This window comes from Ixodes scapularis, unplaced genomic scaffold (genome assembly GCF_016920785.2).
Source record: "Ixodes scapularis isolate PalLabHiFi unplaced genomic scaffold, ASM1692078v2 PGA_scaffold7__128_contigs__length_106722199, whole genome shotgun sequence".
Taxonomy (NCBI): Eukaryota; Metazoa; Arthropoda; class Arachnida; order Ixodida; family Ixodidae; genus Ixodes; species Ixodes scapularis.
The window spans coordinates 98,155,121-98,299,299 of NW_024609882.1; the positions used below are offsets into that span (position 1 = coordinate 98,155,121).

General features: G+C 47.1%; 2 protein-coding genes and 2 pseudogenes across 2 annotated transcripts; 2 read left to right on the top strand and 2 right to left on the bottom strand.

Moving 5' to 3' along the window:
- Window positions 1-8,781: 8,781 nt before the first annotated feature.
- On the bottom strand, window positions 8,782-96,186 carry LOC115323844 (annotated as a pseudogene).
- A 21,148-nt stretch (window positions 96,187-117,334) lies between these two features.
- On the top strand, window positions 117,335-126,006 carry LOC115323852. The gene is made up of 4 exons (XM_029984357.2): window positions 117,335-118,221; window positions 121,355-121,555; window positions 125,684-125,954; window positions 125,986-126,006. Exons 1-4 carry the CDS (start codon window positions 117,902-117,904, stop codon window positions 126,004-126,006), a joined length of 813 nt encoding a protein of 270 aa, XP_029840217.1. The 5' UTR covers window positions 117,335-117,901.
- Window positions 126,007-126,551: 545 nt separating this feature from the next.
- Window positions 126,552-126,918, top strand: LOC115324710. Its single transcript, XM_029985339.2, has one exon. It carries the CDS (start codon window positions 126,552-126,554, stop codon window positions 126,855-126,857), a length of 306 nt encoding a protein of 101 aa, XP_029841199.1. The 3' UTR covers window positions 126,858-126,918.
- Window positions 126,919-138,928: 12,010 nt separating this feature from the next.
- Window positions 138,929-144,179, bottom strand: part of LOC115328938 — a 9,459-nt pseudogene continuing 4,208 nt past the window's right edge.

Consider the following 144,179-nt stretch of genomic DNA (forward strand, 5'->3'; position numbering starts at 1 on the left):
CGAAGTGCACTCGCTTGTAGTGACACTAAACTAGCCCGTCTGACAGGGGTATTAGTTTATACGTGCCTCGTAATTGAGTCACCGATTAACTGTTCGTTGAGTTCTAAATTTGAGAAACAACCTGCGTCTCCTCGACCGTGCAGCGTGCACAACTCTCGGGAAATTCCTGCGGTAGTCATCACGCATACCGCACGAAGATATGGCGTTGGTCAGCAGCCGATTGAAATGGAAAACGCACAACGCCGTGACTCAGCCAGCCATTAAGGGTCCCAAGACCTCTGATCCCCGAGGCCACTGTGTCCTCGCTTATCGTCAAGATGTCGAACGAGTCAAGAGGTCCAACGAGTTAAGAGGTCCAATAGCTACGAGACAGCCGAGTCAAGAGGTCCAACCAGTCAAAAGGTCCAATTCGAGTCAAGAGGTCCAACGCGTCAAGAGGTCCAACGAGTCAAAAGGTCCAATTTGTGTCAAGAGGTTCAACGTGTCAAGAGGCCCAACGAGTCAAGAGGCCCAACGCGTCAAAAGGTCCAACGCGTCAAAAGGTTAATCGACCCTTATTTTTTATCTTCTCTGTTTATTGCTATTAATGGGGGCTGCTTCTGACGGTTACAGACTGCTTTATTTATTTGAATGATTTTTGACGATACAGCTACTATATACATAGCTATTGGCGACACGTAGAAAGATATATTGTCAGAATGTATATGTATTTGAGTGTTAAATAATGGAGTGCCTGCCGACATATTTGGGACTTGGAGAACTTAGTATCTGTGTTCCAGTCTCTTTGTTCTAAAACACATTTATACCATTTCTACAGAAGTGTCTCTCAAATTCCCGAGATATAAAATACAAATGTACCTCAGCATCTCCCGTTTAGCCTTCCCTTTCATGCATCTCAGTACCCGTAATCGCAAAAACTTCCTTCGGTAACTTTGTCCAGTCCCGGGTTCTCGTATGATCTATTAAAAATATGATCCGCTACTATTTTATGCTTTAGTTTTTATTCACTGAGTTCACCGAATCACTAAAGAAGTAAGTAACACAACATGGGAACAAGCTCCAATATCATTGGAGGGCGTTTTTAAACGAGCCCAAATTACGACACTTGGCGTCAAATAGAGTGTCGCAAATGAATGTGAGCATTGTCTCATTGAAACGTTATGACCGCTGCAAGCTAGAGGGTTAATCAGGGCCGTTGACTTACTCAAAAGCACGGAGGAGCCACAAATACTTATGCTAGCGGTACGTAACTTCTTTGCTGCTCTTTATTTTTGAGAATGCTGTAAAATAAACCATGAAACGCAACGTTTCATGATTAAGCATTCTTGACACGAATTACCAAACACCTGTTTGTTAATATCATTTATTTTAAGTTGAAATTACGCGATGTGTTAGTCGGGTGTAATTGTAAGATGGTCGGTTAGCTGCTCAATCATTCTTGAAAAATTGGGTCATAGAGATTGAAGTCGATTGAAGAACTGTTCGTGTCAAAAAGCACGTCGATCTCTGAAGCCGATAGATCTAGTGTGTCTAGTACTAGGCCATGGCGAATGTAAAAAAATGACTAACTTTACATGCCATGCTGCGCCAGGGCAAACTGCCTCTTCAAGTTCTTCGAAGACCAAGGACTTCAAAAAAATCAACGAAGCTAATTTGATGGCACGTGAATAAATTGAAACAATTACTACAACTTTTTAAAATATTCCGTCAAACGTCAAACGCCGGAATAGTGCTTTAGTGTGATGGTAGACGTCGAAATAGCAAATAACCATGGACATGTCTTTCGTATGTGACGAAAGATCTGTTCAAAGTAGTTTTAAAATTATTTTGAACCCGGATGTTGAAGTAGTCACTCCTAAACAAAAAAAAGGCATCTCAAATCGTGGAATGTTAAGACCTTTCGGTGGCGTGTCCGATATTCGCGGGGGAGAGCAACACAGCTGAGATGCAGATTTACGGCTTAGTGGATAGGGGTAAAAAAGCAAATGCACACAGCCCTGCAGGGCTGCAGGTCCCCAAAAAACCAATGTTGCTATAAGGTTGGCAGTTTATAACAACAATGATTTCCGGTGTTTGCAAATCCAGTGACCAGAATGCGATCCCCACAGCCCAGCGCGCTAGTATCTGTCGCTTCAGAAACCAGGCAAATCACGGGTCATACACACGAACACTGATTACATCACTGGCCAGAAACGACGCATCAAAGCCGTGTTTGTGCCATGTGGAAGCCTTCACAGGTAGACAATGTCCGAAAAAGAACAAATTTTTGCTCTTTTTCCGACAGTTTTCTTCTCCACTTTATTTTGTTAGCATCTCTGTTTTCTGCTTTTTTAATGCCTGGCTCAGTCAGCGAAAAAGCCGTCGGCAAAATCCGTCATCGAAATTTGTGACTTGTCCAATGCAGTAAAAAAAAAAACTGGTCACGTGATATCTCTGGGCACGTGACCTCTCCGGTTACGTGAGCACGAAAAGATCCCCTGCCTGGTTTCGAAGCTAGGCCCTCTTGATCGTGAAACTAGCGCGCTATCCATTGCAGCAAGACAACTCGGGCAATGGTAATGCTCACGCATTCTCACATCATAAGAGAAAGTTTAGGTAGCCTCGTAGTTTGTTCGTTTTTTTCTTCTTTGCTTGTACTTATTTCACTCCCCTTGCCTGTATGTATTTCACACCAAGAGGTGCAGCGAGTCAAGATATCCAATATTGAACCTCTTGACGCGTTGGACCTCTTGACACATCAAGGCACGAGTCAAGAGATCCAATATGGGTCAAGAAGTCCAACGCGTCAAGAGATCCACAGCGAGTCAAGAGTTCCAACGCGTCAAGAGATCCAATATTGGACATCTTGACTCGTTTGACCTTTTGACGGGTTGGATCTCTTGACGCGTTGCACTTCTTGACTCGGAATCCTGTGTCATCTTCCCTCATCTCACTCTTTTTGTTGCTTTGTTATTAGTCGCGGGATCCCACCCCGCTGCAGTGCAGTGACAGTCACGCCCCTCCTCGTTACCCGAAAGTGGTCATTCATCGTAGTTCTGCTTTTCTTTCTTTTCCTGCCCTTCTTCCAAGCCCTTCCCCCTTTCTTGGTGATAGGACGTGGAGTCAAGAGATTCAACGAGTCAAAATATTCATGACGAGTCAGAGGTCCAATAATGGATCTTTCGACTCGCTGGATCTTTTGAATCGCCAAACACGAATCAAGAGATCCAATGTGGGTCAAAAGGTCCAACGAGTCAAGAGATTCAACGGGTCAAAAGATCCACGATGAGTCAAAAGGTCCAACGAGTCAAAAGGTCCAACGAGTCAGAAGGTCCAACAATGGATCTTTTGACGCGTTGGATGTCTTGACTCGTTGGACCACTTCACTCGGAATCGTCCCCTCCCCCTTTCAAAGCTGACTTCTCTGCGTTTCTTCCATGTGTGGTAGAGCCAAAAAAGAAATTATTATTCAGGAACAAAATGGACTGAGCGCACCCAATAAGGCAGGCGTGCATGCAAAAAAGAATAAATTATGAGACTTAGAACTAACGTAGCTTTATATTTGATAGTTCTTGGTTCTATGGCCCTGCTTTATTATTTTGTTGGCATCCTTCAAGGTTATTGTTCATCTGTTCATTGTTCTACTATATCGAATTTGGTTATTTCCCCGAGCTCTTAGGCAAATACCACGTAAGCCAATACTGGCAACTCCCGCGCAGTGCGGGCGAAAAGTGATCGCAGCGCACCTGGCGAGCACGGAGTCTCCGCAAGCAGACGAATTCTCCACATTGCATTGGTTTTACCTATCTCCGTGCAAGGTGACTAATGAAGAAAAAAAGTCGGGGCTCCAATCCAGGCTCTGAAGGTGGTTGGTAAGCGAAGCTGTGGTATCACCTACAACGATTGCCTGCTGCACTATACGAAATGCCGCCGCCGGTCGCAGCACGCCGCCGCCGGTCCCAGTACGCCGCAGCTAATTGTATTGGCGTTTCTTTTCCCTTTGCCGCTCCTGGTATTCACGCTGCTCCCAGGGAGTCCTAACTATGCGTGGCCTATTCATCGCGGTGCTGCAGCCACAATGAAATCAGTTGCTATACTCCGTTTCATCTTACGTTTAAGCGCAGCGGATGTTACGAGCCATCGGAGCCAATCGGAGGCCGTGAGAGTGTCACGTGACCTTAAAAAGGGGGCGCAGCGACGCACGGAAAGCGTATCACGGGCCGCGTCCACAGAACGGGATTAGCTGAGATAGCTCGTAGCATCCGCTGCGTCCGGACGTCTTCTTTCATATATGAAAGGCTAGTGACATCACTCCCCACGTCGCAAGCTGCCGTCGCCGCGACAGCTTTTAGCACTTCACACAAGGGCTTCGAATGACGTCAACCCCTTTCGAAGCAGCTGCAAACCTATTCTTTACCGGAACGCTTGGGAGGGTTTTCCTATTGGTCACACGCGCCTTATCATCCATCATGTGGTTTCGAAGCTTGTTTTGTGGTTTTCTTTATCGAAACGTATAGTGAGCTGTATGCTGCATGCCTGATTTCAAAGGAGATATGCTGTTTTTCTTTCCATTGTTCGCCGGGAGTCTTTTGCTTACAACGACACGAAAATTTTCTTGGCTAGAAGATGTATACAGCTTCACTGTAAAATTGTCACGGGTATTCGCTGCTTTGAATGTTCAAAGACTGATGCCACCTCATGAGTGAAAGACATCTTCTCCGCGTGCTTTCAAAATGAAATTTTTGGGCTCTCCTAAAGAAAACACTCTATCAGAACTTATCTAAGTCGTGCAAAACACGAATGTACGTTCGCCTCGTTTTTTGAAAAATGGCAATGTACAAACATTTCAGAACACAACGACGTTTCAACTTTACTGTTCTTATCGACCAATTCGTTTTTTTGTTACGCTTCCAATTTCTCATTCATGTATGCGGAGCGCAAGTTTGTCTGCTTCTTTTGCAGAGGTTGTGGTGACATCAGAACTTTGAACTCTGATTGGCTCTTATCAACGTTACTTGATTACCTCAGTTGTGGAACTCCCGCGGAAGGGGGTACCCCCCCCCCCCCCCCCCTCACTTCAATCCGCCTGCCGTCGTTCGAAGCGCCATCTAGGTTTTCGTTTCGTAACTGGGCGTTCCGAAGAGCAGAGCTGAAGCGCCATCTAGACAAAGTGCTTCGAAACGTACGTACCCGATTCCTATAGAATACACTGCAGTTATCAAAGCAGCCGTCCGGCGGCGCGTCGAGCGACGCCAGGTGAGTCGTGGTGAGTGAAGGGGGGGTACTGTTCGCGCATGCAGCGTCTATGAGCAGTTCTGTAACTGAGTCAATCTAATAACGTTGGCAATCAGTGCGTTGGTGCATAGGTACTATTATAAAGGTACCTGCACGGTTCTCTCTTGAATCACCAAGCAAGGTACTTTTGGAGGATTGAGATTAATGTCGTACTGTGTTATAAATTCACTCACAAATTGTGATAGGCATACCGCTGCTCAGTAACCCCAAGGGCGACTGCGCATTTAACTTGTAATAAATATAACCAGATACCGAGCGCTGTCGCGCATTCTGCACACTCCCCATCAAGGCGTAGCCACACTGCTCATAAACCGTACAAGGCACGGCGAGCGCGTTCGAAACGAGTTTGCTTCACACATGTGTAAGGTCTGAATTCGTCTGCGGACAGTTCTTTTGTGTTACCAGTGTACAAGGATGAAGCCTGCGAGGAACGGCTCAACAATTTGGCTACTATGCGCTGCTTGATTGTTTTACCAAGAAGCACCGAGAGAATCGGCGCGCTGCAATATGTGCCGGAAGCTTTTTCTGAGTCACCCGATCTCTCCATACTCTACCTCACGAGTTGGGCGCAGCGTTGCCAAAGGTATAGGGGCGAAAACGTAACCCGAGTAGTTGTAAAGAAGAGGAAAAAAGGATTTTACTCTTAGCCGGACCCTCTTTTGTGAACCCCACATCGCTTTGCTTTCCCTCTGAGATTAGCCCGTCACTCAGAATTCGTGCAAAAGGGGATTCCTTCTTTCTCTCGCCCGTAGCCTCCGCAGTGCTGCGTCCCACTAGTAAGATAGAGTATATCTACGGATGTAAGTGTGAAGTCCGTGGGAGGACGGAGGGTTACGTGCGTCCTCAGTGGTGTTTCGGGAACAACGAAGCGGCAGTATGTCGGTTATTGTAGACGTAACACAGACAGTGTCCGCAGACTGTCTTTATGATATATGAGGGCATTGTGACCGCGGCTTTAAAGCCTGACCTACAAAAAGTTTTCCGCAAGGTTCCCATTCCCCTCTCTCTCACTCTTGACGGCTGGGAGATTCCCTTCGTTGCGGCATCTTGGACAGTGTTGGACAAGATACTCGGCGAACGTACTTAAATTAAGTTAGTAAATACCTGCTTCATAAAGTATTTGGAGCAGTACTACTCAAGTCACTTTCCTTGCAAAATATATTGAGTAGAGTAAAAATTCATAGAGATGTAATTAAATTACTTTCGAAGAAACTTCCGCATTGCGTCATTCGAAGATACTTCTGCCGGTGTAGAGAAGTACTGTGATCGCTGGTGCATGTTTCAAGGTAATCGTTTTCAGACAAATGCGCAAAAAAGAGCTTATTCTACCTGGTCACGACACCAAAAATCCCATCTTCTGGTGGATGAGCGTGTGCGTGTGTTGTGTGTGTGTTTGTGTGTGTTTTACACATTGGGCTTTCCGTTTCACTAGGTACCGTATTCGCCATATCTAGACTTCACGTAAACAGATTTTATATACGCGAAAGAATAAATTGAATGGCACGGAGGGCTCAGGTATAAAAGGTAGGGTAACTTAACGCGCCTTCTTTAGGTAGGGTACCCCAAACACTGCTTTCAAATATAACTGAACTCCAAAAAGAAAGGCAGGAGGGGACACTGGGAAGCACTGCTGCCTGTCTCGCAGCTGTCGACTTCTTTATCATTTTCCCCCGACTGTGCTCGAGCAGCCCGTTCAGAAAAGGCGTATAACTTTCAGAGGACTCTTTGTTTGCATTTGGAGAGCTCATCGTGCACCTAGCTTGGTTCGTACCTTGATGTTATAATCCTTCTCCTTATGAAAGTTCCCCCACAGACAGTTTCGGAAATTAACCGACATTCTTGCCTTCGCGGGGTCAAACATCAAAAAACAAACAGAAAAAATAACGTTGTCTTTTTTTGGTGCCTTCTCCTAATTTCCTTCTAAATATTATTTGTTGACATTTAGAGTGTGCATCTTTTATCCTGGCTTGTTTCCTGTCCAATGTTCCGTCGTTTCTGCGTCATGTTTGCAGGCGGTTCGACTCTGCGCTCGGGTGTTCCCATAAAATATGCCCGCGACAACTTTATTTTTCAAGTACCATTGAAAATGTATTTGAGATAATGAGAACCAGATACTGAGAAATGTAATTAAGATAGAGTGGCAAAAACGCCCGATCAAATATGTTCGCAATATATCAAACTTCTACCAAAAGTAATTGAAACACAGTATCTTCAGTAGCGTATTTGAGATAGGCACAAATCTGATTCTGGAGCTGGAAAAGCCAGGAGCTTATCTCGGCTCATCCTGTCCCAAGATGCAGCAACAAAAGGGAACTCTCCACCTTCAAGATAAAAGTGGAAGAGTGGGCGGGGTGGCGAGGATGATATTCTTACCTTGCCGATACCCTCTTGGTAGGTCGGGCTTCGAGAAGTAATCAACTAAAGCTGCACAAACAAGAATACTCGAAGTGGTTCGATACAATCAGGCCCCTCCAGTACTCTCCTTTTTTTTATTCTACCGAACAGACTCCATTGATATTTTTTTAAAGTTATTTTATTTGCATAAATAGTTTCACTTTCCGTTAATGTCACCAGTGCAAGCCACCGTATACATTGGGTGTATTATTAGCAAGCATACCTGGTCGGATCGAGAAAATTAAACATGACTTTTCGGACCGCAAAATAAGCTATACTATTTTTCTTACTTAGCTATGACGCTGTGAAAGCTGCTGGCGCGAGCATGGGGTCTTGTAGATCATTTTGCGCGCGTTCTCGCCCATGACGAAACCATAGATGGAGCCACCCGCTCGCGCCAGTAGATTTGACAGCGTTGAATACTAAGTATGGAACGAAGTATAGGCATCGCAGAAAGCTCTAGCGCTGGTGATAAAAGGAGGAAGTTTGAGCACGTCACGTTACCTGTATCAAAAGATTCATCAGAAAAGCATAACCTAAATATTAGGCAACATAGTATGGACCGGAGACACTAAAACAAAAAAAGACGTACATAACACAGTCTCGGTTTTGTTGTGTTGCCTCCTATTCCCCAGCTTACCTGTGCCCTCATTCTTGTCAAATATTAACCAAACCAAAATCTTAGATTGTGGGCGCCTGTAGTGTTTATTTCAGTGGAAGGAACACACTTGTTAGTCAGAAAGACGACGTTGTTTTATTCTACGCTGACAAGTGTTACAGGCGCCCACAATCTCAAATGCTGGTTCGATGAATATTAGGCTTAGGTGAACGTCGGCTCTGAGAAAATATCGTTTTTCATTTGTGTCATCTTTTTCTCGGGTAACGTCATATGCTCAAGCTTTTGCATTTGACCACTTCCCCCAGCGTCACACTCTCGCGGAGTTTCAGCTTTCTTCGGTGCGTAGTTATTAATGCGGGCCGAAATGCTGGGTTTCATTTTCTCCATCCAAACCGGTAGAATCATAACTTCTGTTGCTTAACGCAATGTCGCCTCATGTTCGACGATGACTGCAGCGTCTTCCTCTTCGTAATTCTAAGACAAATAACCTGAGTTCACGCTTTTCTTTTTCCAGGCGCACTCAGTTGGGGCCTGGTTAGCCTTGTCCTCTCTGGCTTGTCTGTGGTTCCTTTCGCGGTGGCTCATCAGTCCGCAATACGTGCCTGCATTACGCACCCGCAAAAATAAAGAAGGAAACAATCACGACTGTGTCAAGGGTGGTTCACACATTTGAGTCTGCTTGCGACCGTAGGCCTTAAAACTTCCTAAAATCTTACCCCATTCACACGGCTAACATAAAGGTAACTTTAACATAGGTTCCTTTGCTATCGGCGAATCAGCCGGGGTTCTTGGGTCGCGAGCACACGCCACGCGCGGAAGATCGTTAATTGATTGGCCGCAGAGAATAAAGGTCTCTTAGCTAAAGGTACCTTTACGGTCGTGTGAATGAGGTATTAAGCCCCTTGATAAAGGCGCCTTTTTACACGTTCCGCCAACCATTCTTATGGGAACCATAGCAAGACACGTGCTACGAGCGGGTGATCCGCCGCCATTCGCATTTAAGGACCGCTCGTGACACAGGGGACAAGGGTCTCGTGCACTGGCGCCTTTGACGCTGCTTGCAAGACAAACGCAAGCACATCGAGAGGCTTTTCTTTCGACTAAAAAGACCCCCTGATATCTTTGCGTTTGTATTTCAAGTAGCGTGAAACGCGCCAGTGCACGAGGTCCGTGCTTCGAGCGACCCTCGGAAGCGGTGTTGGACAAAATACTCGATACAAAGTATTTCAGTAAAGCTGCTAAATACCTCCTTCATAAAGTATTTAAAATATTACACAAGTCACTTTCGCTGTAGCGTAGCTTAAGTAGAGTACAAACACTTAGATATGTAATTCAATTACTTTTGGGATACTTCGACAATGCGTAATTTTTATCGATGTCAGTGACAAGCACAATTATATAGTTGCGCAAATCTGGTTTACTAGAATGGTTTATTAGCACGCAACAACACAAAGCGGGGAAAGAAAACATCGTAACGTTATTTTATGCTGTCTAACTATAAGGAGCAGGATATCACTGATACAAGTTACAACATATTTCTGGGACAAAAAGAAAAGAAAAAAATAGGTCGCATTGTTAAATTACAATCCATATTTTCTATATGGCGAGTTCACTGTATAGGAACTTGGGATACGGAAATGAGTGAATGAATAACAAAGAAAAGTTTTCTGAGGGGGGGGGGGGGGGGGGGGGGAAAGAAATGGTTTTCCGCGCAATTTTTTTTTTTTTTTTTTTACACCGGCAATTATTAGCAGTGTATTTTAGGGGGGTACATTTCACAGCGTATGCATATCGCCATGTGACCGCCGCTGTGTGCGTTTTTTTTGTTTGCATTCCACAACTAGAAGCTCGTTACATGGCACGTAAACAGCGTCTCGGTAAGGATCATGGCCCGGGGGACGGCTCTGCCCCCCCCCCCCCCCCCCCGGATCTTACAAGGGGGAAGGGGGTACGAGCCCCGATGCCCCCCCCCCCCCCCCCCCCCCCCCGTAGTCTACGCCTATGGTGTCGATAACCCAAGCGTGCGCATTCTACTCCGCTGCCTGGAACGTGTCTTCGACTGGCGTGGCCCATGCATAGAAAGTAGTTCCCAAAGTGGAAACAAATGACGTCACAGGATTCGGTGTGTCATGCCGTTGGATCTCGCTATCCTCTCTGTTGGTCGTGATGTGCTGGCGAAAAAGGCAAGTGAACGCAAGAGTCTCTGTCGTCGTGGCGTCCCAACTCGTCTCAACTTTGGTTTCCGTCGGCTGCCTGGTCGCAGAGTGACCTACGGCAGAACAGGCTTGTGCCGTATCCACCTCCGCTGCTCTTCCACCGCAAGTATTGCGGCAGGCAGCAACACGACACGTTTATGACGTCACCATACGGAAATCGAGTGACCACATTTCAGGACGCTGTAAAGACACCTGTCGAAGACACGCGCTCTTCCCTCTGGTGAAATGCAGTTCCAGAGCCACCTCATAGATGGCGCCAACGTTCCAGCGTGTTCTCTTACAAAAGCTCGATCCTAAGCAAACGCAAGCTTGCGAACAGGCCTATAGTGTCATGCATTGTTTTGGTTCGGTTGGAAATTAGTCGAGGTTTTCTTACAGCGAGGTGCCAATGGGCTGACCGTCACACACCCTCATTGGAACCACCCCATCTACGCCGCGCGGACAGCGGCACTTCAGACTGCTTACCTTTCACAGAATCCATTGAAACATACCTGCGTGAAAGAAAAAACATAGACGAAGAGTTGGGGTTAACGACTGCGGCACATCCCTATATTTCCGACTCACGTCGAAGTAGCTCTATTTCACGCGTACAAGCTGGATGACCCACCTTAAAGTACGTTAAAGGTACAATGTGTTTGTCCCATTAGGTAGAAACGTGGGAGTACATCTATCTAGCTGACGAAGAAGAAGACGCAATTTAAGATTGACTGGGCGCGTCTATGCGAACTGAACTGCCTCGCCTTACAAAGCAAATCTGCCACCCCGAGGAAAAATATATTATTTTGTGTTTTTTTGTGCGGAATGTGCTACTCTCGCTCAATACCCATAAAGTTATGCGATTTCTTTTCCCTCTTTATACCCTGCTTATTTAATATTTCCCTCCAAACGTTTTCATTTCCTCATTTATTCGAGGTATCCTATCCCTTTTTGTAAACTTCAAGAAACCTACCACTTGGCGAAGCCAATCGTAGCAATCTACGGAAGAAGCTCGGCGGATAATAAGGCTGGAAATTCGTTAAGATTTAAGAAAAAAGACGGTCTGCACTGACACTGAGCTTGACGTTTCATCATTTCACTGTTCCAACGGAGACTACTTTCTTTTTTTTTTGGTCAAACTTTTATTCTTGTTGCTGGCAGAGCACCTTTGTTGATTGGAAAGATGACCTCTCCCAAGTGTTTTGCGTCGAAGTAGTCGATCCAGATTGTTTAGAGTGTACACTTAGCAAGCTTGGAAAAAAAATTAAAAATAAACGTTTACAGTTCTTTGTAATGCCGAATGAGAGCGCAGGCCCTTGAGGAGGAGGAGAGGATGGTACGGAGGGGAGGGTAGGCCCCTCCTCCGTTCAGTACCCTCCCCGCCTGCTCTCCTACTTTCCTTCCATTTCGCAGGAATTTTTCGGTAAATTTTCCGCTAAATTTCGCGAAAATTTCCCCGCAAAATTTAGCGGAAACATTTCCCCGCTAAAGTTACCGGAAAAGTTTCCCCGCCAAATTTAGCGCAGAAACTGAATTGGTGTTGAGGTCAAGTGATGTCAAGAGAAAAATTTCCCCGCTAATTTTAGCGGAAAAATTTCCCGCTAAGTTTAGCGGAAAACTTTCCCCACTAAATTTAGAGGGAAAATTTTCCCCGCTAACTTTAGCGGGGGAACATCCCATAATGCAACGGGCGCGTTTACGCCGACGGCGACGCCGACGCCGCTCAACTCGGAAACGGGCGCCTAAGAGCTGCGTTCTAAAACTGATGATCCAAACTTTGTAGCAAATCTACACTACACACGATCATTTACTACGAAGAATATCGGCCAAATAACCAGGCACACAGCCCTATCGCAGAGTGTCATATCTATCTTATGGTGATAGTTAAATCCCCACACCTGCCCGTTTCGACATGGATGAGCATAATTTTTACCGGCCTGCGGTCGTGTATCACTACTGCGGAGTTCACGTTAAAGTGCCAGCATAGAGGTAGTACAGCAGTGGCTAAATTTATCATCAACTGCTGAGAAACAAGTTGGCCATTAAGGCAGAGCTTTTGGCCGTCTAAACGTGCACTCTACGACGTGCCAGTTCGTCTGCTGCTTCCGCACCTCGTTTACACCCCAAACACGCCCACGTGATTTTGTTACCCCCGACCTCAACCATTGGCAACGCACGCTTGGCTGCCGGATCATCACGCATTCTCTGCGCGCTCTCTATATCTTAACTGCGTTGCGATGCATCAAGGACGCATTTTTGAACACTTGCTCGCCGTATTCTTTGTTTATGATGATGATACGACCGGGACCGACGTGAAGTGGTATGCATAAAGAACACCAGAGCTAACGTCTTATTAAGCCATATTAACGTTAAACGTTATTTGGATAGGTGTTCGGCATTTTATGAAGCTCAGATAAAATTTATGGCGAATTGCTAGGCAATAGATTATATGCGAAATGCACAGCGCCATCTAGTGGGGCACCGAAGAACATGCTCCGGCTCGCCAGTTGGCTTCGGCGCTGGCAAAGGCCAGGGCGCGAAAGCGTAGTTCTGAAGAATCCTTCACTCGCACAAGCCCTCGCGCGAAGAGATCGCTTTAGAAAAACAAGCGCCCGAGCCCCTGCCTTTGCTCTCACTCAAGGCCGAATTCCGAGCTGAATTGTAAGTCCACCACGTTGATAGAGGCGAAAAACCAACGACCGCTGGGGCTACGAGCAAGTACTAGACGTGCGCAAGAAGAGCGTAGAACAATACTAACCCTTAGCTCGCAGCTATGGGTGAGGATCGATGACGTGAGCAGTGGGCCTCGATAGTTATCGACAACGATACGAAATTCACAAACAGCAAAGGAATCTCGACGCACCAAAAGTTGCACCGCACAGGGTATTGACAGACATTCGGACAATTTCGCAAATGGTCTATGTTCGTCTGCTTCTTTTGCCGGGGTTGTGGCGACGTCAAAACGCCGAGCTCTGATTGGCTCTGATTGAAGGATTGTGGGTAGATTTCAAAGCAAGCTGCCTCGCGGTCTACTCACCATCCGTAAATCAGAGCAAATCAGAGCTCGGCGTTATGACGTCACCAGAACCCCCGGCAAAAGAAGCAGACGAACTTGCCCACCGCATTGTGTTGCATACTAAAAACGTTCTAGGATCGCAAACGTTAAGCGGTACTCTGAGTTTTCCGACACCAGACGGCTGCGTTCCCGGTTCTCTTTATCACTGCAGTTTAATACTACATGGTAATACTATCGACAATCGGGCTGATTAACCTAGGGATCTTCCAGTGGGATGGATGGATGGATGAGGCTGAACCCTTCGAATCGGACGGCAACATGCGCCCCCTAGCCAGTTTTTTTTTTTTTTTACATTTATTTAACATAAAATTATATATCTAGAGATTTATTTTTAAAAGCTATATACAATCCACACGACAGAGTCGCCTCTATGTAACCAGGTGCCCACACCTTCCGCCTTACGAGTCACCCGGAAGGGAATAAGCAACCATTCAACCTTCCCATGACCCATGCCACCAATCAGATAATCTTTTCTTGATTATATTCACCTTTCCCATTTCGATTTTCCCTCACTACACCTAAATCCCAGTCGGTTTGTTAACTTAACTGCCTCCTCACCTACTACAGGGTGAAGCCCCTTACAGTAAAATATCAAGTACTCAGCCGCCTCGTCCTTCTCTCCACAAGCTCCACACACGGTATATGCTTCCTAATAACTAGCTCTATATGTGTTAGTCCGCAACACTCCCGTCCTTACCTCGGACAACAAGGAGCTCCCCCTAGAATTGTCGAAAATGGACTCCTTAGTAATGCTCTTCTTAAACGATCTGTAAATTTCCAAGGCCGATTTAGTCCGCATGCCTGCTTCCCATATTTCTCTTTCAGTTTCTTTAACTCTCTCCTTAACCTTTCTGTTTTCACGCGCATCCCCGCTATTGTCCATATCTTAGATCTAAGTTTTATAGTCCGCTTTCTTCATTTTGAATCGACGCATCTCATGTGTATATAGCTAAGAAAAGTTCGTGCCCATCGTTTTGCATCTATTTCTTTTAGCCTATCCTCAAAGCCTATCTTACTGATAGCATCTCTGCCATTGAATGAGGACCATCCCATATCGCCTTGCACACCTTGGTGCAGTGTTTTACCATGTACTCCCAAAGCTAATCTGCCTACACCACGTTCCTTTATTTCGAGCCTTGTTTGGACGTCCAGTTTTATGCACAAAACTCCATTTGCAAAAGTCATGTTGGGAACCATAACTCCTTTCCCGATCTTTCTCACCACCTCATACTTTTTAATAGTTTCACAGTGCTCTATTTTTTTTATTACAGCTGCATGTCTGTTGCCCTTACTAGTTAAACATTTCGCATGTTCATTGAGGTACCATCCACTAGCGCCACCTACCAGCACACTGAGGTACCATGTTCATTGAGCTACCATCTACTAGAACCACCTACCGGCACACCAGTTCTTGTTTCGTAAAACGCAAACCTGGCCAACAAGCTACCATTCCGCCTTTTGTTCTTTTGACGCGCTTCACCAAGCCTCTACTACTGGGGCGTACCTCCTATGTTTATACATATACTTGTTTATAAAAGTTCATTAAGTTACTATTTCTTCGCCTCGCCCTCGCCCCATTGCCTTGACGCCGCTCTAGGCCAACGCCTGGCCTTAGAGCTCACAACTGGCGCAGTCGACAGCGAAGCCCGCCCAGACTCTCCTTCTACCACCACCAGTTGTACCGCACGATAACCACTAACTGCCACCATGTCGATCATCGCCTGGGACCAAGTCACACCGGAAGACGTGGAAACGTTCGCCAGCACCTTTCTTTGTCCCGTAGTTAAACGCTGTGGACTTGACGCCACCGAAACAAAAGGTGACATAATTGTTCGCCTTCTTCCTCACATTCGCCCGAAAAGCGGAAAAAGCCAGAAGTCTACCTACCATCTGATGAGAATGGAGCACTACATTTAGTCAAGCCGACCGCACCATTAGCGCAAGTGGCATTGTCGTCACGTTAGCTTCTTGCCTGAAACAAAATACTCCGATCGTTGCCCGAAATGCAAGAGTCATTCACACAGCGACCCACACAGTTAACAACGCTGCCTGACTTGTCGCAGTCGTTGCCATTTTCCGACGATTGCCGACAACTGTCCTCACGTACTTGGATAGAATCGGAATGATGGCAAAAGCTAACATCATAAAGCGACGACGCCCTGCGAGCCATAGCTCAAGGAAAGCTCCGCGGAACTGTTAAAAACTGGTACCTAGCGTGCGGCGACGCCTTCGCAACGTGGCTGCCATGACGTTCTGCCTTCCTCAGACAATTCAGTGACGACTTGAATATGCTCGAGCGGCAAGCAAAGGTCAGCGAGTGTCTGCAGTCGAAGAGCAAAGCTTTGCACTCGACGTTTGCAAAGCTGATAATCCTCGCCCGGTTCTTCTCTCTTGCCCGATAAGCAGAAAATGAAAGCCGCTTACAACTCCCTGTAACACCGAATTAGAGCGCAGCTCTTAAGGAGGAGGGGGGAAGGATACTGAGGGGAGCGTATACCCCTCCTCCCTTCTCCTCACCTCCTTATCCTGCTTGCTACTCTTCCCTCCGAGCGGCGTCGGCGTAACCGTAAGGTCACCTGACCCTCGTGAAGTCACGAGGGTCACGAGTTATTTTATTTTGATTTAGGTATACTGTTAACCCGTTAGGGTTGTTACAGGGGTGCACAAGGCACGAGAATACATATGACCAAATACAAAAAGAAACAAGGACACTGTATCAACAACAATTCAAACATACAAAAATAGCGCTTGACATTGAATTTATAAATCGTCAAACAGCGACGAAGCAAAGACATCACACAATAACATCACAATTTTCTCATGATTATACGTGAATAGGAAATACTAGGGATTCGATCGATATCATTGAAAAAGGTTCAGAATGCTTTTTTCAAACAAGGTTAGTGTATTTGCTGTTGTTAATTCTTGTGGTAGGCTGTTCCAATCAGTTATCGTTCTTGGAAAAAAGGAGTATTTATATGCATCAATATTTGCCGTATCTATTTGGTAGTGGTTTAAGTGGTTGCCTCTGAGAGGCCTGATCTGCCGAGCAACTATGTAAGGGTCCGTATTAAAATTAAATTGGCCATTTTGTAGCATATAAAAGAATTTAAGGCGTGCTATTTTTCTACGGTCACAGAGCGTTGGGAGGTTGAGATAGTTAAGCATTTCCTGTACTGATTCTGTTCTCTGATATCTCGACAATATAAATCTGGCTGCCATCCTTTGTATTTTTTCTAGTTTATTTATCTGATAGGCTCTAAAAGGATCCCAAATTATAGAAGCGTACTCTAGAGTAGGCCGTATTAGTGCTTTATATGCAGTTAGTCTTGTCTCAGGGGGAGCGAGCTTGAGATTGCGCTTGAGATACCAGAGTTTTTTCCTAGCAGCTGAGCACACATTGTCAATGCGAGTTTTCCAGCTTAAGTTTGATGATATGGTAAGGCCAAGATATTTAAACTCGTTCACCTGTACTAAAGGTTCGTTTCCAAGCTTGTATACGAATGGTAGAATATTTTGTTTTTTGTTAGTTATAGTACAATGTCTAGTTTTAGTTAAGTTAATTTTCATTTTTGACTCCTTACACCATTTTTCTACTGTCTGCAGTGCCGAATTAAGCCGGACCTGATCATCGTGGCAAGAGATAACTGAATACAACAAGCAGTCATCTGCAAACAGGCGCACCGCAATAGAGGGTCCTATATTTTCCACTATATCGTTTATATAGCACAAGAATAAAACAGGTCCCAAAACGGATCCCTGCGGAACGCCCGAGGGAACGCGGACATAACAAGAGTTTGTTTTACTTATTTCTACAAATTGTTTTCTATTTGTAAGGTAGGCCTTGATCCACAGGATAACTTTATGGTTTATACCCAGTTTCAGTAATTTATTTATAAGTTCAGGATGGGGTACTCGGTCGAAAGCTTTCGATAGGTCTAGGCATAGTTAGATCTGATTATGTCTGTTCATCTTTTTTTTTCTTTTCATGTGTTTTTCTTTCAACTAAGCTTGTTCGGAAGAAAAAATAAACCAGTTTTTAGTTGCGCCTTTCGTGTGTAAGTGTCGTCCTTCTTTGTCCAAGTTTGTATACCTTAGTAGCGCAGAACAAAAATCACGAACGATTGCTACCTCGGATGTCAAAGGCCGCAATGCGCCAAGAGTAAGCTTTCTGTCACTGTGTTGCGGGACACCACAGCGCAGCAGGACTACAACACCTGCCACTGCCAGGTCCTGATCAGCCCCTGTGGACTAGATTGTTAATCGAAAAAGCGATCACCAACATTGACAGCGTACAGCCAAAGCAAGCAGCATTTTCGACAGTTGGTGTTTGCATTAGTCCAGCCCTGCCCACAGCACAACTTGGAAATAATCTGTCAGCCACATCAGACCTAATTTACTGTTCTCTTGTCCAGACGCGCTGAAGTGTTTCCTCAACAGGAAATGACGTTGTTCTGTTTGAAGGCGTAAAACAAGCAGTAGACATGCTTCCAGACGCCACCCCGAATAGCCGTTCTCCGTACCGCTATGCTACTAATGACCGCGGCTTTTTTTAACAGCAGGCAAGGGCACTTCTTCGCCAAGGCATAATTCCCCCAGCCACTGGGCCAGGGGTTTTGCCAGTAGTGGCTGTCACCAAAAATATATATAAAAAAAAAGTCTTTGTGTGAACTATGTGCCTCTCAACAAGATGCCCGTCACTGTCGTCCAACCCCTTCCACACGCTGACGACATCATGGACGATATTACAAGCTTGTCATACTTTGCCTGCCTAGACCTGAAGTTTTCATATTGGCAGGTTCGTGTTCGTCTGAAACATCGTGAAAGACAGCGTTTGTCACTCACCAGGGGGCCTTCATGTAGACCTACATGTCTTTTGGACTTAAGAATGCGCCCTCTACATTTCAACATGCCATGCCCTCCACCTTGTCCAATTCGTACCCACATTGCTTATACTGTGGTGTGAGAGCCTACTTCGACGATGTGTAGATGTTCAACTTTTGACGAGTTCCGGACGCTACTGAATGAGGTAGTTCATTTTTTTTATGCCAGTGAATTTAAAGCATCGCTGTACAAGTGCAGGTTTGCCTTGGGGCCCTAAACTCGTCACACACCAAGTTGGAGCTGAAAGTTCGCGGAGCGCGCGGATTGGACGCCGGCGACAAAGGCGCGAATTCATCGTCGTAATAGCCGAAACGGCGCGCTCCATGAACTTCGGCCCGAACTTTGTGTTTGACAAGATTAGAGCCCTTGGAAACCATCCAGTTTCGGGACTACTTTCTTGGGAAGAAATTATTTCTGCTTACTGACAATTGGGCTGTCGCATGTCTCACCACAAACATCAGACCCACTCGCCGCTTCACCACCATGTTGATGGATCCCAATGAGTTTGACTGTACAGTTCAGAAGCAACCGAAATATGGTTGCTAAAATGCTTTCCCGTCTTTCGGCAGCTGTCCTTGATCAGCACCAGGCCGTAACATCGATGCAAGCAGAAGACAAAATGTGCCAAGCACTTCGTTGCAGCCTTTCGACTTTGTACCAGCCAGAGACAGACCTTGTGATCCCAGCTGATGTTCTTTAAAACCATGACACCACTTCAGGTGCGCAAACCATTGTAGCTCCAGCAAAAATGCACCAGGCAGTACTGGAAGTGGTTTTCGATGGTGCAGGCCGCATACACGTTGCCCGAACATTGGCCAAAGTACGAGAACGGTACTAGTAACCAGACCTTGCAGCCACAGTAGCCCGTTATGTGACAGCATGGCAGATCTGCCAGAGTAACAATCGCCCCGTGTCTAAAGGAGTAGGCAAAATGGGATTGAAGCTAATTTCGGATGTTCCTTTAACTTTGATCGCCATCGACCATGTCACCGTGCCTGCCACAGCTAACAAGAAATATTTTCTGAAAGTGATCGACTTCCAACACATTTTGTCGTCCCAGCAGCCGAGTCTTCAACCTCGACAAAGGACGTGCTAGAGCACTTGCAGTCCGTTTCTTTTTTTTAAGTTAGGATGCCTTGACAACTGCCTCTGCTACCATGGTTCAGCATCGAATCTCACCACTTCAAGCAGTTCATGAGCATGCATGGTGTGAAGGTTCACTACTCGGTTGCATACCACGCGGACAGCAATGGTCTCGTAGAAAGCATCAACGGGACTTGGTCTCGGTTCTCCGCAAGCTGTGCACAACTGACCCTGCCTCCTGGTACAAGAAACTCGAAGAAGCTGCATTTGCTGACAACTGTACCAACACTGCGAGCATTCACTTTTCTTCGTCATAACCACTACTTGCATATGTGCCCAAGCTCCCACGCCAAAGCCATGCATCGTCCCATTGAAGCAACAACTCTTCAAGATCGCCTCCTGACTCTCTCAGAGAACCGAAGTGCTGCAGCTAGCAACACTAAAGAGGCTCAAGAGAAACGCAAGACAGCTTATAACCAAACCCAAAGGCACCATTCCTTTCACATTTGACCCTTTATGAGGGTTCGCCGTCAAGAGCCTATCGTAGATGTTATTACGAAGTTGGCTCCCAAGTTGAAAGGAGTTTATAAAACAACTGACCAGAAGACATCAGTGACATTCGTGGTCTCCCGTATGATAAGGCAAGGACAGCGCGATCGAACCCGTGAACGGCTGGTACACTTCTCCCAACTGAATAAGCCGTATGTGCCAGCGTATGTCGAGTACTACCTGGTGTACAGCATGACTTCCCCTGGTGCTGGACCCCTTGGAAACGTTTCAACTGCTTGTTCAACAGCCAGTGCCGACATAGCCCCTTACCACCTGACCAGGGAACCGTAAACCAAAGTTCGACCTCAACGGGTGCGACGGCCGTCAGACTGCTTGGCAGACTATTTCCTCCCTGAGTGAAATCTACTAGCACGGACCAACGGGACTTGGTCTTATTATAAGTGGGGTGGGATGTGAGCTACCTTCTAGTAGCGCCACGTACCAGCCCACCAGTTCTTCTTTCGCAAAAGCCAAGCCTCGCCAACAAGATACCCACCGTTCTGTCTTTTGATCTTTCGGCGTGCTTCACCATGCCGCTACGCCTGTGGCGTAACTGCTATATTTATTATATACTTGTTAATAAAAAGTTATTTAAATTACTATAACTTCGCCTATCTCTCGCCTCATCACCCAAATGTCGCCCTAGGCCAACGCCCGGCCCTAGAGCTCACACAACAGCCATCCATACTCTCAAGCTCCTCCCCTCGGTGCGTACAGGTGGTCGAGTTCTTCCTCGCGAACCTCACTCCTCTTCGCCTATTCCTCTGGTCACATAACCTACCCCCCCCCCCCCCCCCCGTTAATAACCAGTGAGTGTCGAGCCTCGCAGTTACACTTTTATCTGGGCTTCACAAAATGCCGAACACCAAGCCAAAGAACGTTTCACGTTCAAAGTAACGCCTGGATGAAAACGTGACCGCGTAGCTCGACACTGATTGGTTGATGGGTGAGAGAGGAGGAGTAAGGTGCTCGACGCTGACTGGTTAACGGGGACGTCGTGCGAACAGGGGGTAGGCGAGGAGGAGCTCAACCACCTGTGTGCACCGAGTGAGAGGAGCTCCAGGGTATGCACGGCTCTGGAAGATCGCAAGCTTTATCAACCCGATTCGCGGTAGTATCGCTTAATTCTAGGAACAACTACCAAGTGTACACATGGTACGCGTCAAACTATTTGATGAAGAGCGCTGTGGACGTAGGCGTCTGGCGTCTCGAAACTCAGAGTATCGGTAATTGTTTGTGACGCTAGAACGTTTCACGTATTTGCGTAGCATTGGCGTAGCAGCACGCCGTAAATTTTTTTACTGATTCGCCTTAGGGGTATGAAGTGAGCAAATGTTTATGATTGGGAATCCAGCCCCCATTTGGTGAAGTCGAGTGACATTTTTTTTTTCGGGGGATTGCAGCAAATAGAGATAACTTTTTTTTTATTCGCACCTTTCACGACCTGTAGGGGGCGCACTGGTGCCTATCAAAATGGCTGTCATCTGGATGATCGTCGTAGAACAGCGGTACGAGGCTGGGTCTGAGACGCGTAAGTAATTCTAGTTTTGCTACATACGCGCAGTCTTAGAGCTTTACGTTATTTTTTCACACCAGGAAGGTGTAGGCAAGCCCATTTATTATGAGGCCAATCATCCAGGAGCTAGGGAGCGCGATTCTCACACCGCGGTACCACCATCGCCGAAAGTTGCGAATACATTTGACTTTAGGGAGAATTTAGATACAGCAAATCTATTCATAGACGTCTTGGAAAACATGCAGTGGCGTCAGCGCCGAGGAAAGGAATGGCGAGAACGGAATGTGCAGATCGCGTTGTAGCAGACGACGGGGAGAACGTGCGAGTAACTCCTTTGCCCTCTTTCTCTCTCCCTCTCTTCAGTGTCACCTAGCAGATGTGTGGGGGAAAGGAGGAGCGTACAAGACCTCGCGCGTGGATGTTTTTGATTTTTACCTAGGTCTATTATATTCGATATGTTTTTTTTCTTTGACGTGGTGGTGCCGGTTTTAAGACGTCTCAGTACCCAGTCTTAAAGTAACCACTACCAAGTCTTTTTTTCCCATCAAAAACATACATTTTGTTTATACATCGAGCGGTTTCAGTGCCTATATGAATTTCCTTGGGTTTGCAACTTAGATAGCCAGATACTTTAACGAGCCTAAATTTAAAAATCTAGCTGAAACTTTGATCTGAAGTGAATTCATTTATACACCATCGTTGAGTCGACCTCGCCCGCTTAATCCGAATGCATGCTGTATAAACCGAATCGGAAGTTAAAGCTGAAATGAAACTTCGTGTAAATTGTGCAGCTAAGCCCAATTGAGGCTCAGGGCAAACTGAGGATTCAGCGGAACTGAAGTCGCAGTGAAACTGCTCTTATATCATACAAAGGACCCGGCGCTCGCTGTAGACACGATGGCAAACTTATCTGCGGACTGGGCTCAAGTATGTTCCAAGTAGGTTTGCTTCATACTATACGCTTCGAGCATGTCTACGGACAGTGTTTCATATGATGCATTAGCAGTATCACCGCGGCTTATCCCTAACTACTCAGTGCGCCAACTCCTGCCTAAAATATTCGCCGCTTTCACTCCCCGCACGCAAATTTGCCACTCCAAGCTGTGGGATCGTAAAAATCTGTTCATCAAATGACGAGTTTTAATCTAAACACGTTGTAACTCACGCCAACAGTGTTATACGTTTCGAAGAAAGAACGGCAAGCCATTCCATCCAGACCAAAATAGGTCCAGTTTTTTTGCTTTGCTCGGTTGTTCCACACACAACAATCCACAGTGCAGGTAGAGGGTAGGAGGTTATATTCCTACAAAAAGAAGAGTCGCCACTGTTAATAAAGAGAAGACTTTTGAAACGCTGGTTTCAATACGCACACTAGCGAGAATCTGTCACAAAATATTCTTCCTGGTTTGGGTCCCCAGACAGCATAAATAATGATAATTGTGTCGTGTTTACGTTTATACAGCCGGAGGCTAGTCAGCATCAGTATGCGTCTGGTTTCTCAGCTGTTGATGAGAAATTAAGCCAGTCAAGTACAACCGCTAGCCTGAGATTTTTAACGCGCATCACGCAGTAGTGATACATGAACCGCACGCCGGTACGATGCTCACCCAGAACCCAGGATTCCTGGGTTCTGCAGCAAGAGTTTGTGTTCTAGGCGCTCCGAGCTGGGCTGCAATAACACACTCAACCACTGATTCTAGTTTAAAAAAAAAAGACATTGTAAAGTTTCTTTGGGGCACACTAAGTCCTCAAAATTGATCGCCACCTAAAAAAAATTCCAGGTCGCTTGCCGGGTCAAATGAACTGCGATTGCAGTCAAGGCGCTCAACCCTCTCCTGCTTATAATGGCCAACATACGACGGACCGAATAACGATTTTTGCCCACGGACCGTGTACCACCTGAGCATCACGCCACCCATTCCTGCGATCCGCGCCTCGACAGCGGAGACTCGAACTGAAATAGCCAAGCGCCTTTGCAATCGGGATGCATCTGAAAACAAGAGGCATCAATCTAACGGTGAATCGGCAATGTTGTTACTAGGCATGTTTCTCTCACCTTAGGTGTATTTCCTATCTTGTAATGAACGGATCCACTTCCCAGATCGTAAGGACATGGCGACCGTTTTCAGGGAGCTTTATTATATAGTATTTGCACTTCGATAACGATACACGATAGCAATACGATGCATACGGAAAGGCTCAGGCTGAGTATCGGGTATCGTTTCAGAGTTACCGGGACGATCTACCAATTCTGAAGTCAATATTATGGTTTTGCATTTGAAAAATTGCGTTAGCTGGGATGGTGACGGGTTGCAAATTCACCAAACTAAAAATATTTTAACGTAATTGTTCTGATTAACTTATATTTTCGACCTCTTTTTTGAAGTTTGTGTATTCCCCCAAGGAAACAAATCGCAAATGTATCTGTACTATAAAAAAGATGCAAAAATGAGTTAGGTAATTATAGGCTTTTTCTTATCTTGCATGTTTCCACGAAGCTTTGAAAAAAAAAAAAAATTTTATCATCGATAGCTGAAGTCATCACCGCAGGGTTGACATATTGGGACTCCTTCAATTAATTTTTTTACATTAATAATATTAATAATATAAATGATCAGGCGAAATTTGCTATCTACACGGTTGATACAAGAATATTCTTTCTTTTTTTTAATATTCGAGACTGGCTGAGACTTGACAAAATATAAAAAGTCGTATGACATACAAACTAATTGAAAATAATATGAATAAATCAAAACCTGTGATTTCTTATCCAAAAAATAAGCCTGCAGTAGTTCCTAAAATTCTGACCTTTAACTCAACACCAATCGAAATTATTAATAGTTTTCAAACTCTTTGTGTGTGTGTGTGTGTGTGTGTGTGTGCGTTTTTTGTTTTGTTTTTTAAGAACATGTCCTGGGGTAGCCATATACGCTATCTTACACCAACGCTATAGCCGGTGACATGTTAAGAGTGAAGCAGAAGCTCCTCCCCCCTCTTTCCACTTTAGAAGAACGAAAGCTGGTGAGGAGGTCGCCTCTCCTCCAGCGTTCCTTCTGCCAAATTGGAAAGAGGTGGGAGGGGCTTCTGCTTCACTCTTAACATATCATCGATTATAGTTATGTGAACTGGAATCGTTATTTGCCAACGATCCATTTTGCATATATTCTTAAATTGTTGCTGTACAAATCAGTGTTACTTTCAATTAACGTACTGTCATCTTAAGAAACGTTTCTTGCTACAAAAATGTTATATGTAAGGTAGCACGAATCTTTCATGGCACTGACTTATAAAGAACAATAATATGATCAATATTTATAAATTAGATCAATACTGACTATGTACTAAAATGAAAAGGGAAAAACTAAAGGGTCTATGATTTTGCTAGAAACCTTCGTGTCGTTGAGAGGAAAATGACACCTCAGCACAGAGACATGGAGAATGGCCACTCAGCGAAAACATTTGGCTGTTAATTGCGATATTTTAGTCATATTTATTAAATAATCACTGCATAAATGTCTGGATCTAAATGGTGTAACATTTCAAGACTTAAGGTTGTATTTTTGCACGTAGGTTTTTTTTTTTTTTTCTTTTTTTCTTTTTCTTTTTTTGTGAAGTTTGAGTGCACATGTTGTTTTTTATCTGTGCTCCAGTTCAGCTTGCTGCTAATCAGTGAAGAGTCCCTAGGAGTAGTCAAGCTATACATCACAGCTTCATTCCTTGAGTGTCGCATCATATTCGATGTTAATAAAGTTTTATATTCGTTATATTTAAAACTTTATGCTAGGGGGTTTCCGTGGACCGTGTTCCCCCCTCCGCTATGATTTCAGCAACCAACACGCCGCTAGTGCACTTGCGCGCCACTAGCCTTGCTAGCGGCGTGGCGAGTTCTGAATCTCGTAGCGGATAGCGGAGAGATTGTGTTTCGGTTTGTTAGGCTGCTTGGAACGCTACTTCAATTGGCGTGTATAGCGTCCTATTGCGCCCTTGCGTCAAAAGTAGCCCCGAAGTGGCAACAAACGACAAAACAGTGATGGCGCAGGCGCGTTGGTATAGATTTACCTTTTTAATAAAATGGTAGTGACGCAGGCGACCTATGAGCGCATCATCCGTCTCCCAAACGCATCCGCGCGGGAAAGACGACGAGCAGACGATAGCGAGGACGGGCCTAACCTGTTGGCGACTCCACAGCGCCGCAAAACGCCAGTGCCCGGCGGCACCGTTGTCCAAGAGTGTAAGCGACGTTTGCTGCTGCGGTCGCGGCGCTACCGCGAATGCAAATGAATCGTTGTGAGCCAATGTTACATATACGAAGCGAAACAGAACAACATGATAGGCTTGCACAAAGCGCCACCAGCTTTACTAACCCAGGATATAACACAAGCATGGTCCGGCTCGAGGAGGCTTCAGTGCACAAGTAGAACTACTAGAAGCGACGAAGTCCTGGGCTCGTATAGGTATATTAAAGATGACTTCACGCACCACGCGCTCCCGCACAACACTTCGGTACACCACAGACGCAAGAAAGGTCTTGATCGTTGAAAGGCTGTAGGACGTGCAAAAAAGGTCGAGGAGCGGAACGTGTGGCCCGTCAGCCGGATAACGTTTGTACACATTGTTTCACGCATAAAGAAATTTCTTCCAATGTTTATAAAATCACAGCGCAGCGTGGGAATATAAAAGCACGGCACGCGCACAGTCATTGCTTCGGAAAGCGAGCGAAACACGCGCCATACGCACGAGCTCTGAAATGTGCCACTAAATAAGCTACGCTTCAGAGTAACGACACTTGGCCACATGTGGCTTAAAATCATGGTTGCCAGTTATCCCAAGCTTTATCTGAAATCACAAGAAACGCTTTTCCGACCTCTAGCATTGTTTAAGCAGTTCGCGTAAGGCAAAGCAATATTACATGAACTTCCTAACACCGAATCTAATGTTAAGGAAGTCGCACTTTTGAATCAAGACGATCGGCGGTTGCGTCCAATGTTAGTTGCGTCTGGTCTGCATACGAACCAAACTGGCGTCGCCCACAACAATGTCGGGGAACGGAGTGCCGATACTCTAAGCGCAACTCATTTAGTGGCTCTAGCACCGACCAGAAGCCTGTTTCTAGAAAAGTGTATTTGTGGCTAGATGTTTTGGTGGCGCCCTCCTATGGTTCCCTCTAGTGACGTCATTGCCTTAATAACATAAGTTCCATGTTGTTTGTAACGAGCATGTTGTAAGCTTGAAATTATTTCGCTCTGAAACCAAGTCTGCCAACGACGGGAAAATTGAAGTTGTGACAGTGCTCTTACTTCTGTCGATGAGAAATCCTTTGCTGACGTCATAGTCAGCATTGGGCCAATCGTGGAAGGTCGACAACAGTGAAGCTTTCGATAGTGCACGGCGCAAACAAGTACGCGGGGGATAGGTGGCCGAGGGTATCGGCGCATCTCAGCTCGGATCGTGTGGAAGGAAAGCCCGCGCTGTAGAACCCAGGGATCCTGCAGGCCCGATTTCCACCCCTGCCCGTTTCGATCTAGGGCACCACAGCTGGACACTCGGTGAGAAAGTCGGCGAGATTTTGGACCGCTACAATTGGCCACCGACAAGATCAAGCGCGGCGCTATCGCGACGGTCAGAAATTTTGCCGACATTCTTACCGAGTGTCAAACTGGGGGTCTCTGGATGAGCGTCGTACCGGCGTGCGGTCGTGTATCACTACTGCGTGATGCACGTTAAAGACCCCAGGCTAGCGGTTGTACTGCACTGGCTAAATTGCTCATCTACAGCTGGGAGACTCGTCGCCCTTGTGAGGCAGACCAAGTTCTAGGCTGTATAAACATACACACAACCCAATTTTTAGAAGTTCCGCCTCCAGCACGAGTTTTCTGCCATTGGTAACACAAGTGTGAACGCGCAGGCACGCGCAACCAAAGCCCCGCGGAAGCCAGCTAACTCGAGCTAAAGGCGGAGCTTCTACAGTCTATTTCGCCTTATCATGTACCGCAGGAAAGGCTACAAGCGGGTGCTCCTTGCTCGGCGGCAAAAGCTCTCGTGCATTAAGGGAAGCTGCCAACGCTATGAGCTCGCGCTCCTTGCCTTCGCTGCGGAACAACATAAGGTGAAACGGAGTATAGTCTCAACTTACAGGGGCCATGAAACGAATTTTGGGATGGGATAAATTATTTTAAATTGGGACTTTACTACTCGCATATCGTTTAGTTGGCCAAAAGAAAGAGGATAGAGAGTCAAAAGCCAACTTTTCGGTACGAACATTTGAAAATATAGTGGACTATTTTGTACCTCCTTTCCTTCGAAAGCTCTCCGCCTTTTCACCGTGATACATCCGCGGTTCCCTAAGCGCGTCAGTGGTGCCAACCTGACGTCAGCCGAGCCCAGCTCGCTCATTGGACACGAGAATTGCGTCACTCGAACGTATGCGCTCGTCAGCAATAAATCCGTCGACGAATATTCGGATTCGCGTTCGTGGCCAATGAGTGCGCTGACCGAACTTATCGTCACTGGGGAATGACAAGTTCTATGGTGTGCATAAAGAGCATGGTGGAAGCTAGGAGTCATCGCACCGGTGCCGAAGAATGTCACGACGACGTGATTTCACAATTCGCATTTGAGTTGAGGATTAAAGCTAAGGAGGAAGAAGTAGGAAAATCGTTTCATGACCCCTTTAAATGAAGGGTGAACGGAGTATGGCCAACACCACCTGGACAGAAGGCCTCCACACGCGTCATCATAGTCAGATCGATCGAGGCGAGAGATTGGGCACGAGTGCTGCGTCAGTGTTCGGCTGCGGCTCGTGGCCAATCAGCGCGTCGAAGGTCGGCTCGGGTCCAATAGCCGACCGAGCGCGATCCGACTGTGATGACGTTTCATAGAGGAAGAGGAAACCATGCGGAGGCCTTCTGTCTAGGTGGTGTTGGTATGGCTCGGAGCATTAGGTCCTGGCTCGGAGCACATGGAGTGAAAGAACCGAGGCATCCTGGGTACAACCCCACCCTATACCGATTTCGATATGGATGAGCATTGCACCGACGTGCGATCCTGTATTTCTACTGCGTGGTGCACGTTGAAGACCCCAGGCTAGCGGTTGTACTGCACTGTCGATAGTGCTCATCTACTGCTGAGACACTAGACGCCCATTTGGGCTAACTTGCGCCTGTATAAACATACATGGAGCATAATTAAGTTTACCATACGCAAATATATTAGTTGCTCTACGTTGACCGTGTTAGGATACCAACGACGTGGAAAGACTTACCGGATAACAGTAACGCGACCCCGCATAATGTAATGAACAGAAATCATCCGGTGACAGTCCTTCCCCCATGTAGGTTCTGTTTCCGTGGACTGTTGACCACGTGTTTGTAGAGCTGAGGCAGGTGAGGTTCATGCTGCATGGAGTCGAGATATCATGTTACAAACAGAAAACCAGTTTCGGGCGACTGCGGTGTATGATGCATTTGTGTGCGCTAAGTTGACTGTTTCTTACAGTCTCACTCGTTATTGAGTTGAACACCCGTGACCTTGAATTATATGTTTGGAGTTTGCTGTTCTCATCGTGAGAGCCCATTGTACCCGCCCGAAGTTCGAGACAACGGACGTTCACCCTGTTCATGCAGGTTTCTATCGTACAATCGCCGCGATGTTTGAACTGCTGAAACTAAAGTTTTTGCTATCTGCGTTATACAGAGCGGTTTCACGTTCGCACTTATATAAACGACATGGGCTGTGCGTGATGGTATAATAAACGTGCGGATAATTTAAAACAGATCACTTGTTTCCGGTTTTTTTATTTTTTTTAATTTACGTTTTAGAAGGTAATTTTAGCGAATCTTCAGTCTACTGCGTGCAAACTAAACTTGTCTTTAACATTTTTGGTAGCAATAAGACGTCGTAAAAAATGTGTCGCGGTGTTTGACATTACATGGAGTTCCTCCTTGTTTTTCACTCGTGTTTGTAGAGTGGAAGCGCCAGATATACTATTGACATTGCGTGCTCATGTGTTTCATGTCGATTTCTTTCTTAATTATGGTTTCTAGTTTGGTTTGCGTTGTACAGAGCGGTTTCAATTTCACATGGTATGCGGGGCAAGCTTTGTGTAATGGAATATTAAATATGTGGGCAATTTAAAACAGATCACTTGTGTCAGTTGTTTCTGCTTATTTTACTTTTCATACGCTAATTTCTACTACTTGCAAACAAAAGTTGTTTTTAGCGTTTTCGATTGCATTCAAAGATGTCTCGTGCCTGTGTTTGACCTTAAATGCAGTGCCAACATGTCATTTTATCGCATTTCGGTGTAGAAGCGCCAAATACCCTGGCGTCGCTTAGCCGGGGTTTTCTCTATCGAATTGTGTCTTTTGACTGCTGCGATGAATTAGCCCTAATCCATTGCCAGAGCCGAAGAGCCGGATTCGACCGAGAGCCCTGGAAGCAGGTTAAAACAGATTGGAAATGCCCGATCGACGCTGCATCCAAAATCGGCCAAAAAAAAACTTCCAGTCTGCAAACCAAAAAAAAAAAAAAAGAGCTACATTCAACCTGACATTATTTGTTCACACCCAATTTTAGATCCGGACTGTATCCAATATTTTTGCATTCTGGTTTCGATGTTACATTTTTCTATTGGACACGTTATGCATGATATTTAATCAAATTACCGGTCCTTCAGAGTTTCCAGGATCATCTCTCTTGAACAATTGGAAAATGCGTAGGGCGTGTAAATTTCTCCGGTTCCCATAAAATACCCGCCGTCTTCGGGACATTCAGAAGCTTCCGCTCTTCCGTCATACTCCGCACCTAACCTGCGAGACGAGAACACGTTTGAGTTCGTTCGCAGCTTTAGCCATCCGCCATAAATAAGCATTATATGGAAATGTCCCATTAAAAACTTGCTAGCCGCCAACTCAGCTCTGTCCTGTCACAAAAATAAGAAGAAAAACAAAATAACTTCGGAAGTAATTACTCGCTCTTTGCTTTAGTCAGCAATTTACTCGATTTATGTTGATGTTATGTGAACTCTGCTCATACAACTTTTAACAACGAAACTGTCTGTTTTAGTGATTTCTACATGTTTGCATATACCGGATATTTCTGCACAGACATTCAAACATCCCTAAAAATGGAGTGTTTAAAAAAAAAAAAGTCAACTCTTCGGGAAGAAATTGCTAGCCACGGTGGATGTCAGGCATCGCAAAACAAAAACATACTTATTGGCGAAACAATGACATAAAATTAAGCGAGAAACTTTTAATTGGTGCAAATCAACATCTGGTTAAACTGCGAGCTTGCTGAGCGTTATCGAAAACCCCTATATCGGGCCATTTTATGACGACTTGAAGCGCGTGTGAAGCGCAGGGGCGTGCTAAACTTACATCGTGTAGCAGGCGCAAGGCCAACGATGTAAAAACGCGAATAAGAACATTGTTATGTATAATACGAGCAACATTCCGCCGCTTTGTGGAACTCTCTACGGCGCCACTCGGGCGATCACGTAGTGCCGCCATCCCGCTGCCGCGGAATCCGGAGATCGGGTTACCCGAGCCGCCCGCAACGCGAGCAGGCTGGGCCGTACGAAGATCGTGGAAATAAAAGCAGTTCATACTCAGCCAGCGAGTGAAGTGGTCTCCCTCTAGCTACAGGCCGAGACGCCCCAACATAACATGGGCGACGAGAAGCTGGATCCGAACCTACGAAGCCTGACTTCTACGGTGGGACACCGGTCCACAAGTCATGACGACGGAGCGGACAATCGAAGTTTTCACGGGCAAGTGCTGGTCTTCCTGTAGCGAGCGGCTCAGCTTCTACTTCGTGGCCAACTCGTTCACCGATCCGGTGAAGAAACGTGCACTTTTACTAACATTGTGTGGCGCGGAGACGTTCGAGACTGTTCGTGCTCTAGTTGCACCAAAAACACCAGGAGATGTCAGTTTCGAAGAACTGGTCTCAACCCTCAGAACGCACTTCGATCCTCAACCGTCTGAACTCTACAGTCGCTACAAATTCCAGCGTCGAGATCAACAGCAAGGCGAGTCGATTAGCAGCTACGTCGCAGCACTAAAGAAACTTTCAGCCGACTGCAATTTTGGAATAGTGACAACAGCGACCACGACTGCCGTATCGACAACGGATTCGTCGGGTCCAGCAGCCACTACGACGCCCGTACATACCACCAAACTGCCACTAGACGTCATGATACGTGACAGGTTTGTTTGTGGTGTAAAGGACGAGTTCCTGCAGCAACGCCTGTTCGCGGAAAGGGATCTCACTTTCGAGAAGGCTTTCGAGCTCGCAACCAGAGTCGAAAGCGCTTCAAAACAGCAACAGAGTATCAAGCATAAAACGGACCTCCCCCTAGTTCACAAGACATCGAAGGGAAAAGCTGAGAACCCCGGGCGATCGTCCACTCGACCTTGTTTTCGATGCGAAGGCCAACATAGTCCTTCGACTTGCAGATTCCGCAACGAGGAGTGCCGTTACTGTCACAAGCGTGGACACATCGAACATTCCTGCATCACGAAGAGAAAGCAAGGTAAAAGTGCAAGCCACAAAAGCAGTCAGCACAACGTGGACTTCACGCCCACAGCAGTCGACCGGCAGCGAGAGGAACATGGAGATTGTTACCATGAGCTAAAGAGCGTGACAGCGCACGGACCGTGTCCGAAATTCCTTGTGACATTGAAGATTGAAGGCAAATCACTAGAATTTGAAGTGGATTCCGGTGCCTCGTGTACCCTGATCAGCGAGGAGACGTACCGCAGGGTTTGGCGCCATAACCCTCCTCAGCTCCACGAAGACAACCTGCAGTTGCGCACCTGGACTGGAGAAGGCCTGCAACTTCTCGGTGCAGCGCAAGTGTCCGTTCGCTTCAAGTCTAAAGAATTCTTGCTGCCACTACTCGTCATGAGAGGGACTGGATGCAACCTTCTTGGCAGAGATTGGTTTCAAGCGCTTCGGATTCGGGTCTGTGGCATAAACCAAATGCAGCCAACTCCAACAGCCGTCACGACACCAGAGATACAGGAGGTCCTCGCACGCCACCCGGATGAAGAAGACATCTACAGTTACGCGGGCCCTTTGGTTCACCTGGAACTGCAAGACGGAGCAGCACCCAAGTTTTGCAAGGCTCGTTCTGTGCCCTTGGCCCTGCAAGGACCAATGGAAGAAGAACTTGATCGTTTGCAACATCAAGGCATCCTGGAACCGACGCAACACCACACCAGTGGTGTTCGTACGCAAAGGCGACGGCACATGTCGTGTTTGCGGCGATTACAGGAGCACTGTTAACGCAGCCGCAAAGAAGGCATCGTACCGCTTGCCAACAACGACTGAAGTGTTCGCAAATCTGCGCGGTAAAACTGTCTTCTCGACTCTGGATCTGTACCAGGCATACCAGCAAATGAAGGTCGACGACGAACCTGCTGCTGTGCTCACCATCAACACCACCAAGGGACTGTTCCAAGTCGAACGGCTCCCGTTCGGAATTTCTGCAGCACCAGCCATCTTCCAACGCATGATGGAGGCTCCTTTAATCCAAATAGGGTTTCCAACGAAGTTGGAGGAAGAAGACGACGTGTGCTGAATCGGAACGATTTCTGTTTGGCTCCTCTTGAAATACCTTTAGGCAAGACTTGGCGGCTATATCCAGACCACATCTGTGTTCATCGTGATACTCGCCGTCGACTGCTCGACCTGCACCCAACGGTGAGCTACCGGGGGCGGTGCCCATCCCTAGGATATGTACCATCGACTCTGCATGAAACAACTGGGTTCATAGTTGGTGGTCAGGAGACCCGAAACATGGCTCAACCTTCTCCAAGAAACTCCGAGGACGGATCTCAAGGTCTGTCAAAGTCCACAGCTCCCATTAAAAGTACTACTGCAGCGGGAACCCAAGCGATTACTCCCGGCGCACAGACTCCATGCCCCGCTAAAAGACCGCGGACTGATCATGAAGATGAGTTATCTGACGACGATAAAACTACATGCTACTCAGTAGACGACGCCATTGAAGTGGATGAAGACAAAACTCCATTCACTCTGGTATCGTACAAGAAAGATCGCCCTGCTGGAATACCGGTGGTGTTCAAACCAATCACAAGTGAGCAGTCATTCTGGAGAGTGAATCCTAACACAATAGCCAACGAGATCCTTAACATCACAAAGGAAAAACTTCTCTCCCATCGAATCAACAAGGATGGCAGCATGACTGTTTCCGTCGCTTCACTTCAATCGGCAAACAGGCTCCTTGCTGTGACATCCCTTTCCGCCATTGAAGTGACAACGAGTGTGCCTAACTCGTACTCCAGGAACCTTGGCAAGATCAAGGGAGTACCTCTGGAGTATTCTGACGATGAATTACTGGAATATCTAAAAGATTTCGGAGTCATCTCCGTTCAACGCCAAGTGTCTTACCGAAGACAAGACGACGGTAACACTGTTTCACGGAAAACAGAGAGCGTCCTCCTGCACTTTCGTCCAGATCGTGCAATGCCCCAAAGAATTCTGCTGGGGTTCACAAGCCACCCGGTAGACGAGTACTTTGGACCTCCAGTGCAATGCTTTAAGTGTCAAAGGTACGGTCATATAGCAAATTTTTGTCGTGGCCCAACCCGTTGTAAGGTGTGTGCAGGTGCCCACAACCACAAGGAATGCACCTCCAAACAAGAGCCGAAATGTGCAAATTGTGGCGGAGGACACTCTGCCGCATTTGCTGGTTGTCCAATCAAGAAGGCTGCCTCAACCACACGTAAAAGAGAGCTTCTGAACGGTAGAGAAGTCCGCACTAAAGCGCCGATCTTGAACCCAGAAGTTGTGCGTCCCCCGCCGTGCTTGAAAAGCTTGAACGACACGGCAGCCAAAAAGGTCACATACCGCGATGCTGTGAAGGACACATCGAAAACAAACAAGGAAAAAAGTATTGATGGCAAATCGCAACTTCACGGCTCGTGCAGCTGCGCCCACCGAACTGCTTTATCTAGCACAGCGGAAATGCCTACCAAAGAAAATGTCCCAGGAACATCGATCACAAGAACAAACTGCAGTCAACCAGTATCCGCTTCATCTGCTCCGCGGAGAAATAGACAAGAACAACGTGTAGACATTGGCCAACTTGTGCTTCCAATGCTTTTTGCTGCACTCAAGGCAATCATTAACGCGCTGCCTAACGCCAATGATCTACCAGAAGTTCGAGCCTTGCTAACGATGGAACCGCTTATTAAGTCTACATGCCTAACGATGAGTGGGCATTTTGATGACTGACGTATATAAACGCACATCAATATTTCAATGGAACGCGAACGGACTACGAACCAAAAGCGGGGACTTCAGACAATTCGTTGCTCAGTTTTGTTTCCCAATACTTGCAATATCTGAGGCCCGTGTGGATAGTTCTTTTCGACTGGCAAACTATGTATTATACAAATCTACGCGACCAGGAGGTCCTAGTCGCTGTTTACTCGGAATACGAAAAGATTTAGTCTCAACACTTCTTTTTTCCTCGACTTCGGATGTGCCAGAGTATGTTGCCTGTCAAGTACGCGTAAAACGGATGACACTTACTGTTGTGAGCATCTACATAGAGCCACAAATTTCGATGACAAGCGCTGAATTTAACTCGTTCTTCAAACGACTTACTGCTCCCTACATTATGTGTGGAGATTTTAATGCCCACCACACACTATGGGGTAGCTCTCATTGTGACCAAAGAGGAAACCTCATTGAAAATATTATCGATCAATATGACATAAGTATATTGAATGATGGTTCACCAACATACATAAAAGGAGCCAAATACTCCAGCTGCCTTGATCTTACGCTGTGTACTCCAGACATCTCGTACGACATGGATTGGCGCACAGATATAGACACCCGTGGCAGCGTCCACTACCCGATACTCATTCACCACCCGCGGCTAACTTCAAAACAACCAAATCATTGCGTAGCTTTTACGAACTGGAAGATTTTTCGTTTTCTGAACACCAGACAACTCGAAGAAATTCAGACAGTCGAGGACTTTGAGCGAGTGATCAGTGCTAACTTAACAAAATCCACAAAAAAGATAGCAGTTCCAAGAGAGACTGCCGGAGTAAACGGTGACTATGAGAAGCTTCGAGCTATTCGCCGGAGATCAGAAAGACGATATAGGAGATCGGGACGAACAGAGGATTTTTATGAAGCCCAACGTATCCACACTAAAATGAAACGGCTTTTGCAAAAACTTTCTAAACGCCGATGGAGAAAGCTTTGTGGAAACTTTTCACCTTTCACCCAGATCAAAATGGTGTGGAATATAGTACGCTCCTTGAAATCACCAGTAACTCAGAAAAGACAGTTCAGAGCTTTGGCCCTGTCACAAGGTACTTCGGAATTGACAGTGGCAAATCAATTTTGCGCTCTACTTAAAAGCAGGGAGACGCGATGACCTCCCCTGAATACTACGCATCATACGAAGCCGCAATTAAAAGTATAGGTGAAGAAATTAACTCAAGTAACTCACACCTAGATCGTGATTTCAGTATTCGTGAACTGGAAGGTGCACTGGCGACGATTAGTAAACGCACAACTCCGGGTCATGACCAAATAACATATCAAGCACTTGCAAACCTTGGTCCGGGAACTAAAACAAATCTTCTTGAGATCTTTAATGATGTCTGGAAAAAAGAAACTCTCCCGGACTCATGGAAACTGGCAAAGGTTGTTCCTTTACTAAAGTGTGGGAAAAGCCCAGCAGCCCTAGAATCGTTTCGTCCAGTAAGTCTCACTAGCTGTGTTGCGAAACTTCTGGAAAAGATGATACATCTGCGCCTTCAATGGTGGTTAGAATCCAATCACGTACTACCTGAACAAATGATTGGATTTCGTCCTAGGAGGTGCACTATTGACTCTGTGCTTGACCTTGTTACCACAGTGGAACACGAGCGCGCATCTTGGAACATAACCATAGCAGTCTTCTTGGATATTCATCGCGCCTTTGATACCGTGAGCCACACACATGTTCTGCACGGACTCATTCAACTGAAAGTGCGAGGACGGGTTGTACGTTGGATAAAAAACTTCCTGCTCCATCGCAAAATATTTGTAGCCACAAACGAAGGCAACAGCGCGGAACATGAGTTAAAACATGGGGTTTCACAAGGTAGCGTACTTAGCCCTACTTTATTCAACGTTGTCATGGCTGAATTACCCCAGCGACTCCCTCCAACGCTCCAAATCTCGATGTATGCAGATGATATTTGCATATGGGCATCTGGTTCTTCTTCAGAAACTTTACAATTGCAGTTGCAGTCTGGCCTCGATGAGACATACAAATACCTTCGTGAGAGAGGCATGGACATCTCAGCTAAAAAATCGGCAGTTCTACCCTTCACTAGAAAACACCTCAAAGGGTTTAAGCTCCATCTACGAGGACAAAACATCGAGCGAGTCAAGTGGCACAGATTCCTTGGTGTCGTGCTAGACTGTTCTCTTACATGGTCGAGGCATATTGATATGCTCGAAAAAAAAGTGAATGCTATTGTTAACGTACTTCGGTGCATCGCGGGTGCGAGATGGGGAGGGTCAACGGACGGTCTTCTTCTTCTCCATACAGCTCTTGTAAGACAAACAATCGCATATTCAATACCAGTTCTACAAGGAATTTCACCAACATCAGAAAAGCGATTAAATTATATGATAGCACGAAGTCTGCGCATATGCTTAGGTGTTCCACGGGCTACTTCTACTGAACTCGTATTCGCGGAGGCCCGAGAACCTCCAGTGGTTGTCCTCCGTACTCAAGAAGTATGTCGACACTACTTTCGTCTAGCCACACACGACGGTGGCCGTCCCTTGTGTCAAGACATTCTTCGTCAACGAATTCAATGCCAGTTTCGCAAACTTCTTATTACATTGCCAATTCGCGTACCAAATCATGTGCATTGGCTTCCTAACTTACAACGCCCCCCATGGACGATACCGCCACTGAAGATACAAACAGACATATCTGAAATTGATTCTAAATCATCTGTAGACTCTACTGTGGCAAAAATTCTCTCCCTGGATCATATACAACTTCACTACGACACTGCTGTTCATGTTTACACAGACGGATCGACATCAAATCGAGGCTCAACCTCTGCTTTTGCTATTCCCAAGTTTAATGTAAACAAATGCTTTCGGCTTTCGCACCATGTCTGTTCAACAACGGCCGAGCTCCATGCGATATTTTCAGCGTCGACATTTATTGACACTTTTAATAAGCCAGACAATTGGGTCATACTGACAGATTCTAAGAACGCACTAGAACTATTGAAGGGTATAAATATGCGGTCCTCTTTGGGACCTTTACTGTATCAAATTCAAATGACACTAGTCCATGCAGAGAGCCTTGGACACTCGATAAGTCTCCAATGGATCCCAGGGCATTGCGGAATTGCTGGAAACGTTGAAGCTGATCAATTGGCTACAGAGGCCTATATATATGACGCAATAGAACTAACCATCTTCACACCCACAGATGCCAAACTACTACTTCGGCATTACCGAGAGGAATATTCACGACGACACTGGTTCACTGAGAAATCTGTCGACTCTCTCCTTCCGCATATTGACCCGGACCTAAAATTTCCACCATACTCCGGAACAAAAAGGAAATACGACACTCTCCTGCACCGATTAAGACTCGAAGTGGCTTTTACTGGAAGTTTCTTGCATCGAATTAGACATCGTGGGACACCAGTATGCAAATGTGGTGATCCTTTTGAGGACGTTAGTCACATCCTCTTAGAATGTCAGTGCTACGCCAGTGAAAGGAATCGAATGAAAACTAGACTTCAACTATTGGACAGTCGTCCCTTATCTTTGGCAAAGATTTTGGGCCCTTGGGCGAACCGACAAACACTCAAAAGAGCACTAAACATTATTTGTGACTTTTTAAAAGATAGTGGACTTTTATACGAATATTAAGTACAGACATATGCCGTACGCCTATGGTGGTATATATCTGTAACTATGTGCACAAGTGAGTGAGCGTGACAGTATGTAGCGAGAGTGTAAGTGATATGCTCTATCCCAGCTGAAAATGAGACAACCAACACTCTGACAAGAAATGCATCAACAGCATCAACTGTTTTGTGCTGTGTTTTGAAGCAAGTGTTCCGTAACGCTCCGTTTTTTTTTTTGTTTTTTTTTGTGCGCGTGTTTGTGTGTGTGTGCTGGTGTGGTCGTGTCAGGCCTGTGCTCTTACTTCGTACTCATTTCTTTTCTTCTTTATTCATTATGTTTTTAGGTCTTAGTTCATATCACCTTCAAGTTTTGGAGTAGCCGGCGCCATTTCAAGGCTGCTAAATTCTCCATAGCACCATTTATTTTCTTCTTCTTCTTCCAACGAAGTTGCGGACGAAGACGGATTGTCCTACTGTAACTTCTCTAGGTGATTTTTTTCTGCGGCATTCCGATGCCGGCTCTTCCGGCACGCGGGGCTGTAGGCGTCTGAGCGCTGTGGAAAGTTCGCGGCCGAACATGAGCGCCGCTGGTGTTTTTCCACTTGTTGTACAGACGTTTGTGTGCTGTTTTAGCAAGAACCTTGCCAGTCTGCACGCGAATGTTGCTGTTTCGTTTTGACTTTTTGCCAACGCCTGCTTCGTCTCGAGGACCATTCTTTCCGCCTGTCCGCTTGTGGCGGGATGGTAAGGTGCACTTGTTATATGAGTCACACCATTTTATTTTAGGAAGTCTTCCACCTCGGACGAAACGAAGGATGGTCCATTGTCCGTTACCATCCTTTCGGGGACTCCAAACGTTGCGAAGAGTTCCCGCAATTCCTCAATCAGTGTGACTGACTGTATGTTGAGCATGCAGCGTACTTCTAGACACTTGCTGTACGCGTCGACAACAATCAGCAGCATCTTCCCCTCCACGGGGCCAGCGAAGTCCGCATGAATGGTCTGCCAAGGCGTCGTCGCGTGCGTCCGTTCGGGGATTGGTGCCTTGGGTGGTGCCTTCTGGTGTCGTCGACAAATTTCGCAGCTTCTTGCCAGTCTTTCAATGTCGCTGTCAAGACCTGGCCACCAAAAGTAACCTCGTGCGCATGCCTTCATAGCTACTACGCCTCCATGACCTGCATGCGCCAAGTCAAGCACATCCTTTCTCGCCTTTGTGGGAATGACCACTCTGGAACCTCTCAGGAGGCAACCTTGTTGCGCTGAAAGTTCTGTGCCGAGTCTGCAGTACGGTGAAAACTGTTTCTTTGACAGTTTATGCAGTTCTCCACTTGAAATAGCTGTGAGCACTCGAGACAAGAGTGGATCCTGTTGGGTCATTTGAGCAAGTTTACGTGGCGATAGTTCGACACTTGGAGGTGACGCCAACATAAGTACGTCCGCCGGGGGACAGGGCTACTTTTGCCGGAAGGGGCAACCTGCTGAGTGCATCAGCGTTTTGATGGAGTCTCCCCGGTCTGTAGACTAAATTGTAGGCGTAAGTGGCAAGCTTGAGGCACCATCGTGTCATCCTAGGTGATAGGACTTGGGGCACTTGCTTTTTTTCTCCCAAGATGCCAAGCAGAAGTTGGTGATCTGTTAAAACTGTCACGTGTCTGCCTGCAATGTACTGGTGAAAATGACTAACACCGTAAATTACTGCCAAGCCTTCCTTGTCGAGCTGGGAGTAATTCTTTTCCGCGGCTCCCAATGTTCTCGATGCGAACGCTATAGGGGCCTCTCTGCCAAGTTTATCTTTCTGGGCGAGCACGGCACTGACACCGTATGGTGACGCGTCGACAGACAAGAGAAGAGGCTTCGTCTCATCGTAATGAGCAAGCACAGTGGAAGATTGAATCAAGCCCTTAAGTGCATCAAAAGCAGCCTGGTGCTTCCTTTCCCGCTTCCAGGTTGTATTTTTCCCCAGGAGCTTGTACAACTCGGCGGCAACTGTCACGCGGTTTTCCAAAAAGCGGTCGTAGAATACGAGAAGCCCAAGAAAAGCTTGCAGCGATGTCTCATCGGTTGGCTCGGGCGCTTGAAGGATAGCTTGCACTTTCTCCTCGGTAGTGTGCACTCCTTTAGCGTCAATTCTGTATCCCAGAAACTCAAGTGACTCGATGCCAAATCGGCACTTCCTCCCTTGCTTGAGGCGTAGTCCTGCCTTGCTTAGCCTCGATAAAACCTGGTCCAGGCGTTCCGCATGCTCTAGAGTGCCCTTCCAGGGATGTTATGTATAATACGAGCAACATTCCGTCGCTTTGTGGAACTCTCTACGGCGCCACTCGGGCGATCACGTAGTGCCGCCATCCCGCCGCCGCGGCATCCGGAGATCGGGTTACCCGAGCCGCCCGCGACGCGAGCAGGCTGGGCCGTACGAAGATCGTGGAAATAAAAGCAGTTCATACTCAGCCAGCAAGTGAAGTGGTCTCCCTCTATATACGGGCTGAGACGCCCCAACATAACAAACATAATTCGCGTTCGGCAGTGGTCTGAGTTGAGAACACAGAAGCGTGCAACCCATTCATACGGCGGCGTTTGCTTACGTTTTCTTACGTTACGTTATGAGTAGGGTTCCGTATTTTTTGTAAATACCAATGAACCCCGATAGATAACACCGAAGTGGGGAAACCCCGAATCGGAGCTGCTTTTAAATAGATAAAGCCCCAGTTTCAGCTGAAGACATTTTTATCTGCAGCCTTTTGTTTTTGGTCGTCCTGAACACTATCATACCCGTAATAACTGTTCTTTAAATTCCTTCTTTTTTTTTTGGGGGGGGGGGGGGGCGGGGGGTGGGGGGGGGGGGAATCACGTTGCTTGCCCCGTCTCCTATTCTCGGTATCCGGATGGTGTTTTTAAAAATATTTGGGTCACGGGATAAATTCTATAGACCATGACAGAAAAGAAGACACCCGGGGAGAGGGGGGTTATTAGGAATCACATAATCTACAACTTTGTACTGTTTTCTTCAGGCATTTGGAAGGATCCCAGACCTTTTGGTGACCTACAGGCTCCAGTTCAGACCAGATCTGGGCGCCAGTCGGTATAGGTCCAGAAACAGAAGACCATCGAAGATTATTTTAATTATTTGACGATTTCGAAGCTTTTGGTGAAGGCGTCGAGGAGGACCTTTTCTGCAACTCTTCCCGTTTAAGATTCTGCAGACCCTTACCACACCAGCAATCGAATCAGGCGACATTCTCAGCTCAAAAAATCCCGAACATAGCCTTGGTTGCTGCAATAACAACCAGGTCCCTACTTTCAGTCGTTTTAAAGATACTGGTTTAGTAATTAAGTGTTCATTCACCACCTTATTTTTTCAAGATCGCCTGCTGCAGCTGACACTAAATTTAGCCCCGCTGCACTTCGATTTTTTTTTCCGGCCACTATAAATAAACACGTAAAGACACCGTTTTTGAGAAGAATATTAAGCCCTCAAAAAGATTCCACTAATTTAAAGAAAAAAAAATCGGATAAAATGAAACCCATTAAATCTAAAGAGTTATGAGTCACCGAAACATCCGTGCTTGTATGCCTCGCGCGAAGCTACTCATTGAACTGCTTGCCACGCTCCATATGAAGCACGAATGTCCCAGTGTCTCGAAACCTAAGAAGACGTAAGTTCAAGCAGCATAAAGCAACGTAATAAAAGCCTGCTGTGTCAAATTATCTCAACGCGTCAAGGCATATTTGAGGGCGTTCGTTCTGTGACACGGAACCAGGCTCTAATAACTCACAATCTTGCGGTGATTACGGCTGCCATTTCCACTCCATCGTAGTTGCCGTTGTCCCTAACAAAGCCATACTTCTTTCGGGAGCACACGCCCCCTCGAACAGCATACCCTGTGGTGCAACGCAGAGAAATTACTGTAAGCAGTTTTCTAGAAGTAATGACACCTTCCTTAAAATTAGCCTTCAGGCTATAGTCAGCTCACATTATTGGCATAAAGAAAAACGAACACATGACTACACTGACTCGTTGAAATCAAAAACATGAAATTTTTTGCAGAATAATGGGTGACACAATATGATTTCCATTACGGGAGTGCCGAAACGAACGCCGTCGTTGGCGATCGCTTACACTGCGAGTATGATAACAACCGTCACCGACAGTGGCGGATCCAAGGGGGGGGGGGGGGGGGCGGGGGGGGGGCCCCTAAACGCCTCGCCAGGCAACCCCCTCCCCCCCCCCTCCCCCGGGGTTCTTCGCCAGCTCGAAGAAAAAACGTAAGCAATCGACGCGAGAAATAAAAGATTAAAACAGCGGTGGGTGGACGCGCCTGTTGGGCGCTTCCAAAGTGGGGTTTATCTCCGTCAAGGTCACGGTACGTCTTCCCGACAGGGACGGCGCCAGGAGTGTTTCGAAGTGGAGAGACAGTGGGGAGGCGCACCAAATATCAGGCTCCTCGACTACAGGCACACTTGCAAACAAGGCCAGTACGTCGACCACGGGGGAAAAATACCTTCACCATATCTAGTCCCCTTTCTCTCTCTCTCTCTCTGCCCCTGGTCACCGAACATCTAAAAACAAAATACGTATACACCTCACAGTAGGATTTGATGAAGTAATCTCCAAACAACTTGTTCACAACACAGGCAGGGAATGCAAAACGTGTAAAATTGAAAATGTTACTTTTTGTGGTCAGATGCAACGACAACCGAACTGTCACTCTCAATTTTTGAAATGGCATATATATTGGGAACCACGCCATCCTATAAAGCTGTGTGTGGGCGCCACAATAACTGTCCCTCATTTCTATTTTCTTTCAATCTGCTCGATTCACTTCAGCACCGTGGTCGCAAGACAAGCTGTTGACCTTCTAGGTACCACAATGCTCTTGTCTCCTGTAGTCGGTGACAGGTTGTGGGGATTCCTATGGTCTCCCTTCCCCGATGGCTGTGATAACGGCCGCGGGTCGGAACGCTCGGTCGCCTTCGCCGTGAGCTCCGACCCGTTCGTGAGGTGGAGGGCCGCCTGGCTTGGGGGGCCCTCCTCTCACTCTCTCCCGGGGGGACCTGTTTCCATCCCCCCGCTCGGATGCGAATCACTACCGACAGGCGAGGAGGTTTCGCCTCTTGTTTTCCCGCTTTCGGGAAAGGGACTCGTCCGGGTGACCGCGAAAGAGATAGCACATGTGTCGGCGACTTCTCCGACGCTTCCCCGGTCTTGGCTCTCCGGAACCCCGCGTCTGGCCAGGTGAGGACCTTTTCTTACCTTGCCGGCGCGGGGGGCATTTTGGATGGGGACATTGCAGCTCATTTTAAGAGTGTTCTAATAAATGCTTTTGGACTCTGTCCTTACTCTGGTACGCGTGTCTTCTCTTCCGCTATCTTCGAGAGAGTGAGACAAGGTAGACGATCATTAGCACCGACGGAGGTAATTAATCGAACCGACCCGCGGTAATGTAGGCCTAAACGTCGTCTACATGGCCGTGGAGATGTGGGGACCGCGCGCTACTAGGTTTGACGTCTCCTTTGAGATATCGCCGCTTTTGAGACAACCCTTTGGTGACTGTATCGGTACCTGCGTTAGTTGGTAGCTAGCAATCCCCACAAGGTCAAGAACGAAGTGGAAGCTTCTCCCACCTCCCTCTACTTTAGCAGAGCGAACGCTGGAGTGGAGGTTGCCTCCTCTTTTGCGTTCGCTCTGCTAAAGTGGAAAGGGGTGGGAGAAGCTTTCACTTTGTTCTTACCCTGTAACCGACTATAGACCGTTTTCGTGTCACGGCTGCCATGTTGAAATATTACATAGTTGGATGGGGCGACAAAAACTAGGCAATAATTAAAGCATATACTGTAATAAAAATATATAGCCTAGAAAAAACAAGAACTACTGGCACGCATCCCTTGAATTCTAGCGCCTTTCAATCGGCAAATAAATTGATTTTCTATTTTGTCCGAACTCAGCTACGTCAATAGTCAACATGGCGGCCAACACGAAAAAACGGTCTACAGGCAAGCTTTGCGTAGATGTGTTCCTACCCATTTCGTTGGCTCGGCATCTCCACGAGGCAGCAGAAAGTTAGTTTTGGCAGCGAAATTTTGACGCGCGGGAAAAGTGTCTCTATTCGTCTTCTAAAACTTCAATAAGGGTGTCATGGAAGGTGCAATCTTGAGTTCACAGATATCAACTTCATCCGTCAACTCGCCCCCACATCACTGCCACTGATGCCACCATTCCCCATTTGCCCCCTTCCCTTCATAAGACGTGGAGACGAGGCCCACCCACAGAAAGCAAAGCTCCGCCCACACAAAACAATGATAGTGTGCCAGTGGTCGTCTTCTGGTATACTACCCAGTGGCAAGCGATAAGCACCATCGTTAAAAAAATTCCATTCAATATACGAGTACAAATTATATAGGGGTGATTTCAGATAAGATCGACCAAAGGGTGGCTGGTCGACATTTTTAAATCAACTGATGTTTTTATATGGCATTGTCTAGTGTCTGGTATGAACGAATCCACACTTAGTTTTGACCAGAAAAAAAATTTGGAGACAAGAAAAATCGTAAGGCAGGGAGAGGTGGACAGTTGCAATAACGCGCACTGATGGAGGGGGCAAGTTTGAAAGTGAATAATTAAAACAATAAAATTAGGAGAATTTTAAAACTTTTTACAAACAAACTATGGGTACAACTTGCTTGTAATATAAAGTAATAATATTTATTAAAAATTTATTTAGTTTTTTCTAAAAATTGCCAAACATGCCTGCTCGAACGACAAATGGCAAACTTTGGAAATCTGTATCTCATGAAATAATTTAATCATTATTACATAACTTGCAGACATTATTTTACTAATATATGGCTATTATTGAAAAAATAAATAAGGTATCTGAGTGACACAATAGTTACAATATATTTAGGCAAACATGGGAAAAAAAATCAAACAAAGAAAAATTCCAGTGCGAATAAAAAAAAAACACCACCTTCGATTTTTTTTTAAATTTGGGTACCCTGTTATACTCTATTTCGGCATTCATTTCTATTAAAAACATGTTGCATCATTGCACTGTGAAAGAAGAAACAACTCCCCAAAGTAGGGTCCTTTTTCAAAGCCTACACTTAGCAGTGTCCTATACAAGAAGTGACTCTGAGTTCCAGTTTCATGAAACTTGCACAAATCTTTTATATACATTTATTCAGATGAGGTCATTGATAAAAAGAGCGATCGGTCACACAGTAAAAGGGAGGAGAAACTATATACAGCATTTTACATAAGCGTACAAAGTGGTATCATATTAGAGACTAATGATTTGAGAAAAGATGATGCAGTGTGAAGCTGTACCTTCCGGTATATTTTACATCTAGAGTAAAATAAATAACTTTACTTCCACACACAAAAACAAAGATATAATAGTAAGATATTTAGGTTGGCTGTGTATTTACGATTACAAACAATTCCAGGTGACGGATGCCATAGTGCCTAACTGGAGCAGCTTCGATGCTCTCGGTGTATGAATGAATCGTGGCAAACCGATATATTTTATCCTGCTCGAGGATAACATTTTGGGATTTTTTTTATAGTGATCAGATAAAAATTATTAGTAACCACCAACAAAAACAGTAGGTTAAATACCCCGTGAAGAAAAATGTGATAAATAAGATGTCCCTGCATTCAAAATGAGCAGTCCTTAGGAAATCAAATTCGGCACTTTACGCTAAGGTTTTCCTCGCTGTACCCATTTAATAAAGTTGCTTCCAAGCAGATCCGACTGTCCGTGCTACATATACGTCACAGGTCCCTTCTGTTGATGACTTGCTGAGCCGCCACGCGTGCCAAGACTGAATGCCAGGGAAGGCGCGCACCGTCAGCCACTCTTCTTTTTTTTTGTTCACGATACCGAACAACCTCATTTTCGTCCAGATATACAAGATGCACGCCTTTCAGTTTCTTTGATAGAACACTCACCATTGTCCTGGCCGTCTGAATTGCGCTTACTGAACGTTCTCTCAGGTTGTTCAGCGTGGCCTGGTGCTTCACGAGTCCGCCAACTCCGTCACATGTATTTTTCCCATGTCCAGATGCAGAAAATAACCACTGGGCTTGTGGGCAATCGTCCTTTGCAAATTGGTGAAGCTGGTAGCGATTCTTGAAATGACTGGCGACGCCGTCACTTACGTACGTCACGTACGAGTATACCGCAACGTTGTCTTCAACCCACTCCTTCACTTTTTCTAGAGCCAAGCAAGCGTGAGCGGCGTCGTGACACAGGTCCTCACTGATGATGGCAAAGCTGTTTGTAGATTTTCTTGTCGTCACTACACATGTAAATATCGAAACTTGTTTTTTTTTTTTTTCAGTGATATGCTTGCACTTCGTCAGGAAGCACGATGGTCCAGTTTTCAGCAAAGTCAAAATGAAAGACAATGCTCCCGCGTTGCATGCACTGTTTTTCATCGTAAATCGCTTTACCTTGCGTTTGCCGGATATGGTTGTGAAGTACCCAACTTCCAACCGTCACTTGGATGACTTTTAGGAAAGTCTCAGGTTCCAAAGTTTTTTTCACAAGGTCGCCGGACTCCCATGTTGCAAGCACAATCTCTTCATCCTCCGGGATATCAAGTTCCTGGAGTGTAAGAAACTGGCCTTTTGGGCAGTGATCACAGTCTCCTTGAAGGCACAGTTCTGTTGCTGGGTCGCACAGAAATGCCGAGTTCATTTCACCAGTGTTGAATGTTGAGCCTGTAACGTTCTCTAGAGCGGCAATACAAAGACAATAATTGGCGCAGCGCACACAAACGCACACTTCCTGGTGTGGAATACATTGGACCCATCTAGGGCGCAACGAATAAAATTTCGTTAGCCCAACGCCGGAATCGGGATGCTTGTCTTTGTATATACGGAAGGCCTCTCGTATTGAGCGTGTCATGAAGCGCTTTGGCACGAACGTTTTCTCTCCGTTGAGCATGACAGAGATGACGTCCTTCTGGTTGGGACTTTGGCGCGAACATTGTAGCTCGTCTTTCGTGAAGTACTCTAGGGCAGCAGACAGGTTCTCAGGGCTCACCTTGCACCTCGTGTAAGGATCCGGCTCATACCACACGCCATGCTTTTCCTTGAGTTTTCGGGATTTACTGATGAGGTACATTGAGGCCTGTGGAATCATCTTTTGAACCTCATTCTTCGTCAGTGTTGACGGCAGGAGTGTAAGCAGTTGACAACGTTCCCGACAGAGGTGGTGGTTTCAAAGGCCTGCCGAAAGTTGTCCACCCACTCAGTGCATGTGGAGCATGTTGGTTCGGACGACCCCGATGGTGCGTCCCTGTCGTACGCAATACGTAGCCTTGAGCGTATATTCTTGACAGCAACCTGCTCCAGTTCTGCCTGCTTTCTCTTGACATAGGCAGGCCTGTCCCGACTTCTTACGACGCTTGGTTGTCTCAGCGGCGACACATCTGTAGGTAGTATGCTGCGATTTAGATCTTCAATTGCTTCTTCAGCTGGCACAAATATGTCAGGGCACTGCTCTGAGCTTCGCATCGAGATCTCCTTAGTGATGTGCATGAAGCAATGGTAGCACAGGTAGTCCGTCGCACTCACTTTGGTGGAACAGTCAGGCGGAAGAATTTGCTTCAACGAGTTTAGGTCCAACTCGCCAACACTTCGAAAATTCCGCTGCTTTGGTATAGTCTTTTTGTGTTTGCAAAAGTAATCTGCACAAAACACTCGTTTGGAGCTCCAGGACGTCTTCATAATGTATACATAAATAATAGAAATTAAACCCCAACTGATGGCATATAATTGCCAAGTGAAAGAACTACTGGGTGCACAAGTGACAAGTCCGAGGCTGAGGAGCTCACTCACTGCAAACGTACATTTGAAAAGAGAGGTCACAACTGAGGCTGTCGGCAAAGCTTGATCCACGTCAAAGGAAGAAAGAGGGAAAGTCTCCAGACAAAAAATTGTGGTCAGCGGCCTTCGAAAAAGACTTTCCGGAATCGCACTGTCGTCCCTCCACGCGCTGATATGAAAGCACCCGAGCTTCTACCACGTGGTTCATGACACAGCCTGAGCCATGTCGGCGACCGGTTCGCGAGGGGTTGGCGGTGGGGTTACGTTGATGGTCACTCGGATTAGCCCTTGCTGTACTGAGCTACCGCCTGCAGTGCCTTATCGCCGGCTGGTGTCAACAACGAGAACACACACACCCTGTCTACACCAAAACTACAAGCGTTCACCGCACACGCGTCGCCGCCGCTTTTAAGCTTTTGTGAAATTGCTTTCTTTTGCCGCGGAGAACCGCCTTATCTTAACTACGCGCCTGAAATCCTTCCAGGCGGGCGTACACAATATCAAGCGTTTCGAGAAATGCCCGTGGAGTAGAACTATGGGAAAATTCGGAGCCCGCGATGTCGATATCGTCGCCGTTGTGTTAGTACGCCGTCGCGTACTGCAGTCCCCCGTTGGGGGAGGGACGGGGGGGGGGGGGGGGGGCGGTCTTACTTCGATAACATGGCGACAGCGTTTACACTCTATGTATTTACGCGAGGCTCGAGTATTTGGGGATAATGCTGCCGGTTGGTGTGCCCCTTTGTGCCTGATATTATCGCCCGTGACGCCAGCGAGTGAGATGGCGACAGGCATGACTGCTCAATAAACAGGCGTCGGCGGCCATGTTTTGCTGGTTGAAGCGAACCCCCTTGTCCTTGACAGCGAGCGGGGAAATGCGAAAAAAAGATTGTATCGGCCGTTTTACCAGAACTAGCGACGAGTGTCGTCTGCGGTTTCCGGCAACTATTTTGCCATAGCTTAGCGAGGAAATGATTTTTGCTAGCCACAGAACACTACCACGCAGAAAGGGAATGCTTGAACATGTTTTTGTTCTGGATATATATCAGGGATATATATGAGAGAGAGAGAGAGAGAGATGAAGGTAGAGCGGAAGAGGGAATAGCATATAGTGTCGCAGGAGAATAAAGTAAACAAAGTTCCTAGTGGCCGATGGCTGCATGATCTTTTCTCGGATCACTAGTCCGTAATATGATACCTCTTTGTACACAGTAGTTTCTCCTTAATTTAAGTGTGTGAACGATTTCTTTAGTTATCATTGGCCTCATCTGAATAAAAATATATAAAAGATGTGTGTTGGTTTCATGAAACTGGAACTCAGAGTCAGTTCTTGTATAAAACACTGCTAAGTGTAGGCTTTGAAAAAGGACCCTACTTTGGGGAGTTGTACCTTCTTTCTCAATAAAATGATGCAACATGTTTTTAATGGAAATGAATGCCGAAATAGAGTATAACAGGTTACCTAAATTTAAAAAAAAATCGAGGGTGATGTTTTTTTTTTATTCGCATCGGAATGTTTTTTTGTTTGATTTTTTTTCCATGTTTGACTAAATATATCCTAACTATTGTATCACACAGATACCTTAGTTATTTTTTAATTATTAGCTATATATTTGTAGAATAATATCTGCAAATTATATCATAATGATTAAATTATTTCATGAGATACAGACCTCCAAAGTTTGCCATTTGTCGTTCGAGCAGGCATGTTTGTCAATTTTTAGAAAAAGAAATAAATTTTAAATAAATATGATTACTTTATATTACAAGCAAGCTATACCCATAGTTTGCGCCTCAAACGTATTAGAGTTCTCCTAATGTTATCGCTTTAGTTATTCACTCTCAAACGGGCCCCCTCCATCAGTGCGCGTTAATGCAACTGTCCACCACCTCATGCCTTACGATTTTTCCTGTCCCCAAGTATTTTTTCTAGTCAAAACTAAGTTTGGATTCGTTCATACCAGACACTAGACAATAACATATAAAAACATCAGTTGATTTGAAAATGTCGACTAGCCATCCTTTGGTCGATCTTATCTGAAATCACCCATAGGGTATCTTCCATGGATCGCGGTACTGTGAAATAAGTAAAAAAGATAGGCGCCTGAACATAGAAGGCTCAAACTTTCAGCGAATGCGCATTTAGGTGGTGCATTTTGCCGAGTGAAAGCATCGACTGATTTGTATTGCAGTAGGCTGGATTGCGAATCAAGGTTTGTCTTGCTGAAGTCCTGCGGTATCTACAGCAGCCATCACTTGAGACCAGCTAATGCATGGGGCTCTATGAGAAAAATGGGGAAAACTGCAATTTCTTACCTGAGGAGGTTGTTCTCGATGGTGAAAATTTTATCGCGTTTTCCTGGCATGACAGTTTATATTCTTGGCAAAACTATCAAAAGCGATTGGAATACCAATCTTTTTTTAATAAATGTTTTGGGATTGAGGGGTGAGGGTTGCGACTTTTTCTTGTGCGCAAACTGTGATGCGGCTCAACGAGACAAGGGCTACTGAGGGTCAATGTGGAGTCATTCGTGATCTTGAACTCATCAGAGCGTAGCAGGCGATAAGTTAGAAGGTATTTACTGGGGATATCCGCATCGTTTTAAGAGCTTGTACAGGGTACGTCTGATGTAAGCTTTTGTTTTCAACTGCAGGGGGGGAGACTCTATAACAATCTAAAACTCGTAGCGTGGAGTTAATTTTTTAAACATGTCATTTATTTAGCAATTGAAGCAAGCAAAGCCGGCAAAGTCGGAGGTGCTCCGGCACATTTGGTTTTTTTTTTTTTTTTATCGGCGTGGGAACGCTTAACAAATACCAGTTCGATCTTCATACACCCGATATAATGATCCCACACATCGTAAAACACTTGCCTACAAACTTCAACCTTCCTACTTTTGTGTGTTTCTCCCACAGGCTTGCGTGTATTGCCTGGTGTCAAACAATGGCCACCGGTGGCACCACCGACGAGCTGTCGATCCGCGATCCAGCCTACTACAATAGAGATCAGTAAACTACACTGACTACTGTTTAACTCTTGCTATAATATTGAGATAGAAACATATTGAACTCACCAACAAGATCGTCTTCATTGCCCCGAATGTTTGATTCACTTAGAGAGTACCTAAACAGATGTTACGAAGGAAACGTTACATAGTGTATAATTACACAAACAGAACTAGGTATCTATAAACCCTCACCCAAGTTTATGAGCAGCGGCGGCAAACGTACACGCTAAATCAAATCGAAACACGAAAATTGAGACTTCCGTTTCTTAATAGTTAGAGCAAACCATCCTACAAGGGTGCCATGGCAAATGACGGCCTTCTGCAATTACGCAGCACATTGGAGTGCCAGATGGAGAAAAAGAATGGCGTCCTCATAACTGATATTGTGTGTGTGTGTGTGTGCGCGAACACACACAAAACAATATATATTAGGGGGGACCTGCGTATTTAGGCAGCCTTGTACAATATACAAAGTTATAAGAAGCAGCATTAAGGATTGTGGGGCGGTCCAGCTAAGCGAGATGCAATCCGGAGCAAGTCAGTGCATGTGGACCCGATTGCAGAGCAAGTCATTCCTGTGTAGGTGGTTTGCTCGTAGACACAAGACGAATACAGACAACGACTTCCTTTTAAAAACAGCAGTTGCGGGGGGGGGGGGGGGGGGGGGCCCGGGGGGGGGGGGGGGGTACTGTTGGACAATCAGTAAAGAAAAAAAAAAACAGCACTGGCAACGACATTTAAGTTTAATGTCCTATAAAAATTAAGTATTTAAGAATATCACAGTAGAAGAGCCTACGCATTTCCTATGGCAACTTTTGGGTCTTCATTCTTGTCAACTACTGAACCTACTGGCGTCAAAGTGATTGTATTCGAAAGAGTTTTGCGGAATAGCATTTTTCGATTTTGCGTTCATTATCTTTTTAGGGCCTCGAGTTTTGAGAAAAAAAAACAAAAAAAACAATTCGTTTAAGTTCCACTTTCAAACGTCTAAACAATTAAAATAAAGGCTAAATGTGAATTGTAGTGCCGAGTTGCTGTGTAAAATGTATCTGTGTATCTATACCTGATGATGGATTTCCTCGGTTGCACCCAGGAATCCTGGGTTCGAGCGCCACCCCTGCCCGTTTCGATCTGGATGAGCATCGTACCGGCGTGCAGTCGCCACACCACCACTCCGCAAAAAAGCCGAGCACGGTACACTCTGAGAAAAAAAATGGAGGAAAAGGGTAGCAACGGCGCGTCTTCCTCCCTTCTACTGACGCGCCCCCAAGCGGACACAAGGAGAATGGAGGAACGAGACGTTTTTCTCCTTCTCCAGGCAGACGGGAGAAAGCTTTCGCCCTCCCGACTCATCTTCTTTCGGTTTCGTTTTTCGAGCACGTCGCACACGTTGTTTAATAAATGTTGTTGTGTTGATTGAGCTTCAGCGGCAGCTAAGGCCGCCTGTAATTTCATCTCCCAGTCCAAACGTGCAGAACATTCGGTTCCATTGACATTTTTACCACTAATTTTATCAAACGAGCAAACGAAGCTGCTAGAAATAGCGAAGTTCCGGAGCAGTGCCAGCAGCGCTATGGTGTACTAGAAGACTGGGCAGTGTAGCGAGCGCCGGCGGAGGGGGGGCTCTTTCAGTGATGACCGGATCGGTGGCCGCGAGAGGGCGCAACGTGTAGTAGGCGTGCTGCCGGAGTGCGGAGAGCAAGCAGCGGTAGCGCTTGGCTGGCTTGGCGTTCCGCACGGGTTCGATTGTTTCGTATTGTATGGCTAACTCTTTACGGTATTTTTTTATTTCTGCTGTTTCACATATTATTTATCGCACTAATTCGTTGCGAAATGCTTTGCCCGAGACGTGCACCTTCGGGCAGGACGCCACAGTACACATCGCGACACTGCTAGCGCGAACAAGGCATTGGCGCTTTCTCGCATTTACTTCGAAAGAGTATTAGTGAGGACGAATTTTTATCATCTGCGTTATAGACCCGAATGAGCTTTTTCCCCAGCAGTTAGAACTTTGCTGAAATCCTTTGGTTTTTCAGAGAAAAACCGGCGATCGCTTGTTCGCGCTAACAATGTTGCGTTCTGATTAGGCGGGAAATCCATCCCCCAGGGAAACGTTCGGGGAGTCTCTTGAAAGAGACGACCCAAACGTGTGTAATCCCCTGGATAACGTAGGATAAGCATACTGATGGCATGATACCTAAACAAATGTGTGCTTTTGTGACCCTATAATTTCGCTGTCACTGTAGTTGTGATCAATGAATTCAGTGGTTGAAGGGCACTACCCTAATGAATTGTTTCAACGTTTGGGAAAACGAAATGGGGCTTACAAAACGGATTATATCGTCTATTTCCGTAGGCTGCATGGAGGTGCCATTGTCGGGTCTCTAGCCTTTGTCGTATTTGCTGTTACTACGTAATGTCTTCAAACAGGACTGTGCGAATAGTTAGAAAACTGTATCCACTCACCAGCTCTGGTAGTAACCACAGTGGATAAATTCTTATCTATTCACTGAGCACCAGCTATATTGATATGTGTGGGCACCAGGGCACGCAGATAAATTTTTTAATTATACAGTGGGCGCCAGCGCACAGATGAGATTAATGAGATGTACCCAAGGATTCCGAGGCGATACGGTGCTTGCTTTTCCCAAGAGCTCGGGAGAGGGGGGCTCCCGAGCTCCCCCGCAGTCAGCGCCTATGGCGTTTTGTACCTCTACGTTCTCCAACGTGAGGTCATGATCTTGATGAGCTTCGACAACTTCAGGATAAATGACTCAGTATCTTCCGCTGGGCCATAAGACCCTTCAATTTTCTTGCGGTAAAAAAAGAGGCCTCTTAGCACCTCCTCATTGAAGAGACGGAGTGCTGGGCCAACCCTCAAAATTTTAAAGCCGTTAGGAAAAAAAAAAAAAAATTGCTGATGTGAGGCCATAACCTTTAACGTCACATTTTCACAGCCACTTCTCCAAGCCTTTCTAATAGAGTCAGCTTGCACAGGACCCTTTGGTGTGTCCAAACCAGTGTCTATAAAACCGAGTTAGCAGATATACTTGAGAATGCAAAAAGTCAGAAAAAAAATATGTAGAGGACGACTGTCATGACTGCCTGCGTTACATGAAGCAAAGTCTCCCTGTCACTCCTTTTAATGTTGCGGGACGACGACTGACGCCGATCGAACTCGAGAGGGGCACGAAAAAGGGAACGTGCTTCTCTGCAGGATCGGTAGCCACTGTTGCAACCCGGCGCGGGCCCCAGGAATTTAGATTAGGGAGGGGGGGGGGGGGGGTTCGGGGGGCATTGAGAATATAAGAGTCGTTGCGAATTAAAGGGTGCTTTCAGAAAAACAAGGGGGGAGTACACCCCCGTAGAGGGGTGTAGGGAAATCACTGCCCCGACACAAAACACGTCCCGTCTCTCTTGTCCCGCCGTTGTCTACATCCCACTGAACGGCTACGATCACAATCCATTTCACTCAACCATTAAAAAAAGAATAACTGCAGCAAAACAAAGCGACGACGCGAACCACGCGATCACAAGCAGTACGACCACACGGCAATCCGAGCGAGAAGGAGCACGCCTGTTACCCGCAGCGCCCCCTGGCGTCCTTGCGCGCCGTCATCGCTGCGCCGACCTCCTCCCTCCGTTGCTTCTCGGCGCGGACGACACACTGCCCAGTTCTAGTACACCATAGCAGCGCTACGTGCACTGGGTAAGATGGCCGCCTCCGGATTGCGGGATCTACGCAGCACCACGCGGAACTGTGTCGACGTTTTCGACGTTATGGAAATCGCAGAAACTACGTCCAAGACAGCCAGGTTTTGTGCTGGGTGCCTTCTTTGCTGAGTTCGGTTCTGTTTTTCGATGCCGAGTGCCAATCAAGAGAATCAACCTGATTCTGTATTTCTGCGTGTCAGCAAAATAGCAGCAAAATCGTGATGGCAGTGTTGTGCGTTGTGAACAGTAGACTATAATTATCGCCGATGTGACCGTGTGTTCGCGCATTAGTGGTGTAACAACAAGATGAGGTGACGTAAACTGTCGGGCATTGGTGCCGCTGGTCGGCCCATGATCGGAAGGGACGGGGTGTCGCAGGTTGACATTCCGCTATGCATTAAAGAGTTGAAGACCCGTTGAGGGATTAGGTGCAATCGATCGACGTGCCGATAGTCATGTCGGAACGCTGGCCTGAACCGTAAGCTCGTATCGTACAGTGGCCAATGTGACTGTCGGTTGTGTTCTCCCCCAGAGCAGTTGCGCCATGGGGAATGGACTGAACAGTACGAAACTATGACGGAAAGTACGTATATTTACAGTTTGGAATTTTAGCATTAAAGAAGATTGGTAGGTGAAATCGAAAAAAAGGTATCCTTTATTTTGCTGTCTAAATATTCTACGTTTTCTGGAGAAACTGCACTCCAAGTGGCGCGCCGAGATGAGTGCTAGAAGTTTTCGAGCTCACCACGGCGTATATATATTAGCTCCGTACACGCAACACGTGCCGCAAGTCGCAGCGTTTACTGTATTCAAGTTGATCGAAGGGCGATTTCTCTGCCCGTGAGGCATCACTTCCAACTGAGCGAATATCCGCTCTACAGAGATTAATTCAATACGACAATTGCAGCCGTGCGCGAACAGCACAAATAGAAAAACAAACACTATAATAGAAATACTGGCTACGACGTGCCGTGCGGGGAAGCAAACATATGGTTTGGAACCGCATTGGAGCGGCTTGATTTATTGGCTTTCAAATAATTACGACATGATCGAGCGCTTACTTTTTACTAAGAGGTTCATCCCCTGAGCCATTTAAAATACTATCAGAGGTATGACATTGCTGGAAGAAAATCAACATGCTGGGAATATTTTTTATTGCTTAGGCAATCACTGACAAATTCCGTACGTTCAAAACGACCAGTATTCACACTGGAAGCGGATCCGCGTTCGCAAAGCGGTTGCGAATGCGGTTGTATAAAGATCCAGTTCAATTGCACGCGCACTTGATGTCATCGAGTGCGCGTGCAATTGTATACTGGCTCTTTATCAGAGCTGGCCAAATTACTCATATTTTGTAATTAAATTACATTACTAATTACTTTGCTGAAAATTGCTGAAATGTAATTAAATTACATTACAAATTACCACAGCCAGAAAGTAATTCATTACCATTACAAATTACTTTTAAAAGTAATAACATTACTTTCGCATTACTTTTGTATACTTTTACAGGCTGTGCCTACACCGGCGCAGCTTGTGTAGGCGCAGTTTCAAACACTGCTGGCGGCTAAATTCTCGTGTTTTCCCACTGCATTTTGTGTTTCATGGTGCATGTATTTTCCCGAGGACATTGGGAAGCATTGCACTACATTTGAAAAAAAAAACAGTGAACTATTTTTGTTGGGTACGCGCGTGACAGAACGAATGCGACTGGAATGTTAGTTTTTTTTTTGTTTTTTTTTACGGTAAGTTTTTACGGCGCCGTTCGATTAGCCGCGTGTCAAACGACAAAGCTTTTAGCTGTCGAAATTAATTAACAACAGAAGATAGCCGAAAGGCATGCATTTTTCACGCCCACAAATAACATGTTTACCGATAGACAGAGGAACGCACGCGACTGGTCCATTTCCCACCCCAACCCGGACAACTATTTTTGGAAGTATTTGAGGACCCTACGCGGATTATCTCTGGGAGGAGGGAGAACAATAGACCGATCTCACCAAGCGTTCGGCGTATGCGTGACGTCGCCATAACTTTAGTTCGCAGGAGGCAGGCAGCAGTGCACAAGACGGTTCGTGCCGCCTCATGCTCCACACGCGCAGAGCTCCAGCGAGGTTGTCGCACGTGCAGAAAGACTAAAGCTCCCTCGATGCATTGCGGCAACGGTGGCGTAGTCAAACTGGCTGTTGAGAACGGTCTATTGTCATTGTTCGCCAAATCGCGTCGAGGGCCGTTCCACCAGGGGCCTTAGTTCGACCTACTTCCCCTCCTTCGTTTCCCGACAATGTCGAGCAGAAAAGCTCGAATGGCAGAAACTTACCAGCCCTATTTCTCACAGTGGAAGATAACACAGAGAGGGTACGCAGCATGCATCAGAAAAAGTAAGCGGACACTTTTAAGAGGGGCCAGAAAACGTCGAATGCAAAACCGCAAAACATAGGTAGAGAATCGCGCTGAGCGGGTTTTTCTAGTTCAAGAGAGTGGCAGAAAATGTCTAGCTGATAGCGGGCGCGAGAGTCGCACCAGCCGCATTACCATCAGCAACATAGCGGCGGCCAAAGAGCGTTTTTTGGAAAGGTGTAGAGGAAAAAGAAAAAGTAAAATAAAAAGAAAAGCGCTCTTGTGTATTGTGAACACAAAAAATATGCCTGGCGCAAAAAAGTAATTAGGTTATTTAATTACAATTACCGTTGCTGGAGTAATTCATTACATTACTAAATTACCTGCTACAAAAAGTAAGGAATTACATTACTAATTACTGGAACAAGTAATTAAATTACTGTAATTTCATTACAGTAATTACATTACTGCCAGCTCTGCTCTTTATACAACCGCGTTCGCAACCGCTTTACGAACGAGGATCCGCTTCCAGTGTGAATGAGCGGTAAAAGACGGAAACGCAGAGCTCGGGAGTAGTGATCGGATTAGTATGCTGTTACATTGATGTTTGTGTGTGCCTTGTATGTGTATGCGCTCAGTGTAGGTTTAGCTGATGCTTGTAGTATGCGTAAAGTGTCTTCATGTGAGTATTTAAAAGGTTCCCGAAACGCAATGATAGCCTGAGGAAATTAAAATATTTTTGTAGAACATGAATTGAGCGGTACCTAGCGCCACTTAGCCTAGGTACGTGCAATTACTCTACTTTACCTTGCCATCTGTTGCAAACGATTTAATCTTCTTTCACGCTACGCGATAAACAGCGGCTTTGAGGTGTTTTTTTTTTTTTTTGTGAGCGGCTTTTGGTTTCGCGGATTGGTTTGCAATTCCTTCATGATGTGCGGTTGACGAAGGAATCGTGACTCGAGGAATAGCAAAGGTAAGACATAAAGTGCGAGAAGTAGCTGGGTATCGGTGGTCTCCGTTTAACATCGCCGTGCTGACGACGAGAAGGCTGAGTCACTGCTTTTGAAATGCAAGTTTCTTTACCTGCACGAGCCTTCCGCGAACTGTGTTTATTTCCGAAGCCAGATTCCCCCCGAATCTGGCTTGGGAAATGAGCACAGTTTGCGGAAAGCTCCTGTCACAGTTTTATTTGCTGCTCTTCTCGTCCCGTACAAAAGATGTAGCGTCCTCGTTAAGCCTTATTGAGCTTGATTTCCTCGATTCGGGGCCGCCATAATGAGATGCAGGCGACGGAGGAACTTTGCTCCCTGCTTCAGTGACGAAAGTTTTTCCCTTTCTAAAGGAACATAGGTTACAAGACCGTTCCTCCCCTTAGGGAGGACTATCGAGACCCATTTGTTTAAGAGTACGCCGCCGACATAGTGGCCGCCGAGGAGGGGCCTCATACCTCAGCATCCTCCTCGGCGGCGCGGAACTAGTTTCGAACACGATATTTTTGCTCGCCCCCCGCGGGAAGAGCGGCCACAGTCATCACCTAAAAATATGTTTTTTTTTTTCCACCGTGGATCAGGCGTAAAAGGTAAGCGATTAATTCGTGTAACAAGCACGTAGCTTTCACTTGTGAAGATAAAAAGCCTGTTTGTATTCTCCTTATAGGCCCGAAGCCCATACATTTCACCGTCATCTTAAATGAGAATGGGAGACTGTGACGTAAATTTCGCTGCATGTGCTCGCGCACACTGGCGGCTGCTGGCTCGAAGAGAGAACGTGCACCGCTTATTATAGACCATAGCCTCCTCTATACTCACAAACCGTGGTATTTCGACGATGGAGGAACAGAATGCCCGGCCGCAGATTTGGAGTGCGAGATTCTCAGGGAACCTGGACGTCATCGCATAGCTTTTGCAGCGGCGAGAACCTGAAATATGGTTTTCAAACCCGACAAGAAAAGAAGCGGCAGCCCGAGGAACGCGGAGAGCACGGGCGGACATTCCATCGCTCGGGAGAAGTATGTTTCGGCGGCTCGCCGCAGCCAGGCGCCCGTCACGTGGCTCTCTCATCCGTTGTCGGCCGCTCTACCTTTTCTATTTCGGCGGCCGCTTCTCGTGATGATCTACCAGTCTTTGTCAGTATAGAGGAGGCTACGTATGTATACTAAATTGTTTGGTTGAGTATCCCTTTAAAAAAAGGACAGTGTGCAAAGCTCCAGACACCAAGTTCGGGTTCGAACGTCTGCTTCGTCATCCTCGTCCTTTAGCCATCAACACGAGGCTATTTTTGGTACATATACGACCACTCGACGCCAATAATTTCGGCAGTTGCTAAGACTCAGGACCAAAAATTTGTCATAGGAAATGCTCCGGTAGTTCTACCATGATATCCTCTTGCAGTCCGTTTACACACCTGCGTTCGCTTAAGACCTAGTTATCATGACATTTTGCGGCAAGAGAACAGATAGGCATGCTGGCGTCATCTGAGGTGACCCTGGAACTAAATTTCCCTAAAACGAAAGTTTTGCGGTATTTGCGAGATAAAATGTACGTACTATCTATGAAAAATGGTCATTTACAGCGCTTTGAAATGATTTTTAAACAAAAAAAAAATCAAAGTCGCTTACGTCCCCTTGTAACACCGAACTAGAGCGCAGCATTTGAGGAGGAGGAGGGAAGGGTACTGAGGGGAGCGTATACCCCTCCCTCCTCCTCACCTCCCCATCCTGCGTGCTACTCCTCCCTTCGAGGGGCGTCGCCGTCGTCCGTGAGGTCACGTGATCTCGTGGGAGCCACGTAACCTCACGGGGGTCATGTGACGTCACCGGGGTCACGTGACCCCCGTGAGGTCACGGGACGCCATCGCACCATCGTCAATGATTACGTCACACGTGACGATGACGTCGTCAGTGACGTCATCAGTAACGTCACTGATGACGTCATAACTGGTGACGTCATTGATGACTTCACCAATAACGTCACACGTCCCATACTGCACCGCGCGGTTACGCCGACGGCGACGGCGACGGCGACGCCGCTCAAGCCGGAAATGGGCGCCTAAGAGCTGCACTCTAAAAAAAAGGAATTATGCGCGAGAAATGTAAAAAATATATACTCCTATAAAACGAGCTGCAAGTGTTCCAAGGTAAGGATGCCGCCAGTGTGTTCCCTCGTAGATACTTTATGAGGTTAAAAGGCGTCTGTTCAAAAGCGGTCGCAAGTGTGTGAATGACCCAGCCTTTAATTCAGCTCGAATGGGCGTCTGGCGTCTTCGCTGTAGATGAGAAGTTCACCAAGCGCCGTACGACCACGCTTGCTGATACTGAAGGCCTCTACGCATAGTTACGTTTGAGAGCGCGTTTCATTGCGTTGCGGCTGCGAGAAACCAGGACACATTATGTCGCGAGCCAAGCTATTTCTTGAACTGTATTTCACACTTCATACAAAGAACAAACGTGCTGATCACTCCCTTTCGTTCATCGACTCAACGAAGTCAAACGCACCCAAACGCTCTCAAACGCAACTGTGCGTAGGGACCTTGAAACTCAACCGCACGCCGGTGCGACACTCATCCAAATAGAGTCGGGCTTGGTGGGCTTGGCAGCGCGAGCTTATCAAATGACAGAATCATACTCACTGGGTGAGAAAGAGAACCACGTCAGCATCGGCATGTCTTGTTCCCTGCTTCAATATACCCGGCGACGACATTACATTGCTAGCTTCTGTTAAAGGAACTGTTGGTGGATGCTTCTCCCGTATAAGACTCTCGATATACTTAGGTGCCTGTGGAGACCCCATGGCGCACATGTACATAACAAACAACGACATGATGATATAAATAAAAAAGGGAGCGCCAGTGATCGTAATGATTGAGCTAAGAAATTTCTCACGCTATACACGCCAATCAGCACCATGTGAATCCCTGGGTACTCCAGTGCCTCAAGTCGAAGGGCAACCTGCAAACAAAAAACATAAAAATTGCTTCGGTATGTTTTATTGACTTGGGAAGCACAGAATGTATCGTGCATGTATGTTACAATGGAGTCTTGTGAGTTTTCTTTTTGCGCCCTTAATTTAGATTTGACTTTGTGAACAAAGCCCTGTACGGCGCGCTGCTGTCTTGGAGCCGGGGCCTTGTCAAGCTGCACGTGCTGCAGCTTTTTGCCCCAGCTACCATCTTTCCTGCTGAAATAAAAATAAATCTATTGATTGATTGATTGATTGATTGCATAATTGATTGATTGACTGGTTGCATAATTAATTGATTGATTGGTTGATTGATTGATTGATTGATTGATTGATTGTGTTATGATTTGCTAGGCTCGGTTGCGGTGAGCTCTGGGTGGTTTCTGGTGCGCTGTACACAAGACAAACTCTCGTGTTCTCCGTTTTCATCCGAATGATCGAAATAAATTTAAATTTCTTGAAGAGCGGAGTGTGTCACGAACATGTTTTAATGAGAAGCTTTAAAGGGGTACGGAAACAAAAATTGAAATATTCAAATTTCGTTCGGAAATGAGTCAAGCATGACGGATAATAACCGTAAATGATAATCGCATGTTTGTATTTTGAACGACTGGATCTATTTTTCGTTCCAAATGGTGCACTTGAGCAAGCGCTCGAAGAGAAGCGAACGGAGAGCGCGATGCTCCATGGGATATCCGGCGCAAACAAAAACAGAAATAGGAGATTCCCCGCATTCATGACGTAGCAAGGCTGGCGTGATTATGAGCTTTGCCCTTGGTGGAGTCGTCAGCGTTGTGGTGGTGCCAATAGCGTCAGCGCGTTCCAACCGAGCCGTTCGAAGTACCCGTGGAGTGACAAGCGTGTGACTGGCCCAAGGAGCACGTCGCTTACAACACTGGGGAAAGCAACTTTTGTTCGAGTTTTGAGCGACGGGCTAATCTTCTAGGGGGAGAGTGGCTGTGTCCGGTTGCACGAACGAGGGTCCGAGAAAGGGGGGAGTTCTTCCTTTCCGTCTTCTTGGACCGTTCGGTACAATGCGCGATTTGTGAGTTGAGGAGGAAAGCTAAGAAGGAAAATGTTGAAATGCCAAAGCGCAGCGCTGCTCCGAAGGGATCTGCTACGTCACGACTACGTAGAAAGTTCCCCAACGTTGCTAGATTACCTCCCAAATAGGCTCCGCATGCATCCACCAGGTGCACATTGAAAGATCGTGTATTTAGCTCTAAATTTATTTTTCTTGTGCCTTTCAACCGAAGGCTGGTGTTTTTGAGGTTGGGGTGCATTATGCAACACATTCAAGCTAAAAAACAAGCGCTGGAATTTCGTTGCTTAGCTTGAGAGGAGGCCCTTGTGACGTAAGTCAAATAATTACGAGGAGAGGAAGTTTATCGCACCCTAACGCTATCAATCGACTTTTCTAGCTCTGGAGCTTTGACTTCATACGACAGCTGTGCTATCCCTTGTCACGTTATGATTCACAAAGATTAGTGTGCAACTTGTCTCTCAGCTGTAAATGAGCCATTCAGCCAGAGCGGTACAACCGCTCTGGCCACTGGGATCGAAAGTTGAGGTTGTTAGGCCTATATACCGTGTAACACAAGACAACTCAGTTGAACTCAACAGTTGAGAGATGCCAACGATCGCTGCAATGATCGTTCAAACGGCCCCTGTAACTAGATATACCTCGCCGCTACCAGTCGCCTGCGGACTGTGCTCCGTTTCACTTTAACTTCGACCGCAGCCGACGCCAAGGTCCGATGGAGCCAATCAAACAGTGCCAAAAGTGCTTCATCACGGCGGTCGTTGTCTTTTTGCGTTTGGTATCGCCGACCAAACTAACCGAGCACAATGAACACGCCGAGCTCGTGATTGGTTTAGTCTCGTGATAGCGAACGCACAAAAACGGCGAGCGCCATGACGTTGCAGTTTTGGCACCGCGCCTGACTGACTTCGTCTGATCCAAGCGTCGACTGCGGGAGGACGTTGTGTGAAACGGTTCATAAAATCGATGTCAGAAAGCTCAAGCGATAGCGCTTTGATCTCTCATCGACTGTGCGGAGCACAAGTCCGTCTGCTTCTTGAATACACGTTGCGACGATGCCAGAACGTCGAGCTCTTATTGACTGATCAAAAAAAAAAATTAACGACGCTTACAAATCTCTGTAATGCGAAACTAGAGCGCAGCTTCAGGAAGAGGGGAAAGCTAGGTACGGAAGGGAGGGTATGCCCCTCCTCCTTCTCCTCGTTTCCTCCTCCTTTTCTCCTGCCTCTGAATTTGTTCATGGATTACCTGACGCTAAGTCATGACGTCATTCCCCCAGTAAATTTAGCGGGGAAACTGAATTAGGGTTGAGGTCATGTGACGTCAATTTACCAGATAAATTTAGCGAAGAAACTTAACCCGGAAAATGTAGCGCGAAAATGTTCCCACTAAAGTTAGTGGCGAAATTTTTACGCTAAACTTAGCGCGGAAATTTTTCTCTAAATTTAGCGGGAAAACTGTCGTCACATGGCCTCAACAAGAATTCAGTTTCCCCGCTAAATATAGCGCTGCGTCTGTGTGTTTTCTTTTACTTGTCCTTCGTCTTTTTTTCGTTTTTTAACCCATTAAATATTATCAAGTAATAGGTTTTTTTTGTTTTTTTCCTGCAAAATCAAAAATAACACAAACAAAAAAAAAACTTAAAGATTCCCCATACAAGGTTAGGTACAAGACTGGATCCTCCCTGACTGGGCCGGCGTATATTTTGTTCAGCAGTTCAGCCTCGGCCACAATTATAGCCTTCATAGTCACATCTAAAACAGGAAGAAGAAAAAAGTAACATGTATTAACAGTGATTTGCCAGTTTAGTGGCAGTGTCAGCCTCATGGTGTCCAAGTAAGCCTGCCTTTTTTACCCGCCGAATGCACCCGTGCTTTTGTTTCCCCGCCTCCTCAACCATTCTCAGCCAATGACGGCGAGCGCTCGGCTGCCTAGTCATCGCTCGTTCCCTTCGCCGTTCCCTATGTTGTTCTTTGATTGGCGGGTCCCTCCTAGAGAAGCGACAAGCGTGAACGCAATTAGCCAAGTAATGGGTTGGATTGGTCATTGATAGACATAATAAAAAAACAGCGCAGAATAGACGGGACACTGATACTAGTGCCTGTCGTGTGTGTTCCTTTTTGTTCCGTATATTTTGCGTTGTGTTCTCTTCATTGCAAAAATAAGCCACGTCCTTTTCTTCCTAAGCCAGTGACTATAGGTAATTTAAACATTCTGCGCTAAAACTGCCGACAAAATTCCGCGCAGCATTTCGTCACTCCGCCTTCCAATTCAAATAATCAAAAAGAAAATGAAACCGTACTTGGTTTCAGCTTAGGTACGAGCGTGGCCGTTGTTATGATCTGAAGGTCCAATCAAACAGCGCAAAAAGCGCAACTTCATGGCGTTCTTCGCTCTTGATAGGAGGAGCCGGCGGAGGAGCACGCACAAAAATACAGCGAACACCGCTGGTCCTATCAATTGCGGAGAGCATGCATGACGATGTGACTTTTTCGCCGTTAGATTGACCCTTCGGCTCATAACGTCGGCCACGCTCGGACCTAAGCTGAAACGAGGTATAGTATCTATCATGCTGATAAACCCCAGGAGCCCAGGATGTGTCGTGTGTGCATGAGGCGTCCGTTCTGATTTGCCACGCTTGGTTACGGAGAGCTTTGGGTGGTTTCGGTTGTTCTGCACGCACGACCCACTCTTGTGTACTCCGGGTTTGTCAGAATGATCGAGATAGGTCTAAATTTTTTTAGGAGTGGTGTGTGCCACAAGTATCCTTTAATAAGGAGTTTTACATTGGTTCTCATTTCTTTCTGGGCGCGTGCGTGGCCCTTGTATTCTTCGTGCTCTTCGAACGAGAGGACCACCTTCTCATGTATGAAGTAATCATGATGGGAAAAGATTCATTGCGCCTTTCACGCTATCTATTGGGAGCTGTCTAAAGTTGTGAAGTCACCTACCCGCTGCGCTATATTTTGGTACGTCTGTGGTCCACCCAGTCATCGTGAGTCCACGTGGGCTGCTACGCTTCGTCCACGTAACCTACGCAACTTCCCCCGATTTAGTTCGGTGGCCATCGCACCAACTGCCGACAACAACATGCAATCACGGAAGCAACAAAGGGCTAGCAGAAATTGCGGAAGGACTTGTTCCGGCCAGTTCCTTGTTTTCCCGCTAGGTGCTGTCCGTTTTGCTGGAGTCGTGTGTATGATGCTACCCTGTGGTTACGTGCCAGCCACGCTGTTCAATAGGACAAGCAGACTCGTTTGAACGGCTTGGCGACGAGCAAGGTTTTATATTTAGCTATCGCGTTCCACTCTGTTTGACAATCTCGTAGGCGCATGCAGAGTGGAAGGTCAAACGGTCTGGGGCGAGCGTGAGAACAGCGTTGGAGCAGGCGAGTTGTTTGAGCGGTTTTGATCATACCGTGGCGAAGCGAGCTTGTGCGATCACGGGGGCGCCTAGATTGAGAGAGTGTTCATGATCACGTGGTTTACGCCTTAAGTACTACGTCTGTACTTAAGTTGAAATGAAGTATAAAACCTTCCACGTTAAAGCACTTTCTCGTTGTCTCTAACTCCATGACTTTACAATCTGGAGGACACCGACCTTTCCACCAGCTGTTTACCTCCATACAACTCTTCCGAATATCCTGCTATAACTCCGCGTAAAAAAAAAAAAAAAATGTTTGAAAAGGTGAAATTGAAAATGTTGATTCCTATTCCTCGGCACGAACCAAATGTTACTTGCTCTTGGGCAGCCTTACCTCCGGGAAAACGTTTAAAGTGGCGGTGCAACGATTTTCAGAGTTTGGCCAATTAACTCCGGGAATTAATTTCTCACCTAACCTGTCGAACGAAGAACATACAACCATAGTGTCTTGCGCGCTCTAGTTTTTATTTCTTTTTAGTTAAACAAATCGAAGGTCAAACTGCCTCCAAGCTCTCATGTCGTCTTTCGAGTGACGTACTCATGAGGACCACCCGGTTTCCCGTTGGGTTCTCTCTTCAGAGACTCCAGCCGCTTCCTCCGCGATCGCCGACTTTTCAACGATTAGCATCGTCGGAGGTCGCGGCGAGCGACCGACACAAAAGACGGTTCGCCACAGAGCTGACGGCGGAGGGGAGGAAGTGGCCGAGTGGGCTAACGCGTCTCAGCTCGGAGCGTGGAGCGAAAGCTTGCGCTGGGAACCTCCTGGGTTCGATCCCCGCCGCCCCCGCCCGTTTCGATCTGGATGAGTTTCGTACCGGCACGCGTTCGTGTGATCACTACTGCGTGATGCACGTTAAAAATCCCAGGTTAGCGGTTGTACCGCACTGGCTAAATTTCTCATCTACAGCTAAGAGACCGATTACCCGTTGAGGCGCATCTCCATCAAGGCTGTATAAACATAAAGAGCAAGCCAATTTTTGAGCTGACGGCGAGTGTAGCAGAGGAGGGGGACAGTTGCTGTTGACTTCGGCGTTTTCCCCCAGAGACGTGTCACCGTAGTTTCCGTAATGACACACGCAGCTGCAGATAGGCAAATAATTCATTTTTTCCTTTGCAATTATACAGCGCAATAACAGTTTTTCGGAGCAATGTGGTCTGTTTTTGTAGTGCCTAGTCAAACAGTATATAACAAATACAAACTGCAAATTCTTTCAAGATTAAAATCGTTACACTACTCTTTTAAGCTGGCCGACTAACAAAATAATGCTTTATTGACGCACGAATGATTACAAAGGTTCGAATCGGTTCTTCTCCGCGCGCCATTTGTTCGTGCGTATCTAAAAAGAAAAAGACAAATTGATATATATCGCCGCAAGAAACCCCTTTCAAAAGTCAGAACTTCACTTAGTGGTAGTCTCGAAGGCTCCAATATTTCGACTTTAATCGCGGTGCGCGGTGATTAGCTCCGAAGTAAATCAGTGGAGTCCTCTAATAGCCGCTGTTTGTGACGTCACGATAAAGATTTGCCCAACCTTATTAGCTGAGTTAGGGAAGTGCTCATAGACGCTGCTTGCACAAGCAGTCCCCCCCCCCCTTTCCCCTCTGCCCGCTATGCGCCGAACGGCTGTTATGATAACTGCAGTGTATACTATGGAATACGTAGGTTTCGAGGCACAGCGTTTAGATGGCGTTCCACTGTACTCTATGGCAGAGCCATATAGAGGGTAAGAGTCTGGACATCTATTGTCCTCGGTGACATGTTGCCGTACCTTCGCTCCTCCCAGACTCCTCCAATGGGACTGACGTCAGGCCTAGTGACCGCAACGGAAAACTCCGGGGGAACGGCGCGGGCCTGTCCACCATTACCGATCCCAGGCCAACGCGCCCGCATGCAGGGCCGCATGGTATCCTATAGATGCTTTACACACGCGCCAGATTACAGCAGCCATTGCTGACCTTCTCTTGTTTTGCGGAGATAGCTAGCTACTACTACTACTAATAATAATAATCTTTATTTGCACAAGCAGGTGTTTTCCTGGGGGCGTGCGAGACGAAACAGAAAGGCGGAAGCCCGTACGCTGGTACGTCTGTTGGCCCGACCCCCAGGAAACGAAAACAAAGCTAAACGTAACAAACAAGAAGCACGTAATATACAAAAAAGGCTACGCACTCTGTGGCGTTCGCGAGGCCCTAGCACGGCCCGAGTGTCCCCAAAGGGCGTCTAAACCGAAATCACGAAGCGCGCGCGACTCCCACCGCCGCGACGGGAGGCTCCGCCAGCAGGGAGGGACCGAGGAATGCCTAGCACCCTGGGAGGGCGAGTCAGGGGCTTTACAAGTCAGGTCCCGAACCCTCCCCCGCGACAGAGCCCCACATCACCGCAAAAGTCGAGGGCCACGCGCGCCCCGCAATCCCGACCCGAACGCAACTCCCCCAGACAATTAATTCCGCGCTCGCGAAAAGGCCCGGCACAGAAGCGCGGATCCCGCTTCTGGGATGGGGAAGCGCACGTCCAGGGGCGCCGAGAGGAAGGCCTCGATCGCAGCTGGGAGAAACGTGCGGCTATGGCGAACTGTGCGAGCCCGTAGCCGCTCGGGTTGTCCGGACCGCTTACCGATACGGAGGACCGAGTTGAGGTAACGGGTGTTGACAAGCCGCCAGAAAGGCCAATGTTGGGAAAAAGGACGCAATAGAATTTAAGTTGGCAATAACCTGGCCTGCTATCGTAATGATGAAGTGAAGAAAATGGAATAAGAGGAAACAAAAACTGAAGGTCAGTTATGGCGGCGCCGACGCACAGCTGCTGCAAAGCGTCTATAGACAATTGCAAGCATGGCGCCACAAGTGGTGCCCCATGCGTGCAAGCGCGTGCAACGCGCGGGTGTACGTAGCTATGGCAAGCTCGTAATCGCACGGGCGTGCCTGCTCGAGCAGAGACATGGCGGCGGCCAGCCGCCCAGCTTGCAATCGTCTATAGGGAGAATTCATTGACTGTGTGCGCGAATGCTGAGCGCGGGCTGATGCCGAGCTTCCACAGTTCTTTTGCAACGTGCATTCCGCACCACCAAGAGTGCCGGTCTTAGCAGCCTATAGATGTGAGCTTGTTCTGAGCATGCGCTTTAAACAGCACCCACAAATATGGCGTCCAGTGAATACTTCCTATAGACCGTTTTATCGTGGGTAGCGCCATTTTGAGAGCGAGAGAGGAAAGGGGAAAGGGCTACCGGCGCTTTCCCCCTTTCTGATTGTGTAGAAAGAGTGAAAGTCCCGGATGAGAGGCTTGGCCGGTGTTGGGCGCCTGCAGTGCCCCAACTTCGTTCGCGCTTTCTTCTACGTTTCAAAGTCCCAAACTTAATTAGAGCCATGGTCTTCGATGGCGACAGTCCCCCGGTCATCGGGACACCATTGCTGGGTGATAGGGTGCACGAATAACGACAGAAAGAGTCGAATACTGTACGAGGACCTATGTAGCTTGCATGGAATCCGGCAAGGCAAGTACGGCTTGAGTGTTTTTAAGCTCCATTGCTTTCCGCATGACTGGAAATAATGAACCATTTATACATTTTTGCTTGCAATGGGCCTATTTCAACGTAGCCGCTTTTAGTTGTAATCAACAAGCGATACACGAAACGGGAACCTCAATTACCTTTGGAAACGCCCGGAGCTGCTACATATCGTCTTGCTGTGCTGTCTTTATCTTCGTGTCCCTGTTCTTATATCTCCTTGTGAATGAACGACGAAGACGCTCTAGATGTACTTTTATCGAACCGCAGAAAGCCTCGAAGCAGCCACGAATTATTTTACTATTTCATGCATTATTTTGAGTACTGACCTCCAATTTCTATCGCTGGCACGTTCGCTGCCGCTGTTCCCCCCGTGGCCACATTGGCGGATGCCATGACTCAAACAAAGAAACGTGCACACTGGGCTCGAAAACGCAGATCGCAACACACGAGACGTTCCTGCAGCGACTATCAAGCGCCTCAAAGCGCCTTAGTCAACGGAAACAACCCACCAGCGGCACTTTAAGGAGCGCTTTTGCCGGCTCTCTGGTATCGCGCAGGAGATCGCGATTAAAAAACAAACAAACAAACAATAGAACTACGTTTTCAACAATTTCCAGCCTCACCCAGCGGCGGAAATGAGCCTTCAACTAAGTGTTGTAGATGATAAAATCGAGTCAGTCAGCACTGCAAATTATCACTATTAAGATAAATTCAGCTACGAAATTTTACAAACTGAAACGGCAGTTATCACGAGAAACCTCGCACGCACCTTGCGAGCGTACCCCATGTTCATCGGCGGTACAGCGTTCGGTGCGCGCTCCATTCACGAAATGTTCCGAGCACAGTCGAGAGGATGGCGTTGAGGAGACGCCTTTTTCGGTTTACGGACGCAATCCACTGCCGCCGGAGACAGGGGTCATGTGGAAAGCGATGGAGCTCAAAGACATTGCAGCCGCTCTCGCCTTGCCGGGTTCCTTGCAAGCTGCATATGTCCTCGGACAGTATTCTATGCTTTCTGTTTTTATTCCTGCACCCTTTGACCCAGCAATGGTGTCCCGATGACCGGGGGACTGTTGCCATCGAAGCCTTTGGCTCTTAACTAAGTTTGCGAGTTTAAAACAGGAAAGAAAGCGCGACCGAAGTTCGGGCACAGCAGACATCCAACACCGGCGAAGCCTCTCATTCGGGACTTCCACTCTTTCTACACAATCAGAAAGGAGGAAAGCGCCGGTAGCCCTTTCCCCTTTTCTCTCTCACCCTCTTTCAGTAAAACGGTCTATAGTCCGTTGCAACTCAAGAAGATAGGGCGAGGGTAAGACGGGCCGGGGAGGAGGAAGCAGACGGAACGCTGGAGAAGAGAGGGGGAAACCTCCTTCTCTCTCTAGCGTTCCGTCTGCTTCCTCCTCCCCGGCCCGTCTTACCCTCGCCCTTCGTTCTTAGGTTGCAACGGACTATAGGTACAAAACCGTTATTTTTAGGTTTTCTGGTGAGAACTTGGTCGGTGGTTGCGAGTTCGATGTTTCAATCACGGCGGTTTCGAATTTCGTTTTATTTTTTATAAATCTAAAAGAAAAAAAAAAAGAAAAGGACGTCTCACAATATGGTTGTATAAAATCAAGCGCGACAATTGTACACACTCATGGAAAGCTCCCGTCTTTCTGGGGTAAGAATCCTTGTTTCATCTTGGATTTTTTTATTAAATGGAGTTTTCTTCGCACTAAGGACGAAAACTAGCGAACTAGTTGTTACAGAAAGCTCGCGTGTAAGGTGCAATGTGAATTTTTGCTGCACGAGACAGTGACGTCTTATATCTGAAGGGTTTTCTTCTGTCTTCTTCAAACCGCGAAGTGAACGAGTTTATTATTTGATGCCTTCTAATGTTATTTTTTGTATGAAAAGGCTAAATTTGTTGTCTTTTTATCTTGCGTTATTTCTTATGTAAAGACACGACGATGGATGCTAATATCTCATTGTCGTCAGGAACGGTCAATCAATTGAGTTGAAGCTATGAAAACGAGCAAGCTTAACATTCGCAAAGAGCCGCCTGGCTCTGAGTCGCTCAATGTTTATTTCGTAACCTTCCGCTCTGATATAGACGGCGGCTCTGACGTTACGACAAAAGGATAGTGCCGGTGCCGTTTTAATGCCAGCAAACTCTCACAACCTTCATTTATTTTTCTTATTTATTTGTAACCTTTGGGCTTCTTAGATGTTCGGAGAGCAAGATCGCGTTCCACTGCTGAGAGAGTTCGGGGGAGGCACCCGGTAAGCGTGCACGGCGTAGTCACCCATACCAGGGGTAGCGACCGCTTCGATCAAGCCATATCGTTTGACACGCTGGCGCTCAGTCAAGAGGAAATGCAATTAGGAAGAAACGAAACTCTCGAAAACTTTCGGACGAGAGGCTTCAGCTCGCTTTACAATCTAACAGATACCTTTCTTCAAAAACACGGGCAACAATTTCATCTTCGTATACGCTATAGCTAATCAGAGCACTCTACGGAAAGTCCCTCAGCTGCGAATTAGAGGGTGTTATCGTTGCACACTGCTAAAATACCAAGACGCGTCAACGAGAACTGAAAATTGCGAACATTACACGAGCGTAATTTGCGCGACACGCCGGACGTCCGCAAAGTGTATGAACGGGCATGGTGACGCGGCGCGGAGGGAGAATAGACCGGGATACATGGCTCTTGATTTAACACGACACGTTCCAAATTCTGCTATCGCATGAAACAAAACACAATAAAACATTCATTGGTTGGAGGAAACCGAGAGCCAAGCATACGGGCATAGGTCCCCAGCGTCGGTTGGGCTCGAAGATGGCGAAATGGCTTGGCCGTGACGCTCGCGGGGCGTGTCAGTGAAGTATTTGACAACCTGTCAACGAGGTCACGCCAGCTGGCTAAACTCTCCCCGATATATGGCTCTGCTCTATGGCAGGGCCGTATATACACTCCGTGCGACGCGACTGGCGCGCCGCCGCGCGGCCGGTACTGAAAGTAGGCAGTGAGAACCCCAGAGAAAACGAAACCGAAACCACGCCGCGTTGGTTGGTATGCATTGAAGTCGGAGCGGTGCGGTTGCGCTGGGTTCACAGCATGAAGTGCTGCCTGTGCTGCGCCATTAAGTGCTTCAATAGTTATGCGTCGTATCTCATGCGGACAAAGATTCACAGTTTTTCACCTCGCCGATGTTTTGTGGGACAGCGACAACGATGGAGCCGTGCCGTACGACGCGAGAAATTTGGTCTCCCGATCATGTCTGCCACTGTGTCGGCACGGCTGACATATTCTACACTGCCGCTTTGCGCTCTGCGTTTGTTTTCGTACCAGTAACGCCTACATGTGTCAGCGCCGATGGGACGAACTGAAATGCCATCCCACACTCGCGGTTATGCAGTGCCAACTTCGTTGGAGGAATGCCCTCCAAAGAAGTTTCGTCCCCATCGTACGTGTCGATATTTTCGGACAAGTATGGCACGCAATCTCTACTTCATGAAGAAAGATTCGAACGGTAAAAAAAGTGACAAATATAAATCTAAAGAAAAACAACAATGAAACTCGAAATCACTAAAGAATCGATGTTTGAGTATGGAAGTTTATGTGGTGAGCTTTCTTTCTTGATCAGCCTCCATTTGGATGTGGAAACGCTGACACCCCGAGTTCTGTCGACAACATTTTTTTTTTCTCGGCTTTAGAGCCACCTATTGCAAAGTGGTTGGAATTGGAGATGCCGTCCGCTGGTCCCTTCCTACCTGTAAAGTGTGCACCTCCCACGATGAGTGGTATTATCTTGACAGCCTTTGACGATCAAAGCCAGTTCCCATTTAGTTACGCCGCCCAAACTGAATTTTCACCTGGTTTCGCTATGCCAACTCTTTTTGGTACAATAAGTGTTGTGTCAAGTTACAGTCATGTCAAAGTACCTGTGCGCCGAAAATCAGTACCTCGCACAGCGGGTTATTACACAACAGCTGACCGCAAAAGCCCTTGACGGCCAAACCGTGTGTTGGCCGACAACTTTGTTTGTCGGCTTTGTAACCACCTTTTGTAAAGCGGTTTCAATTGGAAATACAGTCTACTAGTCCCTTCCTACCTCTTAAGTCTCCACCTCCCACGACCAGTGGTATTCTCTTGACAGCCTTTTCATGGTCAAAACCGATCCCCATTGAGTCACGCCGACCAAACCGAATGTTCACCTGTTTTCCCTATGCCCCCTTTTTTTGTACAATAAGTGCTGTGTCATGTTACTGTCAAGTCGAAGCACCTGCGTGCCCAAATCTGCACTTTGCACAGCCTGCTATAACACAACAATTTGGGTCCAATATTGGATATCCCGTACAGCTTTATTTCTTTATTCGTTAGAAACCCAACTTTCACACCAGCTGTCTTAATGAAACTTGGCACACTTCGTGCACAAACGTAGTGAACATCTCATTCGCCTCCAAATATTATTGTTCCAGCAGTCCTACGTTTACAGCGACGAGCGAAATAAATTTGCTACTCAGAGCAGTTATGGTGGCGGCCGTCCTGCTTTTCGGAAAATTGCTCCAACTCCTTTTTCGGCCGCAACTAGAGAAATTACCCCTAAGAACGACCCAAACTCAATATATAAGAAGTGGAGAACAGCTAGATGCCCTTCTTAGGTTTGCCCCAGCACTCATGTAACGCCACCATCACCGTATAGGCTTAAAAAGCAAAAGTTTCGTCCGTGCGCGCTTCCGCCGCCACAGCTTGGCATGCGAAAAGGCGCCGCAGGCTGCTGAGCGCGCCTCACTGTCGAACGCCAGCTCCTCCGCTAGTGGCGCTGCGCACGTTTTTCAAAGCGCCCCCTATAGTTCCCGCACGGAGTGTATAGGGAGAGTCTGGCCAGAGGATGTGGCAAAGAAGACGCTGGAGAGGAGAAAAGTGGAGGAAAGGGAGGAGAGCGCCGAAGAAGCGAGAGATAAAGCGCAACACGCTTTCGGTACAGAGCACTGTTGAGGATACGCGTCGTCTGCTACGTAATGACGTAACCTTCATTCGTAAGGTTTTTAAGCCACCGCGAAATAGTGCAAATCAGTTATAACGATCATGAGAAAACCCGATATTTCAATCGTTAAAACCGATTATTGTTGCATCTGGACTAGAAACTGATCATTTCCAGTCTAGAAGCTCTAGAAACTGATCGTAAATGGTGCATCGTTATAAGTGGGCTGCACTTAACACGACATCATTTTCGTGCCAAAGCCAGCGATATCGAAGGAAATAACCGATATTTAAATGTCGATCCCATGCATTCCACCGGGCGAATGAATGAAAATGGCCTCCCTCCCCGCTCAGCTGGAAGTAGCCGGGAGATGACGCGCACGCCTCTTACTCTGCTCCGCGGGCTGATTGGCTCTCTCGGGAGGGGGGCGTTACGGCGGCGAGATTTTAAACTGGCCAAACTTTCCCAATATACGGCTCTGCGCTATGGAACACAAAGGTTTGGAACGAAAGTCTAGATCGCGTTTCAAACGACGGGAAGTGAACTGAAGTGAGTGAGGGGGATACCCTCCTCCGCGGAAGTTCCACAACTGAGGTAATTTAGTAACGTTGAATGTGCCTCGCCGTAACTTTATGAGTTCTAATTACTTATCATAAGTTGCAAACTACAGGCTCGATAGTGTGTGTAGAAAGCACGATGGAAACCTGGAGTCATCGCATCCTCAAACCAACACCGTCAAAGTTGACGCTCAGACGTTCTTATTTCCGTCGATAAAAGCAACATTAATCCAAATAATGACTTATTGGTGACGAGATCAGAGCCGTATATGAACCCCATATTCAAAGGCGATGTTCAGAGCGCATGCTCAGAAAGAGCTGCTAAGACCGGGACTCTTGATAATGGGTACTCCACGGGGCGAAAGAACTGCGCAAACTCGCCGTCAGTACGCGCTCAGCAGTCGCGCTCACAGCCATGGCCGGCAGTGAATACTCCCTATAGGGAGTATTCAATGGACGCCATATTTGTGGGTGCTGTTCAGAGCGCATGCTCAGAACGAGCCAACATCAATAGGCTGCTGAGACCGGCACTTTTGATGGTGCGGAATGCACGTTGCAAAAGAACTGTGAAAGCTCGCCGTCAGCACGCGCTCAGCAGCCGCGCAACAGCTATGGCCGCCAGTGAATACTCCCTATACACCTTTGCAAGTGGGATCCCGGCTCAACCTCGAACCGCGCGCCAAGGTGAGGCGGACCTACCCTCCAGCCAAGACGTTTGCTGGTTGTCGTACAATGTTGCCAAGCGTCTCTCGCCGAAGCGTGCACCACTGAGCGCAGAAAGAAATTTAAAAAATAATTATAAAACGTACACGTGTCGTCTTCGACCGCGAAAGGGCACGGACAATTAAATAGAATGCCTAAACCGGTAACAAATCAAAACATTTCAAAAATATCTAAAGTCTCAAGGCGCTCCTTCAGAATGCGCCACAAGTCGCATGGCCTTTGCATCAACGATGGCTGCGCTCGCGGCAGCTCTGGTTTCCACAACATGCAGGAACAGAGGCTGCGATCGTTATAAAGGAAGCTCAAACCCTTAAAGGTGTCCCGTCCTACAATATGTGATGCTACGATACTGTGTGGATACCTGCTCCTGCGTTCCGAGACAGTAAGTGTGCCGCTAACGTTAGCCATCGGCGATGCAACAAACGGCACCATCTTGTCATCGCGCACCCCAATGACGTGCCCCTGGCGCACCCCAGCATGGCGGAAACGGTACGGGGCGCCAGCATCGCTCAAAATGGCAGCGCACAGGAGCCTTTCTTGCAAACGTGCATAGACGCTTTACACACGCGCCAAATTACAGCCGCCATTGCTGACCTTCTCTTGTCTTACCGAGATGCCGAGCAACTGAAACGCGGTAGTTGACGATCCTCTACAAAGGCCGGTGGTTTAGAAAAGGACACAGTTGAATCTTGAATCGCAATAACCTGACCTGCTATGGTAATGATGAAGTAAAATAAACGGAATAAGAGGAAACAAAAACTGAAGGTCAGTTATGGCGGCGTCCATGCACAGCTGCTGCAAAGCGTGATTCACTGGACGCCATATTTGAGGGCGATATTTAGAGCGCATGCTCGAAACGAGCTTACATAATTAACCTACTAAGACCGGCAATCTTGACGGTGAGGAATGCACGTGGCAAAAGAACTGTGGACGTTCGCCGTTAGCACGCGCTCAGCATTCGCGCACGCAGCTATGGCCGCCAGTGAATACTCCCCACTGATCTCTATGACAATTGCTGGATCGCGCTTCCCCGCTTGTTCGCTGCAGCGCAAGTGAAGCCACCGGGCTTCACTCGCTTGGGATACGATTTGCCGTTTTTGCTAGCCTTTGCTGCAGTTTTCCAGCGTGCTGACGACACGTTTTCTACTCGTTCGTCGTCCTTCGCCGAATAAGTTTTTTGAAGACTCTGTGTATTGTTGAGACTTGCCGTTGTGAACACGTGGAAAATTTTACGAAATTGCAGTGTCGCAGTAAAAAGGCACAACGCGTCGAAAGGAAGGGCTGGCGGCGTGTTCAAAGCTACCTTGGCACGCCGAAGTGCCGTGTCTCTGTGCCTTCGCACGCTTGGATACCGACCAAGAACCGACGCCGTGTGTATGTGTTCAGCGAGTGCAATGTGCGTGAAGTTGTTCGTGCCTCTGGATCAGCGTCTTGTCCCCCTCACGGTTTAGGAACGAGCTTAATTTAGCGTCCACTAGCGACGGAAGATGGGGAGAAGGTACGTCTTTTTTTCGTCCTTAGACGATTTACACAATACCGTGCACAACAGCTCCTCATCACTGATCAGTGCTGACTTATTATCAACCTACTTAATTGCACTTGACGTTTGAGCGCGGCTCGCCTAATTGTAATTGGTCAACAGATTGCACACGACCATATCGGCCGCGCTTCAAAGATTTTCATTCTCGCCGTCTTGTACTTTTGCTTTCGAAAACCCCCCTGGCTCCACAACGTTGCCCTATTCGTGCTCCCACGGAATCTATTAGAGTAGATTTGGGACATAGCCATGGTTAATATAGTACATAAGAACACGTACAGATCTCCCCCTTTTATTGATAGCAACTCACCGGAACAGCTGGACGACCCAGAACTCCGTGGCCGATATATATAAATGATCTAAAGGCATCTACGCGCGACACACGTTCAGAACTTTGGCGCGGCGTCAATTCTTGACCGGTATCCAAGCGTGCGAAGGCACAAAGATGCATCACTCGGCGTGCCAAGGAAGCTTTGATCACGCCGCGACACCGGCGACACGTTTTCGACGAGTTGTACCTTTTGATACGGCTTCACGCACATTGCACTTGCTAAACACATTCACACGGCGTCGGTTCTTGGTCGGTATCCAAGCGCGCGAAGGCACAGAGACACGACACTTCGGCGTGCCAAGGAAGCTTTGAACACGCCGCCAGCCCTTCCTTTCGACGCGTTGTGCCTTTTTCCTGCGACACTGCACTTTCGTAAAATTTTCCACGTGTTCACAACGGCAAGTCTCAACAATACACAGAGTCTTCAAAAAACTTCTTCGGCGAATGACGACGAACGAGTAGAAAACGTGTCGTCAGCACGCTGGAAAACCGCAGCAAAGGCTAGCAAAAACGGCAAATCGTATCCCAAGCGAGTGAAGCCCGGTGGCTTCACTTGCGGGAGCGGCAAGCGCGATCCAGCAATTGTCATTGAGATCAGTGATACTCCCCATACAGGGAGAGTTCAGCATTCTTTTGAAGATGTCGACAGTCTAGCAACCCATGCCAGAGATCTGGCAACCAAATGTTTTCCCTGCAATATTGTGTTACTAATTCATGGCGCACTCTGAATTAGCCACCCATAAAATCACTGGATATTGGGAAAGAAGTTGTATTGCCTTCCTTTCCTGCTAGCCGGACACAAAAAGATACTGACATACAGACGACAAAACCTCGCAAGGTGATTGGCTGATCGGTTTCAGTTGCCATGGCAATCACCAATTCGGTCCAATCAAATCTTGGAAGCTTCGAAACGGTCGTTCTGAACTAGTCACACTAATATCGCTATAGAGAATCATCGTACTGAAAGCGTTCCTGTAAAATCAATCAACATGTCGGACATGCTTATCTGCACAGATATCTTAAGGCCGGTTCACAGAGCCACTTCTTTTCTTTTACGTTACGTTACGTCATGAAAAATTGCGTCTGCTTACGCCACGAGTCATCGGGGCATCTGCGCTGCAGATTAAGCGTGGCTACCAGTTCAAGGAAATAGCTTGGCACGCGACATTCGAAACACGAATGTTTCGGTTACTTAAGGCTGGTTCACGCCGTTTTCTTACGTTTTCTTACGTTACGCATAAGTCACTGAAACATTCATGAAATGTCGCTTGACAGGCTATCTCCTGGAACTAGTAGCCACGCTTAATTTGAAGCAGATATATCCCGGTGACTCGTTGCGTAAGCAGACGTAAGCTTTTGTAACGTAAAGGATGGCTCACGGAGCACCGTTTTATTACGTTTTATTACGTTACGTCAGAGGCGGCATTTTTTACTGAATTCACTCACAGCTAGCTCAAAATAAAAATGTTGAAACTCACCCTCACCCTGACGGCCGCACTCAACTTCGGGGCCTCACCCGCAATCTCATGAACTCATCGAACTCGTGAACGCAAGAACTCACCGAACTCACACCCCTCACCAAACTCACTAACTCACGCCCATCACCGAACTCATAAACTCACCGAACTCATGAACTCACGAACTCACCGTACTCATGAACTTACTGAACTTACGAACTCACGCCCCTCGTCGAACGCGTGAACTCACTCACTCACCGGCCTCACTCAGTCAGAAATAGTTCTCACCCTCACTACAATCGCGGCGCTGGCGCTCGTGTTGCGCGCGGATTGCGCGGCTTTTACAACTCCGCCACGGTCGCTGCCGTTTTCCGCCGCTCCAACTCCAGCCGTCGCGTCACCAAATGAAGAAATGTTTTGTTTTCTTGTTCGCTTCGCTTCGACTCCCCTGCCGCACGCCGGACGAACGCTTAGGAAGGCGCGTTTTGTTGGGATACAAGGGTGCATCATCGCGAGTTGCGTGCGCTATTCTTCACGGTGTGCACTGTTTGTTTTAAGCATCGGTGACAACTTCGTGCAAGTATCGAGTGAGCGTCTGCATCGCTGTTTATTCAGGTGTGAAATATTATTATTGCAACAGCACCACTTGGGTGCGTATTTTGTTTCTCCATAGTATATTGCAAACTTCTTGGTAATGGTAGGACGGTTTCTTCGGCAATTCGTTGTCGAGTAGAACTATATTGGAACGGCCTCTCTTTATATTTATCGTCGTCCACACAAATTAGTTTATCTAAAATAGCTGCCTAGTGTATGTTTAGTTTGAGGAACAAGAAATTACTGAAGAACTTTATGCGTACCATATTGTTGTATATTAATTTGTTATCGCGCGTCAATTCTTTACTGTTGCACCGCGCATACCAATTGAAACTGGCACGTTCAAATCTACCCACTCTGCCTCGTAAAATGCTGCACTTCGTGGATCCTGACATCAAATCGTCATCTGTGTCAGAAGCCTTAGGTATTCTTTTTCCTCAGACAATAGGGAGTTATAGAATAGCGTACGCTAAATCTTTGCGTACGCAAGGAATAGCGCCGTCGCCACTGCGCATGCGCCGAACGCTAACAACGTTTTTCACTTTGCGTGAGCTATTTTAGCGTGCGCTATTTCTGATAAATTACGTGCGTACGCAAAGAGTCTTTACGCTCCTCCGAGGAGGATTCGTGATGACAAGTTGGCTAAAGCCAAGACGAGCACAGTCAAAAAAATGGCGGGCCCCAGGACCATGGCTGCGGTCGCTTTGGCGGCGTCGTGAGGGCGACGTCGGTGGCATTCTCGCGACTGCGATTTTCAATACGAGACGACATTGTGCTCCGTTTTGAAAACCCAATAAGGTGGGCAACTCGGCGAAGGTACGGTGTGCGAAGGTCAGTACACGAGACAACTTTTGTCGAGGCGATGCAAGTGGGTGTCTTCGACCAAACGACGGCTCGCGTCGCATTCTCAAATCTAAAATATTACCCTGGACCAAAAAAAAAACTATTTTTTTTCTCAAGTTACAGCATTTTGTGCATGAAATAAAAATTGTGACTGTATATTGGTGGCGTTGCAAACGCGAGATGCTTGGGCTTTTGCGTTGCGGCGGAGAAACGCAATTTTGAAACTTTCTTGCGTAGCGTGCGCTAACACAAGCGCCACATTTAGCGCTGGCGTACGCTAAAGTTGCGTACATTATTCCAAAACTTCCTAATATTTTCAAACTTGTCAATATGTTGAATACAAATAGTTGCACACTATATGTAGAAAGCGTGTTTTCTATTAAAATTATTTAATAGTTTTTGATGGATGGTAATTTTAACTTGTATTCACCAATTTGAATGAATGAACAGTCTGCCTGGTGTAAGCTGAAGTTTTTATTTTACCTTCGATATTTAAATTAGTTCACATGTAACTACTGATAACCTAATTCTGATATCCAGGCTATATTTGAGGAGGAAGAATGGCGCGGTCGTGCAACTTAATAAAACGTTCTACAATTCTTCAAGATATGTTTGTTAAATACACAGAACTGGGGCGTTTAGTTTTTTTCGGACGGGGAAGGTGCTTTCGTGTACGCACGCGCATGCACACATATCAAATATCTGTATAATTACTTAGGTATTGATCATACCCACCTCCCCCTGGTATTTACTCGTATAAATATAAATCATGTTGCTAAAAAGACAAATAGCCCTCCTCGTAAACGACTGAAATGTGAACCGGCACGGACTGTGCCGGTTGGTAAATAATATTATGTAGGAATCATAACTAATATCTAAGTATTATTAGACCTAGTAAGAAAAACCCATTCTACGGCACGCGAAACATTTTCGGATGCCGCCGGTATTCCGACTTTGCTCAATGGTCCCCCCTTGAGCGACTAACGGGGTGTCAGATAGCAGGTTAGGAACGTAGTTTGTTATCACCAATATTAAGCGGAAGTAAAAGATAGTTTCATATCTCTTTGAATGCAATCTAAAAACTTATCGTCTGCAGTTGTTCTATGACAATAAAAAAATCTAATTAACTTTTATATGCTACGAAATAAACGTAGCAGCCTTTAAACCAATTGCGATCAAGTCCGGTGTATCGGGCGTACGCGCACTACAAATAGCAACGTCTGCCTTCAGGCGTACCGGCGGAGCGCCCGTTCGCCTCCTTCCTGAAACGACAAAACGCCGCGTGTATATCGTTGCTTCACAGTCTACATAAGAGCGGCCCAAGCGAGCGGGAGAGCCCTACTCCCTTTCTCGTTATCGCGCCACGAAGCAGCAACCGGCGGCAAAAGACCACGACAAGCCGCCGCAAAGCGAGCCGGAGCCGAAGAGCGCAGATAAATCAATAGGCGCCTTTCCTCCTTTCCCACCACTCGTAAAGAACCAGGCGTACGAACTAACAGCGCTATTGCGAAGCGAGCCTCGACTCAACTTCCCCGGAAATGTACGGAGAAGTCATACGACCCGCTCTTCCTCGACGTTGCTACCCAAAGACTTTATGCCTTGCCAAACTCAAGAACTCACTGTCCTCATGAGCTCAGGCCCCTCAACAACACATGAAGTCGTTGAACTCATGCACTCACCGACTTCATGAGCTCAGGCCCCTCACCCAACTCATGAACTCGCCAAATTCATGCACTCACCGACTTCATGAGCTCAGGCCCCTCACCCAACTCATGAACTCGCCGAACTTATGCACTCACCGGCCTCATGAACTCACGCCCCTCACCGAACTCATAAACTCACTGGACTCACTGAACTCAGGAACTCACCAAACACACAAACTTACGCCCCTTACCGAATTCGTGCACTCAACTGCCTCATAGACTCACACCCCTCACCGAACTCATAAACTCACACACCTCCCCGAACTCATGAGCTCACTGAACTTATATACTTACCGAACTCACGCCCCTCACTCAACCTCAAACTCATAAGGTTTACAGGCTTACAAACTCACTCACCCTGACCTCACGCGTGATCGGTGAGGGTGAGTGAAGCTCGCCGCATGGCGTCAAGCTCCCCGTATGGCGACCATACGGGGAGCTTGGCGCTGCTTTCTAGGGTCCAGTGACTTTACTGACGACCTGTGAATTCTTCTATAGTGAGCTTTTGGCGAACCACAAATGCCGACTTCAGCGACGTTTTTTGGTCATGCCGTTGCCCATAGACCTTTTACTAAATTACCCAAGCATCAAAGAAAAGGCCGGAAACGTAGGTACGCGCGCTGCACGTTCTGGCGTCTGCAGCAGTAACTGTTCTGAAGCAAAAACCCAAAGCAAACTTGCAGACGAGTTCGTCATTTTATTCCGTTCAAATCTTTTATGCGGGGATAACGAGCAAGTGAGGCGCGTGCACCGACATTCCCAGCATTATCTTTCAAGCTTGTGTAATTTAGAGATAGTAAAAACCTTTACTAAAAAGAGCGTGTGGCCGACGCCATTTTGAATGTTCGTGCGTGTGGCGCGTGCTTTGCTCATTTTCCGAAGCGACGAACACGAACGTCCTGCTGTGAAGATTGGACGGTGTACTGTGATTTTTTTAAACCTTAGAAAGGTCTATAGCGATAGGTTTGTAGGAGGCAAGATTGCCTAAATCGAGCACCCTATAGACTTCATGAGTCAATAAAACAACGACCAACTTCACCGTTTTCGGCTTTATGCTTTCTAATGTGTTTCCCCTTTCTTGTTCGGGAAGCTGCGTAATGCCACAATTAGAGCTTCAGGTTTGAATCTGAACTAAGACGAAAGGCTGGCTTTTTAAAAAGGTCTATAACCTAAAAGACAATATAGACGGCACATAAAGCTTGTGTAACAAATTATCATTACCAACCATATAAAATTAGTTGACAATGATTTCACTGGTTTTCCGATGTATTTCACTACTTCTGGAATGTTGAGAAAAAATCTCGCGAATGGACATAAATTGTGTTGTACACAAACCCAACAACAACAATTCTCTACTCACTCGAGAATTGGTCCGTCGGCCAGTGGTGATGCTTGAACCTCCAACCTAAACAAGGAAGAAAAACAATTGAAGCTGCGTTACAGTTTACTGGCTTTATCAGAAGACGCTCCGAAGCTCATGTAAAGTCTTTTGAACAGTGTTTTGATAAGAATGGACATGACTGTACGGTCAAAGAAATCTTTGACCCATCTCTTCTTTCTTTTATTTTGTTATTAACTGTCAACGAAGCTGTAAAAAGGGGGAGCAGGCTAACATTACATTAATAACATAAAAGAAACGATGAACAAAAGGAGCACGAGCGAGGTCGAGCCAATTCCTTTAATACCAGGAAGATAGTTATCTTACTTAAGTATCTAGACACACTTCACATCTACGTGATTGGGCCTGTACATCGTGGCACCTGCTGATCAATAACAACCTTCACGATTTTACCAGAGGGCATAAACTGGAGCGGACGGTTTCAAGAGCGAGTCAGTTGAACCAGCGCTCAGCTTACTGCTATTCATGAAGTCCTCAACTTCATTTTTACTCGACGCCCCCACAAATTCTCCTCATAATCACGAACTCTGGAACGGCGCAACGACTTTCTATACCACGATCTCACGACAAGACTCTCATCGACGAAAGTTATAAATAATATACTTTTTGCGCCTGGGTTTGGAAGTAGAGTTTCAGTAGGTACACTCACATGGTGGGACTATTTTGACGACATAATGGCGGATTAGTTGGCTAGACTCGCCCATAGTTTACCACGTTCAATCCCAAGCCCTATAAACCTCAAGGGACTAGGCCGAGCCATCAAATGCGACGTTAGTAACCACACTCCAACCACCTTCGCGGCACACCAGCCATGTCTAACTAGGGGTCTAAACAACAACAACAAAAAAAAGCTAGGCTTCTCCTGCGTCTTTGATGTAAGAGGGCATTCACATGAGCCTTTCGCTCGAAGGTATCCGTTGTTGACAACCCTGACTGCCTCAAATGCTCCGACGATGATACATCTGCTCACGTCCTGCTACACTGCGCGTAGTACTCGGACGCCAGTCAGGTCCTGCTCGCCAAGCTCTCCGAGATCGGAATTGGAAATCCTTCAAAAAAGAACATTATCATTTCTTCTGCCTCCATTCGCCGTCACCGGAAAATTCAGAAGTATACCTCTCGAGTCAATCGACCTCGCTGATAGACCGTAGAAGATTCCCTCTCGTCTCAATACGACTCATCCCATTTCTCCTCTATGCCTACTCTTTCTACTTCTCAATTTGTGTTCTTTCGAGCTTTACTTTTCTGTTTCTCTCCTTTTCTTTCCTTATTTTTTCAAGAAAAACCTGTTCGGGAACCCCGTCAGAACAAACATCCCCATGGTATAATAACACTGTTACGCTGGGAATGCTTTACTTCTCTAGTTTCTGGTCATTGAACCACTATTTTAAACGTAACTTTAATTTGTCTTACCACTAGTCATCTCCAGTTTTTCGAACCATTCGGGGTCGTTTTCATCTATTTGAAAGAAGGCAAGGTTAAAGGTGATGAAATATTGCTTCTACATTGAGGTCAATAAAAGTTAAAAGAGCAGTACAGATGTGACAACTAAGTTCTTTAACATAATTGCACGATAATAAAATTAAAACGCTCCCTCCGTTCCTCCAAGATTTAAGAAACTTTGTTACCTTCCTTCACACAAGCAAGCTACTGTGTCGGGACCTCGCAATTCTTTTCTCACTGCGTGTCGTGGCACAACAACGGGACGCCGCGACACCACGTGACCAGGAGAGGCCAGGCACATGTCAAGCTGTCACGTAATCTGTAGTCAATTTCTGTTTTGTTTTGTACTTTGAGCGAAAAGTACGCCTCTGTGGATATATATATATAGGTATATTTGCTTGTATTCCTCTATATTGATGCACGTTTAACTGATGTCGAATACAAACTGCCATCTTGGAGCTGGGGCGTCGTCAAGCTACACTTGTTGCAGCTTTTTTTCCTTGCCGCCATCTTTCTTGTGACAAAAATAGAGCATTCCTCAATTGATTCATTCATCGATACCAGCTACGTGACCACGTAACCACGTGACCCATAACGACGTCACGTTAAATTCAGCCGGACGCTAGCCCTCTCAATGCAGATGAACCTATGGCGGCTTACTGGGAACAATAGACGCTTTTCAAAACCCCATCAAGCTACATTGGCGGCCGCCAGTGCTCGGGCACGAAATCTATGATTGGATTCGAGTCCTCACCGAAAGCAGACGCAGCGCACTTGAGACTGCGCTAGCTAAAATGGACTAATTTGATTTCAAACAAGTCGGTCCTGTTCTTCGTATTTTTACCCTAATCGGGATTATCAACAGCCACCTCGCATATATGCATCCATCGTCATAGTTACCGTGTTTGCAATCAATAGGTCAATATTAACTTCTCACAGTTTGGGATGTCATTGGATCTTGAGGCGATGCGTGGCTTTTGAATGGCACGTACGGCGTGAGGCATTGAGCCGCCCCGCGACCGAGCCATCGCAACCAGCGGCTGAATAGAGTGCGTTGTGTTCACCAGTCCACTCTAACGGGTAAAGGCAAAACAAAAAGCGACCAGATTAAATCATAATTTAGTCATTTAAAAGCTAGATGCATTGACTGCCTTAGCGTACCATTTTATAGAAGCCGTCAGACTGTTCCAAGGATACCGCGGCAAAGTGCCTACGGTCATGGTACAACCGCTCCGAAAGTCGTCTCCCGGGTAGCTATTTGGTAAAGAAATCAAAATGGCTTTGCTTTAGTCAGGAATGAAAACGTTAAGCCACGTTCACACTGCTAATACATGAAACAAAACAGTCTGCAGACACAATCTGAGGCGTGTCCACAAACATTGTCTTCATATTATGCAAGACAGTGCCTTGTATGGCGGTTCTGTCACATTGGTCGTACAAAAACGGTCTGCAGGTATGTTCGAAGCATACGTATATTTATGAAACAAGCACACTTCAAACATGCTTCAGGCGTGGCCGTTGCAGATAATTCTGTCTTCATGTCTGCAGCAAACACCGCCTCTTTTGTTTGATGTATGATCACCGTGACCGCGGCTTGAAATTTTAAGAGATGATAACTTCAAATATTTCTACACTATATTAGACCCTTTTCAAAGTATTATCAAGCAACATTGGGGGTCGCCATTGCTTGAACACGAAGCGTGTGATTGGATCCGAGTCTTCGCCGAACGCTGGCGCAGCTGTAGTGTCGAATACATGCTGTCAGTACGTGCCCAAATAATGGCGAACTCAGATAATTCGTGCTGCGGCTACTAGATGGCACGCACTTTTGAAAAAGGCGCAGTGTAACCGCCAACGTCACTAGACGCCTATCAATACGCCAAGAAATGACCAAAGAGAAGTATTTTGGAACAAGTATGTAGCACTGAACTGGAAGGGTATAGCTTATCCTAGAGTCACTAAATAAGCTACGCTTAGGGTATCGGCGCGCTCCGTTCCCCGATTCGCTAATGGGCGCCGCCATCGTGGTGCTTAATGCGCGAGCAGACGCAACTGTCGATCGTAACAATTCAAAATGCGACTTCCTGAGCTTTAGGTATACGGTGCTAGAAAGCGCGGCTTATATCGTTGTGCTCCGTCACGAACTGATTTAACGTGTCTGGAGGACGGAAAAGCGTTTGTTGCGATTTCAGGTAAAGCTTCAGATAACTGGCGACCATGGTTTTAAGTAACAAGATGGCTGGGGTGTCGTTGGAGCCAGCCGGACCAGTGGCCCACACCGTGTCTTCGACCGACAGGGCGCTCACGCTGCTCGGTTACAAGCTCGACCGCAAGCTGGGGGACTTCAAAACCCGCTTTCGCGAAGACCACCGTCCGGCCAAAACCGACATCCACCCCTGGAGACCCGCTAAGGCAGTGCCGGACTCCTTGCGTCGCTGGAAATTCGGCCGGCTCGTCTGGGAGCTGGGCACGCTGGGAGAACTCGCCAGACGCTTGAAAAGCGGACTGCTAGAAGTCACCGCCGCGAAGACCGCTGCTGGGCCTAACGCTGTTCACCCGTTTTACCATCCATGCATCATCATCATCATCCCGCATGCATCCAAGCAATAAGCCCTCATCACCCGCAACATAAACCCGCACACTAGCCCAGAATCTCCAATTTAACATCGGCATGCATATTGTATATAATATCAGCCCATAATCACGCTTACTGTACTTCGTCTCACCCTACAATGGACAAAAGGCAAAAGCTACAGACCACCAGATCCAATCCCGAGACATATTGAAATTGTGAAATATTTCGCTTCCATGCACGTTTCGGTGCCGCTTCTCGGATCATTAATGGGGATTGGTGGACAATGGTTTGAATCGAAAAGCACTGAGTGACTCAACAATGTTACATTGCAAGGAAAGCCACGACTTACAGGCTCTTTGCAGTGTTGAAGCTATAAAAACGATCCAGCACTTTTCGATTCGGAGCATTATTAATTCACCCCTGATCAATGTTAAGCATATGTCATAGCTTCTTGTTGAACGTGAATGGACCTGGCGGTACGCGTGGCTTTGGCCTTGAGTCCATCGTAGGACGGGACAAAGTATAGACGCGGCACCGCGGGCCTCCATGGTACGGGCTGTCGCCTTTCCGCGGTGCCGTGGCTCTCCTGAGTCATTAAAGACTACTATTGCTATTACCGTTACTCTAAAGCGTAGCTTATGTAGCGGCTCTAGGTTAGCCTTTGGAGTATATGGCCTAGCGAGAGAAATGGCTCGGCATACGCTCACTGAGGATGTTTTTTTTTTTTTTTTTTCATATAAAAGCCGCGCCAAACTTATTATCGGAAGCTTTTTTTTTTCTTTTTTTTTAGAGGCAAGCGGCCTAATTGCATACGACAATAAATAATCATATTTACGATCACTATAGTCGCTGACAGCTGAAAAAACACATGGCGGGACGAGCTCCGAGCATCTCAATATCGCTTCGCAGCCAATGAGAGTGCGGCCTTAGCCAATAAGAACGCTGGAGGACCAATCAGAAGGCAAGAAGCGGGAACGTAAAGGGCCATGCCCCGCTTTTCTTAAGCATTATCTGATTATACACATTGAGAGCTTGACATAAAAAAAGCTAATGGTGTTGTACGTATGTTTAGAAAGCGAGAAGCTTCCCTAATGTGCGTCTGGGGTCTCAGCTGTCGACGAGAAGTTTAGCCAGTGCAGTACCGCCGCTAGCCTGAGGTGTTCAACGTGCATCACGTAGTACTGATGCGCGACCGCACGCCGGTACGATCGGTACGACACTCGTCCGGAGCGAAACGGGCAGGTAGAACCACTAAAGGAGCTGCGCTTAGGGTATCGGCACTCTGTTCCGCGACACCATTGTGGGAGCCGCCATTATGGCTCGTATGCAGAGCCGACGAAACTGTCGATCGTCATGATTCAGAAGTGCGACTTCCTAAGCAGGCTTGTTGTCTTTTACACTTGTTTACTAGTGTTCTTCGGCCAACTACAGGATGTGTCATTAGCAATATCCAAATGTCTAGTCATTTATTTCTGCCCCCCTCCCCCCTTAAAAAAATGTCATTTCATGGTCCCTTTAACACATTCCGCCACCTATCCCCCCAGCGATCAGTGGCGGACACAAAGGCTGACTGTCTTTGCGTCTACCCACTCTCCCCCTGCAATCAGAGAGAACGATAGCGTCGTCTGCTTCTCGCGCTGTGTCTCTCGTTCGAACGCCGGACGCCGGCGCTCGGCGTTCGAACGCGTTCGAACTCCGAGTAGAGACAAAGGCAGCCTGCACTTGCGTCTCCCCGCGATCCTTCGAAACGGAGCTCGGCAGTCTGACGTCCCGGCACGCTCTCACATCCTCCTCTCCCTCGCAGTATATCCTCCTACATCGGCGTCCATGTCTGGAACATGCGATAGAAACCCTAAGACCATCGACATTATCTAACGCTGGAGAAAATCATCCAAGAGCTCTGCCCTTTTAGTAGATTGCGTCAAGAATGTAATTACCCTTTGCTCGATCCTTTTCCCGTTTCGATTCAAAGACACGTGAAGTTCATCGGCGACGACTGAACTTTTCGAGAGATGCAGGGTCAAATGCTCGTCGACGCGGACTATTTTCTTGTCGTCCAGCGACCTTTCCTCGATGACCATGGGATACACGATCCGGGCTCCATTGACGGCTGCAGAGAAAGTTTCGACATTTTGAGAAAGGTTTTGCTCGGATTCATCGGCTACACGTTCGCGAAAGCAGTTCTATCGAGACTTTTTCGAAATAGCCAACCGTCGATTCAATGGAGTTGGCCTCTGGCATTTGAAACGTGGATCCGCACGTGTACCGCTCGCTGGAACGTAGGCACCGCAACAATGCGTTCACGAGTGGAAAATAAGAAAAGACACGGTGCTTTCTGCATGGTGACTAAATTTTCTGCGGGCATTCCTCAAGCATATTAGAAGCTGTCTTGCTTTATATTCTCACACGTGTGCTGAAAGTTTTCGTGTAACCAATAGGACCGTGATAAAAAAAAAAAAAAAAAATAACAGGCATCAAACAATTTCTGCCGAGGGGAGCTTTTTCTTTTTTTCTTTTTTGTATGATATTTTTGCAGTGTGACCGCATTTTACAGTTATTTGCTAGATTTAAAAAAAAAACAATTGCTGGTTCAGGTGATTGACATTGAGTGAAGTTAAATACAACCTCATTAAAATCATTCTCATAACGTCCTGAACTATGCGGCTAAAGGTCCATACACACATTGTCGGTTGAACTCCTTTCAGTGCATGTGGTTACTAGCAGCGTCACGGTTTTAATTTTGTAAGGGCCGATCACAGAGCTAGCTCTTCTAGAGCAAAAATTAATACATTTTGTATAGTTTTGATGATAAAAAATAACTCTAGGCGTTTCTACTGATTTTACTAAGGCTTTTGATTACTTAAACCACAGCTTGCCGATAAAAAAACTAGAAATGTATGGGTTTCGCGGGAAAACTTTATCTCTCATTGCGTCAAATCTTGCTTAGTGGCACAAATACGCGCACATCAATGGTTAGTGCCCCTTTCACATTCAACCAGTAGTATCTCGTTTCGGAAGAAAGTATGTTAGGCCGTTTCTTGTATAATTTATACATTAACTACATTGTATACCTATATGAAGATACTAAACATGTCATATATGTTGATAACACCAGCTTGTTCTTTAAGGTTCACACTGTTCAAACACGATACAAAAGACAGTCTACAAATACGAATCACCGTAATATTCGTCGTTCGAATGCCGCGTGCCAAGTTTCTCCTGGAACTCATTGCCATGCGGCATTCGAAGCACGGTGCTCGCGGTGACTCCCGTTCGAATCTTTATGCAGACTGTATTTTGTGTGATGTAGAAGGAGTATTCACTGGGCGCCATATTTGTGGGTGCTGTCTAGAGCGCATGCTCAGAACGAGCCCCCATTAATAGGCTGCTAAGACCGGCCATTTTGACGGTGTGGAATGCACGTTCCAAAAGAAGCCGTGAAAATTTGCTGTCTCACGTGAGTGGCATAATAGGCGTTACATTTGATTCAGGCCAACGATTTTATGACCACGTAAACAAAATAGTTGCAGCGTCTTTCAACACCTGGGAATTGTCTGTCGCTTAACTGGGGAATTTTACAACCCATCTGCCTTCCTGACACTCTATTGTTTAATGAGTCGGTCCCAGTTAGAATATGCGTCAGTTGTGTGGAGTGGTATCTGCAAAACAAACTAACGTGTGCAAATAAAAATGCCTGTCCACTCTCAAAATATAGTTGTTTGAATGATAATGACACTAACTTGAACTATGTGACGGTACTAAATCGCGCGAAGTTACTTATTTCATCATCATGTCAACATCGGAAGAAATAAGGCTTGTCGTTCTTTTTTCAAAACTCTGCATGGTTTGATTGGTTTTTCGGGTCTCCTGTCTGAATGGTGTATTAGGGTCCCGGGAGTGTGTAAACGCCTGAAATCGACATTTCACGCTAATTGAAATCTTAGTCAGCTCTACCCAATATTTAAACTATTAGACGTGTCTTAACTTTTACATCAAAGAACTGGATATTTTAAATTCCTGCCGTCAGAAGTATGATAAACAGAGCAAGTGAGAATACATTTATTTACAGAAAGTCATCTTATCCATCATAACTTACAGCGCGACTGGGACAAGGATAGACAGAGGAGAAAACACAGGACTAAGCGCTGAACTAGAAACTGATTCTAATGAAAAGAAAGAAAGAATACACATGATGCAGCTGCTGCTCGTGCAGGCGTGCCCCTCCGCGGCCCTGGCGCTTCTTCTTTCCCTCAACACAAAACCGACCGAGTTATCCAAGATACAAAAAGCTGGGGGGCTAAGCTCGCCTCCGGCGGGAATCTCTCCGATGCCACGTCACGAGGGAGGCGAGGAGCTTCTTTTGACTCCGCCCCGGCGAGTTTTCCACTCCCCCTCTTACATTTCCGACCCCCCCGGCGGCGGCGAGTTCCCCAGCGTAGCTCCGATTTTTCCCTACGCTCCGCAGTAAAGGGTTTTTATTTTATTTAAATCGGGGGATCGGTGGCCGGCTGGGCTAGCGTAGTGCCACTAAATAAGCTACGCTTTAGAGTAAAGACACTTGGCCATATTGTGGCTTAAAATCATGGTTGCCAGTTATCTGAAGCTTCATCTGAAATCACAGGAAATGCTTTTCCGCCCTCTACAAATGTTTAAGCCTTTCGCGACAGAGCAAAGCAATATTACATGACCTTCCTAACACCGAATGTAATGCTGAGGAAGTCGCACTTTTGAATCATGACGATCGGCCGTTGCGTCTGTTCTGCATACGAGCCAAAATGGCGGCGCCCACAACAATGTCGGGGAACGGAGTGCCGATACTCTAAGCGCAGCTTATTTAGTGGCTCTAGGCTAGCGCACACCAGCTCGGAGCACGTCGAGCGAAAGGTCCGTTGCAGAACCCTGGATCCTGGGTTCAATCCCCACCCCTGCCCGTTTGGATGTTGATGAGCATCGTGCCGGCGTGCAGTCGTGTAACACTACTGCGGGATGGACGTTAAAGACCCCAGGCTAGCGGTTGTACGGCACTGCATGGCTAAATTTCTCATCTACAGCTGGGAAAATCTTCCCCGTTGAGGCAGACCAAGTTTTAGGCAGTATCAACATACATACAGCCCAATTTTTTTTTATTTAAATCGTAAATGACAAATAAGAATAGGTAACAGCAGGGATGCTATAATTATACAAACATTGCTTGGATGTGGGCTAGTTGACGAGACATAGTGATGGTTTGCTGCGCCACGTAGATGCAAGAAAAACGCTCTTGATAAAGATATAAACTAAAGCAGAGTATAGACGAAAAACAACATATAGGAATGGCGCAGATTAACAACTGTAATTTCTTTCTCATCTTTCTCCCCCCACACCGCCACACAGCCCCAATATTTTTTTTTTCTCTCAGAATAGGGTCTGCTAGGGTGCCTCAATGTCCTTCTGTTTAGGGTGATGCCACCCTTTGTAGTACCACATGCCGACAGCACGCGCTCACGGGAAAAATACAAAGAAATCGACGAAAACAAAATGTCGCCATAGCACAGTCAGCGCCACAAGCGCGTGCAGGGACACGCTCTTTCACGCGCTTCTGAACAAAAAATAAAAATAAACGTGTGTGACAAAATGGCGAGATGCCACCACCCTAAGCAGAGCGCACATGAAGGCACCCTAGGGTCTGCACAACCCAGGATCGTGGATTCACCCCCACCCCTGCCCTTTTCGATGTTGATGAGCATCGTACCGGCATGCGGTCGTGCATAACTACTACGTGGTGCACGTTAAAGACACTAGGCTAGCAGTCATACTGCACTGGCTAAATTGCTTATCTACAGTAGGTGACAATGTCGCAATGTTCTGGCATGTTCTCCTGCTGTATAAACAACTAACGGCCAATTTGTTTGTCAAAATACGGTGTGGAAGAAGAAAGATGAGAAAGAAATGACACTGTTGTTAGTCTGCGCCATTCATGTATATTTCTTTTCTTCTATCATCTGTTTTAGTTTGAATTTTATCAAGTGCGTTTATCTTGCATCTACGCAGCACAGCAACCCATCAAAGTAATTGTAAAAGCCTGAAGGTAACGGTAAATTGCGTTCCTGGTTGCAGATTGCCGTAAAAACATATTTGTTTCTAGGATTCACTTTTAGAATTTGGATGTAGGATTCACGACTTGGGCGACGGTTCATTCACGGCTCCATCGCCTCAAGCCCGGTTCGCCACGCAGTTCATCGCACAGCCACCTTACCACGTCTTCCGAGAGGCGATAGTGTTGTTGAAAATGAACGTCGTCCATGTCAAACACATTGGCGTGGTTTAAATACCTATGCCGACGGCAAAACACGAACGAAAACGCTGCCATTTTGGACGCTTCTCCCTGATCTCGCGCCCAACTCGCCCAAACTCGCCTAGGTCGGAACCGGCAAGCTTTTCCCATCCGCGGCGGCTTCTGCCACGTCACAGTGACGTCACCGCATCTCGCCGCGAGTTCCGAATATGCAACTCTCCGACTGCCTCAAACCCTCCGTTTAACGTCACGATCTAGAGAGTGTCGGCGCGTGTCGTCATGCACGGCGCCGACCAATCACGGCAGTCGGCGAGTTTGGTGGAGAACTCGCCTCGATCTCGCCGCGCCGAGCTTAGCCCGTTCTGGAAAGTTATCATTGTCGGCTGTCATTGAGCCTTCTGGTTCAGAACATTCCTGGACTTGCCGCGTGTAAAGCAGCGGTGACGGGCGGTGTGCTTCGGTACAGTCGCCCTTCCGTCGCCGACGAAAGATGCGTAGTATATACGTTTCACGTTTGTAGACACAGGTTCGCCTCATTAAACGTCACTTTTAAGCTCGACGGTCATCTGCTCGTTTCTATTCGTGACAACATACCTACTCGTTTGAGCAGGCACGGGCAATTACAAACCTGCCAAACGTATCTCGCGCACATTCCACGCGTACTAAACGGATCGGACACCATCCGGGAGGCTTTAAAAGAAAAAAAGAAGAGCATAAATAAGCGAGTGCCTCTGCCTTCCGCCTTCACGAGCGGCAACTTCGCGTCGTATTCGGAATACGAAATGACTGGTTTCTGCTCGTCTTGACCTTGGGCTTCCACAGAGCGTAGCACAGGAACGAGACAGCCGTTTGTCCTTTCCCGGTCCACCCGTCCTTGGAAACGTGTGGACAGACAGAGGAAGACAAGCCTATTCTTCAATTTCTAACAAGCACTTCATCGACGACGCCCATCTTTACAACGTTCCATCTCTCTCTCCCTCCGGAAAACAGTTGGTTCCGCTCTTGACTGCAGTCTTTACCAACATGTCCCATTGAGCGTCGTCTGCTCAACCTTCCATGATGGGCCAAATGTTCACTATATGACGTTCTGGGTATTACCGGCGAGATGTTTTGGGGGCGCCCTCCTATGGTTCCCCCTTGTGACGTCATTACCTTGCGAACAACAAGTTCGATGTTGTTTGTAAATAGCATGGTGGAAGCCTGAAATCATTGCGCTCTCAAAGGAGCACTGCCAACACCGTCGAAATTAAAGTTCCTTCATTCTTCTTATTTCCGTCGATGGTATACCCTTTCCGACGTCATAGTCAGCTTTTGGGCCAATCGTGAAAGGCCGACCACAGCGACGCTTTCGGTCGCGCACGTCGCCGATGATGAAATGTACTTTGGATAATGGAGATAAGGTGAATGCCAGGCCGCCAACTTTGACGGTGTTGGTTTAAAGACGCCATGACACTAAGTTCCCACTGTGCTCTTTTTGCACACTTCGTCGAAAGTGTCGCCTTGCACAATGAATAATTCTGGTCTCGACGTCATGCATGGCAACCATAAGAGGTCGCCACCGCGAAACATTTCGTCGCCAAAGTTGTCGACAGCCTAACGAAATGGGGCGTGGCGTGTACAGAGAATCCAATCGCTCCTCAGCCAATCAGAACACGGCATTCCCCGATAAGCTTGAAGATCAATGAATCACAAAGCAAAAGGCGGGAACATCATAAGCCACACCCTGCGCATATTCAGCTCTTGTATGCGGTATTCATTACAAAGGAATATCAATTCATTATAATCTGAAATTGCCTTGTTATAATTTTAATAAATTTATTTGAAGTACTCTGATTACTTTTGAAAGTGCACAATTACTTGTAACCGTCAGTCGTGTTGCAGAAAAGCCGACGTCGGGGGAGTAACGCGGAAATCCATGATTGGTCGATAGAGTCATGATGTCACAGGCACATGACCTCGCGCGGGAATAGCTGATTCAGTCGCCCAAAAAGTCATTTCTTGTCGTGACGATAGTAGGCTTCGACGTCGGCTCATCGGAATTTTTTTTTTTCTCGATTATCTTTTGATTCAAGTAACGTCAGATTCTTGAACTTTCTCGTTCTATCCCGACCACTAGCGCCACATTCCCACGGAGTTCGGTGTTTCTGCGATACGTAGCTTGTTCACGCGGGCCGAACATCACGACTAACCTCACCAAGACCTGGTATATTCCAATACGTTTTCAAATAACGTTAAGGGAACATGCTTTTCAGGCGACGATTTAGAGCAAAATGTCCGACTCACCGTTGGCAAGCTCTCCGAACGTCAGTGTAATAAAGAAGAGAACTTTAGGGGCGTTGAGCCCCGCACAAATTGTTTCTGTCGTTCTTGGCTTCCGGCAAGCGCTACTGCTTGCAATGCTACGTTCGTGAAGGCGACGAGAAGCTTCGCAAGAATATGCCTTCATTGTGTTATCCCAGGATTATTACCGAACGCCCTACGAGTTCATACGAACTGAGTCCTCTTTGGTTCCTCTTGCAAGTCCCCTTTATCAAGCAGGTGGTACTTGCTCTATCAATGACGATAGCCTCGGTGTGCACTAAAAACACGAAAAGTCACTGGTAATTGCGAAAACACCGACGTCGTTTCTAAGGGGCGTAAAGAAATTTGCGTAAAAGGCCACAGGTTCTGGTTCTCTCTATTAAAACTAAAAATGAAAAGTTATTTCGTTATAATTTCTTTATCTCTTTATTTGATGAAAGTTTGGATGAGGTGGTCAAAAACAATTAGAGTTTTCTCTTTTCTGCCGCAAAAATGAAATACGTATCGCAGAAGGCTGAGACTCAGCCCACATATCGGGATGTCGAACCATAACCGTAATTGAACAGTAACCGCAGCTGAACCGTTCTTTGTTTTTTTCCAGAACAGGAACAGATCCGTAATCGAAATGTTCGGTGCCATTAAGGAGTTGAACCAGAACCGGAGCAAAACAAAAGAACCGTTCCGAACCGGTGCACCGGAAATTTTGTGAGGCTTAGTTAGCGCTACGGAGCGAGGTGTTTCCACTTATGCAACCATTTTGTAAGCATAGTTTACAAAGACTAAGTTTAATAGCTGCTGTTACTGACTGTCATAAAATTGGCCTGACCCGATCAAAGTCATCGCGCCCACGCGCCAAGCAAAAAGGCGTCGAAACGCTCCGAAGGAATGACGCACCGAGCCGCCGCGGAAACAATAACACTGCATCAAATTCGGGTTTACTATGGTTGATCGAACGCCATTCCATCAAAAGACGTTTTAGAAAATAGGCACGTTTTATCGAACCTCGGTTTAGAGAATGTGGAGCCTCAGTTTGGAGAAACGCCGTTTATCAAAAAAGGCGAGAGTTTGCGGCGGCTCATTCTAAAAACGTCAACCCACCTGGCCCACCCGTACACGGCACTTGGTGGCGGCCAATTCAGCACGTGTGGACTGGAATTTTCGTAAACAGTGGAAACGTGCATAGGCTCCAACGGCTCCATCTCAAGAAGGTGTGGCCGAAGAAGAACCCAGTGAGGAAGCATTTCGATCTTGACACTAACAAAAACCAGTCAATATACCAAATCGACAAATGTAGGCTGCGGCTTTCCGCACAGCATGCTGTCGACCCCGAGCGCCACGTACAGTGTGCTCAACTGTTAAACATAACGCGGGGGCGGTGGCCGAAGCTGATACCAGGGGCCCTAATCTGGACACTCGGCGAAAAAGAAGGCGAGAAATCCAGCGGCTCTGATTGGCAGGCGCCAAGGTCAAGTGCGGAGTTGGCCAATCACGGCAGCCAGATTTCTCGCCGAATTTTTCGCCAAGTGTCCAGATTAGGGCCCCAGAGGTGTCTAGCGATTAAATCAATGATGCGACAGAGAATAAGCCGGCTCTTCTTGGGATTGTCGCCACTCCCCGATACAATTATCGCACGACATCCTCGTTCCTTTCTTTATCACCCACGCTTTAAATTTTTACTTGTTTGTTTTGTTGTTTTTTTCAGTCTGTTTATTCCCATCTACGCATTTACCATGCCGGGCTACCATATCTCGGTGATCTTGCAGTTTCTCTAATAAAGGCCACCTTCTTTAGACAACAACAACAACAAAAAAAATCAAAAAGCGGTTTTATTTTATCGCCGAGTCACGCATCGGTGATTGTTTCGGAGCTGGGAGTGTAACTCCAGAAAACAGCAGCTGCATAAGCTTCCAGAGTGAGCTGGTAGATGGCGCATGCAGTCTCTCCGGCCACCGCTCCCGCGTTATGTTTAAGGTGCAACCCCACCCTTGGTTAGTGCGATTCTGAACCAACAGATGGCGGTGGGATCGCCTTCCAAGCCTGTTAATCAATCCAAGAAATCGTGTGTGGTGGCGCTTCGATACAGTGGGGTATTTTTCTATAGACGCTTTACAGCAGTTGTGCATGGGCGCCGCCATAACTGACCTTCAGTTTTTGTTTCCGCTTATTCTATTTTCTTCACTTCGTCATTACCATAGCAGTCCAGGTTTTTGCCATCTTAGATTCCATTGTGTCCTTCTTCCCAGCATTGGCCCTTCTGGAGGCTCGTCAACACCCGTTCCAGTGGCTCGGTATCTTCGTAAGACAAGAGAAGGTCAGCAATGGCGGCTGTATTCTGGCGCGTGTGTAAAGCCTCTATATCCTGAATCTGACATCCCTGGTCCCTTGCTTGTTTTTCTCTGCACGAGCTTTCTTTGGAGCGCGCACGGCTACGCCAGTTCTCGTGCAAGGGGGCTAGTTGCCTACGCTCCGAGCTCACGTTTCTAGCAAATGTGGGCAGAACAAAACGCGAACATCGTCCTAAGCCAAATGGCGAGACACATGCACAACCAAACCACCGACGCGTTGAAATATATAAAATTGCCCGTGCGCCGCTTTTGGTTCAGAATGAAATATGTGTAGTTGGCAGAGGACAATTAGACGTATTTCAATGTGATCAAATTTATATTGTCACGAAGAAAGGTGACAAGAGGACGAACAGTGAACTGAAAAATAAAGGTTTTATCGGCGAACTTGTGCCAAACAAAAAAAAAAAAAAAAGTAAAGATAGAGCGTCGAGGCCGACAGCAGAAACCAGGCTGCGATTCGGCAGCGTGACAGGGAGCGAGAGCGAGAGTGACTCGACGAGGTCGCCGGCAGCTGCTTATCCACAGTGCGTCACCATCTCGAAAGTTCGGCAAAGGTTCGAGCGTCGCGCGCTCGGGACGAGGATGAACGGGCACTTTCGAGAACAAGAAAACAGGGCGAAAGTTACGCCTGGGGCCCTAAACTCGTCAGACACAAAGTTCGGGTCAAAGTTGACGGAGCGCACCGATTGGACAATTACGACGATGACTTCGCGTTTTTGTCGCCGACGTACAATCAGCGCGCTCCGCGAACTTTGGGCTCCAACTTTGTGTTTGACGAGTTTAGGGCTCCAGGGCCGCTAAACTCGTCAAACACAAAGTTGGGGCCGAAGTTGACGGAGCGCACCGATTGGCCTATAACGACGATGACTCGGCACTTTTTTCGCCGACGTCCAATCGGCGCACTCCGCGAACTTTTGGCTCCAACTTTGTGTTTCACGAGTTTAGGGCCCCTGGTGAAAAGAATGAACGCAATTTTTCTATAATAGGTTACAAGTCAAGAAGGTAGCGGCAAATGCCCCTCAAAGGGAATCATATATCCCTCGGCGTCCAATAGCGTCCCATCGTTTCCGTGACGTCGAGGCCAACGCGCGCGGAGGGTCTTGCCTTTCTGTACATATTTGCTTTGTCTTTCGAATTTGACTTAGCATTGTGGAAGTTACGAGAGGGAGATTAGAATTTTCCCCCTCCGATGAAAACAAATACTACTTTTGGGGTAAGGTTCCCCCTCCGATGGATACAAAGGCTGCTTTCAGGGGCTCGGTTCTCCCTCCGATGAATACAAAGGTCGCTTTCTTAAAGAATGGGACCGGAGACAAGTTGGCATCACTCTGTAGCCAATATCTATCCATTGAAGTGGAACAAGGAGCGTTTCCGGTGAACTCTTCTTTCGACTGCGGAGGGATTTGAAACCGGCGCATCACACTTCTGGGAGGAGCTTCTCCTACCTTCTTAACTTGTAACCGACTATAGAAGTCCGTGACTGAGCGTTGCTTTCTCGGCTCGGCGGGCGGCAGTATGACGGGACGGCGATTTTGTCATGCATGTGTTTGGCTCTTTCTGAATTTCCAGGTAAACGAGTTGACGAAATGGACCTGGGTGTCCAAAATTCTAGTCTAAGGAATTAACCAAATAAAAAATTTAAAAAAAAATATTTTTGGGTGGTTAGGTGCCTCACTTAGGTAGCTGGGTGTTCATTTTGACGAAAACCACGAGACCGGAAAATACACAAAAAAGAATGACACTCAGGTTTAGATGTTGAGTTTGGTAAACGCAAAGTAGGGCTGGTGCGGGAGTCATAATAAAAAAAGATGCCGAGGTTAAAAATTAACTCACAGCAATAAATGATAATAATTAATTATCATTAATTCGTTATTATGATAATTAACGAATTCAGTGATAAATGCAATGACTGGCCAGGCAAAGATTCTTTGTCTGTGGGTAGCCTTTCCACAGTTTAAGCATAGTACAGGATGTTACAAAAGAAAATTACAGGGTCTGTTTTTTTTTTACCGCAAGAATAAACTAGGCATCGCCGAACGGTCATTTTCCGCCCGAAGGCAGCGCTAAAGGTCGCAACCAGATGTCAAAGTTCAGCCCGATCCGATACTTTATTCAAAATTTAAGTTATTTTCTGAAACGTTCATTGGGGAAATGGCGGCCGACGGAGCTTTCGAATACTTGCGGCTCTATGGCACTAGAAACCGAAAACGGGCAAAAATGGGCTTCATTTTCCCATTGAAATTTTCAGAAAATCAGATAACTTTTGAATAAGGCGTCCGTTCGGGATGAAACTTTGGCATCTCGTTGTAACCTAGCGCTACCTTTTGGCGGAAAATGAGCGTTAAACGATGCGTAGCTTATTTTTGAGGTAAAAAAAAACTGTATTTTTTTTTGTGGCATCTTGTACCAGTCTTAATTTGGTGATTTGGTGATTTATGCGCGCAAGTAGTGGTGTGCAAAAATGAAAAAAAGAAGCAAACGGGTATAGTTTGACGTTGTATAAAATATAGTGTAAGCACTCACATGGTACTTAAGAATGAAACAGCCCTACATTTTGCACTTGCGGTGAGTGTATCGAAAGTTAAGTGTGCATCAAAGGCTAAAGCTTGTAGACCTATACTGCTCAGGCCATTATGTTTGAAAGCTCGTAGTACTTCATTACCCTCAGATTTGGTGTAAGTCCTCTCCTCATTGCTTACAAGAAAAAGAAGGAAACTATCTAAGCTTGTGTTGATAGAAAAACTCCACCTGTTGACAGCTACCAATCATCTCGGCGCCGATTATGAGTATTCACTGCGTGCCGACGGTCGCGTGCTTAGAACGAGTTTTTTCCCACGTGATTTCATACAATCACAATTGTTCTTGACAAACAACAATGTTTATTCAGGCAAGCGGGCATATGTGAAGCTTATAATATTTTGTATTGATTGTTGCGCACGTGGCAAGTTGCATAGGCTATTTTACAATCCGCGAAATAGAATGCTCCTGGATTACCTTGGTCTCTAATGCATGTAGAACACAAAAGAACAAGAACTGAATTGCAGTGGGAAACGAAAATAAATGATGATAAACAAGCGTGTAGTCACGCGAAAACTGAGGGCATTGCACATATACAGAAGATAAGCTTTATTTCTAAATACATCACTAGTAAAGTATTTGGTTTTACCCTGCGAGCGAAGCGGAACATACAAGTGCGAGCATACTGCCCTGAGCTATACTTCCAGTGAACAAACGCGCCATCCAAACCATCTAGTTCGTTTTCATAGCTCTTAGTACGCTGAAACCTTTAAAAACACAATTATAATCAATTCTATTATTTTTATTATTTTTATTAAGTGCGCCTATGTGTTTTTTTTTTGTCTGTTGCATTCACGTGCCATTTTCTTAGATATATAATATTTTTCCAGAAGTCCGACAACTATAGTCTGCTTCATCATAAGTAAGGGCCCAGTAATCAAAGATGTAGACAAAAAAAAAAACACGAACAAGCGAACACACATTAAAAATGCAATGTAACGCCACATTCAAAACTAGTCGTTAGTTTTTTAGAGAGCAGCAGTTTCGTAGGGCGACATTGTTACCCGTTGAAGGTTATAAAACGTGCAGTACAACTGTTAGCTCGGGGTCTTTAACGTGCATTACGCAGTATATGTGATACACGATCGCACGAGGGAAGGATGCAGATGGTCGACTGAACCCAGGGTCCCTGCTAAAGCCCCTTGATAAAGGCGTTTTTTACAAGTACCGCCAACCATTTTTGGGGAAACGCGCAAAAGACGTGCTACGAGCGGGTGCTCCGCCGCCATTCGCTTTCAAGGGCCAGTCATTTTAGTGCTGCGCCACCATTTGCCTCCAAGGGCCACTTGAGACACGGGCCTCGTGCACTGGCACCTTTGACGTTATTTGAAAGACCAATGCAAACACATCGAGGGGATTTAGTCCCTACACTTTCTGCCAACGTTGGGTTCCAAAGCGTGAGCTCCGTGCTTTCAACGGAGCTCGCGCTGGAGCATTTCTCCACGTGCTCTGATCCGCGGTGCCACACCACACTCGGCCAACGGTCCCCCGCCGCCCTTGGTTTAGCCTGTGAGCTAAACCAAATGAGCTATGCTTAGAGTATCAGCACTTTTCCCCCCAAAATTATTGTGGGTGCCGCCACCTTGGTGGTTAGTAACCAATCAGACGCAACTGCCGATCGTCATGATTCAAAAGTTTCGGTGTCAGGCAGCTCGCGTAATATTGCTTTGCTTTGTCACGAACTGTTTAAACATTTGTGGAGGACGGAAAGGTGTTTCATGTGATTTCAAAAGCTTCAGATAACTGACAACCATTATTTTAAGCACCAAGATGTCTATGAAGCGTAACTTACTCAGTTGTTCTAGTTTAGCCCGACCGCATAGGCACAGAAAGAGAACAAACAGCTTGACCTTGCGCTCTTGGCGCTGCTTCAGTGGCTCTATCAGCCCGTAGCGTTGGCTGCGTTCCGAACTAAGGTAAAGCAAAGTAAATACTCAGATCTTAGGGTTTCTCAAGACAAACCAACAAAAATCACTTAACACACCCCAATAAAACAATTGCGGGTTTATTTTGGCTAATTGGAGATCTTTTGACGTGCAACCGAAATCTCAGATTGTCCTCCGTCGGATTGCGGGCACCTCGGCCGATATTTAAACCCAACAAATATAGATTTATGGGCCAGCGCGTTGGCTCAGAGACACTGAGACGATTTAATGCTTTGCGTTTTGTTTTAATATCATTGCCACTTAAGAGCCACCGAGGTGGTTTTTGAAACAAAATATAGTCAAACCATTCCGACAAGCATAGTTTGATTGCGAAAATGGTGTTTCCATGTGATAAAAACATTAAAATATTTGTGCATACGTGGCGGAATCTGAAATGGCAGAATGCATTTCATGGCACCCATTTCATTTGGATGGCGTCGGGAATGCGTACCGACGCACAGTAGAGCGCGCGCGAAAGTAGCTGTGGTGCACCCGCAGCCTCGCGCTGTGTTTCTGACATCTCTGGCTCGCTCACAGCGGGCATCCAGGCATCTGACACCGTGACATCTGGCGATTTTTCTGTCTTTCACGTGGCGTTCCAAGCGGCACACGACGGAAGATGCACATCAAGCTGTTCTTGAACACGTGTCGCCATCTCTACTTTATATTAAGAAACTACAATTTGCCGTAACTGAATGGGAAAAGATTGAGGTGTTATAACATTTTAACGTGTAATATGTCAATATGGAAGTTCTGGAAAAATGTAATCTTGAAGGATGCTTCATAATTTAATGTCTCGTTATTTTGATTAGTTAACGTGATTCCGTTTTTATAGCGCCTTAAAAAGATACCATTTTAAACTTTATTTTTTATTTTAAAATATACACTATCTGTACAGCTCGTTGTTTACTTTTTTAATTTATTACATGCAACCAAACTCTCACATTAATTATCGTGGACAATGGGACGTTATAACTCGAGAAATAACTTTTTCAACATTAGAGACTGCGGTCTATTAAAAGATAAATTAACAACTAACAACTAAAAGTAATCTTAATTTTGAGACATTAAAAGATTGTCGAAAAACAGCTCTTTAATTCGACATTAACTTTATAACTGTAAGTTACATAGAACGAAAGTTATAAGCCGTCAAAAAAGCACCAAAACGTCCTGCACGGTGGGGTTGCATGGCACAAGTTAGAGTATGATGCGCTTCTAGCGCAGAAGCCGTCGGGCAGCAGCACTCCTGAACCATTCAATAGTAGCAGCCATGCTGCCAATTGGTCGGCAAGAACGCCGTTCAAACAACCAACATAGACATCTTTCGTACAACGAGGCTACGGTGTAACATCAAACACATAGAACGAAACCGGAAATGAGTTACCACAAACGGCCGGCCATTTTGTTTGAAGGATGACTCAGGGTTTCGGGAAATCGATCCCGTGATGAAGGACCTGAAAGAGCGCGTCACAATTAGTGCCAAAAGCGTCCTGCAGAAAGCCTCAGAAATGGCAGAAAATTGCAAAAGGAAGGTACCTGAGTCCAAAGGTGGCAAAATTACTTTCAAAAAGTAATTCAATTACATTACTAATTACTTTTCTAGAAACTGCACAAATGTAATTAAATTACATTACAAATTACTGCAGATTAAAGCTAATGACATTACGTTACAATTACTTTCCAAAAGTAATGAAATTCCTTTGAAATTTGAGATTACTTCTGAATAACTTGAGGCACTTATTTGCGCTCTTATATTTACCGTATACACCAACACAGTGTTTACAAAACAAGCCCTTGTGTTCCCACACAGGGCTTGAACCAGATCCGGGAGAAGCGAGGCGCTGCGCATGCGCAGTGCCGACAGCAGCGCCACCGCAGTGATGTGACATCAAAGAGCTGAGTTGGTCTATATGTACCATAATTCAGGCCTTCCTGTTTACACCGAAACAGCTTTATGAGCCTCAAAGTGAACCATACTGAACAGTGGTTTTGCTCGTGCACTCGACATGAGTGTTAAACATGATGAATAGCTTTTTTAGGGGTGACTCAGAAAGGCAGTCGACTTACCGGTTTCACTATTCATTCAACGGTAAAGGTCCTAATAAAAAAGGTGATATGTTTCCGTCTTCCTGATTTATAAGTTGTAGTCCGTGTCGGTATTTTAAGTCGGGCAGAAGCAGCTCGTTCTTACAAGCAGTTGTCACGGGAAAGATTTCCCTTCCGCCTCGGACGAAATCAAATTCTGTTTTCCCAAGAGCACTAGTTGACCTATTCTCGGTCATTTTTTTTTTTTTTTTATGGAGTATTTTTTCCAAACACCCGAAGAGTCCAAGTTTTCGCTCATTGTCACACAAAGGTCCTGGATAATTGCTAAGCAGAAGCGTCGCCAGTTGACGAATGGCTTTAGCTTCCTAAATTGTGTACTTTTAGAACAAACGGGGGGCGATATCTGCTTGTAGGCTTATTCCCGAACAAATTTCCCAAGGGAAGGCAGCGAGGCATAGCGCGAGTTGCACCTGCTTTGCTCGAGGGCGCATGAAACGTTCTGGGTCATTGACAAGGCATTTGGAATTAACTATTTATTCCGGACTTTTGTCGTTCACAATGGCCGAAGCCTACAGTTTGACCTTGCTTGACGAAAGCACAAGGCTGGGCATCTGTTTGTCCTGTCCTCTCAGGTGTTAAATTACGTTTATCTCACTGGTGATGTGCCCGTCGCCTTGTAGCCTATAAGCCGTTCATCTCTAAGCTAACGCACTGTCTGCTTGGGAATGAACGGTGGAAGCTACGTGTTCGTTGGAGCAGCCCCACGTCTATCGTTCGCCACGTAACCACGCTCTCGTTCATACCCGCGCGCCGAGAAGGGGGCGTAACAGGTGATTAAAGGAAGGTCTGATTGGTTCTGGTTAGCTTGCAGCTCCCACCGCACTGTAAGCTTAGTAATGAATGAAGTATAGTATCGTCGTGATGACGTGATGCCGTGGATCTGTCTTGCCTGGAGTTTGTAAGCCGTGGCCTTCCAGCGTTGTCTTCACGTAAACTTTTCTCCTTCGCCTTTCCAGTTCTCCTTTGTGCGCCTGTTCAGCTCTTCGTACAAGGCTTTGCGCTCAGGTGACCGTCGTTTATTTCCTATGATGCTCTTTTACAACATTTGGCCATGCAAAATATTTTTTTTGCAAACAAACTATAATTTATAACTAAAGTAATTTCAAAGTAATGAGTAATCTCAAAACTACTGCCTGAAAGTAATTCATTACATTACTAAATTACTACCCTAGAGAAGTAATTCATTACATTGCTCATTACTGCAAAAAGTAATTTATTTACTGTAATTCCATTACAGTAATGTCGTTACTGCCATCTCTGCCTGAGTCCCATAGGGCCCGGTTGGCGTCACTGAAAAGGGACTGCGCCACGCTCCTTGAACGCGCAGTTTTTGGCGTGAACGTCAAATACGTCGAAAATGGAAAACTTCACCTGAAAACGCTGTCAATTAAAGAAATGTTCGAGCGACACACCGTTGAAAGTTTGAAAGGGGAAGTTCTTTAGGTGACATTCAAGGTACGACGGCTCCCCACAGCAGGTCTACAGTATAGCGATCGACAACGGAGCCAATATGCTGAGAAAAGTTTCTCTCTTAGCTGAAGAATCCGCTGGCCCTATAGCAGCAAGATCCGACCTGTCCTAGTCGGCAGACGAAGACCTGCACGTACACAGTGGTGCTTACCTCGAAGCCTACCTCCTACCTCGAAGAATTAGAAGGGGCATTTCCTTTCTCGAATGGGAAACCTCTTCTTCAAGGAATGAGGAATGCTGCGCACAAGCTGCAGCTCGCTGTACATGACGCTCTCAAGTCTACAGACGCTAGCGGCATTTTACAGAAGGCCCGTATAAAGAACCGGTTGTAAGAAATGAAAGCTCTTTACAATTCCCTGTAACGCCGGTTAGAGCGCAGCTCTTGAGGAGGAGGATGGAAGCGTACAGAGGGATAGGTGACTCCTTGAGGTCACGTGACCTCAGGGGGGGGTCGTGTGCCGTCAGGGGGTCACGTGACCTCAGGGGGTCACGTCACCTAAAGGGGGTCACGTGACCTCAGGGGTGTCACGTGGCCTCCGGGGGTCACGTGACGTCAGGGGTTCACGTGACCACGTGACTTTGGGGGGTCACGTGACCTCGGGGGTCACGCGGCCTTGGGGGTCACGTGACCTCAGGGGTGTCATGTGGCCTCCGGGGATCACGTGACCTCAGGGGGTCCGGACCCCCGGACGAGACTTGGGGGTCACAAGACCTGGGGGTCACGTGACCTCGGGGGGTCACGTGGCCTCGAGGGGGGTCACGTGACCTCGCGGTTACGCCGACGGCGACGCCGTAGTGATGCAAAACTATCGATAAATTGACTATCGATACTATCGATAGTTTTTCCGAAACTATCGATAGTCCCAGAACTATCGATAGTCGACTATCGATAGTACTATCGATAGTTTTTCGATAGTCGACTATCGATAGTTTTTCGATAGTCGACTATCGATAGTACTATCGATAGTTTCTCGATAGTCGACTATCGATGGTTTTTTACTATACTGGCGACTAACGATACTATCGCTAGTGCTATCGATAGTCTTGCACCACTATAGTCCGTTACAACTCAAGAAGGTAGGTCGAGGGTAAGATGGGCCGGGGAGGAGGAAGCAGATGGAACGCTAAAGAGAGAAGGAGGTTTCCCCCTCTCTTCTCCAGCGGTTCGTCTGCTTCCTCCTCCCCGGCCCGTCTCGCCCTCGCCCTACCGCTCGCCTCCCCCTTCTTTTTTTTTCGCCCAAACCCCCAACTTCGTCCTCACTGAAAGCTGAACCAAAGTTGGGATGGTAAGTGCCTGGGCTAGTTGGTGCCCCGTTTGAAAAAAAAAATTTAAAGCGATGAATAGACAAGAGGGAGCGACGCAAACTACTAGTGTCGCAAAACTATCCATAGTAAACTGTCGACAGTACTATTGATAGGTTTACGATAGTCGACTATCCATAGTACTATCGATAGTCGACTATCAGTACTATCGATAGTTTTAGAGCGCAGCTCTTAGGGGCCCGTTTCCGGCTTGAGCGGCGCCGGCGTCGCCGTCACCGTCGGCGTAACCGCGCGGTGCATCATGGGAAATGTCCCATAATGCACCGCGCGAGCCCCCCACCGGGGTCACGTGACCTCGTGGGGGAGCACGTGACCCCCCCCGAGGTCACGTGACCCCGGTGCATCATGGGAAATGTCCCATAATGCACCGCGCGAGCCCCCCACCGGGGTCACGTGACCTCGTGGGGGGCACGTGACCCCCCCGAGGTCACGTAACCCCCCGAAGTCACGTGACTCCCCTGAGGTCACGTGACCCCCGCCGATGTCGCGTGACCCCCAATGACGTCATCATCACTGATGACGTCACCAGCATCCACATCGTCATCGTCATCATCACTGATGACGTCACCGGCATCCGCATCGTCATCGTCATCATCACTGATGACGTTACCGACATCCGCATCGTCATCGTCATCATCACTGATGACGTCATCAGCGACGTCACTGATGACGTCACCGACATCCGCATCGTCATCGTCATCATCACTGATGACGTCACCGGCATCCGCATCGTCATCGTCATCATCACTGATGACGTTACCGACATCCGCATCGTCATCGTCATCATCACTGATGACGTCATCAGCGACGTCACTGATGACGTCACCGACATTCGCATCGTCATCGTCATCATCACTGGTGAAGTCATCAGTGACGTCACTAATGACGTCATCGGTACCCGCATCGTGATCGTCAATGATGACGTCATCAGTGACCTCAGTGATGACATCATCGACATTGGGGGTCACGTGACCCCCAAGGTCACGTGACCCCCCCTTGGTTAGTTTAGCCCCCCCCCCCCCCCAGTGCCCTTCCCTCCTCCTCCTCAAGAGCTGCGCTCTAATTCGGCGTTACAGGGAGTTGTAAGCAGCTTTCACTTTTTTCGATAGTCGACTATCGATAGTTTTTCGATAGTTTTTCGATAGTCGACTATCGATAGTACTATCGATAGGTTTTTTTCACTATCGATAGTCAGATTTCTGGCGACTATCAATACTATCGATAGTACTATCGATAGTTTTGCACCACTACGACGCCGACGCCGACGACGACGGCGACGCCGCTCAACCCGGAAAGGGGCGCCTAAGAGCTGCGCTCTAAAAAATGAGGTCGCAGACCGTGCCGCTTCAAAAGCTCAACCTGAAGAAGCCCATCCTGGATTGCTTAATGAGGTGGATGTTCATCGGGGCCATGCGGCAACGATTGCTGGAGCGTACTTTGAGAACGTATTTTGATGGAATGGCGTTCGATCAACTATAGTAAACTCGAATTTGATGCTCGCCCGCTTCCAACAAATCTTTTGCTACCGGCGCAAACGTATGCCTAATGGCGAATTCCATGGGCGTTTTCGAGCGCACCGGGGTCAGTTGACCAGATCCGGACTGGAGCACACGACCCGAACGGGGTCGCGCCGCCTACGGATCGCCTGTGGAACATGACCACTGCTCCGGGATCGGCGGATGCTTTCCCATCATTAAACTGCCCGGGAATCCCCTTTCCGCGGCCGCCGCGGTCGTTTCGAAGACGTTTTCGCAATCGCGGCGCTAACACGTGTTCGACGCACGAGCGGCAGGAATGGCTCAGGTGCGCCTAGCAAAGATTGCCGGAATGCCCGCAGCGCGGAAAATACCTTCTCTTCTCCTTCCTGGAAAACGACCCGACTGTCGAGCCAAGGGGTAAGCAAGCGGTCATTGCGAATTCGAGACAATCTAGGAGCCCAGCCCGCGACGTGCTTCTTCTTCTTCTGAGGCGAGATGGGCGACATCAGGCGAGATGCCCCGCGAGAAAGGAAGTCACGTGTGTGCGCCGAGGGCTTGCCCGCCTGGCTTCCGGTTTTATCCGCCGAAATCGTGGGAGCGACTTTTCTCGGATCCAGATCGAGGTCTGGATGGGGAGCTAATCCATAACGACCAAGAAAACACGTCGGTCTCGATCCCGACCGCCCAGTGAAATAGGCTCGCTCCAGAAAAGTCGATACCGCCGCGCTCCAAAACGACCAGTGGAATTCGCCATAAAGAAATATCTCAGTGAAGCGTATCAAATGCGCAAACAAAGATACAGGAAACCTTGTCATAACCAGCATCACCATTCTTGGCTCCCTGCTTCATGTCTGTTTAATTATGTTAAAATTTATGACCATTATGATGTAGATTGTGCTTTGTGTCATAACTATCTCATATCGCCAACGTTAATTCACGTGACCCCTTCCCGAGGTCACGTGACACCCTCAGGTCACGTGACCCCGCCCCCCTCGAGAACACGTGACCCTCAGTACCCTTCCCTTCTCCTCCTCAAGAGCTGCGCTCTAATTCGGCGTTACAGGGAGTTGTAAAGGGCTTTCATTTTTTTACAAAAAAAAACTGCTATAAGGAGTATTCACTGGACGCCATATTTCTGGGTGCTCTTTAAAGCGCATGCTCAGAGCGAGGTCACATTAATAGGCTGCAAAGTCCGGCAATCTTGATGGTGTAGAATGCACGCTGACAAAAAAAAAAAAAAAAAAAAAAAACTGCGGAAGCTCGCCGTTAACAACGCGGAAATCTGCGTTTTCTACGTTGTTGACGTCACTTCCTTTTCCCTAGTCGCCGTGCGAGTCCAAAAAGCGCAACATAAAGCCCCTCGTATACCGTTCACCAAGCAAGACGGACACCCACCTTGCTGCCGTTATGTTTTACAATTTTAACAACTAGGCACGTGACCGTACCAAATCCTGAGGCTTTTATGCAAAACTGAGCTCATATTTGTTTGCGATCGTTGCAAAAAACATGACAAACTATTTTTTCAATGCTGTTAGCTTCAGAGATCAGTGTCTAGCTCCGATAACAACCCAAAGTACAGGACCCTGGCTGACGGTATCTATAGCGGAGCTAGGCATTGCGAAGTTGACCGAGTCTTTGCCGTAAAAGCACATTTTGGACTTAAACCAAACAATTTATCTCGTCCGTGCTGTTATGAAAGATAAATAATCAACTATTTGTGCGCGGTACTTCGTTAAAATCTAGACACAAAACTATAAGGTCACGTATCTGGTGGTAAAAAATTGGCAACATGGCGGCGGCCAAACGGGGACCACTTTCAGCTGCCAGTTTATCGCTCTAAATCCCTCTGCCTTGTTGAATCACACAGACATCATACAAAAGACAGCCTGCATGCAGACACAGCTCATGACCTCCGAGATCCCGAAACGCGCGCGCGCGCTTCGGGATCTCGGAGGCCATGCACTGTCTGTACGGTATTTCCTCCTTGTATGAGCGTCAGCGCTCGCAGGGGTTACACAAAAAAATGAAAGTCGTTTACAACTCCCTGTAACGCCGAATTAGAGCGCAGCTCTTGAGGAGGAGGAGGGAAGGGTACTGAGGTTCGCGTGTTATCGGGGGGGAGGGGTGGCCACGTGACCTTGGAGGGGTCACGTGACCCCCTCGCCAAGGTCACGTGACCTGAGGGTGTCACGTGACCACGGGGGTCACCTGACCTCAAGAGAAATTTTTCCGCTAGATTTAGCGGGGAAATTTTTCCGCTAGATTTAGCGGGGAAATTATTCCGCTAGATTTAGCGGGGAAATTTTTCCGCTAGATTTAACGGGGAAATTTTTCCGCTAGATTTAGCAGGGAAATTATTCCGCTAGACTTAGCGGGAAATTTTTCCGCTAGATTTAGCGGGGAAATTTTTCCTCTGGATTTAGCGGGGAAATTTTTCCGCTAAGTTTAGCGGGGAAATTTTTCCGCTAGATTTAGCGGGGAAATTTTTCCGCTAGATTTAGCGGGGAAATTTTTCCGCTAGATTTAGCGGGGAAATTTTTCCGCTAGGTTTAGTGGGCAAATTTTCCCGCTAGATTTAGCGGGGAAATTTTTCCGCTAAATTTAGTGGGGAAATTTTCCGCTCGATTTAGCGGGAAATTTTTCCGCTAGATTTAGCGGGGAAATTATTCCGCTAGATTTAGCGGGGAAATTTACCCATAATGCACCGCGCGATTACGCCGACGGCGACGGCGACGCCGACGCCGCTCAAGCCGGAAACGGGCGCCTAAGAGCTGCGCTCTAAAACTCTCTGCAGACTTATTCGAAGCATGTACGAAGCAGACGAACACTAGAAGTATTCACATTACTTGTAATCAATTACTTTTTGTAATTACAAGTGTAATGTGATCCCTTTCTAAAGTGGGAAAATTACTTGTAACAGGTATTATTTTTCTCCCCACTCTAACCACACCATTTGTTTCAACAAGTTCCCTACCATCATGGGCGCACCAACCGGGTGGGGGGGGGGGGGGGGCAAGAGGGGCATTTGCCCTTCCCCCTCCCAGTTCTCAGAGTGGAGGGGGGTGCAAGGCATGTGTTTTGCCCCCCCCCCCCCTCCCCCCCTGAAACAGCCGTCACGGGCAGGGCAAACATTGGCCGGCGGCGCCCAAAGGATACCAAGGGCTTCGCCCCCCGGCCCGGGGGAGGGGGGCGGGGGTCTGGTTCCCCCCCCCCCCCCCCCCAACTCAAAAACAAGTTGGTACGCCACTGCCTACCAGGGAATTTTCGAATCCCCCGGCAGGGAGACGCTGCACCAAAACTTTTAGTGGATTTAGAAGGTGAGTTGTTTGTATTGTCAGGTGATTCTACACCACTGGACACACAATGCTAAAAGTCCGTTTTCAAACCAAAAAACAAAACATGTGCCGTTTTGAACATTTGAAGTAGTGTGAAAAGTAGTGGTTACTCTTTCAAGTAAAGGTCAATTGCCTTTCTTTTCAAGTAATCTAATTTAATGTTTTGTAACCGAGAGTAATAAATAGCAGTTGTGATCGATTACCTTTGTGGAGTAATGTGCGCAAGACTGGTATGAAACAAATATGAATCAAACATCTGTGAGGAGTCTACGCAGATAATTTAGTCATCACAACTGCAGAAAACACCGTGTCTTTTATACGATGTATCATCGGTGGGACCTTACAGATAAGGTATGGTCGAGCGTGGAGTCAGCGCTTGTTACTTCGAGGCATTTGCGAAAGTGGCAAATTTCTTTTTTACGCGTCTTTCGCGGCAGTATCTTTTGAAAGGCAGAAAAGAGGCGCTCTCTTCTCGTACTTCACGCCCGTTCAGGCAGCTAGGCATACGGCACCACGTCTGTCGCCGTTTCGTTGACGCCATTTTGAAGTCAGCAAAACCGTCCCCTCTCTCCTGAAGAAAATAATCCCCGGAGGGGGAACAAGGGGGACAAGGGACAAACACAAATCTCCAAACAGAACTAGGTGATTGGTGCGCGGCCGAAAAATTCCGCCTGGTCCTAGTCTCGAACCAGGGAACTCTCCATTTCCAGTGGAGAGATCCACCACCTAGCTGTGCTTGGAGATTTGTGTTTGTCCTTTGCCCCCCTTGTTCCCCTTCTCCAGGAATTTTTTTGCCACTCTTGTCCAGATCGCTTGCACTTTCACATTAATTGCATTATCATCATAACCTTAAAAATGCAGGCCGTTTACCCTTACTGGTATTAGACAGGTGGCAGTTGATACAACCCGTTTGCTCCACTGACGTTTAACTCCTTGTTAGCTCGGTTGGTAAACCGCTCCAATGGAAATGGAGAAGGCCCTGGTTCGATAGCACGACCAGGCGGATTTTTTTGGCCGCGCACCAGTCACCTAGCTCTGTTATGAGATTTGTGTTTGTCCTTTGCTCCCCTTGTTCCCCTTCTTCAGGGATTATTTTCGTCATTCTTGTACAACTCGCTTGCTCCTTTGCATGAATTACATTATCATCATAACCCTCTCCCCTGCTTCCGTGACGAACGGGCAAAAACGCGTTTTAACACTTGCATTTCTTTTCTCGCTTGAGATCGGCTACCCTCAGGGAACATCAACGATACCTACTATACTCTGCTTCACCGTAACTTGACAAAGAGCGAACAGTAAGCCCATTGGAGCGAATGAAAGCGACAATGCGAAGCAGGTGACAGCTCGTGCCAAAGATAAAGGTTTTATCCAAGCCGTTGAGGAAGAGAGGAAGGAGGACCGCCTTCTTACCCTATTTTGTGCACCCCAGGCGTCGCTTTCGTCCACGTCGCAGTCTTGCCAGATTGCGCTATATATATCCGAATTGAGCTACATATTTTTCTTGTTGGCGTCGATATTTTGTGGTTGACTATGTGGCTATTTCGGGGCTATTTCTAGGAATGCGGCGAACGTTTGTCGAACCTCAGGTTCGACGTCGAACTTTGAGATTCGACTAGTTACTTTTCAACCTTCTCATCAGTTTCGAAAAAAAAAAATTCTCTTGGCTAGTTGAGAGGAGAAAGAGGAAGGAAAAAGGCTTCAAATTTGTACGAAATTCGGGGTTTTCACAATGCTCAGAGAAGCAATGCTTACGCGGTTCAGGCGGTCTCCCCACAGCTCAGTGGAACAGACCAAACAAACTGATTGCACTGTTACCACAGGGCCGGTAGCGCGTCCTCTACCCGGACGTGGACAAAACTCCCCAAACGCTGCTTTGGGGCCCATTGTGAGGATCCTTAGGCACCTAAGTTCGTAAAAATATGGTGTTCGCGGCTTCTCCACTAAACAATTGATTACCTTCCAGTCGTCGGCCACCCCAAGAAAAGACAACACAATCAGAAATAGCGTAAACCAGAATGGGGGACACTCATATTCTACACGAAGAAAACGAGGCGGGTGGGATATTGGTAAGGACCTTAGACATTGGGGATTCTTGTTTGCGAAGCCCAGTGCTTTGACTGTTCTGCTTCTCTATTCTGTTCTTTTACGGCATGATCACATCTCCCGGGCTTCACAAATAAAGCTGTCTTTGGGTGTTTTATACTAACTTTTGAAACCTTACAAAAGAAGGGTCACTGTTGTACGGACATCCTTTCGAAGCTTTTCTTGAAAATTTCACAAGTGGCATAATGTACACACAACGTGGCGAATCTAAGAGTTGAAAAAGAGAATGTAACGTGTTTTAATGTGCGTAAAAAATTGTTAATAAAAGGCCTAAAAATCGTTGTTTTTAGTCTTGGCTATTTTAACTATTTTGGCTTTTTTTTTACGGTTTTGGGCCTTCCTGCCGTTTGGCGGTTTTTTCTGGGACCATCTGGCAACACTGCCCCCTTGGAGATTAGACCGTCACTATGGTGGCTGGAAGTGTGACGGGCGCCGTATGCGCGCAATGATAAAGAAGGGCGCGATACGCGATGGAAACTTTGAGAGAGCCTAGATTGTAGAGAAAGTTCGGCTCTACCCATAGCGTGCGTTTACAATTTAATGGCGGACACCACCGGCGAAGATTGTTCGCAAGGGCTTTTCGGTTGTGTTTTCGAGTGGCGAGAAGGAAAACAGGCGAAAAGTCTTAAAGGCTCGCAGGCGAAAAACGCGTTAGTCAGCTCCTCGCAGCTCGTATTGCAAACACGGCCCATACACCTCGTGACCCCAATCGAGCACTTGGAAACGCCCTATAAAGGTGTATCCACACGACGGACCAAATTGCTGTTTTGGTCCGCGGGCCGCGCATCACGTGATCTTACGTCACCGGTTTTCGAGGTCCGCCGGCGGTCCGCGGTCCGCACTTGTGAGAAATGCCAAGCGACTTTTCTCGCCCGGACCTTGGCGGCGGACCGCGACGTTTTTAGTATAACTGAAGTGATAAGTCTGGCAAGAAGCTGACTTTTGTTGTTTGGATTGGAATCCAAATCCAAAGTCGTGTTCTTTTGGCGCTAACAGTTGAAGGCGAGGGAGACGAACCTTTTGCTGTGCGACGATGGCGGCATGGTGCGACGATGCAACTTTTTACTTCATCGCGCTAGTGGAGCGATTCCCCGCTCTGTGGGACAATGGATGCATGCCCTTTTCGGTTCACTTAAGTCCTCCTCGTCCTCAATAGTCAACGCCAGGGCCACCGCGGTCAAACGTCCCTTTCGTTCAACCTCCATCTTGGCTCCTTACAAGTAGCCTCAAAGCAGCACGCTGCATGCGTTTGGCGGAGCTGTGAGGTCGAGGGTTAGATCGGCCCGTTCACTCTGTCGTTTGCTCTTTTGGTCCGCCATGTGGATGCTCATTGCAGCCGGGCGGCCCGCGGGCCGCGCATCACGTGATCAATCGGTCCGCGGCCCGGTCCGTCGTGTGGATACACCTTAAGGAGTATTCACTGGGCGCCATATTTGTGGGTGATGTCTAGAGCGCATGCTCTGAACGAGCCCACATTAATAGGCTGCTAAGACCGGCAATCTTGAGGGTGCGAAATGCACGTTACAAAAGAACTGTGGAAGCTCGCCATCAGCACGCGCTCAGCAGTCGTGCACACAGCTATGGCCGCCAGTGAATATTTCCTATAAGGTAGGATCTCTCAATTTTTCGGGGCCGCTGACTCGCCTGCTGGCTGCAAGCATCCATAAAGGAACATACGCTTGGGTTGCTTGGGTTGCTTGACTTACTAAAAAAGAGTATTCCTTTGGGTTGCTTGGGTTCCCAAAAAAGAGGACTGCTTGTGTTGCCAAAAAGCTCGTTTCCTTTCAATGCCAGAGAAAGGCCTGTATTTGTAGCTCGGGACACGAACAAAGCTGACTCGCTACGTTTTGTTGAATATTCTACCTGTACACAGTGCGACGCTCTTTTGGGCAAAAACAAAATACGACGGAGACAGATAATGAGCTTGATTAAAAGAGAAATACAACTTTCGGGGTGTTGCCGTGTGCGAAACACATGGCGTGCTACTGTAAAGCTGGCGAGAGAAACCTTGTGCGATCAATTACTGCAGACGCCCTAATGAGTCACGAACAGACCTTGGTCTATCATCCACAGCTCAGGTGTTCCACGTGCCTCGCGTGCACGGCTTTGTATTTCGCCTGACAGAGTCTCTCCTGCCGAGTTCAGTCGACAAGGTCAAGTTCATTACCCGTACGGGCTAGACTCCTGCCAGGACTGTTGGCGTCGGGTAACTAGAACTCATTTTCCATCATTTCTCTGTTCCTAAAATTATCGCTTTTTACAATATTCCAAGGATCCTGCGTTTGTGTTTTCTTTGTGAAGAACCAAACAAATCTACCTTGTCCGGTAGCTCCATTACAATGCTGGAGCATCTGCGGCTCAGCTACGGCAGGCTATGAGATGTATGCTTTTCGGGAACATTCCCTGACCGCACCCTTGCTGATGAATACGGCATGTTCTTCTCAAGCTCCTTGCGATTGGCGCCTGATATGACCTTTAAAATTACAGGCAATCAAAGTTCCTGCGAGATTTGAAGTGATTATTATGGTGCAGTTTGCGGTGGTCGAGCGTATTAGCACACCGCAACGCCTCAACTCATCAGCACGTGAAGGCAACGTTCGAGTTACAGAATAAAATATTTATTAACTCAAGTTTCTCTACTGCCGATTTCGAAATGAATGAGCGATGTTCCTACGTGAATTCGTGTAATCACGGATTCTTTTTAGCCGCGTGACGCACAGGTTTCCAGTCGTACAGCACAAGCCAAATTACAGGGCACACCGATATCTCACTCTATGAACATTCTAGAACTTCCAGTTCTTTTTTTATCACTCTATTAAAAAATACAGCTGCTACCAACGGTGTATTTTATATGCTTGCAAACAATATACACTGCGCGACACCGTTAGCGACAACTTTGGTGCTTTTGCGCATTTTACCTCCATAAAGTACTGGCGGGAATGAAAATTTATCGCTTAGGTTAGTACTCGAACTGAGAACTTTCTACCACTGATAGTAGTTTTGATGGCTGTTTTTCGATTCTTAGAGACAAACATAAAAAAACGGCACTGTTAGCGCGACACTGTTCGCGCTAACAGTGTCGCGGAGTTTTGCATTCTATAGACTCCGCCCTTGTGAACAGTGTTCTCTCGCAGGAAAGCCTTCTCCGTCCAGCGGCGACTTCAGGCTAAAGAGGAGGTCACTCATATTGAGCACGGAATGTCCACACCGATGTCTTCTTCGGTGGCGACGGATGACACAGTCTCTGCGATGGCCATGACTCCGATCCGGGTGTCTGGTGGCAACAAGACGGACATCCTGCTGAAGACTTTGCGAAAATTCCTCTGGTGTCTCGCCCTGAGCTTGCTGGTTCCGTCGCTGGCGTTCCGGCTGACCAGCGCGTTGCTGTGCTGGGGCAAAGACAGGGACCAGGTGGTCGTGCTTGACAACCTGATGACCATGGTGCGTGAGGTCGTCGCTATCGTTTCCGGAGCCATCTACTGCTTCAGACCACCACCAGACCTTGAGCGTCCCGAGAGGTAAGTTTCAGATTAAGGGTCGATGTGCCGTCCTCTACTGTAATGCACAATGCGGGCTGATGCTATATGATGTGGCCAATTATCCTGGGGAAAATTTGCATTACTCGCACGCTACTGTATGGCTCATGGGCTGACTGGTGCCCTATGACGTAGCCGATTATGCAGAATCTTAGAGCGTAGCTCTTAAGGCCTGATCACACTAAAGTCACTGGATTTGGATCACACTAGCGGCAACGGCGCCGCCAGTCGGCGCCGCTGGGTGGCACAGCCGTCCGGCGTACCAATGCGAGGAGGCCACATTGGCTTCCGTTTTGCGGGCGTCACGGGACAGCACTTTCAAACGTCGGCTACTATCTTTGCTTCAACGAATCCTAATCCACCCAAAAATCTAGGCCCGATAACAGCCTTCAATAAACTTCCACAAAGAGACCAACAGTTACAACAAAAAAAAAAACAGGTTACCAAACATCAAACACACCCTTGTACCGCGAACATTGGTCACTTAAAAGATACAAAAAAAAAGAAGAAAAAACTTTACTCCTTCTCCCCCCCCCCCCCCCCCCCCCCCCCCAAACCTTCAAAGTGAACAACGAATCCGACCTTCACGAAGAAGGACTGCTAGTTTTCAAGACTGACTGAAAAGCACTACCTTCTTCTACACTTGTTCGTCTTGCGAACAGCAGCCTCGAGCAGCAACTGTTGTTAAGTTCGAACAACGAACTTTGTTAGATTGAAACGTGTGACGTTGTTGTAAAACGCTCGTGCAATGTGGGGTAACAGTACTTTTGGCTAGTCTGAACTGCCCACCACAAGCATGAATATAATTAAAAGCTGAAATTTTCAAAGGTAAATATATCAACAAATGAAACCCTGCTTCCACTTTTTTTCTTCTCCTGGTGCCCTTCCATCACAGCATTCAAATTCGTATGCTCCCATTTGATGAGATAGATAAAAAGAAAGAAAACTTTCCTCGATCTAACTAAATATGGTAATTCGCAAAATACAAATGTAACATATATGTAACGATACGTTCCATTTTTTAACTGTAACGGGAACGAGTTCCTTTTTCACATATGGAACTTGTAACGGGAACCCGTTCCAAAAGTCAGGAGGAACGAGGAACGGTCTTTCGTTGTAGTAATGTAGATAGTTGAGCTAGCTGGTATTTAGAACACATACCTAAAACAGCGCTCTTTCCTGTGTCTATTCTCTTCCTCTTGTGTGTGTGCGCTGTTTTAGGTATGTGGTCTTTCGTTCCTTTTTTTTTTTCTTTTTGAGGAACGTGCACAACACTGGGGCAAGTCTTCGCGACGCTAGTGTGGTCGGGCCTTTCTGCACTCGTTCTCGTGTTTTTGCGGCATCGGCGTCGCCGTCGCCGTCGCTGTCGAGGTAACCGGAGGAGGGGAGGGCATGAAGAAGGAGGGGAGGATATCGAGGAGGAGGAGGGGAAGGTACTGAGAAGGAGGAGGTGGTACGCAGAAGGAGGAGAGGAGGGTAAGCAGGAGGAAGATAGGATGGAATGGAGGAGGAGTACGAGTATGGAGGGGGAGGAACGTGTATGGAGGAGGGGGCAGGGTACGGAGGAGGAGGAGGGGGGGTTCGGAAGAGGAGGAGGAGAGGATACAGAGGAGGAGGGTATGAAGGAGGAAGAGGACATGCAAGAGGAGGGGGGTGCAGAAAGAAGGTTACGTGATCACGTCAAGTTACGCGATCACGTAACTTCACGGGATCGTAACCACGTAAGTTTGCGTGCAGAAAGAAGGTTAGTGATCACGTGAAGTTACGTGATCACGTAAGGTTACGTAATCACGTGACTTAAATAATCCCGTGAAGTCTATATTTGTACTTAGATATATTTCTTTCTCAAATTCTTTAGCTCGGTATATCGCAAAATCAAAATACCTCAAGACCTGCGCTCTAATTTCGCATATCAGAAATTTGTAAACGTCTTTCATTTCCTAAAAAAAACACATGGAAAGGAAAAATATTTTTAACAGTCTGGTTGGGAAAAGGAATTCATAAAACGAATTTACAGCGAAAAAGAAAAGTCTTTAGAGCTATGTTTCGGCGCGATACGAATTTTTAGTTGGCGTCCGCGGGCGCAACGGAAAAGTGGCAGCTATTTATCACGTGACTGGCCGCTATTTGTCACGTGGTGCTTGCGCTCTTTCGGAAGCTTCCTATGGCCTCCAAAAGTACACTTATTCATTTTTGTTTGAAGTATAACAAAAAAAAAAAAAAAAAACTAAGATTAGTAAGTAACTTTTAGAGCCCAAAAGAAACTCCTGAAAAAGCGCAAGCAGACGTGATAGACCTGTGCGCCGGTCAAATGACAACGGCGGCGCCCCGGAGCCGACGAACTTGTGCGGCGGCGGCGGCGTGACTTTGAGGCGGCAGCGGCGCCGCGCGACGGCGCACAGGTCTACCACGTGACTCGTGGCAGCGTCCGCGGGTGCCAACTACAAATTCGTTTTGCGCCGTAAATATAGCTCTAATAAAATTTTCTTCTTAGTAAATGCTTTTCATATTACATTCTTTTTCCGTCTAGGCTGTTTAAAAACATGTGTTTTTTTATTTTTTAAGGGAGATGTGTATTATTCGCGAGCGTCTCCTTCTTGTGCAGATGAGTCTTTTCGAACTTGCCTGAAGGGGAGCTCAAACAACGTGTGCAGCGGCTTGGTGGGGTCCCTGCCTGTCAAGCAGGAGGAAATAGCCGTTTTGGGTTATCGGTGAAAAGAACAAATCCAAGAGAACAGCTCTGCGGCAGAAATGTGATATTAGCAACAGCAACGACAACACAACACCTTTTGTGTTTGCGGAGTTTCGTTTTGTACCGTACTACACATGCTACTTGCACGGATGTCGAAATTCAAGGGGTATCATTTAGCCTCCGTAGGTAGGAACATAACGAAGGTACATTATGCTTGAGGGTACAGCAAACCAACAGCCGTATCAATCATTGGTCTGACGGCCCAAAAACCTATTGTATTTTCTTTTAAAGGCTGCGGGAGACTGTCTTTTATTTATATGAATAAGCTTAAATGACTTAAATGGGTGCCAGACACAGAAAGAGACCCTCAAATGAAGCTCGCTAGGAGGTGCGACGTGAAGCCAGCTGGTGGTGTCTACGCAGGGACAGCTTGAGCCGTCGTCTTCGTGTTTCTTGCTACCTGGAGCTAGTGGCGTACGCCTTGCTCTATATTCCACACTTGTTCCTGACCCTCCTGTGGAACAACAGCGAGGCCATCCTGACCATGCTCTTCCTCTGCGTCGACGTGGAGCACCTGGACCATGGCACCTTGTCCAAGGCCATCTTCGTCGGAGACTACATCGGGTAAAGAACCGCAGTCTACTCGCGTCTTCTAAGCCGCGCTCACACCGTTAATATATCATACAAAAGGCAGTCTACACGCAGTGTTTGAGGCGTGCTTCTTCCTTGTATGACGGTCCTGTCGCGTGGTCATAAAAAACTGTTTTTAGACGTGTTTGAAACTCATGAAGGAAACAAGCTTGGAACACGCTTGAGGCATGTCCCCAGGTAATAGGGAGTTTTAGGGAACCGTTTTCGCACATGTGATAGGGTGCGATAGGCCCTCCGGTACGAACTTGGAACGTGCTACCGCAGAAGACTCTCACGTGTGCAGTTCGTACCGCACGACCCATAGTACCGTATCGGATGAGCAAAAATTGTTCCCTAAAACTCCCTAACATCATATCTGTAGTCAACAGTACAGACATAATGACAGCTTGCTCGAGCGAAGGAAAGAACTTGCTCTTCTCCTGCTCTATCAGTTAGATCAATTTGGCAAGTAAACGTGGACCCATTTAATAACCTATACAATTGAGAGCGACGACGCTTCAACCATCTTGACGATTAAAATTCATTGTTTCCAGATGCCTGAATCTTTATCTCAAACTGCAAGATACACTTTTGCGTCTTCCGCAAACCTGCAAACAGTTCGCGACAGTTCAAAATGATATTGCCTGTGATTCCCTAGACCTTATGTCTAAAGCCGAGGAAGTCGAATTTTTGAATCGTAACTATCGCCAATGGACACTTTGCAAACGTCAACGAAGCAACATTGCTTGTGGACTTTTGCTTGCTCACGATGTTCGTGATTGGATCCGAGTCCTCGCCGAACGCTGACGTCAGCGCCCGTGTCCAATACGAGCTCAGCCGAGTTCACACCGAACTCTGCGCATCCCCCGTGTCCAATACGTGCTCAGAGCAGACTTGTGCTCGTTACTTGAGAATTGTAATGGATTACAATTACAAATTACCGAACCTTAAATGTAATGGATTGCCGCTACAAATTACTTTCGCTGAAAAGTAACGGATTACTTTACTCGTCACGTTACAAATTACTTTCTCGTTACTTTTTCCGGACACTTATCCAGAAAACATTAGAAACAATTTTGATATTTTTCACAAATGTTTCGTAACACTACTTTTCAGTTCTCACACGCCCGTATTATGGTATTCCTTGTTAAAATAAAATATCGAATTTAAGAGAAAGTGTGTAGATGCACTCCGTTCACCTGTAAGCTGACAAAGCACCGAAAGCTGCAACCACACCCGCCATCCCACTGGCTTACGACCTCCGGAAATGATCCCTGGAGTTGTGCAGACAAAGCTAGCGGTGCGCATGCTCAGTAGCAGCGTCTCCATTCGCTACGAGATTCTGAGCTAAAGAAGCGATCTGCGAAAGCTCCCTGTTGACTCGAGTGTTTCGCCTGTTTTTCACAACAAAAGAAAAACTTGGCTCTAACGTTACAATGTATAGCCAATGCAGAATGCAGGTGTCCCAGCTTACTTTGGTGTGTTTCCGTAGATTTAAGTTTTTTGTTCTTGCTGATGACAATGTGTCTTTTTTTTTTTTTTTTTTTTGGAAAGCAAAGTATGCACTGAAACTCTGGGTTTCCGTTCTGCTTAATGCTCTGAATTTTGAACATCTCATTAAGAGATGACCATGGAGACGGCGGACACTCCATGACCGAAAACTCGACCTGTCAGAGAAAAAGTGGCGGTTACGGGTTATCGATCGTTCATCGGTTCTCACTTCTATGCCAATATCCGTCGAGGCTAGGTGAGGGAAGGACATAGAGAGCGAGAGAAGCGGTAGCCATCGGTCTCACATAACAATAGAGGATAACACCACTATTACGCGTTCTCTCTCTCTCTCTCTCTGTCAGCACTCCTTAGATGGCCTAACACCCCTCCCCCCCCCCCCCACACACACACAATTCATGTCGACAGTTGACTGTAAAGTGAGGAGTGGACTCGGCCACGATGCCCAGACAAGTAAGCCCAAGGAAGTATCGTTCGTACCCTGGAAGACGATGCTCTTAGCTTCGCGACGTGCCTCAAGAGCGTTCTAGAATACATTGGCGGACATCAAAGACAAAGAGAATTCGACCCCCTCTCGCGAGACTATATCGTCTGTTACGCGAGTTGTGAACCCGCGACTCGCGTTTGATGTCTGTGCCGATGGCGGGAGACGTCGAAGAAGTTGGAAAGGAGAAAATGGTGTAAAAGACAAAAACAAACACGAAGAGCTTTCTCCTGTCCGGTAGAACAAGAAAAACACGATGGAAGGCGACGGAGAGCCTACTCGGCGTTGTCTTACTTGATCTTTGTCTTTCGTATCTTTGGACATGCCTTGCCCGTTTTTGTAGTTGTTGAAGTGACCGGTCATATAAAAAATCGTGTTTTTTTTCGGACATCTTCCCCTCCCTGATGTTTTCCATTCTGTTGAAGTTGCTCTCTTCATGCTGCTGAATGTTGAGCTCGTATTGCTCCAGTTACTGTATTATGATCATATTTTTAACAAGTAACGAATAACTAAAGTAATCTGTTACCAATATTTTGTAACGAAATTACATTACAAATTACTTGAAAAAGTAACGGATTACTTCACAAGTCTGGCTCAGAGTATGTGAGCAAGCAATAGCGGACAGGCTTTGGCGCGAACTTTTGAAAAAGGTCTATTTCGCCCGCTCTGTATTAGCCAACAAAATGGCGGCACCCGCAAGACTGTCGGCGAAGTGTCAGTACTCTTAAGCGTAGGCTATTGAGTGACCCTAGCCAAACCAAAGCTGTGCACACCGCTATTCCCTGTGGCACTCAATTTTGTTCAACTTAAGCTGAAGCTGCTGGATATGTGTCTTCTGGAATCTCGACTTCCGTCAACTTGTTCAAAAACATGGCTTGCACATGACATCATCGCATGATGCTGGTGTTCATTCTCACTTGTTCTTGTCAAAATATTGCAGACGCTTATCTGTAATGCGAAAGTAGAGCGCAGCTCTTGATGTATTTTAATTTTGTAATATATCGTGGTAGAGAAGGTGAAAAATATGTATTTAACTATCTGCTTTTTTACGGTGGGAGCCCCGTAATGCAACGCGCACGGTGTATGTTTTAACGTGAAATGTTGTTTGACTAGTTGCTCCGGATTTCGTGAAGAAGTGGCCTGTGACGTCACATGACGTCACAGTTTTCACGATAAATTTAACGGGAAAATTGACGTCACGTGACCTCAACGCCAATTCAGTTTCCCCGCAATATTTAGCGGGGAAAATGATATCAGATGACTTAAATTTAGTTTCCCCCAAATTTAACGGGAAAATTGACGTCACATGACCTCAACAGCAATTCAGTTTCCCCGCTAAATTTAGGGGGAAAGTGACGTCACATGACTTCTTGTTACGTGACCTATATACATATTCAGTTTCCCTGCTAGATTTAGCGAGAAAATTAACGTCACGTGGCCTCAACACCAAATTAGTTTCGCCACTAAATTTAGCGAAAAAAATTGACGTCCCATTACATCAATACCAACTCAGTTTCCCCACTAAATTTAGCTGGGAATTGAATTGTTGTATAGGTCTTTGTCGACCCATAATGCAATGTGCGCGGTTACGCCGATGCCAACGCAGCTATATCTGCACCGAGGAGCAGCGCCCTAAAAACGATTCGTTGAAGCTATTTTTCCGTTGCAACTCAAGAAGGTAGGGCGAGGGAAACGAAGGCCAGGGAGGGCGAAGCAGACGGCACGCTGGAGAGGAGAGGGGGAAACTTCCTCCTCTCCCCAGCGTTCCGTCTGCTTCCTTCTCTCCGGCCTTCCTTTATTTCGCCCTGCCTTCTTGAGTTGCTACGGACTATAGATGGATGCTGCAGGAGATGCGCTCTCGGCAGCAGGGCCACCACAGAGGCAGCTGATGTGACGTTAATAAAAGCCATGTATAGACCAACACGCTGTTTACAAACAAGTCAGCGTTTGGCCAGACCTGGTGTGGGCACTGCGCGCGCGCTTCTGCGCATGCGCCGTGCCGACAGCAGAACCACCGCAGCGGCGTGACGTCAAGGTTGCGTGTTGGCACCTAGCCGCCTGTATACTCTCCGGTCGGTGTATATATGCGGTAACTATCTCTCCCTTCCCCCACCCACCTCCCTTCAAAGGTTTATGGCTGCCAACGCCCTCATCTCCTGGTTGGCTCTGCAATACGCCCTGGGCCTGGCAGCCCTACGAGTCGAGCTCCTGAGCCAACCACGGTGTTCCCTTACGTCGATGTTCAGACGTCGGAGGAGGTTGGCCAGACACTTCGCGTTTCCGTTGCTTCTCTGGTGCTGCAACACCGCCGTGGGCTTCACGGTGGCGCTTCGACAGTCCATGCACTCCATCAACATCACCGGACAGCTGTCAGCACTCCTGCTCTACTCAATCTTCCAGGTGAGTTGCGCGGGAGGCGTGAATCTCGAAGATCCTCAAGCTCTGCTTCTGACCGATTGCTCTCCGTTCAAGCGGTGGTCCTCCGTGGATTCTATTTACGAGGAACTTTCAATATGGTGCCTGGAACGCGTCTCCGATTGGTGTGTTTACCGCCTCCACAAACCTGGTCCCTCGATTTCCGCCTGATGACGTCATCACAATGCCATGCTGTTGCAGGCCGCGATCCTGGCGGAGTCACAACAGCGGTGGTGGACGCGGCAGTCGTCTGTCCTACTGCAGATCGCTATCCAGCTTGAAAGTAAACGAAATCTTGGGCAGCCAGAAATGGGGGCGTCGAGACGACAGCGACACTCGCGTTCTCTCGTGCTTATTTCCAGAACTAATACACCCAACCGTCAGGATGGTGGTGACACCCGACGGCATGACACTCTGGCTTCTGTGACTTCATTTGTTTACACTTTAGGACTCCTTTCGATGATTGGGCAGAATAGGACCCTAAACACGCCAGTCAGACACGCGTTCTTGGCACTGTGCATGGTTTGTCCCAATTTGTCGATCTTCGAAACTCGAGGAGGCCCGAACACACTCTCGTCCCAGATGGTTCACAGCGTGTGGACGCTGGTCCTGGTGGCCTGGGCAGCCGTGGCCTTCGAGGGAAGCCTGACCAACGGGGTGCGGAAGCGGATGCCCGTGGGTAGCGGACAAGACATGGCCCCACTGTTGCGCGACTACTCCGATGCCCTGGGTTTCTTCAAACCCGAAGGCCGGTGCCTCGTGCGTCTGCTGGCCGCCTCGCTTGGCTACGGCGTCGTCCTCTACCAACTCACCGTTCCTTACGCGGCGTCAACCCGAAGACAGAAGAATTCAACCGAACATGCGTCGTTCGGGCCTCGCTACAGCTAGACGCAGCTACCAGGGCCCTACTGACGTTCTTCTCGTCTGTGGGCGATGAAAGCAAGGCACCGCGATGCCATACAAGGACGAGGATTATATTTATACTCCGCGACAACTTTTCTTGGCAATGCAGTGGAAGGTACAGGCCCGCGTCCCCTCTCCCATTTTGAGTGTGCGCGGGCTCTCCTCCTCTACCCGGAAATGGGGGAGGAGGAGAGCCTGCGTACACTCAAAATGGGAGAGGGGACGCGGGCCTGTACCTTCCACTGCATTGCCAAGAAAAGTTGTCGCGGAGTATAGCTATCCCGTTACACCCATAAAGATACGAACGAGGGTTATATTTAACTATAAACCATTAAGGCTAAAGCCCCTTCATGTTTCAAAAGTAGCGCAAGGTGCGTCGAAGCACGAGGCGCGTGCAACGTGCAGCCCTTGAGAAGATCATGGCGGTACAACGCAGCACTGAGTTCACCTTATGTTGTACGGCAATGAAGGCTAGAAGCTCGAGGTCATAGCGTTGGCAGCCGCTCTTAAGTCACGAGAGCTTGTGCCGCCGAAAATTGCCTCAGAGCAAGGAGCTCACGCTTGTAGCCTTTCCTGCGGTACATCATAAGGTGAAACAGAGTATAGATTTCAGCACCGGATTTCAGACGCCATATTCTGCCCAGAACCCAGAAATGGCGAGCGGCACGTGTCCTGAGAATTTCCACTACAATGAATGGCGCCACTTTTTCCAGGATAGAGGGGCTTTAATAAAGGCGAAGCTAAGCGTCCTCCTGCATTTTTTTATTCGATTCGCCAAAAACGTTTTGTTCTGTCGGTGGTAGAACATCGATACTCATTGCCTATTTTCTGCTCAACAAATACCTATCATTTTCCTGCCTAACAAAACGGACCACTCGGCCTTTTTATAATCATTTACATTAAATTTAATCCCCTAAGCGTTTTTAGCTTTGGAGAATTTCTGACCCACAACTATTGCTCGCTTCAAAATTTTAATTTCTCGCCTTCATATTAAAGTTCTTAGCCACAAACAAAATAGAAATGATTAAAAAAAACTCACTTTTTCTATTCTGGTGGAAAAGGAAGAGCAGCGGAGTTGTACTATGAGCCGCCATCTATGAGCGAAGGCGGCAACAAGACAACCATGTCTTGTTGCCGCCTTCGCTCATAGATGGCGGTAGCTGTCCAGAGGGTTGTGTCGAGATTTATTTGTCCACGGGCACGAAACTGGGGAAACTAGCCCTTAACAGCTCCGCTGTAATATTCAGCGCTGCCATTTGTTGGTGGAGCCGCAAACTAAGCCGTGAGCGAGACTGGTTCGTCCAAAACGGCTGAGTGTGTGAACCTGGGAAAGCATTATTGATCTTTATTCAAGTAGGCTGAATCTCGGATCGAGAGCCCGTCCGTTAACACAGAGGTTCGGGGGAGTTCGTTGCTCATGGTGTAGAAGAGGAACAACGCGCCCACAAAACTGCTCCTCAAGTCCTCAAGTCTTTTGTGTGTGTGGACTTGGGTGACTGTTTGGAGGGTGCGCTGTTCCCGCTGTAGAGCACGTCGGTGGCACCGCTCAGGCACTTTACGCAAGTCTATGGGGGAAACACACGAAAGTAGGAATATTCTACACTTCTACCCGGTGCTGGAAGGCAAATATTTCATGATGTGCTGCGATCATTATTTCGGAGATGGAATGGGTATTTGTGAAGCATTCGAACGCCCCATTAAAAAATCAAACGTGCCAGAGCACACACGGCTGAGCTGGCCAGCTTGCTCTCGTAGTGGAGTTAACAAAGGAACTTGCGTCAATATGACCGTCCTCGGAGAAGCCTAGAAGTTTATGAAGGTCGATAAAATCTCATGATGAGAGCGGCCTTTCGGGAGTGAGCCCGAACTCCGCGTAATAAAGCCTCCAAGCTTGATGTGGGCTAAACCAAATCAATCGAAACCGCCACCGACTCCTCGGTAAACTCTAGGTAACTCATGTCTCATTGACTGCATGCACCACGTTTTTCGGCCAGTGGGGTCACTTTTGACTAAAAACATTTATTTCTGAAAGCTTTGAGGGTTGTCAGTTTTAGTATTTGTGCACAATCCATTCGGCAGGCTTCCTGAAAAGCAGCCAAAAAGTTTCATTGCCGACAGAAGCTTAGAAATGGGGGAAACGGCACTTATTCTCGTTTTCCCATAGAGTCCCATACAATGGTTGGTGCCAAGCAAATGGCTGCCGGTGGTGTCACTCGACTTCAGAAAGAAAGACCTCGATCTGCGATCCAGCCTATCACAATAGACATCAGTAGAAATCACACGATCTATACTCATTCTGAACGGTCCTGAACGGCTTTACGCTCGTCCAAATCAGTTAAGGGGGTAACATTATATATTTTACGTGTTGTCAGCTTGATAATGTTTAACCCTTGTCACTTGACCAGCAAAGGCTCCAACTATAAACAAACAAAATCAACCTACAGACTGTTGTCGTGCTCAAATATCACGGCATGGATCTATAAAGCTGGCGAAAGCGAAAGTGTGCAGTAAATAATTGAAGACGCTTTAATGAGTGCCGAATGGGCAGACATCGATTGGTGCAAACATCAACGCGTCCTCCACTGTTTCCATGTCCCACCTCGCGTTCGCGTGCACTATGTACCGTCTTACAGTTACTTGGCGAACGGCGAAGGTTATAAGGTCTCAGTGGCCCAGTCAGCATGTCGGAGGGAGACAAGTGACTGTACTCCATATCATTAGTTTCGCGCACTGCTGCCAAAGCCACGGGCGGGGGAGAGAAAGGGGAAAGCCGATTTTGTACGAATTTTGAGTGGCGGGCTAATCTTTTAGGGAGAGAAAAGCGAAGCCTTACTCCCTCCCTTCTTCTCAAACTGCTCGGGTGACGCTCTTGTCCAAGCACGCCTGCGGCTGTCACGTGCTTTGCCGATCCGTCACTCTGATTGCCTCGAAGGGGCCGTAGCGTTCGCTCTTTGTCAAGTCGCGGTGAAACGAAGCATAGCGTGCACGACTTGGTTCTTGATCTCACGGAGTCTGTCTTGCCCAATGCCGGCGGACACGGTCACGTGTCCATTGCTTGTGCCAGAACGCTTCATCCCTCGCTTGGTGTCAGGTGACTAGAGCGCCTCTTTTACCCCACATGTATATCTGCCATCATCGAGTTTTATTGGTTTGTTAGATTTCCTAACCCGCCCTGAGGCCCATACGTTATTTATTACTGATCTTGCCACCAAGGAAAACATGCAATGACCAATAGCTCCTCCAAAAAAAATTGCTTAAGAATTTTTTGCAATTTTTAAATTTGAAAAAAAAAAAAACATGTAGAGCATTTTAACGAAAATGTTAATTTTTATGTCTGTATGAATAATTTATGACGCTCAATTCCCACACCCTCCCATTTCAATTTGCATGAGCAGTATTCCGGCGTGTGGTTATGTAATTGATGTTGCAAGATTCGCGTTAGAACTTCCGGCCAGCAGCCCTACAGCAATGGCTAAAATTTTTCCCAACAGTCCTTACGCCAGTGTTGCTGTATCTGGACAGTAGATCAATCTTTCGCTGCAGAGGCACTCCTATCTTATTTCATTTCTTTTGGTTGCGCTTTCTTCTAGAAAGAAGGTTGTCAGCAAGTAACATTTAGCTTGTACGTGTCCGGTTGTCCCGCTGATGAAGCCATGCCCTTGTGAACATTGTCTACACGCAGGGCCAAGATAACGGCTTCCTTCCTCGATTTGCAATCCCAAGAAAAAGAAGGGTTCGGCCATCTTGTTTCTGGAAAATTTACCCTGCCGACGTCTTCGACTCCTGTGATCACGAACGGCACTGTCTTCGCGATGGCCATTGTGTCCATCCGCGTGTCCGGCGGCAACAAGACGCTTATTTTGCTGAACAGTTTGTAGAGGATCCTCAGGTGTCTTTGCCTTATTCTTGCCCGTGTCGTCGCTGATATTCTGGCTGACCAGCGAGTTACAGTGCTGGAGAAAAGACAGGGACCAGGTGGTGGTGCTTGACAACCTGATGACAATTGTGCGTGAGGTCGTCGCTCTCCGTTTCCGGAGTCATCTACCACTTCACGCAACCACCGATTCTTGGAATTCCAGTCTGGTTATCTGGTTAGTTTTGGATTCAGCGTCGATGTGCTTCTTTGTATCGCGTTGTTTACTAGTTCTAGGGGGGGGGGGGGGGGGGGTTGAGAGATATTTTTAACGTCAATCCTTATCGCTCGGACGTTATTCTTGCTTGCATACAATTTTTTTCTTTAGACAGAAACTGTGGGGGGGGGGGGGGGGGGGGAGGGAGGGGGGGCAGAAAGTGAGAACTAACTTGAGGAGGTTCTTGCACGTCAAAGAGGCTAAAACGATAATTTATGTATTATGTGTACAGGTCAACGAAGGGATCATTTTGCCGTGATAGCGTCAAATAAAAACAAGCTTGCTCTCGTGAAGTGCTTTTAGTACCTATATATGACTTTCACTGACGTTAGTTTGGGCATTATGGCCAGTAAGGATTCCAAAAAGGTAGCAGGAAGTGCTCGGAGAGAGAACCAAGTAACACTCGTGTCCCTATTAAGCTGAAGGCTGAAGCAGCCATGTACACAAGGAGCCCCTCAAAGCTCGTTGTTCAACAGTGCACAAGCAAACTTGTACAGACTAAAATATTAGAAGCGACTACTGCTTCAAAGAAACAATACATACAGAGTAACGTGAAAATAACGCGTTACACTCAAGTTGAGGGAAAGCGTTTTTTTTTTAATAGCAGCAACAAGCCGTTCTCTAACCAGCTCGCCTGCGCTATCTCACTTCAGACAGTACTTAGTTATTTTTAGTGAGTAATAAGTACCGGTATTTAGTTACTTAATTTAAGTAACGTGCACATGTACGTGCACCAGTGACCTCTGCTGGTGCCTTCTACGCAGGGACAGCTCGGGCCGTCGACTCCGCGTGCCCTGCTACCTTGGGATGCTCGCGTCCGTTGCGCTCTATATCCCTCACCTGTTAAAGAAGTTCCTGCGGTGCAACACCGAGGCCATTCTGAACCTCCTCTTTCTCTGTGTCGACGCGGGTTACCTGGACATTGTCATCCTGTCCCACGCCATCTTTGTTGGAGACTACATCGGGTCTTCTGGTTTGCGTGGATGCACGAATACATAGCACGCTAAGGCCCGGGTGAACGTTAATGCTCATCTAATACATTTGCCCATTAGCCGCGACATTCGATGATCTCGCACTGTGCGGTGAAGATCAATACTAATTTTAATAGAGCGTATTTATGGGCCAGAGTTCACGCGAAAAGCGTTACCCTAGACTCTAGAGAGTGTAACAAGAATACGTAACACGAAGGCAAGGCCAACATAAAGCACAAGTAGCCCATGTTTGGCAACGCACACGCGTACAAAACCTATAGACCTTTCCGGATATCGCCTTCTTTGCGCTGCCATCTTTGTCTGCTGGGCTGTGGAACGCCTTCTGAGCATGCACTGTAGCTCTGCTGTGCAGTAAATCAGACGCTGCGCATTTTCGTCCGGGTGATAAGCGGTGGAAAGGCCTATACAAACACACGTAGTCATGCTTAATAATGGATAATCAAATTAGCGAGATTTATTAACATTGACGTAAACGATTTTCTTTAAAATCCTTATCACCTCCACCCCTGCCTTGCGATGACACACTCATCAGAAGGCTATCCTTTAAGAGACGCGAGAGGTTTAGTTTTATGGGAGCAAGCGAGGTGCGGTGTTAGCGTTTCGGGCTCCACTCTGCGCATGCGCGTCGTCAAAATGCGCCCATCTAAGACGCAGTTCGAGCTCCGCGAACGCGCACTGTGGAACACGCAACGCAAACGTGAAGTGCTTGCGTTTCCTTGTATACGCAGTACTAAAAGTCAGTAACGAGACGTCTTCGATCAATCAATAATCTATGTCGGCAAATCCGGACCCTCCCACCAGATCATCGAAAAATCAAAAATAGAAAAATGTATCGCGTAGAGCTGTAACATCTTTCTTTTTTACTATGGGGGGGGGGGGGGGGAGGAGTCAAAATACACGTGTATCTTATAGGCTCAGTTGGATTTAGAAAGGAGGGGGGGGGGGGGCGAATGGGACCCCCTAAGCCCCCACCCCCTCCCCTTTTTGCTGCGCAACTGATACTATCGCATATTGCCCTCCTGAGTATGCTCTTACAAGCCCTTGCGTAAACAGTGCTTGAAATTGAGCCGGCCGGTATTTGCTTTAAGTAAACTGCGCTGCGAAGGAATATAGATAACGACACTGCGAACTAGGAAGCCAACGCAACGTGCGCAAATAAGCGCCACTAACGGCTCTTTATTTCTTCCTTCCACGCAAAAGCGGAGGGAAAAAACGCACATTTGTGTGTGTCGCGTCGCCTTTCTAGTCTCAGTGTTGTTATTTGTAATGCTTCGCGGCGCAGTGTAGTCAATTCTTTTAAAAACGACGACCGAACGTCAGCGCCAGTGTCGTCCCAACTTGTTGCCGTGTGAGCTTCGTGCCCTGTCGACCTCAGAGAACAACCCACCGCAGAACACGCGTCTGTCGCGCCTGCTGCCGTGCCACCACCAGGATCGCGACAGGAAAGAGCATGACGCTTCTACGACGTATTCAGTCAAAAACCGGGGGACCAGATTTGAGCATGCGGTAAACACGCCAGTCGGAGACGCGCTGCAGGCACCATAGATGCGACAGACTATATACTCCGTTCACCTCTGCCTTCAGCGCTAGCTCGCTGGCTTCCGCGGTGCTTTGGTTGCGTGTGCCTGCGCCTTCCCACTTGTGTTAGCAAGAACAGAAAGATCGCGCTGAAGGCGGATCTTCTAGTCTCAGCCTAAAGGTGAACGGAGTATAGGCACATGGTCTCTTCCTGAAGTGATGGAGAATCGCCAGTTAAATAAATAGTATTCACAGTATTCACCACCATGGCACTTGATGGTCAAAAGACACCCCAGACACGCAGGTTACGGAAGGGAGTGGATGAAAGCGAAACAGCCACTGAGAGCTTCATAAACGAAAGGCACACCGAGTCTCAAGCAACTTATTATCGCTCCAGCAAATGAGACTGCCTCATTACCCGATAACCAAAGAACGAATCACAAAACAAGGTCATATTAACTCGCGCTCTGAGTTTCTTATGCTCTCATTCGCTATAGATATCATCTGTTGCGTAAACTCCCAATCGGCCGATTCGTTTCATTATTAGACAGTTTTAGAACAGAGGGCCCCAAAGCTTTGAGTCCCCCAAGCAACTTTTGTTTTGTTCATGGGAGGAATAGGACTCTAAACACACCGGTCGAAGACGCCTTACAGGCACCGTGATCATAACTGTCGGGTGCCACAGTCAACGCAGTACGTCGTTTCCTAAAATTTTGCGTCAGACTGCGGGAAGTTAGGGAGCCCCAATATGCTGGCTAACTTCTGGTATCATACCGGAGTCAATAATAGATGTCTCGTCGGCAGATGTAAAAAAGAGTCTGCGCTGGGACACTGAGCATGATGTTTCATCGTGATAAATTGTCACAACGTCAAATTCGTTTCTTTCTTTCTTTTTTAGGTTTTAACGTTTCATCAGCCTCGTCATCTGCCGAGTCGCCTCACTAGATTGCAGCGACTGGTTCTCCGTTCTTTTCGGGAACGTGGACACTCCAGATTTCTGGGAACCTTGCCACACGGTAGAATTTAATGTCAGATTCATCGACTTCCATTAGGCGACCATGAAATGATTTTCAAGCTTTTTTCCAATTGAAGACCCTAATTAATCTTCAATGTTCATAGAACTGGGAGAAGGGATCCGTTTTCGTTTTATTGCCCCCAGCTTTGAAAACACAAACACACACAAAAAAAAAAAAGATGAAATACCAAGTCTGCTTTCCTCCTTTACTCGATCGGATTCGGTCACCAACATGTGAAATCACGTGGCCGTGACTTAGAGTATGCCATTCTTCCGAAAACGGCAGTTGTGTCAGCCGAGCGAGGGATCCGGGTCAGTCAAGCGTCGCGTTGCGTCGAAACGACGTGTTTGCTTCAACGTTTTGACGAAAGGACGTTGAAACGACGTCACCTACGGAGGTTTCCATGAACGCCGATTACTTTGCAGGACTCGTTGCTCCGCGACGCTTATGCGATCAACGCCATAGCTATGGATAGGGCGGAGATGAGTGAAGTGCAGCGTGAAATGTTTCGGTAAAGTGAAGTATGGGCCTGGTTCCGAAAGCCGGGACGCGGCAAAACGAGGACTCGCCCGACGAGGACTGTAGCAGTTCAGCGCAGGCAGCGGAGGAGTGACGGTTACTCAGTGTAAAATGGTAAGTTCATATTTCGGCTGCGAACACAAGACGCTAGAAAAGAAGTAATATAAATTCCTACTTGGAATGGAGAGCATGCTGGTAAAGGATAATTTAAACAATAGGAAGAACACAAAACATTGCTAGATTCATCCCTGACATTATTTGATCGGCCAATCAGCGGGCGCCATTCCTGGCGCAAAGGGAGGTACGAGCGACGCTCGAGTCAGGATTACAAGCTGATTCGTCGATCACTTCATTTCGTCCGTCCTTGCGTTTGGTGTTCTTTCAATTATTTATATTGTAATATAAGTAACGGAAATTATATTTCATAGCTTTGCAGGTGCGCTTACAAATGCTTCACTGTGATGGCCACCAGAGCCGTGTATAAAAAGAGTTTGGTCAATGGGAGGCGCGGGCAGAGCCAGGGCGAGCACCAAACGCAGAAGGAGGGCTCGACATGCTCTCTTCGCCAACCAGAAGCCGAAAAGAATCCCCTAGCGGTGGTAGCGAGAAACAGTTTCAATCGTCTTTGTAAGCGCGTAAAACTTAAATCTAGTAACCCTTCAAGGTTGAAAACAGGGTGCACGTGATGTTTCGATCATGATCATGCAAAAAGATGCAAGAAACGAATGTGGCAGCTCGAACTCTGTTTCGCTCGAAGAGAGTGTGACCGCTCGGACGGCAGATTTCCTGCCCTTGGCGCCTGGTGTACGGATTATGTCGAGCATTCCGCTGGTCGCACTATTCCATCATGATTTTGGATGACCGTGATTGAAACATCACGTGCACCATATTTTCAGTCACCGAGAGTTATTCCGACGCACTTATTAAGTTTGCTTTTCGCGACCACCGCCAGGGTATTATTTCCGGCTTTTGGTTGGCCACATTCGAGTTTGTGAAGACGCCCTGGAACACGCCCAGCCCGCTTTCGGCCAGTGGTGCCTCCTGACTTGTTTCCTATACTTCCAAATGAATGCCTTCTCTACATGTACGGCTCTGATGGCCACCACCCACGAGAGGATTTCTGCCGGGAGTTCCCCGCCGTCGTGGTGCTACAGAACCACGGGTGCATTACAGAGAATGCACATTTTTGTGTTTTTCTGCCTGGACCCCGTCGTGCTCTCGTTGACGCTACGGCTTATGCAACCGAATGTTGAACTTGGTCACTCCCCTCGAGAAAATTCATCGACAATGTCATCGTTTGCGAGCACAGTTCGAGAGACACACTACTCGTATCCAATACGGAAGATAAAATCAACTGAAATGCTCAGAAAAAAAGGAAGAAAAAATACTCCGACACTGTGGATATTGTGGTTACTTTTCTAGTTGGCGCACCGCCCATTACAGAAAGTTTCGCCCTAACTCGTTTATTATTCCACCCATTCATACACTCAACTTCGTTGCGAGCGTTCGAGGAAGATAGTGTAAGAAATAGACCGCTTTTATCTGCCAACATTTAGTATTTAGCCTTCCTAATCTCGCGTGCTAATATTATTTTAATCCCGTAAACAATATGCAGTCAGTAAAATTCTCTCCAAAATCGTTTCATGGTCCCGTAAAGTGATCAACGAATCATGCGTGTTTCAAATGCAGCGGGGAGCGTGGCACAAATTGCATGGTTTCATTTCACATGCGTCGTCCGCAAACGTTTCCTTTTTTTTTTTTTTTTTTGTTATTGCGGCGTTTAATTTTACTTGCAGCAAGCGGACGAGAACATTGAGTTTAGCGGTCTCGAATAACAATCTACATGCATTAGGTTTCGATTTCTACTTCCATTTTTTTTCATTAAAACAAAAACAACGTTAAACAAAATAATCATCTAAAACGGTTACTCAGTCTTTTTCTCTCCTTTTCCGTTTCTACTTCCTCGTCTTTACTAAAGACTAAACCGATCAGTCTCGCGTCAGCCCCTCCTGTGTGCGGTCGTCCCATTTCGGCCGTCCAGACACCACACCAACATGGCGAGCTTCTGACACAAAAGGGAAGAGGAAATGGGGATGTCCACTTTGCAAGCACAGTTCCAAGGACAGCAGTCTCTGTACAGTCGGAGCAGGGGGATGAGGGGGGGGGGGGGATGAGAGAGGGGGGGGGGGTAAGAGTTGCAATCGGCCCCAAAAGAATATGCCCGAACATCTCAGACATACCTTGCAAAATATTCGAAGGGGAAAACAATCCCCCTCTTCAATCTCTCGAATAGTTCCGACGCGACCGCTGAAGCGAAGAAGCTGAACCCACCCATGGAAATGAAAAAAAAGGGGGGGGAAACCGCAAACCAGCGCTTGCGTATTTTCTCTACGTGTCGTCTGCTTGAAAAACGTGAAAACGCCATCCTATGCGCAAGCTTTCCCGACATGCTCTTCCTCCTGTCATGTGGTTCTCCGCATGCAGGAAGAGAAGCACACTCTTTCAAACAGCAAGTTGCTATTTGAAAAGTGTAGTCGTCCGTGTATACTTCTTTTAGTGTTTTTATTCTTTAGGTTTTAAGTATCCCGGAATCGCGCCGCTCTGCCACCGCACCTGGCCAAAGCGCCACAGCTTTGGTTCAGTAATGCTGGCTTCGGCGAAACTTCAACAGTCAAGCTCGAGAAAAGCCAAGTACCGTAAAAATCTATACTCTAACACACGGGTCTCAAACACGTAGCCGGCGGGCCGTATGCGGCCCGCGACTCGCTCGGATGCGGCCCCCAAGCAACCGGCTGCGAACACCCTTTCCCATGTCTCGAGCCCTACAAATGGAACGAGTCATAGTGATGTCACGTCGCCGATTCATTTCCGCCGGACGCGTAGCTGTGCTGTTATAACGTATCACATAGTTTATACTATTTTGTTTAAATTTGCCTCGTGTTTCGTTTTAATGTTTGCTTCCCAGCTTTTTTTGCTCAAAGACACAGCTGGGCTGCACGAATTCTCGCTCAGCTGGAGAAACTGCCAAGGATCTGAAGCCCACGAGTTAAGAGATTCTCGCATTTAAAAATTATCAACATTAAAATAAAAGCTTCTTTTCAGGCTGGTGCTATAAAACTGTTAGTACTAAAACAAAACGTTTATCATGAAAAGCTTTTTTTTTTTGGGGGGGGGGGGGGAGGGGGGGGGGGGGGAAGCGTGTTGAGCTGAAATAATTCCCGAGTGAATTAAGCAACGGGAACGACAGCGTACTTGCTCTCTCGTTGTACTCAAAATGGCAGCACGTTGGCAGGGTAGTGCCATTGTAAATCGTTTTATTACATTGTAAAATGCCCCGAAGTAGTCTCATAAACATGTCAAAGCTAAAGATTCCACTGTCACGCTGAGAGTTTACAAAGAGCAGAAAGCACGAGGTCTCTTCTCAATAAAAATTACTGAACCCCCCCCCCTTTTTTTCCAATCCTCCTCCCCGCCCCTTACGTTGGCCCGCCCCTTACGTTGGCTATCGGAAGTGGGCGATTTGCCTCCCCCCCCCCCCCCCCCCCCCCCACCACCACCACTCAGATGAGTTTGAGACCCCTGCTCTAACAGGACGTGTCATCAGTTATATATTTTATTGTTGTTGCAATATAAAAAAAAGTCAGCATCTCCTGAGCGTTCGGTAGTGTTGGTCAGTACCTCTATAGTCTATACCCCATTTCAATCAAGGTCCGACCGACGATCACGAAGCGCCCAAAAGTGCCACGGAACTCGCTGTCTTCGTGGGTTTGCATTTACCCTCTAAACCAATCACTCACGGAAAGGAAGCGTAATATCGCTGCGGATTCATTGTGCGAGCGCCGTGACGAGTGCCGTGACAAAGCACTTTTGGTGCGGCTTGATTGGCTGCATAACGTATTTTAGTGTCGGCCGGGATCGGACATAATGTGAAACGAAGTGTAGATCATGCATGGTAGTTAACTTTCTCAGCCAGCCGGGGAAAGCAAAGAAATGCCTATGGCTTCCGATAGTGCATAAGCGTCTGGGTAAGGATGTCGATGCAGGTGCGCATCTCTTCCTCGTTGATGACCAAGGGCGGAGCAAGTCTGATCGTGTCCCTGGTCTTGGACTGGGCGAGCAGACCTTTCTTCATGAGCTGCAGGCAGACTTCCTTGGCGTCAACGCCTGGATGAAAACGTAAAAGAATGAACATTTTGTTAAATACCACTGACATTCGCAAAAGTGGCGTTCTTTGGACGGGCAGAAGACGGGGACCTAACGTGCAAGAAGACCTGCACCGCGGCACGGACCCAACTCGCCGACGCTGCGCTGGGACTGAGAGGTTCCGGAGCGTCATAGGCGATCGAAGCCGTGGATACGGTCCGAGACCAAGGCGAAGAAGAACTGACGATATGCTGGTGTTTGATGTCGAGGCTGGTGTTTATTACGTGCCCTAAAGCACCATGACGGTTTTGGCAATGGTGCACAACAAAAGTCACTTCCATTTTTAAAAAAAACAATGTACATGCAGACACACAATTGGTGTGCTTATGGGATGGCCTGTGGTACAGCCTCCGGGTGACTTGTTTCTCAGATGTAGATGAGATAGAAAAAATCGTAAGGGTGCAGGCGAGCTGGTGAATATTAACCATGTTGAAATAACCTGAGACTGGGGTAGAGAAGAAGCATCAAAGCGTAGAAGGGACAGAAAATAGACAGGACGACGTCTCAAACTCAGCTAACTTCATTTATTTTGTCCACCTCCTTATATAGTCCCAACCTCAAGGTCATCTCCACCAACACAAAAGGATGAAGTCTAAACAGTTCAAGCGCCACAGCCTTCATCAAACAATGTAAGAACGTTGACAACGTTTACAGGTCGACGCGATAAGGCAACAACACACACCCACCCTCAGAGTTGAACAAAGGGATCTCTTCCCCTATTATTCTATACACAGTCCATTCTATTAAAACATAACAAACCCTCTCCACGAAAAAAAAAAAACAAAAAAAAAGCATTGAAACGATAGTTGGGTTAAAAAACATGGATAACCGTCCTGTCTATTTTCTGTCCCTTCTACGCTTTGACGCTTCTTCTCTACCCCAGTCTCAGGTTATTTCAACATGGTAGATGAGATATTCAGCCAGTGCGGTACAACCGCTAGCCTGGGGTCTTTGACGTGCAAAACGAAGTAGTAATACTGGTTCGCACGCCAGTACGATGCTCATCCAGATCGAAACGGGCAGGGGTGGGGACTGAACCCAGCGCGCTTTCGCAGCGCGAGCTTTCGCTCCAAGTGCTCCTTCACGAATCTTGCATTCTCCCTGGTGTTTACGTAATTTAGCGAAATATCTATTGGGTTACCCCTCTCTTCCATTTTAATGGGTCAAGAAACATGCGGCTGTTGTGCACGCTCCTTATCGTTGGCTCCGGAAGGACCGTCGTAACGACAACGTAATATCCCGAGAACACATTTGTCTCTAATGTTTGACTGGTAAAAAAAACGGTCACCTGGAGCTAGCACGATGGCGTTGAGCAGTCCCCTTCCACGCACTTCTTTCACCAGGTGTCCAAGAAGCTTGCTCAGCTCCGCCCTAAGGAGCCGACCCATACGCTCTGCGTTATCGACCAGGTTCTCTTCTTCAAGTACCTACGTGAGTACGGTAACGTAACCGAGGTTAATCTACGTGGACGAGTCACCTTGTGCATGACATGATGGTAACTTTATTGTGTGCATGTTTAGGCAATGTTAAGTTAGTCAGTACCAGCGGGTGTCTGGCGTCTCTGCTGTTGAGAAACTAAGCCAGATCAGTATCACTGTTAGCCTGCGGTCTTTAGCGTGCATCGCGCAAAAGTGATACACGACCGCACGACGGTACCAAACTCGTACAGATCAAAACCGGCAGGGGTGGGATTGAGCAAAATGTCCCTAGGTTCTGCAGTTCAAGATTTCGCTCCACGTACTCCGAATGCAGTGTTTCTGGCAGCGCGTTAGCACGCAGTCATCGATCCCCACACGGCACAAATAGACAAGGTAAAGTAAAAGAATAACTGCAAAGTACAGTCACAAACTCGCAACAACAAGGAAATTAAATGAAAATAAATAATTTTCTTTTTTACTGTTATTTCATTTAAACATCAACTAGCAAAGTAAAACCATATCTTAGAGCTCATGCACACCTGCAGTGCTGCGAGTGCCACGCGCGCAGCAAGCGGGTTTCCGCCGAAGGTCGAGCCGTGTTCGCCGGGCTTGATGACCAGCATGACTTGGTCGTCTGCAAGTACCGCCGACACCGGGTACACGCCGCCGGATAGCGCCTTGCCCAGAACCACCAGGTCCGGACGTACTTGCTCGTGATCGACGCAGAGCCATCTGCGCATGCGCGGTTTAGGTCACGTGGGCAAATCCTCTAGGCGGGCATGTTCGAAGAGATCAACCTCAAATGTGAAGAGCGTCAACCTTCCGCGAAGTAACGCGTTCCTTTGATAACCTGTATACCTGAACTGACGTCATCGCACCATGCTGATAACGATTCCAACAAGTCTATCCGCGGAGAACACATTCGGGGCTGTGAAATGTATGCGGTAGAACGCACGCGCTCGGTAGCAGGACCTCCACAATGGCCGCTGAGCTGACCTCAATGCAAGCCACGTATTCCATCTCAAGAACATCTTCAGGCCTGGGGCGCGAGCACGTTGCTTCGGAAAGTACCTTCTATGTGCGAGCTCCGGTGCGCGCAAAGCATTCTGCTCAGCTAGGCTCACGCCTCTGGGCCTTCGTCTGCACTGTAAACTCCGCTTGGTTCGCGCACGTGACACACTTAAGAAATTCACAAAGACACGTGTCCCTGAGACAAGGACAGAAAATTTGCTCCGAATGCGGTCCGGTTAAAGTGCCTTGACGGAGAATGTTTCCCGGGCTCCGATAATATCACGGCGTCTCGGACAAAACTACCAACTCGATCGCGTACGCCACACATGCGGCCGAGACTGCCTGCGAGCACTGAAGAACGCAACTACCAGGGAAGCGGCGTAAGTGCACTTGTTTAAGGCTTTCGATCGGCAAATGCTTACTTTCCCGTGCGGCCAAGACCCGTCTGGATCTCGTCCGCGCGATCCAAAGGACGTTGTGCTTGGTGCACAGCTGTCGCACGCCCTTGAGGTAGCCGTCCGAAGGCACGATGACGCCAGCTGCCCCCTGAATGGGCTCCACCATGAACGAGCAGACGTTCGAATCCCCAAGGGCACTCTGCAAAAAAAAAAAAAAAAAAAAAAACTGTCCGCAGACGTGCTCGAAGCATGTATCTTCGAACATGCTTGTGGCGTCTACGCAGATAATTCTGCCATACATCTCCGCAGAGAACTCCGCGGATCTTTTGCACGATGCATGAGCATTGGACCGCGGTTTTAGAGCTGATGCTTGGAGCTGCCCGGATTCAGGCGCACGCGCTCGCCTCTATAATGTATTCTAAGTGGCAAATGTAATATATTTGCCTCGTTTCATGCATGTCCATCCGGGAAAACATAAGAGTAAGCGATCTCGTTTGCCCAGAAGAATTCTGGGCACTGCGCATGCGCAGAAATTTCTTAAAGAAAAAAATTGAAGCCATTTACAACCCCCTGTAACGCCGAATTAGAGCGCAGCTCTTGAGGAGGAGCAGGGAAGTGTACTGAGGGTCACGTGTTCTCAGGGGGTCACGTGACCTCGGGGGGGGGGGGGGGGGTCATGTGACCTCACGGTTGCGACGGCGACGCCGCTCAAGACGGAAACGGTCGCCTAAGAGCTGCGCTCTAAAAGAAAAATAACAGCACACAATCTTAGCATGCCCACGGTTTAGGGTGACCACCCGTCCCGCGACTCGCGGGACTGTCCCGCATTGAGAGCTCGTGGGCCGCGTCCCGCGAGAAATTCTTGAATCTTCAAAAGGTCCCGCATTTCACACAGTCGTAAAATTCACTCTGCAGCTAACTCATGGTGCTGCTGAACAGCGGGACACGGGGAAGCGCGGAGGTTGTTCGTAATCGTGTAAATCGCAATGGTACGCCATTTTCTATGCAAGCATTGCGGGAAGCGACCGTCGTTCTTGCAGGAGAACCGACGCGCATGCGCCATTGTGCCTCTCCCCGGCAAAATATTGTGAGAAAATTGTTCGCCAAAAGTTTAAATTTAAATCACTGTAATTATTTTCAAATCGTTGTGTCAATGCGAAAGGGTTGCTGGGGATATTTCTTCTCTTAGTGAAGACAGCCATACCAGGCAAAAAGCCTGCACCCCACAACGGTCGAAGAAGAATATCATGTTAAAAATTTGAGTAGGACCATGTTTGAGTATCATGGACAGGAAACAATAAGCCGAAAAAGATCCACCGTTTTCTTATTTTCATTTGATGCATTGAGTTCTGCTGCAGCAGATTTTTATGTTTTCAACTTCGACACGTTTAATAACATATTTAGCATAAAAATATATCACTGGGAGTGAAATTTCTTTGAACTTTATATTATTCCTGCAATACAATTTACAGGTGCCTAGGCAGCACAGGATATTGAATCTGTTAACATAGCCTCGGTTCGTAGTTTGCGTGTTAATAAATTTCCCCTACCTCCCCCCCCCCCCCCCCCCGGCCCCCTTGCCCCGCGTGTCCTGCATTTCGCTAGCAGGAAGGTGGTCACCCTACCACGGTTCCGCGTAAATCCGAAAAAAAAAACAAAAAAAAAAACGAAAAACACTTGCCGGTAAATTTTTCATCACTTCGTATTTATCCCAAAAACTACGAATTTCAAGGTCATAACGACCACATAAGAATAAGAAGAAAACGAAAAACATGGTGTTTTACAAATAAATTTCGTAGAAGCACAGGACTAATGCACCTGAAGAAATGCTACTTGAGTTTCTTTTGAAATCTTCTGACAGAATGGTTTTGACTTTTAGGTCGTCAAGGCTTTTTCAACACAACGGGTCATAGTACCCGTATTTTATTCTTTGAACATTAAAAATTGGGAATACCGTAAAATAAACTCGAAAATGCAAATCCCTAGAAATATTTAAAAAAGTACTTCGATAAATTTTGAATTTTCAGCGAAAAATAAACTCTGAAAAACACCCTCCGCATTTCACGGCAACTCCATACCCACGGAATCCTACCCATATCACA

Coding starts and splice junctions, on each gene's coding strand:
- LOC115323852 (XM_029984357.2), top strand. CDS start 117,902: ATGTCCACACCGATGTCTTCTTCGGTGGCGACGGATGACACAGTCTCT. Junction 121,556..125,683: donor TTCGTCGGAGACTACATCGG/GTAAAGAACCGC, acceptor CTCCCTTCAAAG/GTTTATGGCTGCCAACGCCC. Junction 125,955..125,985: donor TGCTCTACTCAATCTTCCAG/GTGAGTTGCGCG, acceptor TGAATCTCGAAG/ATCCTCAAGCTCTGCTTCTG.
- LOC115324710 (XM_029985339.2), top strand. CDS start 126,552: ATGGTTCACAGCGTGTGGACGCTGGTCCTGGTGGCCTGGGCAGCCGTG.